At 36.9% G+C, this 144179-nt stretch overlaps 1 protein-coding gene across 1 annotated transcript; it reads right to left on the bottom strand.

Annotated features, from left to right (window-relative positions):
- Positions 1 to 39141: 39141 nt before the first annotated feature.
- On the bottom strand, positions 39142 to 116751 carry htr1d (5-hydroxytryptamine (serotonin) receptor 1D, G protein-coupled). Its single transcript, XM_030126719.1, has 2 exons — positions 116117 to 116751; positions 39142 to 42001 (listed from the first exon to the last, which is right to left on the bottom strand). Exon 2 carries the CDS (start codon positions 41081 to 41083, stop codon positions 39926 to 39928), a length of 1158 nt encoding a protein of 385 aa, XP_029982579.1. The 5' UTR covers positions 41084 to 42001; positions 116117 to 116751; the 3' UTR covers positions 39142 to 39925.
- Positions 116752 to 144179: the final 27428 nt, after the last annotated feature.

Below are 144179 nucleotides of genomic sequence, written 5' to 3'. Positions count from 1 at the left end.
CTTACCGTAGCTTTTTTACTCTCCCATCATCAACACAAGACCTTGGTGAAAAATGAACCCAACCTTGGATGGGAATAAATATTGTGACATTTATTGTAGCATTGCATGGTTTTAAAAGCTAAAGGTGGACCAATGAAAGTATGATTGACTTTTATTTTTGCCTGGCCGTGTGTTATAAATACACTACTCACACTGCTCCCTCAACACTGAGCGCTGGTGTAATATAAAGGCTCTGTGGTCAGTCTTTTCACTTAGTGTGTAACTGACAATACACAGGATACTCAGTGTTTTATTCTCACACATGAATGAGAAAAAAACATTCACAGCACATACAGCCTGAGAGGAAACACAACCTCTGAGTCTATTTAGAGCTCGGAGAAAACCTGATGCATGACCAAGGCAGCAGATCATCTAATTTTACATTTAGTTTGGATTTGGGCAGATAGGAAAGAGCTGCAGAAAAATATGTGTGTTTTAAAATCCCAATGTTTTGTCTCATGCAGGTTTAATGAAAGGTTCTTATGACCAGAGGTTTTGTCCAGGGTATACGGTGGTCTACAGCGGTATACCCAGGATGCGATTTGTTGGGGGGGATCTACACCCCCCCTCTCTGGTTTTTACATCCCTATTTCTGCTCAATGAATTTCATCTTCGGGGGCGGGGGGGGTCAACTAACCAATTGAAATAACAGGCAGGTTGTGACTGAGTTTTCTTACACCTATATCCTACATTCACCTGAACTTAACTCTCGGCAGTCTCAGAATTTGTGAACGTCCCCATGCACTGGGGCGCCATAAACAGGGGGTAATTGTGACAAATTCATGGAGCCCATACAGCAGTGGAGGGGGTCCAGTGGATACAGGTTAGACGTTTAGAAAATTTCGTGTAAGATCCACTGTATAAGAGAAGAACAGAAGCCAGGGGTTGGATGTTGAAAGTATGTAAAGTTTTGCTTTGATTTCACACCACCGTTAGTTACGTTAGTTATAGATGGACTACACCCCCACTGCACGCTCTGACCAAAACAACCCAAAAAACATACCCTCCTTTGTTGACAACTCACACCCTGGGTATACCTACTTATTTTCTAGTCATCATTACATATACCCACGTCTAAATCCCCCAGATGTGCTCCATTCAGTAGTATCTGAGCCAAATTGCCCATGTTTTCCCCTAGGAATGGTAAGCCATGACCCGCCCTACTCTGCCTCTGATTGGCTAGTACTCGCTGCCTTCACTGATTAGATTGGCTAACTTTAGGCATGAGGACTGATGAGCCAATCAGAGGCAGAGTAGGGCGGGTCATGCCGAGGAAAATATTGCTAACTAGTGCTGTCCACCTGTGGAACCTGATTGGACACCTCAGGTGGCAGTGCAACCCCAGTTGATTGACAGGTCACTGCACATCTCATTGGAAGATGCGCGATTATTAGAAATGTGAATGAGGAAGGCAGAATAAATGTCTTTGAAGTGAGTGACACATATCGAGAGAATCTACTTTCATGGAATACATACTTCTGAGGTAAGTTTTAAGGTGGTTTCAGAATGAGTCACTGTTTTAAACTACTGGACATATGGCTGCACATTTAGAGAAGAGATTTTGTCCCAGTAGTTAAACAGTGTGAGTAGGCCACTGGTTTTCAACCTTTTTTGACTCGTGACCCCATTTTAACATCACAAATTCCTGGTGACCCCAGACATTCAAAACGGAGACTTTTTTTTTTGGCTAAAATTTATTTGTTTTTGATCATGTAACACACTACAAACAAAAAGTTAAGGATATATATATATATATATATATATGTATATATATATATTTTTTTTTTGTAATTGTTTTTGTCATTTTTGCCATTTGTAAATAAAACTGTCTGGTTATTTAAAAAATGTGTTTCAATTCAATTCACACACAAAAAAGTCATAAGCACTTTGCAAGAATCCCAACTGAAAAAAATAGTCCAAAAATTAACAATAACCTTAACTTTTTGTTTGTAGTGTAGTTTGCTATACTATGTTACAAATAAACAATTTTCAATGACATTTAGTCTATATAATGTATATTATTCTGGACGGAGGCAGAAAAGCCAGGTGTAGATTACTGCAAAAAGGGAGAATTTTATTTTCCTTGGTCAGGATATGTACAGTCAGTCCAGCTTGGATTTACAAGGCTGACAATTAATACTGAACAAACAAAAACTCACACTATGAATTATGAAAGAGCTGCAGCATCTGAAATTGACCACAATGAACATTTGACAGAAACAGTACCACAGTGCTTCAGTTTCAGCTTCACAGTTTGTCATGTCTTTTATGGATTGGGATTGTCTCTGTCAACTCACCATATATTTTTATTAGTAAGTTTTTTTTAATCAATTACTAGAAATTCCAGGTGGCCCCAAGGTTGAAAAACATTGGAGTAGGCTAAGGTTATGAAAGGCTAACGAAATCCTATGTTTGCCTCATGTTGAATACATTTACATTCATGCAGCTGCCTGTGTGACCAGTAAAACCTACAAACTGCTACAGAAATCATGATAATTTCAGAACAGTGAGCAAATACTACTGACAGATTTTTGGGAAAACTAAATTGTTGTCTTACATGTCACTGTTTCTAAAACAGGGAGTTTTTCTGGATGACTTAATAAAAAACAAAACAAAAGCAATAATTTGGAGTATACCCACTTCTCCAGGAACCACTCCACCACTGCTTATGACAGCATATACAATGTACGCTCAGTCACTGTATCCATTCTGTCAAATGTGTTTTCACTCTTTTTCTGTTTGTCTCATATTAAAATATTGAGGAATTCTTGAGTGTCTTATTTGATTTTCAGAAACGGTTGTATGGAGAGCTCTGGGGAAGTCAAAGCTACTTAGACATGTTCATCACTCAGATGAAGAAAGCCTGCATTTAGCTTGACACTTTTTCCATCAAGGAATGCATGCAGTGTGATCCACATTTTACACGGCACCTATTTGAAAGACAGCAGCACATCACACACACACACACACACACACACACACACACACACACACACACACACACACAGAAAGTCAGTTCAGTGGAGAGCTCATGATAGAATAGATGCTGCAGGAGTGTTAATGTGAAATGGAGGATGGGAAGAAATCTCTCATTTTGGTGTTTTGGCCCTGCTTTCATACATCACATTTCCTTAGAGATAAAGTTCACCTGAAAACCACGCTTTTGTCCTTCTGCCAGTCAGCGCTCGCTCCGCCGACTATCTCCGGCCGTCTCCTGTCCCGTTCACATTTCTTCACCCTATCTCATAGTCGGTCCACCTCTGCATTCACAGCTCAGCTCCTGTCTGCCGCTGACTTACTCAGGTCAGAGAATGAGCCAGCTGCCCGGTCTAATCGGTGGGATACAGGCGGCCGGAGACGGCGACAGAGGTCAACAGAAGGGCCAGCTTTTCCACAGTGATAAAAGGCTGTGCTCGTGTCTCAAATCAGATATGATCACACTTGACCTATAAATGTACTCAAACAGCACTGGAAAAAAAATGCCACTTCATGTCTGGAGAGGCTCGATCACTGTACACAAAGTTCACAATCAGCCCACGGGGTAAAAATCACAATTTGACCCCTAGACCTCAGAGAAATGAAAGAGATTTGTCTGAAATGGGGTGTTTAGAGAAAGAGAGAGAGGGAGGGATAAAAAAAAGAAGAACCCATCAATGTCTCAAAAATAATATGAAGCATTTTCACATCAATCATGTGCCTGTAAATAAACAGCTTTTTAAATGGGTATTTACATAATTGGACGTTACTGTATGTGTGGGAGTGGTGCATCCCTAATGCGGGTTTTGTTAATTCATAAACCTCTTTATCACTTCAGTGGAAATTTAGTGGGTTCTGCATCTCAGCTCAAGGCACAGACTCAGAAATGTATTACATGATTCCTGCCAGGTATGGATCTGCATAATTGGTCATTAATGGGGCATTCCAAAATGTTCCGAAAACCAGACTCTCTTTTTTGCTTTTCTGCACTAATTAGTCCCTCGGTTACTTCGCAGGCTGTAAACCAAGCACCAAGTCACTTAACCATTTCATCTTTGCTCATGGCTGTGTGTAAACACTGTACACAGAGAGGAAATTGGGAAGAATTTATTTTTCTGGCGAAGATTAAATTCTTGGGAGGATTTCTGGAGCCCTTTAGGCAGAGCAGTGTTGTGATTTTGGTGTCTTTTTTTTTTTTTTTTTTTTGCTAGTGAGGATGCATAAGCTTTGCCCAAAGAATACAATACATTTTTAGCAGCCTATTGAATAAATTGTACTTTAAAATTTGAGTCTAAAAAGCATGTGAGTAGGCCAGGATCAATAGCACATCATATTTTTGCCTAAAATCTGTGAAGCTTGTGTGAGTGTAACTACATTTTTTTTTTTTTAAAGATACACTGAAATAACGCAGTAAAATAACTGTTCTCCATATTTGTGATTTGTTAACACATACAGTAACTTATGTATGTGCACTATTAGGCATAAAAATATATGCAACAAAACCCTTTAGGCAAGACGAAGTTTGACTGACAAAACTGCTGCAGTGAAAAACAAGACATTTTTTTTTTTTAGAAGAACAGGAGCTATCAAGTATTTATTGGAACTGTCACTGGGCAGCGTAGGAGGCTCGCTGTGGTTCGGTCGTCCACTCAGCAGTGCAGTTGAAGCCCACAACTGATGGCTACAGTCCTGCTGTAATTGAATTCGAGTTGCAACTGAAGCAGCTACTGCCAGTTTCCATAAAGAGAAGACAGGAGATAGGAAAGTCCATTAACACAGACATTTACCATAGTGCCAAAGAAATATATTTTATAATATCCTGTGAAGGTCTGGAAAATATTTTACACATATACAGTATTGCAGTCATATTGTAGTGACAATTTATATATGTAGTAATAAAGAAATATTTCTACAAATCCTAAAATTTATATATAAAATAGATTCATCCACTATGACGCCAGCCATTGTTTATACACATTTGAGTTTGACATGTTGTCTGCTAGTATCTTTATTAAGAGCCAAAAATGATCATAGTTGGATGAGAAGCAGCAGATAGAGAAAAGCTCGGGATGAAATTAACCAAGCTAAACAAAAGATCTACTGAAGCAAGGCAAAGAAAGGCAAGAAAAAAATGAATGAATCCAATGTGCTTTACATAAATAAAAGAGACATGCAGAGACTAACACAAATAAAGTTCAATAAAAGGTCCAAATATATCATTCAGAGAAGTTACAGAGTACATAAAATCCTAATGAAAGAGTAAACTATTAAAAATATATTAAAATAAAACAAAATACAGTATTCCAGTACTTACATTCCAATTGACTTACTGCACACAGTGAATTAAGTCTAACATATGATAAGAATAGGGTTTAAATGATCTAGTTCATAAATTGAAAGTATCTCTATAACACAGTGTAGGCTGAACCATCTCTTTTAATTGTGCCAGTGGTATGACACGGTACACTTAATATGAGAAAATTGAAAGTGCATTAATAAGATCTAGATAAAATAACAGTGATTCCATATTTGTAATCGTCATTTGCTTTAGATAAGATTTGTACAACCAAATTTCATTAGAGTGTGTTTTGATCCAGCTTTTTTTATACACATTTTCAATTTGTGTATCGAAATAACCCGAGTGGAAATGCTGAAGTCAAAGAAAAGTAGACGCTAAAACAAGTAGTGCCAGTCACAACAAACCCCGCCCCTCGCATGTATTGTAGCTTATTTTGGCATCGATCCAGCTGATGTCATCATGTCTGTGCATGTGATGATGTCAGCATTTCAAGTGCCTCTACATATGTGCCAAGTTTGAAGTAAATTGAAACAAAATTGGTGTTTTTATAGACATTTGCCCAGTATAAGTAAATGGGAAAAAAAAAGTTTTTAAAAATTCATAAAAAATTAGAACTTTGACCAACTTTTCCCAAAATATAATCACGTCTATTCTGGGTCACTGTCAGTCTATAAACCTAATTTGGTATGAATTCAACCAATAGTTTTGCTACTACAGACAACTGAAATTTTGCACACTGTAAGTAAATGGGGGGAAAAAAAAAGATTAAAAATTCATAATTTTTTTTAAACTTTGACCTACTTTTCCCAAAATGTAATGAGACCTATTCTGGGTCACTGTCAATGTATAAACCCAAGTTGGTATGAATTCAACCAATAGTTTTGCTGATAGAGTGTTAACAAACAAACAAACAAAATGAAAAACACTACCACTTGCCTCCCCGTTGGGGGGGGGGGGGGGGGGGGGGGGGGGGGGGGTGCAACTAGAACCACAAGGGGTTGCCATATTGTTAAAACTATCCACATGTTGGTATTGTTTGGTTACCATGACCCCCCTTTGTACAGAGGTGCATTGTTTTCCATATCATAGTCTTTGTGAATACACTGAGTTCCTGTGTAACTCCTATGTGTTCCCTATAATATGTGTTAACTTATAAATACAGTTGTTGCATTGCAAATTACTGTCTGCAGAAAACTAGTGTCTGAACCAAAATTTCAATTCAAATTGTTAACTGAAACATCTCATCTTGATCACAGGTACATATAAATCTACACGTCAAAATAGGTTGTTTTTTTTTGTCTAAACTGTTAATTTGTTTCTACAGTAAAGTGACCTTTCACTGTTGGGTGTCTTTGGGGAATGACTCACTTTTGGAGCCCGACATGGCCATTCCGATCAAATTAGAGGTTTTAGTACTTCTATATTGGCTCCATCTTTCAGCCACTTGGTAAAAGTGTTAAAGCAACAATAGATCGTCATTGTCTCAGCTGTGGAAGTGTTTACATTTACTAAATGTGCAGGAATTTAGAGTTAATCCAATTCCAAAATGGACAGTGCCTTTCCCTTATATAAACAAACTTTGCAGCCAAATATTACTCCACTGACAAATAGACCCTGTGCTGTCATTACCAATCCTTTACGGCCGAAGGGAAAAAAGATGAATGAAAACAAATACTTTAAAGATCATTTCATTATCCTCATTGCCAGACCTCCTCTGCTTTAAATAAACTGTATGACGGCCTCTTGTTCATTAAATAAAGATGATTGCTGTGTCTCATTCCACTTGGGTTCAACTGCGGTTCATCTGCTGTAAATGAGATAGATCACCGACTGGAATGGACGACCTCTGGGCCCAGCGTGTCCTTCTTCTCTCACCTTAACGCTACATTTTCTCTGCCAGGAACTCCTTCAGGTGATTAACATTGTTATGAGCAGTGCATGCTGTCGCTGCGGAGTTGTTATGGCAGCCATATTTGTTTGCATTTGTTCATCTTTACATTCTTGGATCGCTGGCTTTTGCATGTAGCTCCTATTCTTCAGCCTACAGATGCATGAACAAAGAAGCACGTATGTACAAATGTATACCTGACATTCAATAACAGCGCCCTTCTTTGTCATTATCGAAGCTGAAATACCTCCTGTGTAATTTTTCCAACCTATTCCCCCACCTGTCCATAATCTGTGAACAGGCAGGTATATTTAGTCAAGGTTAATCTGTTCCTCCAATGAACGTCTGTTTTCTTCATGAAAGCCTTTACTTGCCATCTGTTTGGTACAGATGGTTGGCAAATTAAAGAAAAAAAAACACAATGTAAAGGGGTTTAGCATGGTCTTGGGTCACTGCATGGCTCCAGAAAAGCTTCAGCGCACCTTGGCATCAGTTCTACAAGTCCGTAAACTCTGGGAATGGACACCATCTTTCCTAAAATATGAGAATAATGATGGAGATGGTGTGATCTAAAACACTGGTCCGAAATCTTGAGGGTTCATGAAGGTTTCTACAAGTTAAATTTAAGACTACTACGAATTTAATGCCCATTTCGTGACCAATCTGTCAAAAATAAGTGACTTCTAGAATTTAGGAAAATGTATTAATTTACTCCAACGCCTTGATTCCCACCATTCCAAGTGATTTCTCACCAGGGGCTGGAAATTAGCGATAATTTTTTCCTAATTTTAATATAAAGTGTTGGATTGGCGTGTTTGGAACTGAGTCGACTAACGTTATTTTCTTTGCAGCTTGGACATTTCCCAGAAACATTTAAACACAACACAGCGAACAAGTTTATGGCAACATAATTTAAGACCTACTATATCAAATCAAATACTTTTTAAAGACTTTATGGTATTAAATGCAGATTTGTAAATTCAAGACTTTAAGACCCTGTGGAAACCCTGAATCTCGCATAGGCAATATCTAGACTGTTAATGCGTTTCATGAGATTTACATCATTTTTCTGCCTGTCAAACCCTTTTGGTGGGCTTTTGTACCAGATGGGTGGGAGTATTGTACAGTATCCAGCCAAATTTTAAGAAAAATCAGCAAAAGAAAATGCAAATTCATGCACATTTCCATCCAGTACTGTTACCAAGTACCAAGAGCTGCTTCATCATCATTATGCTTTCGAACTTGGCCAGTTAGTTTTAGTCCATCCATCTTATTACACTTACCAGACCTCCCTCTCCCCATCCACCTCCTCTAGCTCCTCTGGGGTTGACACTGAGGTATTCTCCAGCTAGATGAGATAAATAATCCCTCCAGTGTGTCCTGACTCTGGGTCTCCACTTGGTTGGACATGCCCAAAACACCTCACTAGGGAGGCATCCAGACAAGAAAGTGTGAAATCACCAGCCACTGGACCATCATTTGCTAAGCACTAATTTACTGAAAACGAAAACAACACCACTGACAGTATTTCTTGAACACCATGACTTTATTTCAACTGTTAAATTAGTTTGATAATAGTAATTCAGCATAAATTAGCACTAAACTGCATGAAACTTTTGTATGATAACTCTGCTTTTTTGCAGATGATGTGGTCCTATTAGTGTCATCTAGATCAGTGGTTCTCAACTGGTCTGGATTCAGGACCCACTTTCACCCCTCAATGACAGGCCGTGACCCAAGTTGACAAAAATTAAACTTCTCAAATTTATTTAATAAAAAGATGACGTATTTTGAACCTGAGATAATACAGAATATTACAGAATGAAAACACAGAAGATAAGTTAAATGATAAACCAAACTGACCAGCAGGTAGTGATGCTAAATATGGAAATATTCCCATTAACATTATATTTAGTACATTCTAACCAAAACTAAAAAAGTGCACTCAGTTAAAAATTAAAAGTGCAAACAGTCACTTATTCAAGAATGACACACAGTGAGGTTTTTGTCCTCAGTGTAGGTAAAACCATATCTGATGAGCTGTTGTCATACCTGAGTTTCACCATCATATGAATAGAAACTTCTGGGTCTTCTCTTATGCCGTGCAATGTCTGGTGTTAATTAAAACATTACAGCACATTACCGCTGCCTATTGTTGGAGTGTGTGATTGGATGGTACTCAGGTCCATAAAAATAAAAGCACAGGATTGGTTTCTTAACATTATTTTTTGCCCAGACAAAGACCCGCGACCCACTGAAAATGGGCTTGCGACCTAAGAGCTGAGAACCACTGATCTAGATGACCTCCAGCTTGGTTTAGCAGCCAGGATCAAAATCAACCCTCCCAAGACTGAGGCTGTGGTTCTCAGCTGGAAAAAGGTGGAATGTGGTGAGGAGAAATTGCTGCTCCATATGAACTCATTCACAAGTGAGAGGAGGATGGAGATGGAGATCGATGGATGAACTGGGCCTCTGTCGACGATGCTGACGTTTCACAAATGCTATCAATTTACTGCTCAATCTATAGCCGCGTTTCCACGACGTGGTACCGGCTCGACTCAGGTACCAGGTACTATTCCTAGCCTCCTAAGACCCACCTATGGGTTTTCTGTCTGCATTTGTGGACAAGAGTTTCACAACTTTATACAAAAAAAAAGAAAACTGCCCACCACTAAGGACAATCCATAAAAATTTTAAAAACTGCATCTGAAAAAAACTGCTGCATCATGATATTTCCAATATAGGCACTTATTTAACTAGAAGCACTTGGAGAGCGCAGACCTTCGCCAAGGCAGATCAGTGCCCCCCCCGATCCCCACCAAAATTTATTAATTTGTTCCTTGTGCCAGTATCAATATTTCCTGAGATTTTCATCCAAATTCGTCCATAACTTTTTGAGTTATCTTGCACACGGACACACAGACAAACCAATGCCAACAAAAACATAACCTCCTTGGCAGAGGTAATAAAAAACAAAAAAATCTTGTACTTTGCTGACATTTCCTGGGTCTCAGGAGGCTAGAGATCGTTTCCATTACAGGATACTACTGACTTTAGAGTACCTGGTCATCATAGTAACGTCTGCTCAGAGAGTTGCCGATAAACTTGCTCATTGCATGTTGCCCCGTCAAGCTCACGCTGAATTTTTTCATCGGCCACCGAGGACAGGAACATCTGAACCTCCTCGACCAACCACAGTGTAGTTTTATGGGTTGTCATCATGGATTAGCCTACCGGTGCATTAACTGTAAACTTCTGAATCTGTTTTTTTTTTTTTTTTTTTTGTTAAATGGCGGGTCACACATTGATGACGCAGAGACAACTCCTTGACCAATCAGTAGTCTGCAGTGTTTACATGTCACATTTTAGTATCTTCAACCATTTCGGAACCTCAGCTGAACAAGTACTTAAAAAAAAAAAAAAAATAGTACCAGGTACCAGATTCCAGGTTCTTTTACGTAATGGAAATGCAAAAAGCTCGAGTCAAGTTGAACCTGTACCACACAGTAGAAATGCGGCATATGTTCCTTCTGTAAGAATTTGCTGGTATTCTTACTTTAGCCGGATAGCCGTAGCACCTGAGTTAAATAAAAACCATCAGTAGTAAGAAAAATACTTTGCTTTTATTTTTTACACACACCAAAAAACAAATGGACCACATGTTCCCCCTCCACAGATACCAGGAAAAATGAAGAACAATCCAGAAGGCTCCAGACCCCTTTAAATAAGTCTGGCTCAAACCACTAACCTCCCAACCACAGGTGAACTCAGTGTAGATTAACTCTAAGTTTCAAATAAACATGCACCTCACTCACCTATCCACAAAAATAAATCTAAACATCAACCTTTGTATTCCATATAATGTACTATCTCCGAAAAATGCACCCCTTGTGAAACATTTCATTATTTCCTCCCCCTGCTAAACCTCCCCTCCCTTTGGGCTGCATGGTCTGGTCTGATCAGGCAGATCTTCTACACCTGGCCTGCACTCACATGGGCACGCCTCCAAGTAAGTGCCCCACCCACTGGCCTCAAAAGGAAAAGAGCAAACAAAATGAAACGAGAAAAGCACTCAGAGAGCACAGACCTCCACCAAGACCCCCCCCCTTCATTTTGTTCAGTATTTTCTTCATTTTTCTTCATTTTGTTTTTATATTCATTTTGTTCATTTTGTTCAATATTTTCTTCATTTTTGGTCATTTTGTTTTTATATTTTCTTAATTTTTCTTCATGGTTTTTTTTAATATTCATTTTTCTTGATTTTGTTCAATATATATATTTTTGTCATTTTAGTGCATTTTGTTCATTATTTTCTTCAACTGTGTTCACTTAATTTTTATATTTTCTTCATTTTTGTGCATTTTGTTCATTTTTTTCCTTCATTTGTGTTCATTTAAAGGTCCCGTACTGTGCAAATCTCACTTTGTGACAGTTTTCTTATAGTAGTGTGTGTTGCAGTAGCCTCATTATGAGGTTCGAATTTGAAAACTGTCTGTTTCCTCCCTGCCTTGCTACACCACATTTAGTGAAAATGCCTGCTCAAATGGCCGAGTTTGAGTTGGGTCCGCTTATGACGACATAAGCGGATTTAACTCCTCCCCCTGACTGTGCCCCCACCCTGGCAAAGTACCTCTTGGACAACAAACATGGCAAAGGCGAGACACGCAAGTTGTGGTGTTGTTGGCTGCACACACCAACACGAAAGTTTATTTTTGCTCCCCACTTCCGAGCCTCTCCGTAAAAAGTGTCTGGATTCTATCTTTGATGGTCATGTACCAAACAACATTCCCAAACGCTTGTATGTGTGTGCCCGGCATTTCACGGACGAGTGTTTTTCGAACATGGGCCCATACAGCTCCGGTTTAGCACAAAGACTCCGAATCAAGAAGGACGCAGTACCAACGCTTCGTGACCCAAGTACAAGTGTGGGAGATGTAAGTTCTGATCATTTTTTTGTATCTTTACTCCATAACCCTACATTACGGATAAGCTGGTGGGTGTTGATGTGTACGTCTAACGTTAGCATGGCAGCTAACATAGCTTGGTTACTGCTGCTAACGTTTGCGTCCCCGTTAACATGCAAGAGCTGATAATATGAACAGACATTCAACAGAACTACTTTGAACACGGGCCTTTTGTGGTTAGCTTCAGTATAGTTAGCATCAAGCTTGTTAGTAGCTGCCTGCATTAGTGGCGGCAGGCGTCTTTCCGTGTCAGGTCCACGAACCCGGCACAACACCGCCGTTTTCCGTCGGGGCTCAATCACGCCTCAAGGCAAAGAAAGCCAGTGTTTGGAAAGACGTTCTGTCTGAGACATGTGTATTGGAGACGAGAGAGCCATGGCTTCACAGTCAACATTAGCGCGTAGTACCGCTAGCGGAAGCCGCGTCCTCTCCCAGAGAGGGGAGGGGGAGTGGGCGTGGACAGATGCGTTCATTTGCATACCCGGAAGCAGGCCCAGAAACAGCCTGTTCTGAGGAGGGCTGGTGAGAGTGACTTTTTCGACCGCTGAAACTCCGAACAAAGGATGATTTTGGGGTGAACAAACTTAAATACTATGTTTTTGGGCTTCTGAGACCTATATGACGTGACTGAAAAATAGCATAATACGGGACCTTTAATTTTTATATTTTCTTCATTTTTGTGCATTTTGTTCATTATTTCCTTCATTTGTGTTCATTTAATTTCTGTATTTTCTCCATTTTGTTCATCATTTTCTTCATTTGTGTTAAATTTTTGTATTTTTGTCACTTTGGGCATTTTGTTCATTATTTTCTTCATTTGTGTTCATTTTATTTTTGTATTTTCATCATTTTTGTGCATTTTGTTATTTTCTTCAATTGTGTTCACTTAATTTTTTATATTTTCTTCATTTTTTGTGCATTTTGTTTATTATTTCCTTCATTTGTGTTCTTTTTATTTTTGTATTTTCTTCATTTTTGTGCATTTTGTTCATTATTTTCTTCATTTGTGTTCATTTAAGTTACATTTTCTTCATTTTTGTGCATTTTCATTATTTTCATTTATGTTCATTTTATTTTGTATTTTCGTCATTTTTGTGCATTTTGTTCATTATTTTCTTCATTTGTGTTCATTTTATTTTTGTATTTTCATCATTTTTGTGCATTTCATTATTTCCTTCGTTTGTGTTCATTTAATTTCTGTATTTTCTCCATTTTTGTACACTTTGTTCATTATTTTCTTTATTTGTGTTCATTTCATTTTTGTATTTTCATTATTTTTGTGCATTTTGTTCATTATTTCCTTCATTTGTGTTCATTTAATTTCTGTATTTTCCTCATTTTTGTACATTTTGTTCATCATTTTCTTTATTTGTGTTCATTTAATTTTTGTATTTTTTACTCATTTTTGTGCATTTTGTTAATTTTTTTTCATTCATTTGTGTTCATTTAATTTCTGTATTTTCTCCATTTTTGTACACTTTGTTCATTATTTTCTTTATTTGTGTTCATTTCATTTTTGTATTTTCATTATTTTTGTGCATTTTGTTCATTATTTCCTTCATTAGTGTTCATTTAATTTCTGTATCTTCCTCATTTTTGTACATTTTGTTCATTATTTTCTTTATTTGTGTTCATTTCATTTTTGTATTTTCATTATTTTTGTGCATTTTGTTCATTATTTCCTTCATTTGTGTTCATTTAATTTCTGTATTTTCCTCATTTTTGTACATTTTGTTCATCATTTTCTTTATTTGTGTTCATTTAATTTTTGTATTTTTTACTCATTTTTGTGCATTTTGTTCATTTTTTTTCATTCATTTGTGTTCATTTAATTTTTGTATTTTCGTCATTTTTGTGCATTTTGTTCATTTTTTCCCCTTCATTTGTGTTCATTCTGATGATGTGAATCCACTCCTCCTTCTGATTGGACCAAACCCCCCCCGATCACCACCAAAATTTAATCATTTCTTCCTTGTGCCAGTATCAACATTTCCTGAAAATTTCATGAAAATCCGTCCATAACTTTTTGAGTTATCTTGCTAACAAACAAACAAACAAACAAACAAACAAACATACACACACACACACACACAAAGCAAAGTGATCACAATACCTCCTGGCAGAGGTAATGAGTAAACTTTAAGTGAGGACAAACTAAATAGGTTCCATCTTAGCTGTCAACACAAAAAGTCATCACCAGTAACTCAGGCTGATAAAATTAATAAAGGGTTAAATGCAAATACTAAATAATTAAACTAAGAAGTTGTAAGGTTAAATGCAAATACTAAATAATTAAACTAAATAGATGTGAAGTGGATGGCATACACCTGATTAGCGAGGGGGGGGTCACCACAGCTCCCTCACACCTCCCCACACCTTAGATAGGATACAGTTAATGTAGTATTTCACACAGTAACATACCATATTAATCATTATTTGAGAAGCTGATTGACATGAGGTGTCATCCTTCTCTCATGCTGTGCTTTTCCCTCTATCCTCTCTCCCTGTTTCTTTCTGCAGATATCTCTAGCTTTGTAATTGTACATTCCTGCTGTTTGGTCCTGGCCTCCACACTGCTTGGTTTCAGTGTCATTTGTTGCTTTTTCTCCATGCTTTTCGTTTCTCTCTCCTCTTTCCACTTCCCCCAACTGGTGGAAACAGATGGCTGCCTAAAGGAAGTTTTCCTCTTCACTGTTGCTTTGGGGGTGGCTCTCTGAGGTTTTGTCGAGTTCCTTTCTTCTCTGTACACCATCCTTAGGGCCTTGGCCTTAATTTGTGAAGTGCCTTGAGATGATTATGTATTATGTTTGGTGCTATATAAATAAAACTGAAATGAATAGAATAATAATGGATATAATTTACTTTGTGTTTTGTAGGTACTAAATGATGCTTTACATAATACAAAAAAGTTGAGAACAAGATGCTCTAGATGTTAAATGAGATGTAAGAACAGTACAAATGCAAGATTTAGAGGTTATGGGGGTTCAGATTTGGTGAGGGAGCAGGATTTTTACAGGGTTTCTTGTTGGGAGTTCCAGAGGGTTGGGGCAGCCATGGTGAAGGCTCTGCCCCCCCAGGTGTGGTGCTCGGTCTTGGTATTGAACTGAAACCAAACCACTGGTCAGGATCATGTGCTATGGTTGGTCAAACTCTTTTTCCACTGTTTGTCTCTGTTGCTCTTCATACATGGTGTTGCAGTTTTCTATTTTCCATAGTTTAATGACCGTTTCTTCTCATAGCAGGTCCATTGGTCAGCACATGCAGACACTGAAGTTATTCTGTTTCCACTGATGTTTTGATGAACCACCTTTTCTCTTGTCTTTTCTGATTTTATTATGATCATTATTATTATTTTTTATGTGAAACTTGCAAAGTGTGAATCAAAACAGCACAGTGGAAATACACATGTCCAGAATGATGTTTGAAATCTGAATCCAAGAGGTTTTTTACATTTAGGCAATAAATGCATTTGGGTTGGGAATATACGATTCTCAAAAGATCCTAAAAGATACTATTTTGATTCATTCAAGTCATTTTTCAGGAAAAAAAAAACAAAAAAACAACAGAAATGGAGTATTGAATTGGTCAGGCAAAAAATGACTTGGGCATTTATTTCAGGAAGGTGACAATACGTAGGAATAGGTGTTGTTGGTGTTGTTCATCCATCAGTCTCGATGACGACCTCAACTTCAGTTTTTGTGGGTCCTGGAGTGGCTTGTCAGCCCTATTCTCACCCTAAAGCATCTGCACATGAGTCCGGCTTGCAGCTGGGGGGTGGGGGGATCTGTCTCTCTCTCCTTACATCTAGTTCAGTGGAAGACAACCCAATGGCCTGAGCCTCCTGTGTGCAGGTTTGCAGATGCAGCTTCAGTGTAATCTGCACTTGTTGGTTTGCTCCCCCATCGCCACAGGGTTTTGAAGACGAGACAAGCACTGCCGATGGTGATTTAGGCAAGAAGAAGTCACACACCATCAACCTCACCCTCTCATCCCAGCTCATCTGGATCCGGTGGCAAGATGTAGTCGAGACAACTGGGAATGGGATGGGATGCAGGAGCTGCCAGAGGGCATACGAGTAAGTAGTCAAACCAAGGGCCTAGGGGGCTCCACTTAAGATTTGGACAAGGTTAACTCCCTGGCTATTTAACCCATAGCTGGGACAAGCACTGGCGGGTAGCAGAGCGTGTCCACACACCGGTGGGTCATGCCTAATGTGCTTCTGGGGCTGCTTTTTGCTCCAAGATCCCCTTTCATTGTTAGCCTTGGGTCGCAAAACTCAAGTTACCAGGGACGCCACGCAGAGGCCATGTAGGACTCTTGGGTAAGGAGAGGTTATGACTGGCAGGGGGAGGCTAAAGCTAAAGCTGCTCCCCAGTTCACTGGTAAGAGCTAGCCAGCTACTGTGGCAGAGTTGGCAAATTTGTTGCTTGTTAACAACTGTAATCTATGCTCATGCTGCAAGTGTCATGAGCAGTTAAATAGTGTAGCAATGATTTTTGCATTTGTAAGTGTTGATATGAAATACATTTTTTTTTCTATCATAGAAAACTTATAATGCATGGCTGATAAAAGCTGACTCTGCTTCAGTTCTGTGCTGTTCACTTGATGAAAGTCTTCATCTGCCAAAAAATCAACTTCATTTTGGAAATTTAGAAAGATTTTGAACATGATTAGACACAATCGGTGTGATATTAAAAAACAAAACACCAGTATATCTTTTTTTTTTTTTTAATTCGCTTTTTATTGACATTCTGTATCAATGTTGACAAAGATATTCATTTTAAATGTCATCAGCATTATATTAATCTGAATGTCCCATTTTTTAACAATGAAACAAACAAAAAGAACATAAAAAAGTAGGGAGTGAATTGCAGTTATTGCGTTGACTATATCTAATCTTCTATACAAAAATAAAAGTATCAAAGTCCGGTCTGCGTGGCATGATGTATTCCATCCATTTCTTCCACTGCGTAACAAACAAGTCCTTCTTATAGTTCACCTCTGCAGTAAGTCTCTCCATCTTATATATGTCCACTGTAATGTCCATCCACATACTCAGCGTTGGGCTTTCCGATGAAAGCCATTTTCTTGTGATGGCTTTTTTGGCTGCTATTAGCAGGATATTAAATAAATATTTGTCTCTCTTTAGGCCATCCTTCTGGTATAAGTCCAAAAAATAAAGATTTACATTCAAAGGATAAGTGGCTCCCGATAATTTCTTGTGTTTCCTTATGTATTTCCTTCCAGTAATGACCAGTATATCTTTTACTGGTCAATAGGAAAGAGATGACAGTATTCTGAGGAAACTCATCACGAACCCTTACTGTCGACTCTTTATGCTGTTTTTCATTTCTCATCCTCTTATTCATTCTTCTGTTTTAAAGATGTATAGATGTGAGACTTCTCCCCGACTGTGTAAAGCACACAAGATAAGATTTAACAACTGTATCATGGCTGCTTTGGAAGAAGGACAAAGAGGCAAATGAAGGACAAACAGCTCTCTGAGGGAGTGCTTGCTCTGTATTTTCCTCCAAGATTTATAGCTTTTATGGAACCACTTTCAAAGGCTAACAGGTCGGGTCAAAAGTAATTGCAAAAGTTAACTTGAGTGCATTATTCTTATAGCCTTATACTTTACCTTACGCATTTAATGGAGCACATGACAAGCCATTTAACAGAGTACATGTACCATAGTTCACCTGTGTATTCAGTTATCTAAGGTTAATGGCAATTTGTTGCAGCTAGTATCAAAAGGGAAGAGTTTCTTTAGGGTCTTGTGTTGAAGAAATGTAAGAATAGTAATGGTTGGGGTGACAGAGTGAAAAATATTGAGAAAAACAGTTAAGGTCAACATTTAGATAAATGTTTTAGCGATGCTGATTTGTTTGTGTACATTCCATCAACCTCCTTCCATCTATTTGTTTAAGGAAAAAGGACAGAAATACCAAAAACTTTTAAAGGAATTAATGCATTTTGTTTGTATGAAATCGACCGCGCAACATCAAAAGCTACTAATTAGTTTGTTTCTTTAATAAAGCATAAAAATCTTTGATATCTTTGGTATTTCCTTTCACCCAGCTAGTCGTGAAACACTTTTTCTAAAGCCATACTTCTTTTTTATAAGTATCTAGTATGTTAATTACAAATATAGAATCATGAAAGTTCTGTCTATTAATGATCACCCATAGGACTACCAAAACCACCAAGAATCAATGCTATGTATCTACCAATACAATCCCTCACTGAATAAAGTGTAAAGCTGATGTTGACAGCTTCTGAATTCTGATATCATCAAGTTTTCTTCTTCAAATTAAAACTCACGAGTGCTTATTTTCAGATATATTTGCAATAAAGTGTTTGATATATTTATTTAATTTATTTAATTTAAGTAATTTTTCTTTTCTTCCAGTGGCTGTTGAGCTACAGGGATTGATGATACACCCAATATTATTCATTATAAACCATAAATTAGTTAAAAATTACCAAAGTAAATTTAACCTATTTGTTAAGTGATGCTGAAAGATTTCATTTCAGCCATTTGGTCTGATGTGCATTTGCATTATCACTGAATAATAAGTCTTTAACTAATCAGAGTCATAAATCAAACATAGCTCTTAGTTTTAATCAAAATGCAGTGTTATTTTTTGGTGTTTATTCTTTTTTTCTGAACACACAAGGGATACAGATTCATGCTTTTCACTTTTTTCTGTGATTCTTTGTGGCTTTTTTTTTTTTTTTTTTCAAAAGAAATTCAGTGAAAATGGACATGATGAAAGCCTGGTTTATTCCGACAGATTTGTTTGGTGCGATTGACTCTTGATTCTACCCTTTATATTACCATGTTTTTAGTACTTCAGCCTGGCAGCCAGGCTGCTGCTGCTGCTGCTGCACAACTCCATTTCCTCTGAGTCCACGTTCTTGCTTGGTTAACCTTCTGTACAATCTGGAGCTTCATGTGAAATCAGCAAAAACTCTGTGCTTTTTCCCCTGATTTTAACTCTTTGCTGTAACAAATCCAACCTCATCATTTTGACTTTCATTTGGGAGTTTTAAGCTGCTTCACTGGCATATGTTAGAAATGAAGTGATACCCTTCACTGTAAAAGGAAAGTAATATAACGATAAATAAATACATCATATGACTAATGAAACTAACTTAATATTGTTTTACTTAATACTGAGTTAAATGTAACTTTTTATAGTTTCAGTTTTAACCAATAGGAAAACTCCATTAATATTAGGGATGGGAACTGAATTTAACAATTCCGATTCCATTATCGATTTTGCCTATCAATTTAATTCCTTATCGATTCTCTTATTGATTGTCATTGGGTGAGGGAATAAAAGAGTACAAATGGGTTTGTTTGTATTAACTGTCTTTTATATTTCCATCTCTGTACAGAAAATATAACATATGCAGTATGTACAAATAATAACAGATGACACCGGGCCTAGTTCAGGGGGGGAATCGACTGTACAAAGTGAAAGTGAAACTTAAGATGCTTTATTAACTCCTCTATGTCTCCTGCTGTTGTGCACCTCATTTTCCTTTTCCCTACCTTTGGAGACTTTTATTTGTGGGGGCAGGACGTTTGTTGCCCCCCCTAGAACTGGGCCAGGATGATGCCCTGGTGTTTGCTCTCCCGCTAGATTCACAAGTAGGGATGGGAATTGAGAACCGTTTCTTTTTTGAGAACAGGTTCCCAGTAGCTTGATTCCTTGGAATTGTTTGCCTGCCTGCTTAACGATCCGGCTTATCGATTCCGCCTTCATTGTGCGTGCATGATGATGTCACACGTACGCTGCATTGTTTTGGTCAGAACATAGCCAACATGGCGTTGAGGCAGAAACGGTCTAAAAAGACGACACCGGTTCCACTTACTTGGAACACTGTCAAAGCTTCCATGTCTTCAAAAGGGTGGAATCCCTCCAATATCCTCAAACATTTGTCCACAGCATGTGAATCATTTACAGGAATGTCACATATTTGATACTCAGTGGCGCTTGTGAATGTAGCGGCAGAGTGAACGCCGGGCCAGTTCCGGTTATGGTGTGGGCAACAAACGTTGTTACTCCTCAAATACAAGTTTCCAAAGGGAAGAAGGGAAAGGAAAAGAGGTGCACAACAACGGGAGGCGAGCCGAGTTGAACCGGTTCCACGTAGTAGAAATGCGGCAATAGAGGAACTAGTAAAGAGTCTTTAGTTTCACTTTCACTGCACCCCCCCCCACACACACCCCAACTGGGCCCGGCATCATCTGTTATTATTATTTGTGCATCCTGTATATGTTATATTTTCTGTGCAGAGATGGAAATAAAAAAGACAGTTAATGCAAACACACCTGTTTGTACTCTTATTCCCCTCACTCAATGAGAATCAATAAGGAATCGGATCGATAAGCAATATCGATAATGGAATCGGAATCGTTAAATTCTTAACGATTCCCATCCCTATTCACAAGCCTCACTAAGTAGCGTATCAAACATGTGACATTCCTACAAATGAATCACATGCTGTGGACAAATGTTTGAGCATATTGGAGGGATTTCCCCCTTTGAAGAAATGGAAGCTTTGCAAGTGTTACAAGTGGCCCTGGTGTCGTCTCTTTACATGAATTACAGCCATACTTTGGAGCGTTTCTGCCTGACGCCATGTTGACTCCACCCTAAACTGAAACAATGCAGCGTACGTGTGATGTCATCACACTTGCACAACGAAGGCAGAATCGATAAGCAGAATCATTAAACAGGCAGGCAAATGATTCCAAGGAACTGAGCTGCAGGGAACCAGTTCTCAGAAAGAACTGGTTCTCGATTCCCATCCCTAATAAATATAACATTAGACTCATTAGAACATTGTCGCTAATTAGACGAATAAGAAAGTCTAACATCATTTTTAGCTTACCAGCCGACGGGCCGTAAGCTATTGTCGTCATGTGGCATCCGTCGTCGTCTGTCGTCATCGTGGTCTGTCGTCCGTTATAAAAATTTCAATCGTCTTCTTCTCCAAAACTACGACTCCGATTGACTTCAAACTTGGTATACAGCTTCCTTATGATGATGTCAACAAATTTAGTGAAATTATTTGGATCCGGATCTGATTCTGGATTTGGTGTGACTTTGAAAAATTTCCCCATTATAAGGGATAGGAAGTGGATAGATGCAGTAACTCAGTAAATATAAATGATATCCAGTGTAAATTTCTCCAGTCCAGCCCTGATGTGGATAAGACCAAAACATAATGGCCACATGCTGATCAGGAGCTTCTTCTGGATCCGGGAACCAGGAAAATTTCACATGGGCTCTTATGGGGAAAAAAATTCAATCGTCTTTTTCTCCGAAACTCCAGTTCTGATTGACTTCAAACTTGGTATACAGCTTCTGTATGATGATGTCAACACAAGGTATTGAAATTATTTTGATTCAGATCTGATTCTGGATTTGGTGTGACTTTGAAAAATTTCCCCATTATAACTGATAGGAAGTGGATTGATCCAGTAAATCAGTAAGTATCAATGATATCAAGTTGGAATTAGAATTTTTTACAGATCTGATTGGAATATGACCAAAACATGGGCTATTTCTGTAATATAATAAATACACATAACTGGGTGAGAATAAATGACATCTGGATACTTTCCCCAAAGCTTTTAATTTGGCCGGTAAGCTACAGGGCCATTGGTCCTGTTTTTATGCTTTATATTCAGGTTTTCTACATGGAAATGAACTGTGGCTGTGATTAACTGTGACTATTTTAGTAAATAGTGCTACATTTTAATTGCATTTGTAGAAGAGCAAAAATCTGAAAATGAAGCATGAACTGAGTTTTAATGTGTAATGATCAAAAAACGAACAAAATAATGGAATATTTGTGTAATATTTAGCAATTTAGCAACACATTTATTCTTTTCTTGAGAAATTAAGTTAGATACATTAAATATGTAGCATGCATTAATCTCGTTTAGCTAACCTTTCTTAAAACTCAATGAATATTTCACCACATCACACTGTGCTGCCATATTTGTTTGAAATAACACGCTAATTGTCATCTTTTCTGAAGTGTTGCCATGCCGACCTGGCCCATAACCCTCTTGAAAAACCTGCGATGTCTGACCCCCTGCCAGATGACAGCGGTACTCAGAAATGTGTCTGAAGCTCATACATGTTTTAAACAAGTGTTTTTACGGAGTCCTGCTGCCCTGCATCCATTCATAAAATATGAAACCCAGGCTTGTGTTCTGGGTGTGTACGCTGCAGGAGGAAAAACAACCGTAATCCTTCCAACAATCCACCTGTGTTAGTTATTCATGTGGATGTGCAGTAAAGATACGAGGGTACGCCGGTGTCACAGGTCTTATTAATGCCTGTGTTTATTAACTGTGCATCTCGGATACACTTCATGTATCACAGCTTATCTGCACGTGTGGGAGAGATTGTTTTGTTTACGTTGTAGTGGCATTTTCATCTGTTTTCGCTAGAGTACAATCTTGTGTCCAAACGTATCCTTTGTTGGTGTTCCACTTTCTTTAATTTGTTCTCTTTCCACTTTCCGCTGTTTGCTTTATGCCTCAACAGCACAAATAAAAGGGGTATAATTGAAAGTCTTGGAGTTGAGTTGAAATGTAAAATATTCATCAAACCTCGTAAATCATTCATCTCCCGTGTTTTGCAATCATGTATGTTTAGAGAGCCACTTGTGGATCTGTATGCATGGGAGACATATAGAAGCCTCTGAATATGCATGTGTTTTTAGATATGTGGACAACGGTGCGGTCCAAGTCAAATTTGCATGTGTGTAGGTGGATAATCAGTGGGAGCCAGTTGTGGACTCGCGTCGAGGATAAATGCATAATTTATAAGTTTATTCCCTTATACAGATTTTCAGTGAAAGACAAAATGAAAGTAGAATTTCAATGGTTTATTTCTCATTTAATTTCCAATTTAAAGAAAGACCAAAGACTAAACCATTTTACTATGTTTCAGGGGGGAGTTGCAGTGATGTGAACCAAGGTTATAATCGTTAACGAAAACTAATGAAATGACGAAAACTAGAATTGTAAAAACATTTTCGTTAACTGAAATAAGTAAAAACGTTGTTTATCGTTGTTTGAAAAGCATCTGAGAAGGACTTTAATTCATGAAAAAATGTAAGGCTGTATACCACTTGATTTGTATTTGATGATTTGTAATGCGGATTACATTTTTTATTATTTTTACTTTAGTTTATTATTTCAGTTATATTGTATTTTTTAATTCTTTTTTTGGGTATTCATTTCGGGGGAGGTATTCATATAAGCTTTCTTTTTTGGCTTCTAACCTCTCCTGCACAATTTTGTTACTTGTTTGAATGTTGTTGTTTTTTCCATTTCTGGTTTTATTTTGGGCAAATAAATAAATAAATAAATAAATAAACTATAATTAAAAGAAAAAAAACTAACTAACTGAAACTGTATTGTGTTTACAAAACTAACTAAAACGTATAAAAATTCTGGATAAAATTCCCTTCGTTTTCGTCTTTGTCAATGTCAGATTGATATGAAATCAATTTATTTCCCTCAAGCAATTTTAGCTGCTGGTACCATACAGGGTGAGTCAGAAAAAACGCTCTTTTCATTTAAAGAAATTGTACCACTGAAATGGAAATGCTTATTTTTCTTTTGATTATACAGTCATATTGATGTGGTTATTGAGCATGTCTGGCGATTGAATCATTGATTTATGGCATAGCATAACAGAGGGAATGTCCATTGTTTATTGTGCACCGAAATATCTGCCAACACAGTTTATGCCACCGTGAATGAAATTGAAATTGTCAACCATTACAGCATGTTTACTCGCCATCAAAATGTTTTGTCTCAACGAAGTCGTCCGGCACGACCTTCAACCTGGCTACCATTCAGATTGATGCAAATCTGTGCTCGCTGTCGCATCTCTAACACAGCTCTTCTCGCCATTCGTGTTCGTCATAGGGCTTGGATTTCAGCCGTGATGCGATTTCGGAGTTCCTGAAGAGTTTGTGGAACAGTCTGATACACACGGCTTTTAAGATACCCCCACAAGAAAAAGGGAAGTGGTCTTGAAACTGCCGGATGGTTTCTTGGACGCTACCAGTTTCGCAGAATTTTGTCACCATGAAAGCTCTCTGCACATCCGTAAACTGTGGTCTTGCCATGATGAAAACTCCCTGGGCACTGCCATGTAGGCCTATGTCCTGAGTGTGAAAGCAAAGCACCGACTCCTGTAATTGTTGTCAATTTCAAGTTTGTTCACTGTGGCATACATTGTGTTGGCAGGTATTTCAGTGCCCAATAAACAATGGACCTTCTCTCTCTTATGCAATGCAATAAATCTATGACTACATCACCAGACATGCTCAATAACCACATCAATATGACTGTATGGTCAAAAGAAAAATCAGTGTTTCCGTTTTAGCAGTACAATTTCTTTAAATGGAAAGAGCGTTTTTTCTGACTCACCCTGTATGATATTTAATGGTCCGTCACTTCTTGTCATTTGTCGTTTAGTCGTCTTCTTGTCCCCACTCTACCTGGAAACATGGAGACTAAAGTTGGGAGAAAGCAGCAGAGATAAATCTGGGATTTATTTGAATTCGACGGTGAAGAAGATAAAAATATAAAGAAACTAAAACTAAACTAAAACTAAGCATTTAGAAAATAACGAAAACTAATAAAAACTAGCAAACCTGCTCTAAAAACTAATTAAAACTAACTGAATTAGAGGAAAAAAAAGTCAAAACTAAATAAAACTAAACTATAATGAAAAATCCAAGAGTATTATAACCTTGATGTGAACTGGTTCGATTCAACCCAACTGATGGCATCACCTGTATTTCAGTTTTGTAGAATTGCCAGTGGGTGGTTAAGGGTTAACTTTACAGTTGTCACACTTGTACCTGCTATCTGCTCTGTTTTAACCCATAAAGACCCAGCGTTACTTTTCTAGCATTTCCCAAATGAATTCTTCCTCTATATTAAACCTTTATCACCATTTATTGTAATATTATCCTCTGTATTCTGCATTTTTCACTGTAAGTCATGTTTCCTAATATTTAATTCCATTTAATGTTCATTAAAACTCATTGTAAAGGACAAGTGGAGTGGAACTGGGCCACAGTTAGAACCAGACCGACCTTGTTAGTGTGGGATTGCAGCCAGACGTAGTTCTCCCATCGTGTCCCAGTGGTTCCGTTGATCCAGATCCAGCCCCCGCCCCCCACCTTTGTGGCTGTGAATGGACTTGTCCACAGACCACCTGTAAGCACACTGTAATTTTAAAAACAACTAATGATTTCAAAAGTATTGGTTGTATCAACAAGCTGTTTTGCCCTTTCTGATCCTTGACCCAAAATACATTTCGGCTAAAATTTACTTAGGGGGTCAAATGAGTGGCCATTTTTGTCTAAAAATAAAGTTGTAAGAAATGCATAGAACTGTGTTGAAATAAAGCTAATCCATTTGTGCACAGACTACTGATATTATTTGACAGTGGAAGCTCTATTTTCAGACATATTGGATTTTGAATAGCACGTGTATGTGAAAACTTTTGCTGGTGGACGGACGTGACATTACCCATGATGCTCTGGTCAGTACCAGTACTTTATTAGTAATAAACTTATAGACTTACTATTGCTAATTCTCCTCTTATTCATAAATGTTAGTATTGTGGATCTAAAACAATAACAGCTGACACAAAAACACAAAATGTGGCAGTGGACGGATGTGACATGGTTGTTACAGATCCCATCATACTGATGCTCAGCAGCCATGTCACCGTTTACACAAATGATCCCTGTGCAAAAACTAGGATCAGAATTATTTATTGTATAGTTTATCATCATACTAAAGAGTAAATAACAATATAGAATTGTAATTTCTTTATAAAAATGCTTATTATTAGAAAACTGTTGATTTAAAAAGTGACATGACATTCTTAATGTATGTATTGGCGTAACATAAGCAGGATGGATCAGCACCATACTCCATATTGAACCTGTAAAAATAAAACATATGATATGTAGGATATAATCTTGTAAGAAAAACTGTGGATCTAAAAGAATAGAATATTTGTTTTTCAGGTAAATTCAGTTAAAATGTAACTTGGCCATTTGTGACATGAAACTATAGCATTAATTGTGATGAAATTGGACATTTTTGAGCTGAAAACATAGTTCATATGACCATCAACATGTTGTAACAGAACTGAAATCCTTTAAATTTGCAGAACTTGCATTTACCAACACAAAGTTCCTTTGGGGATTCACTTAGATTGATTTCTTATGCACAAAGACAGAAATAAGACCTCTAAGCAAATTTTAGCCGATAAGTATTCCAAAAGACGAAGGCTTTTATAATATAGATGAGGTGAAATATTCATAACAACTCTACCCTAGACCCACCTGACACCTATAATATCTTATCTAACATTTTATTATTATCCTTAAACATTTATTCAGTATCTTTAAAGCCTCACATATAGTGGAAAATACTGAGAAACATACATCATTTTTATAGTGAGACTCCAACTTTTGCAATAACTAACACAGTATATTTTTTCTCATTTCCACCAGTTTTGTAGTTGTAGAAGTAACACAAACCTCATCTGGATCTGGCCCATAGTTTTATACAGAGTGTGTTTTTCCTCAGTGTCTAAAGACTGTCACTCAGTTGTTGCCAGGATGACTTTACGTCAACTATTCTGATGAAATGCTATGTCGATACTCGTATTTTCTCTGTTTATTGGAGGTGATGCCATCTCTAAATGACAGTTCTGGGAATACCCTCTGGTTTGTTTTCGCTGTTTCATCAATACGAGCAATGCAATTGGAGTGAACAACTAACTCATTCATATTTTAAGATGTTACAAATAATATTGAGCTGCAAAAAAGTGTAAAAGCTGGCAGTTGGAATGGTGATAAAGAAAGTCGTTGCAATGGAAACAGTACACTAGGTTTTCTCACTGTCAATGGACTTATATTGACAAGAACTGTAAGCTAATATAGGCTTTGTTTCACAGCTAAAGAGCCATATTTCCACCGTTTTAGATGGAAAAACCGTGCTCAAAAAGAACCACAGTTTAATTTATTTCCTGTAATGGCTTTGTTTATACTTTTTTCTACAAACTTCTCTATTGATGAGAAATTAGAGCTTCACTTTCACCATGTTGGACTGAAAAAAATCCCACCTTTTTGCTTCTGTGCTTTTGCAGATGCAGCTCTAATATATGAAATATCATTAAAACAAAATGGTAATCATAGTCACATTGTTTAAGCGTCATAAATCTGAAGCTAATTGGTTGGTAAAGCTACAAAACCAACTGGAATTTACAAGTTCAGTTGTTGATAGGATTTCTGCAGACCATGTAGACCAGGGGTGTCAAACTCATTTTAGTTCAGGGGCCAGATTCAGCTAAATGTGATCTGAAGTGGGCCGGACCAGAAAAATAATAACATAATAACCTATAAATAATGACAACTCCAAATTTTTTTCTTTGTTTTAGTGTAAAAAAAACCCCAAAACATTACATATGAAAATACTTACTTTTACAAACTATACCAAAAAAAACAAAACAAAACTGGAATTTAAATTAAAAAATGTAAGAAAAATAAGTGCAATTTTAACAATATTATTCCTCAACTTATCATTTCTAAATGTGCATTATGGATCAGATCTACAAAGACACTAAACACTGAGCAACAGGCAGAAAAGAGTTCAAATTGTGCTTAATTTTCTTTAGACATCTCAGGTTGTTCATATTTGTTCAGGTTATTCACATTTTATTGGTATGGGATAGTTTGTAAATGTAAATATTTTCATAATTTAATGTTATTTTTTGCACTAAAACAAAGAAAAAAAAGTTGTTAATTCTAGATTTTTTTTTTTAATTAAAGATTATTTTAATTAAGTGAAGATTTTTTTTACTTAATTGAAGATTTTTTTTTTTTATTTAACTGAAGAATTCTTTTGGCTTAATTCAAGATTTTTTGTACTTAATGGAAATTTTTTTTTTTTTTTACTTAATGGAAGTTTTTTTTTTTTTTTTTTGCTTAATTCAACATTTTTTTTACTTAACTGAAGACTTTTTTTTTTTGGCTTACTTCAAGATTTTTTTTTAACTTAACTGAAGATTTTTTTTTGGCTTAATTCAAGATTATTATTATTATTTTTTGCTTAATTCAAGATTTTTTTTTTTTTTTTGGCTTAATTCAAGATTTTTTGCTAAATTTTGATTTTTTTTTTTTTGCTTAACTGAAGATTTTTTTTTTTTTTTTTACTTAATTTAAGATTTTTTTTTTTTTTTTTTTGCCTTAATTCAAGATTTTTTCCTTAATTCAAGCTATTTTTTTTTTTGCTTAATTCAATTCAAGACTGTGGAATTTTTGCACTTAGCAAAAACATCCCAGGAGCCGAACTGGACCCTTTGGTGGGCCAGATTTGGCCCCCGGGCCTCATGTTTGACACCTGTGATATAGATCATGAGGATCCTTTGCACACCTATAGATTGAAGCAGAACTCACTATGAATCAAATTGTTTTGAATTGAAAATCGTTTTGAATGGAAAATCGATTTTGAATTGAATTGCAGCCCCAAAAATCGGAATTGAATCAAATCGTGAGATAGTAAAAGATTCCCACCCCTGTTATGTATGTACCTTGTACCTTGTACAAGACAATCCAGGCTCTTTTCATGGGTCGTTCCACGTTGGTGGAACGCTCTACCAAGTGCTACAAGAACAGAGTCATCCCTGCCTATCTTCAAGAAGCTCCTGAAGACCCAGCTCTTCCGAGAGCACCTCCTATCCTAGCACTTTCAAACATTCCATTTTAAATATTCTAATAAGGTTTTTCCCAGGACAACCACAGATTCTTTCACAATTATCTCTGGACCTGCTGCGGTGGTCCGGCCTCTTCCCTGCCCTCATCATCACCACTCACTTATCCTCAACCGCCTCCATGTGTCTCCCCCTACTCCCCCCTTCTCCCCCAGTCTCTATCTCTATCGCTCTCTCTTTTTCCCCTTCTCTACTCTCTCTCTTTAACCCCAACTGGTCAAGGCAGACGGCCATCCTCCAGGAGTCTGGGTCTGCTCCAGGTTTCTGCCTGTTAAAGGGAAGTTTTTCCTCGCCACTGTCACCAGTCACAAGTGTTTGCTCCAGGAGGATTCTGTTGGGTTTCTGTAGAATTGACTTAGAGTCTGGTTTTGACCAACTCTATATATAAAATGTCAAGAGATAACTTTTTTGTGATCTGGCGCTATATAAATAAAATTTGATTGATTGAGTGATTTAATTGGTTTTCCCCTGTAAGTCGCTTTGGAAAAAAGCGTCTGCCAAATGCGTAAACATAAACATAAACATAAACATGTATGTTGACTCACTCAGCTCTGCTCGTTTAAGTCCATAAGTAAAGAAACCAAAGTGGACAAAAGATGACGATTATATAAATGATCTGTAAGGCTTTAAACACCAGATTTAACAAAGTGACTGGGTCCGATGAGCACAGCGCCTTTAAAAGCAGCTGATCCCAGCCTACTGATGGATTTTCTATTTTCAGCTGTGTGATGACATATTATGTTAAGGAGGCACTTTATTACCCTTTTGCCCTGACTTTGTTAGCGGTGTTTGAACTGTCTCGAGGGGCTAATTTTGTTTGTTTACCAGGCTGTTGCTCTCTTTCCATTCACTTCTCCCTCTTGAATGTTTGCCTCCCTTTTCGTCTTTACTCCTTCCACGAGTCTAGAAGTGACAGTCCCCATCCCATGAGGTTAAGTGCATCCTGACCTTTGGGTTTTACTGCTCAACCCAGGCTAACATCAGCTGAAATCATCCTCTATTCGTCCTGATCCAAAGTGACAGAACTAGTTTGGACTCTCTTTCTTTTTTTTCACCGTACAGTATTTGGCATTTTAACCTTTATTTGATATTTTACATTGGACATTGACACGTGAAACCTGATTTGAACTCAAAAGCATTAAGATTACATAGCGTTTGCTGAACCAGCTCTCCTGTCGGGGGCTTTATTTATGGCCAATTAAAGGACTGTAAAGTGATTGTAATTTGTTTAAATTTCTTATCTGTACACCTGCTAATTAAGACAGATGTTCATCCTGGTGATTCCCACAGGGTTAAATCAATACATGGTGGGCTAACAGTGCTATATTAAGTGCTAGATCTTAAATAATGAGGTTTTAGTTGTCTCTTTGTGTTTATCCACTATTTTTATTTGCACTCTGCGGTTCATTGTGCCGGTGTTTCAACCACAGCAGTCTTTAGATATATATAAACAAATCAATTCCACATTTATAATAGATTTGCGGAGAGTAGTCGAGCTCTAGGTGCCTTCACGTCTCTTTTTCTAACGGACTCAATAGTCTGGTCCAGCAACTCTGCACCGGTTATCCCTAATACCGTTTACCCCACTTGACTGCCTAACCAGTCCATTTCAAACCAGTGAACAGAGATTGTGTGAGAGCACTATGGTTGTACATTATACAGGAGGCTTTCTGAACAGCAGTCATGAACATTTGATGACACAAGCAGCTGAAAGTCCATTAGGTCAGCTTGTGCATTTGATCCAGAAGTGATAATGGTTGAATGGTTGTCTCCATAGAGTGAGTCATGTAACAGCAGCACATTGTACTTACCATAACCTCCAAATGCCGCTCTGTAAAAAAAACAAAACAAAACATGGTGGCAATGAAAGCATCTCATTACTGGAATGATAGAGATATGCAGTTTTGCCTTTTGGTTGTGAAAAAATTAAATGTACTTGGAGGATTAGGTGGAAAAAATAGGGATGCACCGATACAACTTTTTTCTGGAATACTTACATTTGATTACCGTAAATTCCGGACTATAGACCGCACCTGAATATAAGCCGCAGACCCTAATTTTAGAAAGAAAATCAATTTTGTACACGAATAAGCCGCGCCGGTTTATAAGCCGCGGGTGTCCACCAGTGGCGATTTCTCATAGACTGCAAGAGAAGCCCGGCTTCCCCTATCATTATGAAAATTAAACGGTTAAATATGTTTGGTTGTGTTGACATTTCATTGACTACACATGTGTTAAAACACGTTCATCTCACAGACGAGTTTGTTCAGAATCAGCTTTATCACAAATCATCGGACTCGATGTTGTTCACTTCTCATACATTCCTGTTGCGCTGTTTCCTCATACGATCTATGGTCAATGCATTTCCCCGTTGAAGCCTGGCTTCTATGGGAGTCTATGGGACCGAGTGGAACCTTTTTTTTCATTGCATCAAAACTGGACGGTAATTGGATAAAGGTTTTCTTTGAGTTCAAATGAAATTCTTCCCTGTATGTAAATGGGTATGATATGTGTGAGCTTGCTGCCATATCTATAGGTTGATTCGTTGTTAATAGGATGATTAAAAAACAAAAGACAAAAAACGAGGCAATAAAAGGATAGTAATAAAAGCACATTTTCTCTTTCTTTTTTTTTTTTTTTGTCGGTGGACTTATCGGGTTTCCTTTGGATTCGTGCCGATACGGGATTGACTTGCTTTTGCGCCGGCTGTGGATTCATGGACTTAAAATGACTTGAAAGACACTTGAAAGTGAACAAATTTTTGTTTTTCGTTAGAGTAGGACTTTTAATTTATTTTTAAAATATAAAGATTAAAAACAAGTAATTACATCTGTTGTAATATCATTTTCATTTAACATTACGCACAATGTGCGCATTAATTCTGAGATGCTTTAAATTTATGACAGTCTCTGGAGAGCTTTATTGGGTGTTTTCATTCAGAGTTTTGTTTTGTATATTTGTGAAACAATATTAACATTTGAAGGTTTACTATTTTTCCTTAAAAGTTCCCCTTTTGTGTGTGTTAATATTAACTTTATAAAGGTTAAGCTGTTAATGTTATCCATTCCTGCATACCTGGTAACAGACGGATTCTTCCTTGGGGTGTGGCAGGCAATAAGGTAAAATTGTCATATAAGCTGCGTTGGAGTATAAGCCGCAGTGTTTAACGCGTGGGAAAAATGTAGCGGCTTATAGTCCGGAATTTACGGTACTTGCCGATACTGAGTACCGATATGAGTACTTAATAATTCCATTACAATTCTTAGTTACTTTTGAAAAACCACAGTTAAACCAGATTTTCTAGTTCCAGGACATGGAGATAGTTTATTGATGCCACCAAATTATAGGTATTGAATATGCCTGAACTGGCATCGGGAAATACATATGATATCTTGGCTGAATCTGTAATAGAAACGGTTTGATGCAGATTTGCAACAGTTGGCATTAAGGCCTTATGGTGGTGCATGTACTGGCATGTTTTTGTGACGGTTTTACAATGTTATATTAATATTTTTGTCCCATTTTCTATAGAAAAGCGGTTCAGCCTGTCCGACCATGGGAGTAGATGTCTCTTTCACTGTGGTTCTCCACGTTTTCCCACTGGGTTTTTTGGAGTTTTTTGGAGGGTCTAAGGACGAGGGTGATGCCCGGGACATCAATCCATTTGCTTCATGGACTGTTTATTTGACTGTTGCTTATTTTCATTTTCAGCAAGTTCTGTAAAGCCCTGTGAGGCGACCTTGTTAAGATACTGGACTCTACAAATAAAATTGAATTGAAATACATGATCACCATCATCTTCAACATTGATTCACCAGTAAAACCCATGAAGTTAGATCAGTGACAGTGGATGGAGACACTTCTTCCCTGTTCAGTTAGTGATATATTTTGTTGATAAAGTCAGTTTTTTTCCTCAGTTTCCTCTGTTTCTGATATAATAACCCTCAACTTTAATCTGAGCTTTTATCAACATCTACATGATCAGTAAATTAAATATAACAAAATACATGATTTTCACAGAGGATAATATTACAAAAAATTGTGATAAATCACTTCAGAAATGGTAAATTTAGAGGAAAAAATCATGTGGGAACTGCCACAAAAGTAGCACTGAGTCTTTATGGGTTAAGAAAGTATGGAGAAATCAAGAAAATACCCTTAGAGCTCTGAGGGTTAATCTCAAAACTAGTCACTGACAACCCTTTTTCATTAGTCACGATGTGAATATGCATTGATCTCCTTTTCTTACCTGGTGACGGACAGAAAATAACAGTTGGAGGACACATTTACCTGTTGATCTCATGTTTCATTGCTGGCTGTAGATAATACTGATAACACAAATCACAATGCTGTGTTGAGTTTTAGTAGTGCTATGTCTGCTATAAACCTTATCAAAGTGACCCCATTTTCTCTTACTGTATCTTTAAACTTAGGTTGCAGTGACTGAAATGTCAGAGTAACCTCCTATGTCATGTTGTTAAAATCGCAGGTGTAGTAATGTTGCGTAGCTTGCATCTAACACAGTCTTTTCCCCATGGGACTAGTATTACCTGTGGACCCCTGGTAACTTGTAATAATTATGGAGGTTGTCTATGATTTTACTCTTATGTTTGTAATTTCTAAAACAATAACTCTATCTAAAATCATCTTTCTTATTTCAACAAGCAAAGACGCCACATGGTAATATTTGTCCACTGCAAACATCAACATCTCTCTCATTTTGGAGTGATGTGCCAAATCTTTTGCTTCTGCCTCACATTTATCCAGCCTATTTCCTGGTTGAGGACTTCAGAGGCTGAATAAATCGTTTTGGGTGCAAATTCAGAAGCCTGATGTGGTATAGAGCTTGGATAGTCACTGAAAGAGCAAACTTAAATCCTTCAGATAAGCTTCTCTAAGCATGATGAGATGGATGACACAACTGACAGCAAAAGTAAAGAACGTTTTCCTGACTTCTCAACACTTTTCTGTGAGCGGTGAACCTGCTCTTGGGATCAGAAACAGGGAATAATGTCAAGAAATTCAAGTAAAGAACAGGTAAATGTGAATACACCACATAAAACACGGACCTGAAATTGTCGGAATGCTATGGACTGTGGGCTGGAACCCTGAAGTATTACTCTCATATTGGATTTACAATTGACTAGGGATGGGAATCAAGAACCGGTTCTTTTTTAAATTTCCTTGGAATCGTTTGCCTGCCTGCTTAATGATTCTGCTTATTGATTCCGCCTTCGTTGCACATTTGTGATAATGTCACACGTACACTGCCTTGTTTTGGTTTAGAACGTAGCCAACATGGCGTGGAGGCAGAAACGCTCCAAACTACTGGCTATATTTCACGCGAAAACATGACACCAGGGCCACTTGTATTGTAACACTTGTAAACCTTCCATTTCTTCAAAGGATCCCAATCCAGTCCCTTCAATATGCTCAAACATTTGTCCGCACAGCATGTAATTCATTTGCAGGAATGTCACATGTTTGATACGCTACTTAGCGATGCTTGTGAATCTAGCAGCAGAGTGAACACCAGGGCGTCATCCGGGCCCAGTTCTTTGGGGGACAACAAACGTCTTGCCCCCAAATAGTTTCCAAAGGTAGGGAAAAGGAAAATGAGGTGCACAACAGCAGGAGACATGGAGGATTTAGTGAAGCGTCTTAAGTTTCACATTCACTTTGTACGGTCGTATGGTGTGACCCCCCGTCGTCGCTTCCATCACTGGCATGTGCCCCCTGAACATTCCTGATTGCCTCCTCATAAATGACTATCTGGAACTAGGCCCGGCATCATCTGTTATTATTATTTGTGCATATTGTGTATGTTATATTTTCTGTGCAGAGATGGAAATGAATGCAAACAAACCCATTTGTACTCTTTTATTCCCTAACCCAATGAGAATCAATAAGAGAATTGGATTGATAAGCAAAATCGAGAATAGAATCAGAATGGTTAAATTCTTATCAATTCCCATCCCTACAATTGACACATATTGCCATCACATTTTCAACATATTTATTTAACTGTTAACCTGCTGTGGTAACTTTTAACATAACACATACCATCACAGTTACTACTGGCTTTTAGTGTAAGTAAGAAATGTAAACATAACATTTAAAACAATTTATCACCATCAATATTGCTTTGTTCTCTAATCAAGACAAATCAATTGTTTTTTAAACTTTACATTTTTCACATCAACTTTGCGTCTCTTCTCCATTGAATGTGCTGTTTTCATATTGAAGCCAGTCTCTCTGGCCTTCAGTAAACAGTGGCAGTGCTGCAAAAGGACGCAAAGTGTCGCAAAATGGTGTGAAGTGTCCCAAATGGCCGTATGTGGGGTTTAGTGGCTGTTGAACTATTTATTTACTATTTGTGGGTAGACGGGCTGCCTGCTGAGTAGCCCTGGGTTATAGTCTCATGTGACTAAGACTAGAGTAGGTAACTAACCACATGGTGTTTTGGTGGCAGGGGCCTTCATAGTCCTCCTTACCATTTAATATGTGTATGAATGAAGGAATCTGCAGATGATTGAAGGTCCTTCCCTCACTTCCATTCTTTATTAACACATACATACTATACTTCACATGGTTATCAGCAGATTGAAATAAAGACAGTAACAAGAACACAGCTATGGCTATTTAATTATCCCTCATTAACTGAAGCTGGTATGTAGCTAATTATTACACATTTGTAGTAACTGTAGTAATTATAGTCTACTGATAAACACATTTACAAGGACAATAACAACGCATAAAAAGCAGTATTTAGATGCTCTATTTCAACATGGAACAAATTTAGCTTAGATTAACCCCAAATATAGTTAGCCCAGACAATACAGAATAAAAACATTTCTCTTTTTTATGTGTCTGTAGTTGAACTGTTTAACTCACACCCTGCTCTAAGCCTTAATTCATTTTTATTGTACTTGTAGTGTAATGTAATTCTGGATGACCATATTTTCTTTTATTCATTTTCATAATCCTTTAATTATGCATATATTAATCTCTTTTATTTTAATATTATGCACTCTACATTATTTTAATTGCATTTCTCAATGTTTCTTTCTTTTATTATGAGAGCACTTTGTTTTTATTTTCCTCAGGGCTAATATTTATGTATGTATACTTACACTGAATGGCCTTTGTGTACATAATGTCCTATATACCGTATATAAACTTGCCTCGCCTACTTATATTTACTTATATTTAATGCATGTCGCACCAGTGAAGTGTTTGGGTCTTTTTCTTTTAGAGGCACTATTTGAAGTGTTGTGGGTGCTTACAGACGATTGAAAATGTATAGAAGCATCCTTGAAGAGTTCGTGGACGTTGGAAATTTGATGTGGCATCCTGGAAATGAAGCCTTGAAGAACCGTCCTTTTACTCTCAGTAGCACAAAACAAACCTGTTACTGCAAATACTTTTTTTTTGTAATAAATACCGTGCCGACACATTATATTTCATTTTGGCAAAAACAATTAAAGCTTCAATATGTATGAGTTTGTTCATTGTGTTGATATTAAAACTGTGTGTTGTTGGTGACATTAGCTAAATGTTTTTCTTGTAATTAAATGTAGTTTGCACCTTCTTACTGCTGTTGAGGAGCAGCAGAGAGATACTGAAGAACCCAGGAACAAGAATGAGAACTATTAGAAATGTTAGCTTAGCAACTAAGCTAACAACCGTTTCCCCATCAAAACTCCATGCACCTCTACGCACACACACACAAGCACAGGACATACATACACTTATATTGAACCTTATGAATGTTACTTTACCTGCGTTAGAATTGGGAAAATTATTCATATTCAATGTAAATGTGAAGAGGTCTCAGTCCAACTTGGCATCATTCCTCAACTTGGTGTAATGTTAGACACCAGAGTTTTGTTTAATACAGAAAATGTATGAAGATACACAGTGTCTGTATTTTTAACCATTTAATATAAACCACAACTGTTTTAATCTAAACCAAAGCATTTTTAAAACTGAAACCTATGAAAGTCGTGATGCAAACTCTACTTTCTGGAGTCCAGTACCAAAGAATTCCTACTTAGAGAAGACATTTCAGGTCCTCCAGAGATAAATCATGTTTTGTTGCGGCAAAATTGAGGCACTGATTATGTTTATGGCAAAACATAACACATGACACATTACTTTTATTTTAAAAAAAAACAAAACAATTGGATTTGCAGACTCGTTATACAGGAATGAATGCTGCAAAGGGTTTTCCAACTTTTAACTCTTTGTATGACCAGAGTGTACACTTTATAGACCAGAGCCATGCCTGTAAATCACATTTTTGTTGATAATTGAGTTTTGTTTTTTATAATAAGTGGGTAACCTTCACCTTGTGGAAGCCATAACTAAAGAAGTGAGGAGTATAAACCCAAATACTGATTTATTTTAAGTGGTGTGGCATGTGTCATGTACATGCAAACTGTAGATCTCAATAGTTGCTTTTCCATTGACCCTCAGGTTGTATGAATATCACTTGTACATAAAAATTTACTGAATGGTAAAAACGACCATTTTGCCCAAACTCTTGTTTTTCGATGAAAAGTTTTTGCGCTGGCAAGAGGTGGTTCTTCTGGCATAGCACAATTGGTATATCACGTAAAACTGCAATGGAAAGACCTTTTTCTGCAACTAGAGTCAGGTGACTAAAAAAAAAAAAAAAAAAAAATAGATGTTGACGGACGTCACAACAAGCGAAGAAGAAGAGTTGACATGGTATGTGTGGACACACCAGGAAACTGAATAATTTTTTTAAATTTTGTACGAGATAGAGGGGAAATATATGATAATAATGAATATATCTGTTAATCAAGACGATATTTACGTTTGTCGCCATGTTTATGGAATGACTTCTCATGTCATCTTGTGATAATAAATAAGCAAATCATTGCATTTGTGATTTAATGGAAAAACCGACATCATGCACTTCTGTTTTTTCACATTTAGTAAATATCGGTAAAGTTTTGTGGAGATGTCCGATGGAAAAGCCACTAGTAGTACACATGGTACTTTATGTTAAAACCCAGATTGTGTATTTTCATGCTGTTTTTGTTGGTGTTAACTTTTAAGACACACTTCTCACAGTCATCAGGGCTTGTGGTTGACAGGAATTTGCATATCTTTTTAAGATGGTGAAAATGTTGAAATTAATTATTTTCATCTTATCAAATATTAAGAATGGAAAAGCTGGAAATAAGAAAGAAGGCATAAAAATTCCATGTAATTATTATCCATTTGCATTCATAACCAGGGTTCTTTTTACATTTGCTTTTAACCTCCAACTTTCTGTTATGTATACACAGGGTGTCCCATAAGTCTCCATACATAGGAAAAATAAACGTTTCTTGACGTAAACTATTTTTATTTATATAATATGCTCTATATGACTGCCATTTTGTCGGGAACACATTTCAATGCGTGTCCTCCACTGCTGAAGAACTATAAAGAAATACATGTTCGAACCATATATGTATGGAATGTATTATGTCTCCTATATATGGAGACTTATGGGACACCCTGTATATATATATATATATATATATATATATATATATATATATATATATATATATATATACATATATATGTATATATATATATACACACAAGGGCCGTTCAATAAGTTCATGGCCTCACCCAGAACAGAACAACACAGACTGATAATTTATATTTTAGTTTTCAACATAATCTCCATTTACAGCAATGCACTTGGTCCATCGATGTTCAAGCATCACTATCCCATCACGAAAGAATGTAACATCCTGTATCCTGTATTATAACAACCAGTATTTCTGGATGAGGCCATGAACTTATTGAACAGCCCTCGTATATATTTATTTATTTATTTTTATTTCTTTTTTACAAGATTTTTAGAAGGATTTATTTGTTGCTATGGTGTTGGCTGTTACTTATTATTCAGAGGCAGAATGGAACTGCTGTTTCCATTTCTGTCTCTGCAATGATGAGACAAGCCTCAGTGGAGAATAGCATGTATAAATGTCAAACACTTGACAGTCCTCCCTGCCTCAAACACGCATATATTACAACAAAGTAACTACCTTTACACACACACACACACACACACACACACACACACATACAACTTTCAAGTATAATTGCATATATGGAGACACTTTTACTGAATCTGTAGAGTTCATAGTCTTTCTAAGTACTTTACTGTACCACAGAACATTATATGGGAGCAGCAGCATACAGTATGACACAGAAGACAACATACATTTCATGGCTTTTCATTTCTGCTGGGCTGGAGTTTCAGCTGTCCATACAGTTACACCTGCCTTTGCTTCATTTTAAGTCTTCGCTATGTCCACAAAAATAAGAGCAATGTTCTTGCGGCATGATGAAGACTTCAGATCCACTTGTTTAATTTTTAAGTTCAGTAATTCTTGGGGTAACAATTTTCTCTTTTATTAACATGCATGCAAAGTCTCTATGAAGGATATACTCTACTAAGAGCTCCAGCACTGAGCTGTTTAGTGTAGAAAAGAAACACATTTCCAAAACATATCACATTTAGCATGTGTTAACAAGATGGAACACAAGTGTAGAGCATTCATTATCAGCATTAATTTTTCATGTTTCCATATATATCACCTCCAGTTGTTCCATGGATATCAGTTTTAATCTTATAACATCCATTGTCTTCATGGAATCTAAATAAAATTTCATAGAATTTTTACTGAAGGTTAGGGTTAGGAATATAACAAAAGAAGTATAAGGCCAAAAATGTATGTACTTGACTTGACTTGAAATGGAGCATCTTCTTGTTTCTGTGTTTAGCGTGTGGAAAGAACATCATTTTGGCTACACCGGCTCAAACGTAACCCTAACTCTAACCCTGGTAGATGTCAAGAAGCTAATCCAATGTCAGCTTTCAGGAGCATCTTCTGAGTTTCATAAGTTTCTGGAACGCCTGCTTGAACTCATCATTGAATGCCGTGTAGATGACAGGATTGATGAGCGAGTTCAAGTATCCCAGCCAAGTAAAGATGTCAAAAAGCACCGGATCAAACCAGCAGTCTTTACATATGGCCATAACCAGCGTGCCGACAAAGAATGGGAGCCAGCAGATGATGAATGCGCCCAGGATGATACCCAACGTCTTGGTTGCTTTCCGTTCCCGAGCAGCACACAGACGTTTCCTCTCCAGAACACTGTCTGCCAGCTTCACTTTCACACTGTTCAGGAACAGAGGTGATCCTCCCCCTCCTCCGCCTCCTCCCGTCCCCGTGCCAGAGTGTAGGTGTGCTTCCTGGTTGGAGGCAGAATTAAGAGAACAGAGAGAAGAGCCTGCCGAGGTCTGGATGAGCTGTGCTGTTGTGAAACGTTTCCCAGAGGACGATGGTGTCTTAAAGATTCGAGAACGAGCGGCGACGTAGATCCTTCCATAGAGGATGATGAGAAGCACTGTGGGAACGTAGAAGGCGCCAAAAGTGGAGTATAAAGTATAAGAGATCTGATCTGTATTCACCATACACTCCGTCAGCTCCTCGTGGGCTTTGGCCTGCCGCCAGAACAGTGGAGGCATGGAAATCGATATAGAGATTACCCACACAACCCCAACCATGATCCCCGCCCGGCGCATGGTGCGACGTTTTGAGTACTCCAGCGCGTCTGTGATAGCCCAGTAGCGGTCTAATGCAATCACACACAAATGCAGGATGGACGCCGTGCAGAAAGTTATATCAGACGACAGCCAGATGTCACAAACAATCTGCCCCAGCGACCAGGTCTTGCTTACGGTGTAGACGATGCTAATGGGCATGACTAGAATCGACACCAGGAGGTCTGTGACGGCAAGCGAGCCGATCAGGAAGTTGGCAGGCGTGTGGAGTTTTCTCGTCAGGAAGATGGTAGCAATGACGAAGGCATTTGACAGGACTGTAGCAAGGGTGACAACAGCTAGCAATGCAGATAAGGAGATCTGGAAGCCCAGGAGCGTGGCCTCGCTCCAGGGTTGATCGGTTACGGTATCGGGGATCTCGGATGTGTTGCTGATAAAGTAGTCCAGTGAACTGTTATCCAGTTCCATCTTGCTCCGTTTAACCCTATTCCTAACTTGTTTCAGCCCAGCATTTCAAACTGTACATGTTTAAGTCCAGGCGTGGCGCTTGGGGGAGGCTGCGCTGTGGCATGGCACTGTCGGTTTTAGATGAAGATATATGGTCCACCTTTCAGTTTCAGTCACTCAACGAATATATCCCTTTATTTTCCATGTTGGAGAGAATTTCTACCAACCTTTAGCAAACTTCTCTTTCCGTCATTTCACTTCACAACTAATGGTCCTGGAATTGGGTCTGACTAATTTGTCCATTTTGGTTTTTTGTATTGATCACCTCGCCGGAGTAGCTGCTGGGGAGACAAATCTTAATTTGTATTCTGGCCTTGTCAGACAGACACTTCTCTCTTCCCGATGCTCTTATCTCATCTCCAACCGGCAGCAAGTCGGCAACAACACCTTCAGACCAAGCCTTTCCTATCTATCAAATGCCGTAATGGGCTCCTCCTTTTCAATAAGCCTAAGCGAGGAACTGCATGTAGGAAGATGATGACGACAGATACACAGGTTTGCTTGTTGTCTCTCTTATCTATTCCCAAGCCCCTTCTAAATGGAGGTTTGTGCGAAAAACTTGGCTCTGCCTTTAAGTCTTTGACGATATTGGCAAGCCTGAACATTAAAGTTACGTGATCCACATCAAATTCTGACAGAAGGATTCTACTCATAGATAATTACTGAGCGTCCGTCTAGATGGTGGCAGCTTTGTCAGTCAGAAATCCACCAATCAGCAAGGCCGCTTTCAGTCCCCCGCTGTTCAGTGATTACAGTGTTTTCATTTCTGGTCTATCAGATTAACATTCAGCTGCTGTGTCCATATATGTACAGATAAGAGGCTGAAGTTTTGTCCGGTGACTCCGACTATCGTAAAGCATCCTCTGCAGCATGTTTATCCTGGATGAGACACATGAGAGAGAAAAATAGGAAAGAAAATTAAACATATTTATCTTTAGCATCATTCCCTCCCTCCCGCTGTATGTAAGAGCCCACACACCAAAACACAGACGCACACATTAACAGAAACACATAATATACAGTAGCCCACACATGGTGACTAATAAATGCACGTATATACAAATGTAAACTCAACCTCAACCTGTAAATGGAGCGATATGACTTTGTATGTGCCCCTAACGCCCACACGACTCATGACTTTTATCCCACTAATAATGGCGCTAAAATCGGTATGAGGTAAATATGAAGACATTTGATTACAGTTATCCTGACAGAGCTCGGTTTATCCATATTCCTGCTCAAAAATAAACATCTATACGTAAATATAGAGGTATTTCTTTTCCACAATGTCATTTCTGAATAAATATTACTCTGTCAAAATGTCTTCAAGTTGGATTTAAAGCTGTCTTATTAAGATAAAGTCTATAGCAATGCAAGGTTTGACATTCCTTTTATTTCTTACACGGAAATGAAAGTAATGTCTTTTTCAACTCACAAATGCTGCGAAGATCCTAAACAGATGGATGCTTCTATGAAACTGGGTTCATTTTGGTACCTGGCATTTTACCAGCTTTTTAGACCCAATAAGAAAACAGAAATTTAGACATATTTCCCTCCAGGATGTACCTAATGATGACCTCAGATAAATGCAAAAAAACTATACTCTTGCTCTGAGCCATCCCAAAATTAATGAATTTGTAATAAAATATTGAGGCCAAAAATAGGATCAAAACTGGGACAGGAAAAGCTACCTAGGTGTCAGTGCATTTGATCTGGAATGCATGGCTGTAAATGGTCTTATATACCACTATAAATAAAGACACTGTTAAATGTGATGATCCTAGTGGTTTTTCTAATCCAGACATGTGGGATTTTCCTGAATCTCAGTCTCATTCCAGGTTTTGTGTGTAACCCATTGTGTCCACTTGTGTTACATGCAGAACCTGCCCAGTTAAACACATATAAATCGTAAATGATTTTGCTATAGCAGTCATTTTTATGAAACACTCTACCTTGCATAATTAATTCAGTTCCCAAAATGTGCCTGTGAGAGAATAAAGAGATATTTAAAAAAAAACAGTACCACGTAATTTTCATGTCCTTTTTATCATGTTACATGCAGATTTTTGTATCAAATATAATGTAAAATAAAATAAAAATGTGTTTTATCTGAAAAATAGTTTCTCTTTTATCTCAGTAAATATTTATTTTTAAAATAGACCCAAAGTGCTTCCAAACTTGCTTCATAACATTAGTGTACATCTGGTTTGAATTTTTTGCCCCATGTCAGTGACCAGTTTCCTAGAAGCACCCAGATACATTTTTCAGAAGTTAATAATATATAAAATAAGAAAAGATTTAAGAAATCTTTTTATTGTCTTAAAAATAATCCATCTATCCCCTCAGGGTAAAATAGAGGCATTTATATAGGATTCTTTACAGCTTTTTCTGTTTGGCACTGCAAAAACAGTAAAGCCTCCATTTAAATAAGACAAAATACAAAAAGTGGATTCAAGAACTCTCACAATTTTTTTTTTTTTTTTTTTACTTTTATCCTTGCCAACTGCATGAATAAAAACAGCAAATGATAATCTTGTTGAAAGCCTTACATCTTATGAGCCAATCTGAAAAGACAGGCGCAGATGCTCTATACTGGACAAATGCCCCATGTCTGAATAAAAGCATTAGCACCATTTATATAAAAGGTGTCAAAATAACTAAAAGTGGGATGATGACTCCAGATGTGTCACATGTTCTGTGACTTACGAAACATACGGCATAATCAGTCCCTTTTAGTGATCAACATTTATATATCATCATTTAACAGTGACTAAAAACAAGTCCTGGCACCTTCTACACATTAGATTTGGAGCCGTTTTTGATGACTAAAAATTAAAATTACACTGATTGTTAATATGGATGTTGTTAATTCAAGCAACAGTATGCTCACACATTCCTATAATTCACTAAATATATCACTCTTATATGGAAAATATAGTCAAAAAATGAAATGTAACCCCAGCATTCCTGTTCTAGGGAGTTTAGTTCTTCATTGTGTATTGTAAAAATTACGTTGGGTATTGCTGCGAGGACCAATCATCCGTATTTGTATTGTCAGTAGAGTCATTGAAGTATTGCTATGAGATTCGATTGTAATTTTCAGATGAATGGATGAGAATGGTGAATTGCGATATGAATAAATATGTGAACCATGGAAAATACCAATAAAGAGAATTGGAAAAAAAAACATAAAATGTAATGATTTTAAAGCAAGGGTCTCAAACTCATTTTCTTTCAGGGGCCACATTCAGCCCAATTTGATCTTCAGTGGGCCGCACCAGTAAAATAATAACATAATAATCTATAAATAATGACAACTCCAAATTTTTGTCTTTGTTTTAGTGCAAAAAACCCTATTTAATTATGAAAATACTTACTTTTTTAAACAAAAAAAAAAAAAAAATGTGAATAACCTGAAAAAAATGAAATTTCTTAAGAAAAGTAAGTGCAATTTTAACAATATTATGCCTCAACTTATCATTTATACATGTGCATTATGGATCGAATCTACAAAGACACTAAACACTGAGTAACAGGCAGAAAATTGTTAAAATTGTGCTTAATTTTCTTTTGACATTTCAGGTTGTTCATATTTGTTGAAGTTATTCACATTTTATTGTTACAGGATAGCTTGTAAATGTAAATATTTTCATAATTTAATGTTATTTTTTGCACTAAAACAAAGACAAACATTTGAAGTTGTCATTATTTATAGGTATAATGTAATTTTTTTTTTCACATCAAACTGAGAAGAAAATATGGAATCATTACTTTTTGTAGGTTATTATGGTATTATTATTTTTATCTGTATGTGGAACCTGAACTAAAATGAGTTCAACAGCCTTGACTGTAAATTTTTTGCACTTTGCTAATTCATCCCATGGGCCGGATTGTAACCTTTGGTGGGCCCCATTTGGCCCCCGGGCTGCATGTTTGAGACCCCTATTTTGAAAGTTTTATATGTAGGATTTGTATTCATGTGCTTATGTAGAGTTTGTGTTGTGTTGTAATATGTTGATGTTAGCTGAGTTGCTTTCAAAGTTAGCATTAGGTTGTAAAAATACAAAAATCCAGGCACTCACTTGATTAAAAAAAATGTAAAAAAAAAAAAAAGCCCTTATTTAGTGAGGGCCTGTACATTAGTTTATAGGGATTACAGTTAAAAACACATTGTGTGTCGGCGTGCACTTTCTTCAGGGTGTTGACAAAGAAAGAGGAAGACACTAATTCATACTCACAGACTGAAGGTGTGGCAGCCAGTGAGGCAACTGGAAAAAGGTTTTTTAGGCATTTTTTTAGGCCATTTTCTTGTATTTAAAGGACAGAATATGTTGAAATGAAGAAAAAAAAAAAAAAAAAAAAATAATACAGTTCTAAATTTGAAGAAAACTTTATTTTCTTTGTAAATATGTTTTGTTGATTTTAGAAAAAGAAAGGAAAGAATCATCTCTCAGTTTGGAGTTGACAGCACATCATGACATTTCACCTGAACAGTAAGTGTACAGTCATCCCTAAAGTACAGAGGTCCATTTTTCCTCAGGTGCATTGATATATTGAGTTTTCCATTCCCCTCCCAGCTGATCCACCCACCCACAGGCAGAGGCTCACTCCTTACCTAACACCCATCTAACACCCACCCACCCACCCATAGGGTTACAGGTCACTGGTTGAAGAAATAATTTTGAACTCATAAATAACATGGTAAATCAAAATCTTCATTCAGGCTCAGGTGTTCTGTGGCCTTGAAAACATACATCCAATAGGCTAATAGGATGTGTGTCGAGGTTGTCTTCTATGTTACCTCATTTTTATCCCACCCCACCAAAGGGGAGGCAAGGGGTATTGTTTTTGGTTTGGTTTGTTTGTTGTTTTTTTGTTAACACTCTAGCAGCAAAACTGTTGCTTCAATTGATACCAATTTGGGTTTATAGATTGCCAGTGACCACAAATAGATGAGATTACATTTTGGGAAGTGTAGGTCAAAATTCAAATTTTTTAAATAATTTTTCAAAAAAAATTTTTTTTTTCTTTTCCCATTTACTTATAATGGGGCAGAATATCAAATGTCTCTAGCAGCAAAACTATTGGTTGAATTCATACCAAATTTGGTTTATAAATGTCAGTGACCAAAAATAGATGTGATTACATTTTGGGAAAAGTAGGTCAAAGTTCAAAATTTTTTTAATGACTTTTTCTAATCTTTTTTGTCTCCATTTACTTATAATGGGTGAAATTTCAAAGATCTGTAGCAGCAAAACTATTGGTTGAATTCTTACTAAAATTTGGATTATAGACTGCCAGTGACCCAGAATAGATGTGATTACATTTTGGGAACAGTAGGTCAAAGTTACATTTTTTAAATGAATTTCTTAAATCTTTTTTTCCCCCCATTTACTTATAATGGGTGAAATTTCAAATGTCTGTAGCAGCAAAACTCTTGGTTGAATTCATACCAAATTGGCTTTATAGATTGCCAGTGACCCTGAATATACGTCATTACATTTTGGGAAAAGTAGGTTAAAGTTAAAATTTTTTAGGAATTTCTTAAATCTTTTTTTTTTCACATTTACTTACAATGGGCAAAATTTCAAATGTCTATAAAAACAGCAATTTTGTTTCAATTTACTTCAAACTTGGCACATATATATATAGAGACAACTGATATGCTGACATTAACTGGATCGATGCCAAAATAAGATATAATACGTGCGAGGGGCGGGGTTTGTTGTGCCTGGCACCACTTGTTCTCTCTTAAATCTATCAGAATAGAAAATACTCAGTTACATTGGTGATTGAAATTGGTTTTACATACAATAACTGGCCCTTGTGCTTGAAGACGACATAATTCTCAAAGCATATAAAGCTGACTTTCAATGTGGAAAGGAAAATAAAGAATGTGGAACGTAGTATTATGTCCCAGTGAGGATGATGACTTCAAATGCATCGTAATCGTCACAGCAGGCGTTGCTTCATCTAGACTCCCTGCTGTTAGGTTTGCTATAATCCATTATTTAAGAGCGCCAGTATATGGAATACACAGGAGAAATAAGAAGAAATGGAAAAAGCCATACATTATCTCCCATTTTAAAAGATTTTTTTTTTTTTTTTTGCATGGGTGCTTGTAACACGTATAAAACCACTTGTCAAACATATTAACTGAAAACTGTTTTGGCTCACGTTCTTGGCAAAACCCAGAGGTGTGCACCGGAGATAACATGGACTGCTCAGAGAATGGATTAAGCAGAGAAATGAACAATATTCACAGCAATGTCTGCATGAGTGCTAATTATTTTCATCCAACTATTTCATATTTTCACACTTCGACAAGCTATGAAGTGATGTTGGAATACTAAAAAACAATCCTGCAGGGAAACAAATAATGGTGTTTGCCACAGTAATAACTAACATTTGCTTTTTCACTCCTAACACATCTTTGTGCTGACACATTACAAGCGCGGAGACCGACTTCCAAGCGCATGTTTGTTCCTCACACAACTGGGCAATTCTCCTCCATTAAGTGAAGTGTTGATTGGCAGCTGGGCTCTTGAGGGGGATTATTATGCTTTGGCTAAGATAATAAATAGGCTTATTAAATCGTACATAAAAGCAGCTTTGTTTGTTTATCTAATTCATTTACAGACACTCAGGAGAATATGACCCCTGTATTTTTCCAATATTGATCAGCTTTTGTGTACTTTATGAAGAGGTGGCAGAGGTAAACACATTCTGTAGTCAAAAGAAGTGCAGATATTTGTGTAAAAAAAAAAAAAAAAAAAGAATGGTACAAATAGAAGCACAGCCTTTACTGGAGTGAAAAAGACAAAGCAAAGGCTCTGAAATGAAAAATATACGTGTCAAAGCAGGCCGTAAAGATGAAGCTGAACACAAACTGGACCTCATGTGAAGCTAGGCGATCTGAACAGAAGATTATATGAAAACCTTTTCTTCTTTATTACAATTAAAGTGAGTATATTTATGATAGTTACAAGGGAAAAGTGGATATTTGCATATAAGTACAAAGAAGAAAAAGGAATGCAATAAAGAACTTGGGAAGGAAGAAAAAAAGAAAATAAAGGAAAAGAGGACAGATCATGAAATTTACATTTACATTATGCATTTGGCAGACGCTTCTTTCCAACGCGACTTACTGGGGAAAAACCAAAACAAAAGAATAAAACAGAAGAATAGATTAAAGACATAAAGCAGCTGCACAATTAAAAACAGTGTCGTACAGAATTATAAAAATTACAAAATTATATGCATTATATGGATGTTGCCATGTGTTGCATTTGTTTATGGTGAGTGTATATATATACGATAATCTATTTATAAATCTAATTGTCGAGATGTCCTGAGTTTGGTACTAAGAAGTACCGCCACCAAGTCGACTAAATATGACAGTCTTATGGAGGAAAAAATGTAAATCTACTATCTGACAACTTTCTCACCTTTTGTAAAACATAAGTAAAGATATAAACAGTTGAAAAAGTTTTTCCTCTAGTTTTCTCCTTCCACTGGATGCTGAAGAGTTCTTCTGATCACCTTTTTTTTTTCTGAATTTCTGCATAATTACCTCCACCAAGGACAGCAGAGGTTTTGTTTTCATCGGAGTTTGTCTGTTTGTCTGTTAGCAAGATAACTCAAAAAGTTATGGACAGATTTGGATGAAATTTTCAGGAAATGTTGATACTGGCACAAGGAACAAATGATACAGTTTTGGTGGTGATTGGGGGGGGCGCTGATTTGCCTTGGCGGAGGTCTTCTCTCTTCAAGTGCTTTTCTAGTTTTGGACTGAAATTCTTGGAATATTTTGATATATCTCAACAAAAACATCTGTATTTTCATGTACATACAGCTACACTATATCTATTTTTTTTAAAACATAGATTACAGTGGCCTATTTTGCCCTGTCAGAATTTTAGAATAAATCAATAACATTTTGCTCTAACAACATAACCCCTGAAGCTGCTTATGACTTTCATCAACAATTTTGCATCACATCTGTAAAACCTGAGTCATTGCCAAAGTATCACAAATCCGTAAGTCTTCCCGTGATTACGCACCTGAATGAACAACTTCAAAGTGTACTCCGCCATAAACAGTCCATTTGTTTACAAACAGAGTCGATAGGTCACTCAAGCATTTTTGGAAATTTGTCACGACATTCTTTGTGGGAAACGGAGCTCCATGCAGTTGTAGTAACAAGAGGCAATGAAGCTGTTTCCGTGTTTGTTGCCGCTGCGACCATAATGTTGCTGCATGGAGCTCCATTTTCCACAATGCATGTCGCAACGTGGGGTCACCTGGAATTCAAATGGGGTCACCTGAAATTTCTAAGAATTGATTAAAAAAAAAAAATATTGACAGCTGACAGAGAATCCCAATCCATAAAAGACATGACAAACTGAAGCTGAAACTGAAGCACTGTGGTACTGTTTATCTGTCAAATGTTCATTGTGGTCAGTTTCAGATGCTGCAGCTCTTTCATAATTCATAGTTTGAGTTCTTGTTTGTTCAGTATTAATTGTCAGCCTTGTAAATCCAGCTTGGATTTACAAGGCTGACCAAGGAAAATCAAATTCTCACTTTGTGCAGTAATCTACACCTGGCTTTTCTGCCTCCGTCCAGAATAATATACATTATATAGACTAATAGACTAAATGTCGTCTAAAATTAACATTTATCTGCAACATCGTATAGCAAACTATTACATGATCAAAAACAAATTAATTTTAGCAAAAAAAAAAAAAAAAAGTCTACATTTAGAATGTTTGGGGTCACCAGAAATGTGTGATGTTAAAATGGCATCCAAAGCTAAAAAAGGTTGGGAACCAGTGTGCTAACGGTTTCAAAAGTTTAAGAAGTTGGAAATACAGATAACTGTGCTGAAATGAAGTGTGTAAACGAGTTAGGGTTATGGTTAGAATTATCAGAAAAACAGATACCCAAGTGAAGTGGATATCCAGATCTATATTTATTGATTTAAAGGAGTATGTGAAATAAAATATATAATTCTTTAACCAGAAAAACATTAATAAGAGATTTTGTAACTGAGGATGTAACCAGCGGGATGTTGAGTAAATGTGCAAAGAAAAACATTGAGAAGAGTCTGTTCTTTCAGGCACCAGTGAGACACGATACATGAAATTCAGACAGATTTTGCTGTACTTCTCCATCTTGCTCCCCCACGGCCTCAACCAATTTGTAACCTTGCCATCACGCATCTTTAGGTAACCACTAGGAGCGAAAACTCCTGTTATGTCTATATCGTTAAAGGTTGTTTTCCCATTGATTTTTGTACATATTAGAGACCGCAACCTACAAATAATTTAGAGAGCATCGATTTTTTTGCCAGGTGATGGTTCCTCATTTCATTTCTTATTACCTGTAAAACATTTATTGGCGAGGCTGTGTGTGAAAGAAAAAAAAAAAAAAGTGTAAGAGCCTGTGTTTTGGCTCTTCTTTGTCTTGCCTGAAGCCACCACTGTGACATTCAGGTAGCTGGAGAAGGTGATCGACTGGAGGCTGCCCTCCATCAAAGACCTGCACATACTGAACAACAGCAAAGAAAAGGGCAGACTACTCCAAACTATCCAGGCAAACACGTGCTTGACATCTAAACACAGAGACACACATAAAAACGACACTAACCGAAAATAATGCAGCTCCAAAGGCATGACAGTTATGTAATGTTAGTGCAAGGGAAATAGTTATGAGTAGCATTATACTGCACAACTAGTGTGTTGACAGGTTTTTATGCTGGGGAGAGCTGAATTTTGGGAAAGATGTTAGTCTGTATTTTCTAAGTAGTGACATAAAAATTGTTTGGAAAGTCATTCTATAAAATTTAAACGACAATTAACCCTTTCATGCATGAATTATGAGAACATTAATCAAGATTTTTCTCTTTATTCCTCTTTAGGCATTTACAAAACAATGAGATTATTATTATTATTATTATTATTATTATTATTATTATTATTATTTTAATGAAGCTATTTTTCATGGAGTTGCAAAAATGTGTGTTTAATTTTTGAAGCAACGAAACATGTATTTACTGATATACTGTGTGAAAACTATGAAATAAAAACATATAATGCTGCTAATTTGATGTTTTCTCACATTTTAACATACACTACAAACAAAAGGTTATGGATATTTAACATTTTTGGGCTATTTTTTTCAGTTGGGATTTTTGCACAATGCTTTTTAATTTTTTTGTGTGAATTGAATTGAAACACATTTTTTTATTGACCAGATATAGTTTTATTTACAAATGGCAAAAACAATAACAACAACAAAAAAAGAAATATCTTTAATTTTTTGTTTGTAGTGAACTCCGATACTAGTCACTTCATGGAGATAATATGCAAAAAAAAAAAATTAAAAAAAATTTGTTGTTAATTACAGTCTAATAACGATAAAGAATTGATTTACACTCAAACATGTTAGATTTGGTTTATCAAGAACAGCCAAGTTATAGCAATGTTATCAATTGCAGTGTATTGTGTTGGCTGATATGAAACTAAAATAACAAAATCCATGAATACATAAGAGAACAGCCAAAGAATAACTGTCCACTGTACTGACCACTATGCATGAAAGGGTTAATATATTAATACTGATATCTAGGGACTGAAGTTAAGCTAGCAAATGTGTCATCGTTCCTGTTTTTAACCCTTTCATGTATACTGGTCACTACAGTAGACACTTATTCTACAGCTGTTCTCTTGCATATTCATGGATTTTGTTGTTTTGTTTGTTTTTTTTGGTTTTTTTTTACATATAAAAGTTTTAAGACATTACATATCGTTTCTGACATGAATTGGTAACATTTTGTAGATCTCCCCGGAGTGTAATAGTTATAGTTTTCACGCAATTATCAGTAAATGCATGTTTCTTCGCTTCAAAAATTAAATGCATAGCGTCCAGCTGAGTGGACATTTTTGCAACTCCATGAAAAATAGGTTCCTAAGAATTTTTTTTACTATCATTACTATTTTTTTTTTTTAAATGTATTTTTTTTTTTTTTTTTACTTTTTTAATTTATTTATTTTTCATAAGAAAATTTTCAATCGCATTGTTTTTTTCATGCCTAAAGAGGAATAAAAACACTCAGGAAAAAAATCTTGATTAAGGTTCTCATAATTCGAGCATGAAAGGGTTAACTTCATTTCCCATCATGCACCGTGGTATTGTGCTTCCCGTCAATCATCATAGGCATAGCAATGAGATTGTAAGGCTACTGTATTCCAAAATTACTAATATCTCCCAAAATATTGGTCCTATCAACTTTCCATTTTCGCTAGTCTCTTCCTTGACCAAAAATACATAAGTATGCCAAAATGTGGCAGTCAGCTCTTTCCAGATTTTGTATGATGCCCGAGATACACGCACAAACACACACAGAGAGAATCCACTTCCATTTTATAATATACACTGAACAAAAATATAAATGCTCCACTTTTGTTTTTGCTCCCATTTTTCATGAGCTGAACTCAAAGATCTAAAACTTTTTCTATGTACGCAAAAGGCCTATTTCTCTCAAATATTGTTCATAAATTTGTCTAAATCTGTGTTAGGGAGCACTTCTCCTTTGTCCTTTGCTGAGATAATCCATCCACCTCACAGGTGTGGCATATCAAGATGCTGATTAGACAGCAGGATTATTGCACAGGTGTGACTTAGGCTGGCCACAATAAAAGGCCACTCTAAAATGTGCACTTTCACTGTATTGGGTGGTCCAGGGGGGTCAGAAAACCAGTCAGTATTTGGTGTGACCACCATTTTCCTCACACAGTCTTCTTCATGAATTCTCTGAAACAGCTTTGGAGATGGCTTATGGTAGAGAAATGAACATTCGATTCACAGGCAAAAGCTCTGGTGGACATTCCTGAAGTCAGCATGCCAATTGCATATTCCCTCAAAACTTCTGACATTTGTGGTATTGTGCTGTGTGATAAAACTGCACATTTTGGAGTGGCCTTTTATTGTGGCCAGCCTAAGGCACACCTGTGCAAAAATCATGCTGTCTAATCAGCATCTTGATATGCCACACCTGTGAGGTGGATGGATTATCTCAGCAAAGAAGAAGTGTTCACTAACACAAATTTAGACAGATTTGTGTGAAAAGTTTTAGATCTTTGAGTTCAGCTCATGAAAAATGGGAGCAAAAACAAAAGTCGTGCATTTATATTTTTGTTGAGTGTAAGATAGGGGTTTTGTGGTGAAGAAATTCCCCCTCAGGTGATTTTAGGTGGCTCAATAGAGTGATTAGCGTAGAAGACCTATCATAGGTGCTCATCATTGCCATAGTTTCATCATCTTGAGCTAACCATTTATCGGGCAAGTGACTATTTTTGGTAATTTCCGCATACATTACAAGACAGTGACAACAACAGTTAGAGTCGACAATCTCAGGTCCAATGTGGTCTACAGGGTCTGTAAGGTCCACCTCTGCACGAACAGTGAGTGTACCTGCTTTGTTAGGTACCATGAAGTAATGGTACTAATGATGTTCAAAGGGAGAATGTGGATGTGCACAGGGGTCTGGATCAGCACTTGTGTTGGTCTAATGTTCTAAAATACATGTTCCTGTCACCTTACATGTGTTTTTCTTGTATTTTGACCTCCAGATGGACGGGTTTTGATGACATTTTCAGGAAATATTGATACTGGCACAAGGAACAAATGATTACATTTTGGTGGTGATCGGGGGTGGGTGGGTGGTGGTGGTGGTGGTGTGGGGGGGTGCTGATCTGCCTTGGTGGAGGTCTACGCTCTCTGAGTGCTTTTCTAGTTTATATATACTTTTTGGATTTTCACCTCACAGGGGAGGCAAGGAGTGTTGTTTTTGGTTCGGTTTGTTTGTTAGCACTAGCAGCTAAACTATTGGCTGAATTCAAACCAAATTGGGTTTATAGATTGCCAGTGACCCAGAATAGACATTTTGGGAAAAGTAGGTCAAACTTCAAATTTTTAATGAATTTTTTAAACATGTATATATGCATTTTTCCATTTACTTATAATGGTCAAAATTTCAAATGTCTGTAGCAGCAAAACTATAGGTTGATCGATGCCAAAATAAGCTACAATATGTGTGAGGGGTGGGGTTTGTTGTGCCTGGCATGACTGTTTTTTTTGCCGCTTATGGGTAAGGAACCAAATATGGTAACTTCACTGACCTTGATTTTCTACATAAGAATGAAAAAATCTGAAAAATTTCCCAAAAGTAATAAAGTTCCGTTATGCCCTCCAATAACACATTAAGGTTGAAATTTTCAATTTCAGAGTATTTCTACAGGGTGGGGAAGCAAAATTTACAATATTTTGAGGCTGGGATTGAAAGACAGTGTATGACCAATTAGTTTATTGAAAGTCATGAGAATTTATTTGCCACAAGAAAATTGACATAATAGAAAATGTTTTTATTCTATGTGTCCTCCTTCTTTCTCAATAACTGCCTTCACACGCTTCCTGAAACTTGCGCAAGTGTTCCTCAAATATTGGGGTGACAACTTCTCCCATTCTTCTTTAATAGTATCTTCCAGACTTTCTCGTAATAGTTTTGCTCATAGTCATTCTCTTCTTTCCATTATAAACAGTCTTTATGGACACTCCAACTATTTTTGAAATCTCCTTTGGTGTGACGAGTGCATTCAGCAAATCACACACTCTTTGACGTTTGCTTTCCTGATTACTCATATGGGCAAAAGTTTCTGAAAAGGTATGGATAATAGTGTTAGGTATGATTATGACATCAATATATGTTTGGTTTCAAAACAATTGACGTAGTGCCTGCTGAGAAAAAACAACTAAATATTCATTGTAAATTTTGCTTCCCCACCCTGTATAAGTGACCTATAAAGGGTTAATGTCGTAAGATGACTAGAACTCATCTTATTTCCTTGTGATGTATTTAGTGCTGACAAATCCAGAAGGATCAAACCAGAAATGGTTGTGTTTTGCACCATTGTTTAGGAAAAAATAAACAAGGCTCAGAACATGTCAGAATTCTGAAGCCAGATCAGCAACTCAGACACTTATGGAAATTCTACACTGTCAGGAAGCATTGATTCATCATTATTTCTTCATCATCAGCAAAACAACAGGTTATTCTGCAGATTAACTGATCATTTCAGCCTGGACATTCTTTAAAGGATCACCATAAGTGGATGTAAATGTATAAAATGTGACAGGTTTTTTTGTGGTTGATAACTATATTGCTCAAACTGTGTGAGTGGCAGCAGTGGTCCAATGAGCAACAAAGCTAATGGCATAGCAGGGAAAAAAAAAAAAAGAAATACTAATCTGCATTATACTGTATTTCTCTGACATACAGTACATCTATGAGTACGTCTGGGAGTTATTTTGACAAGGACTTGTCATTTAACAGACCCATTAAACAAGTCCCAAGGACAGCTGTCATGCATCGCTCTAACAAAATTAGGATCATCCTGTCCCAAAGCAACGCAGAAAAATTAGTCCATGCACTTCCTACAATTGTCCAATTTCCTTAAAAAGCCTGCAGTTAATTCAAAATGCTGCAGCACGAGTACTAACAGGAGTCAGAAAATGAAATCTCAACTCCTCAATGTTAGTTTTTATTCACTGGCGTTCTTTAAAATCTATGAATGATTTGAAAATCCTTGAACAGTACGAAGCCCTGAGCGGTAAAGTTCTGTTAAACATTCCAGAGCTCCTTGTACCTCACTAATCCAAACAGAACACTTTGCTCTTACAGTGCAGATTTACTTGAGAATCCTGAAGTTGCTAAAACTAAACTGGGAGACAGACCATTCAGTTTCCAAGCTCCAAGGAAAACCATCCAGTTAGGACCGGATCTGGTGGTCCTGAACCACCCCTTAGTTTTATCTGCATAGTCTCAGGTTTAAGAGAGACGTTTACATAACACTTAAAAAACTGCATCACTCCAACTAGAACTGGACTTTAAACGGGCATGTAGACGTGTTAGCTCACCTGAAATGGAGGTTTTAATAGTCAGACTAACACACCTAGATAATGTGATTGAAATGTGATTGATACTATAGATCACAGCATATTATTGAGAAAACTGGGGAAGTATGGGACAAGAGGTGTGGCTTATTCTTGGCTGAAAAGTTACCTGGAAAATAGACAGCAATATGTACAAATTAACAATACTATGACACAATACAGGAAGGTCACCTGTGGCATACCCCAAGGATCAGTGATTGGTCCAAAACTTTTTCTGCTCTATATTAACCCTTAATAGGTAACCTGGGGTCCCAGCAGACCCCACGTTTTTAATTTTTTATGGAAAAGAGAATTGTACTTCACGCAGTAAAGGAGAATTTATTTGGAAAATAAAGCACAATTTTGTTATATTTTTTTCGTTTCATTGCTATCCTTTCATACTATAAGCAATAAAGTATTGTAACTGACTAAAAAATAACATTTTTAGATGGTTACCTATTAAGGGTTAATGATATTTGTCATGTCACTGAATTATTAAAATTTATTATTCTTGCGAATGATACAAATATGTACTGTTCTGGGAAAAATCTAAAGGAACTTTTGTCCACGGTAGAAAGGGATTTAGAAATTCTCAAAACTTGGTTTGATGTCAATAGACTGTCACTTAACATTAAAAAAAAAACTAAATTTATGGTTTTTGGAAATTGAAAAGAAATTGATGGGGACATTAAATTAAAAATATGTGATGCTGAAATTGAAAGAGCGTTTCATATAAAATTTTTAGGGGTTGTTATTGATCACAAATTAACATGGATACCACATATTAGATATATAAAAGGAAAGATTGCAAAATCAATGGCAATCTTGTACAAGTCCAGAAATATACTCAACCATAAGGCACTACATATCATTTACTGTTCACTTATACTTCCTTATATGTCATATTGTGTGGGAGTGTGGGGCTCGACTTATAAAACAACTGTAAATACTATAGTCCTCCTACAAAAACGAGCCATATGTATTATTAATAAGGCCGGTTACTATGGACATACTAATGAATTGTTTATGAAATCCCATATTATAAAATGTAATGATTTGGTTTACTATAAAATAATGCAAATAATATATAAAGCCAAATTAAAGTTACTCCCTGTCTGTGTACAAAGGTTCTTCTCAACACGCAATTTGTTGTACAAAAAGCTAAAAAAGAGATTAAAAGAAGATATATATCTGTTGTTGGAGTTCAACTATGGAATGAGGCCAGCATGGATTTAAGAATGTGTAGCCCATTTTTGATATTTAAAAAAAATGGTACGTAAGGCAATTTTTGAAGGACACAACTGTTAAGATCTAATAAGTAAAAGGTAAATAATTTATTTTTGATTCTACGTTAAATTACCATTAATTTGGTGGGTTAAGTTTTCTATTTTTCTGGTTTATTTTCACTTTTGTATGTTTTTGCTTGTTTGTTTGGTTGTATGCATTGTTATTTTTTTTTCCTTTTTCTATATATTGAATGCTGGGTAGCTGAATGTGTTTTGTAGGACAGGCATTAATATAAGCATTCTGCTTCTGCCTGTATGTGCCTTTTCAGTCATTAACCTGTTGGTAATGTTTGTAATGTTGTTGTTGACATTGGTTGTATTATTATGTGATGACTGAATAAAGAATTTCGTCATCATTTCATCATCAAAGTCGATCTACTCCTCCTTGTAAACAGAACAGTCAGACTGGAATGAGATGAGGTGTTCTGAGCATGAGCTACAACTCCAAATCCTGGTCTGGAAGTGAACAAAAAGTGTGCTATGTGTACAAATTTGCAATGTTGTCCATTGTTGTGTCAGTTTACCTCTGGGTTGATGACTTGGTGGCTCACTATTGACTATTGTAGTCGGTGATGGCGTAGGTTAGCAAACTGAAACAGTGCATATCACCACCTATTGTAGCGGAGCCCACATGACTTCAACAAACAATTGATTACACTTCTGTAAATGTGGACTGGGACAAAGACAACAGTTCAATTAATCAATTTAGTCAAGCTACAGGGGCTGGACAAAATAATGGAAACACCTTAAAACATCAACAAAATATAATTTAATATGGTGTAGGTCCGCCTTTTGCGGCAATTACAGCCTCAATTCTCCGAGGTATTGATTCATACAACTTGTGAATTGTTTCCAAAGGAATTTTAAGCCATTCTTCAGTTAGAATACCCTCCAACTCTTTTAGAGACGATGGCGGTGGAAATCGACGTCTTACTTGAATCTCTAAAACTGACCATAAATGCTCAATAATGTTGAGGTCTGGGGACTGTGCCGGCCATACAAGATGCTCAACTTCATTAGAATGTTCCTCATGCCATTCTTTAACAATTCTAGCTGAATGGATTGGGGCATTATCATCTTGAGGTGAAGGTGTTTCCATTATTTTGTCCAACCCCTGTACAGTCAGAACTCGACAAAGATAAGATAAGATAAGACAAGATAAGATAAGATAAGAGTGTTGATCCCTGGGGAAACATGGGTTCTAGATAGGGATTCAAATTATCGATTCATTCACTAATCATTAGTTGGTTGACCTTATCGATCGATTAACAATTAATTGATAAGCTGCAATTTTCCTGAGAGCCTGAATTTCTCTTTCCATAGGGTCTATAAGAATAAAAGCTAAATATTGTTTATATACTTCATGAAAAAAGCATGTCATATTCCTGAATGACTGATTTATGTACTATTGGATACAGTACAGACAAGGACAGTTATGGAGTAGAACTAAATAAATTTGCAGAGAAATAAAATAAATGGATCTGAAGAGGGGCAGTTTAGAAGAAATGGGCATTTCCGGCTTTTTTCTGACACAACGGAGGGAGATTTCAGCCCCCCCACCCCCACCCCTGCTATTTCCAGTGGCTACCAAAGTTGATAATCGATCGTCGATTAATTGTTTACATTCTTAGTTCTAGATGTGGTAGATAATAAACATACAGTTCATTCCTTTACTTTCTTGGTAAATTCCACATTTTCAGTTGAATAACGTCTCAGCTGGCATGTCTGTTTCTGCACATGAAATTTGACACCATGGCAACGTGGCCCTATTGTTTATCTGTTGCTAGGTAACCCACTTCAATTCTATGATTCTATGATTGTGGGCAAGGCTATTATGAGGCTATTGTATTCCAAAATTACAAATATCTTGCAAAAATATTGGTCCTATCAACTTGCTGTTTTCGCTAGTCTCTTCCGTGACCAAAAATACATAAATATGACAAACTAAAACAGTCAGCTCCTTCTGGATTTTGTGTGATACCTGAGATACACAGACAGAGTCCACTTCCCTTTTATAATAAGATAAGATAAGATAAGATAAGATAAGATAAGATAAGATAAGATAAGCAACAATAAAAACAGAACAAGATATATACAAAAAATATGCACAGGTTATAAAATCTACATGTGCCAAAATGTGCATATGTACAACGATAAATATATATATATATATATATATAAATTAAATAAATACAGTGTGTAAAAATGTCCAAAGTATTGCTGATGGCCTGTAGTCAAAGGAAAAGCAGTCATGTCCAAACATGTGCATGTAAATGTACTGAGCACATCACCTCCTCCTCCTCCCTTTTTTCACTCTCCATGTATTATACATGCCACTGACTTCATGCCTTCCCTTTCCTGTTCTTTGTGCTTTTCCTTCTCCTCTTCCTTCGTCCACATATGTCAGGGTTTGGAGCTGTTTGTTCCTCATACATGCTTCTAGACTCCAGCCTGCCCAGTGTTTGCCTGTACCATCCAATGTCTGAGTCATTCTTTCTCTTGTTGGTTTTTTCTCTTTCCTCTGTCCACCCCCCCACATTCAGGCAGATGGCTGCCTTCCTGGACCCCAGATCTGTTGGTGGGTTTCTCCTTCTGTCAAATACTTTTTTTCTTCTCCACTGTTCCTTTGAGATTTTTCCTGGAGGATCTGTTGGGTTTCCTCTTCGTATAATCTTTATTAAGGTCTCAATCATGAACTGTAATTGTAACTGTAAACCAAGATTATAATAGCTTTGTATTTTTCATTCGAGTTCAGTTTTATTTGGTTTTGACTGTTTTTTCTCTAATTCAGTTCATTTTAATTAGTTTTTAGAGGAGGCTTGCTAGTTTTTATTCGTTTTTGTTTTATTCTAAATGCTTAGTTTTAGTATTAGTTTTAGTTTTTTCATTTCTTTTATCTTCCTTGCCGTCATATTCAAATTTATGCATTTGGCAGACGCTGTTTTTTCCAAAGCGACTTACAGGGGAAAACCAATCAAATCACTTGAGCAATCAAATTTTATTTATATAGCGCCAGATCACAACAAAAAGTTAAACATAAAAGTTAAAAAATAAATCCCGTACAGGACTCTGCTACTTTTTCCCAACTTTAGTCTCCATGTTGCCATGGTAACAACGACAAGTGACAAGAAGTGACGGACCATGAAGTAAAATTGCTCGCGCGAAATAAATCAATTTCATATTAGTCTGACATTGACAAAGATGAAAACGAAGGGAATTTTATCCATAATTTTTTATACGTTTTAGTTAGTTTCGTAATCTCACGATACAGTTTCAGTTAATTATCATTTTTTCTTTTAATTATAGTTTTTATTTATTTCAGTTAATGAAAATGTTTTTTCAATTCTAGTTTTTGTCATTTTGTTAGTTTTCGTAAACGATAATAACCTTGCTTTAAACCTGAATTATTTTAAAACATTATTTCCCATTTATGTCACAGTGGTTATATACTAAAAATATAAATAAACACACACACACACCTTCGCAAAAGTCTATGGGAAAGTTTTAGAGGCAAGAGCCAAAACAGAAACTTACTCATTTCTCCTGCATATATTAGGTCTGTTAGAGATGACAGACCAGAGTCCTACACCTGACAGGTAACCAGCAAAAACATTCGGGGACGGGTAAAAAAAAATCTGAAGAATTTTTGCAGGTGCATGCATGTGTAAAATTAAACGAAATGCGGACAGGTAGCGGGCAAGAAAGTGAAAAAATAAAAGAAGATTAATGGATGAAAATAATTTGCAGGACATTTATTGATGATGATCTTCTAATTTGACCGTGGTTGATCCACAGCCGGATTGTTTTATTTTGAAGTAAGCTTCACCGTTTACAACCGGCCAAAGACGTCATTGAGCAGCACATACTAGAGATTTATTGAGGATGTGTGTTGTAATTAAGGTTATAATAGTTTTGGATTTTTCATTATAGCTTACTTTTATTTAGTTTTGACTTTTTTTTTTCTCTAATTCAGTTAGTTTTAATTCGTTTTTACAGCAGGTTTGCTAGTTTTTATTAGTTTTCATTTTTTTCTCAATGCTTAGCTTTGGTTTAGTTTTAGTATTAATTGTCGTTTTGTCATATCTTTTATCTTCTTCGCTGTCGTATTCAAATAAATCCCGTACAGGACTCTGCTTTCTCCCAACTTTAGTCTCCATGTTTCCAGTTAGAGTGGGGACCAGAAGACGACAATAAATGACAAGTTACGAGAAGTGACGGACCGTGAAGTGTTGTATGGTGCCGCTAGCTAAAACTGCTAGAGCGAAATAAATCAATTTCGCATCAATCCGACATTGACAAAGACAAAAATGAAGGGAATTTTATTCATAGCTTTTATACATTTTAGTTAGTTTTGTAAGCACACAATACAGTTTCAGTTATTTATCGTTTTTTCTTTTAATTATAGTTTTTATTTATTTCAGTTAACAAAAATGTTTTTTCAATTCCAGTTTTCGTCATTTCGTTAGTTTTCGTTAACGTTAATAACCTTGGTTGTCATTAACTAAATGATGTCCAAAAATAATGAAGAGAGACTGTGGGTTTAAAAAGACACATTTCTCTTTACTGAGGCAACTTAAAAACACATACAACATTTCACAACTTGTGGCATACATCAACTTACTTCTGTGAAAATTCCTAAGCTTCATGGGTAATGCTAAGCCTCGTGGGAAACGTAGTTATCTTAATGCAAATAATCTTAGCATTCACTATTGCTTATTTTAACTCCACTTTTAACATAAATCACAGATGAAATGTATTGTATCTTTTCTCAGAAATAAATTAACTGCAATTGCATATGCATTATGAAATTATAATGAATCCAAACACACTCATACTTTATCTTCCCCACATAAAGTCACAACAGATGTGTGTTTTAGCCAAAAATAAAGCCCTTAACCCTTTATTGGGTAAGTGATTATTTTTTGGTAATTTCTGCACACAGTAATGGTACTAATGTAAGTAATGATGCTCAAAAGGATCATGTGGATGTTGACAGGTGTCTGGATCAGCACTTATGATGTTGTAATGTTCTAAAAATGATGTTTTAATGTTCTAAAATACATGTTCCTTTCATGTTACATGCATTTTTCTTGTATTTCTAATATTCTTCTTGTATTTCTTTTTTTTTTTTTTTTTTTTGCCACTTATGGGCAAGGAACCAAATACGGTAACTTCATTGCCCTTGATTTTCTACATGAAAATGAAAAAAAATTTTAAAGATTGACAAAAATAATAAAGTTTTGTTATGTCCTCCGTTAACACACTAAGGTTGAAATCAGAGTGTTTGTTTCTATGAGTGAACTATAAAGGGTTAAAAGCTGGTTTGTGGGTGTAATGTGCGTGAGTACGGGAAGGTAATAATAATGATGATGATAATAATAATAATAATAATAATAATAATAATAATAATAATAATAATAATAATAATAATAATAATGAATTGCATTCATAAAGCACTTTTCATTCAGCGGAATCTCAAAGTGCTACAGAGAGAAGTCAGTCCAATAGAAAATAAAATACTATATCAGGAATAAAAGATTTAAGCGAATAAAACAAGTATGGGAAGGTGCGGATTGGACATGGAAAAAAAAAAATGCAGATAGCAGGTCGGGTTGCGGTACACAGCTTTGCAGGTGCGGGCAGTACTCTGAGACTGAAAAGATATACAGTTATGAAAAAATATTAGACCACCCTTGTTTTCTTCAATTTCTTGTTCATTTTAATGCCTGGTACAACTGCAGGTACATTTGTTTGGACAAATATAATGATAACAACAAAAATAGCTCATAACAGTTTAATTTCAGAGCTGATATCTATCCATTTTCCATGTTTTCTTGATAATAACCACAATCACTTCAGTTCTTACATCGATATCTATGTCATTGCACTGACAAAAACAGTGCTTTTAGACATTCCATGTTTTCTTTTCTGTCTGTTTTAGTCACATGATACACACAGGAGTTAGTACTGGATTGCATAACCATTGTTTTTGAGGACTTTTGATGGTCTAATAATTTTTTCTGTATGTACACAATATGCATGGGCGCTGCTACCCATTACAGGCCCCATGAAAGAATAATCGTTATGGACCCTACAGAAATTCAATCAATCAATCAAATTTTATTTATATAGCACCAAATCATAACAAAAGTTATCTCATGACACTTTACATATTGAGTTGGTCAAAACCAGACTCTAAGCCAATTTACAGAAAGACTGGAAACTAACTGAGTTGATTTCTTTGAACACTTTTCAGTCCAAATTGAGAGTTCTTGAGGCCAATTCCATATCTTGCACTTGCTTTTCTTAATCTGCCTGTACATGCAATTTTTATCATCTGTTTTTGTCGAGTGTGTGTGTATGTTGTATGTATTCTTGTAACTATGTATTGCGTTGCTGCTGCCTATCTTGGCCAGGACACCCTTGTAAAAGAGGTTCTTAATCTCAATGGGACATTTCCTGGTTAAATAAAGGTTAAATAAAAAAAAAAAAAATTACAGAAACCCAACAGAATCCTCCAGGAGCAAACACTTGTGACTAAATTAAAATAATTAATAATTAATCAAAATAATTGTAACTGACTATCTTCTCAATCTATAGGTCTGGGGGTGGGGGTGGGGTATATGTATGCAGAGGTGCGCTCCATAAACAACATCACTTATCATACCATCGAAACAAAAAAACGGAACTTGCATTAACCGTTCTTCTACTTCTACACCTCTCTTCTACAGTGGATCTTACATGGAATTTTCACAACTTCTGTATCCACTGGACCCCCTCCACTGCTCTATGGGCCCCCCATGAATTTGTCATGTTTACCCCCCCGCCCTTATCGGTGCCCCACACAATATGTGTTTAATTTTCACAGAATTTAGTCTCTAAAACTATCTAGTATTCAAACAGAATACGACAAAGAAAAAGACACTTATTCCATTTTGCATTGCTCCACCCATGCTTTTATTGATTGGCTCACTGCCTAAATGTTGACGCCCACACACATCACAGACATGGAAAAACAATCAGGAAATGCAAAGAAAGGTAAAAAAAAAAAAAAATCGGTTCAAACAATGGAGTCACAGTTGCATCTCGTTCTCTGTGGTTGTCTTGTTAATAGTGCGGTATTATAGGTTACTGCAACAGCCCTCCTGCAGAACTGCCTTATGGTTATAGCACTGCATTGCATCAGTGGAGAAGCTATTGATGCTGCCACTGAGCTTTAACATTAAACCGACTGAGTGAGGAGATAATTGTGGAAGACAGCAGAGAATTGCACATTTGCAGTCCTTATTTAAAGCTGCCGTGCGGTTCTGGTATAACCACTCATACAGTAGGATGCTAGATAAATGGCTTAATAGTTTATCTGTTTACATATCAAACATGTGAAGGACATGGCTTATCTCTTTAGGGTCTGGTTTACAGTGCAATGAGATAATGAGGTTCTTAATGAGTGGAAGAGAGGAAAAGACTGTCAATCAAGAACAGGCCTTGCCTAAATTGGACTGTGTACTGTTTGTGCGAAAGATATTAACTCCTACATCTGGTTTGGAAATTGAAGATGTAATTCAGCAAAACATGGATGTGATGTGCACTGAAATCTGAATGAGAGAAAGAAAAAAAGGTTACAAGGAGGAAAAAACCTTAACAAGAGGTACCAGGCACAACAAACCCCGCCCCTCACATGTATTGTAGCTTATTTTGGCATCGATCCAGCTGATGTCATCATGTCTATGTGTGTGCTGATGTCATCATATCAGTTGCCTCTATATATATATGTGTCAAGTTTGAAGTAAACGGAGACAAAACTGATGTTTTTGTAGACGTGAAATTTCACCCATTATAAGTAAATGGGAGAAAAAAAAGATGGAAAAAAAAATTCATAATAAATTTGAAATTTGAACAAGTTTTCACAAAATGTAACTGTGTCTATTCTGGGTCACTGGTAATCTATAAACCCAATTTGGTATGAATTCAACCAATTCTTTTGCTGCTACAGACATAAGGAATTTCACCCATTATAAGTAAATGGGGAAAAAGATTTCAAAAACTCAAAAAAAAAAAAAAAATTGAACTTTGATCTACTTTTCCCAAAATGTAACCGTGTCTATTCTGGGTCACTGGTAATCTATAAACCCAATTTGGTATGAATTCAACCAATAGTTTTGCTGTTAAAGACATATGAAATTTCACCCATTATTAGTAAATGGGAGAAAAAAAAGATGTAAAAAATTCATAAAAAATGTGAACTTTGACCTACTTTTCCCAAAATGTAATCACATCTATTTTTGGTCACTACCAATCAATAATCCCAATTTGGTATGAATTCAACCAATTGTTTTGCTGTTACAGACATTTGAAATTTCACCCATTATAAGTAAATGGGGAAAAAAAAAGATTTTAAAAATTCATAAAAAAATTTTAACTTTGACCTGCTGTTCTCAAAATGTAATGAGATCTATTCAGGGTCACGGGCGATATATAAACCCAATTTGGTATGAATTCAACTTATAGTTTCGCTGCTACAGACATTTGAAATTTTGCCCATTATCAGTAAATGGGGTAAAAAATATTTCAAAAATTCATACAAAATTTGATATTTGACCTACTGTTCCCAAAATGTAATGACATCTATTCTGGGTCACTGGTAATCTATAAACCCAGTTTGGTATGAATTCAACCAATAGTTTTGCTGCTACAGACATTTGAAATTTCGCCCATTATAAGTAAATGAAAAAAAAAAAAAAAAGATTTGAAAAATTCTTAAAAAAATTCGAACTTTGACCAACTTTTCCCAAAATTTAATGAGATCTATTCTCAGTCCCTGACAATCTATAAACCCAATTTGGTATGAATTCAACCAGCAGTTTCGAGTGTTAACAAACAAAGAAACAAAGAAACTAACTACCAAACAAACAAGCCAACCAAACCAAAAACAATACCCCTTGCCTCCCCTTTTTTTTTTTTGCGGGGGGGGTAATAAAAATGACTGAGTAGAACTGGAGGAAAAAAAAAAAAAAAAGACTTGGAGGACTCTACGGTATCACAACCTTGCCACTGGGACCCACTCCATCCCATTCACTTCAGATTCAATTCATTTCTTGGGCTTCAGCTGCAGTGTGTGTGCTGTTTGTTGGTCTGGGGGAAATAGTAATAACCTCTGAACCCAGCAGGCCTGCAAACACCGCATGGCCCCGCTGGAGGTGGGCTAATTGATTTAGCTGAGAGGAGGCAGAGGCTTCGCTAGCTCCGCTGTCAGCTCTGTTTGCTCGAGCGTGCTGAGCGAGGATGCACTGGGCGTATTGGTAATAGGGTGAATGAATTAATGTTCCGAGGTGTTTAGGAGGTCTCAGCTTTACTAGGATCACACTAACTACAATTTGTGTTCTGCTGGATAAGCCAAAGTGATTAACATTTTAAATATTCAAGATCACTTTGGTTTTTGTTGTAAATTGGTTGTTTACATCTAGAATATTCCAGCTTTTGTACTTATTCTGAAAGAGAACAATCTTAATAAGCTGTTTACAAGACTGCCGTTATAACAGGCCGCCTAAGTGTCTTCATGTTTTTATTTATTTATTTATTTGTTTGTTTATTTAGCAGGGACAGTACACATTAATGAAGATTTCTGTAAATGTGCTAGTATTATCAAAAAAGCTATTTTTCAACTGTTATCCCTGGGTAAGAAGTAAAGTGCCAGCGTTCATAAAATTCCAAACATTTTAAAAATTAAGGCTACACACCATAATTTTTGCAATAAGTGTCAGAAAATGTCTTTTTTGCCAATTCTTTTGCACCCTTTTTTTTTTTTTTTTTTTCAGGAAGAACTAAATTTTCAATATCTGGCCTTTAATTATCATTACTATAAATAATAAATGCTTAAAATGGTGTGTTTTAGTAAAAAAGAAAGAAAAGACTTTAAGTTTTTAGCATATTTATTATCAGAAGCAACTGTTAATGTCCATAATTAAACTTTTTGAGATTCAAAAATAAACTTTCAACTATTTTACATCTGCTCAAACATACTTTTTGGTCTTGAGCATTCAATATTCATATTATGGATTCATATTTTTTGTTATTTCCAGGTATTTTTAGCCCATGTGGAAGTCTCTGAAACAGTTACAATACAATACCATGTTGCTGCTGTAAAGTGTCATAATCTACGTTCAGACAGCAGGTCTTAATGCACAATTCCGATATTTTGGTGAAACCAGATTTTTGTGTGTGCTTGTTCATATTACACATTAAATGTGACTTCTATCAGTTTCGAGGATGAACTGAATGCGACCCTGTGTTTTACCCTGTGTTGACCCTGTGTTTACAAAAGGAAATATGTTTTTTACACCGCTCCTCCTCCTGGGATGCAGAATTGTGATGTTTGTCGCAATTCAATGGCGTAAAGGTCAGATAAATGCGACCTGGCTGTTCAGACTGAAGTTGCATTGCAAAATATCAGATACATATTGGATTTAGGACCACATGTGCAAGTGGCCTAGGTCAGACTTGAGTTGTTCACACTGTCTTTAACAGATCAGATACAGGCCAGATATGGGCAAAAAAATCAGATTTGGGCCACATTTGCCTGCAACAGCCATATAGTGTCAAAAAGCTCCGAATCTCAGCTTTGGGATTGCATTTGAATTTTGTGGATAGTGCAAACAGTTCAAGAGTTACACTAATTTGAATGCTATAACATGCAAAGTGCAGCAACGGAAAGAGTGTGAGCAAAAATTATTACACTCATTTTCCTGCTTGACTGAAAATGTGTTTTTGGTGGCAGAGGTTTCACTGTGTAAACTCAGCCTCCGTCTGTCTAGAAAAGGTTGGATTATTGGCTCATTTCAACCTCCAAAAACCAAGTCATTTTTTGCTGTATTTGAGCAGAGTATAATGAGAAAAGCATATGTAAACACAAAAGCAGTGTCAAAATGTTAAGTATTCACATCAAAAGCTGCTATTTTTTCATAACTGAGCAACAATATTACATTCCTCTTTTTCTTCCTCTATGAATGTGACAGTATCATTGAATTTCCAGGACATAAATGCATTCCTGTGTATCAGCTCCATCCTCTAGCTTCTTTCATAGACCAACAGTTCATCCTAACCATTCTGTTGGTGCTTGTTAAAACTTCATGCGATTGCTCAGACTACAAAAAAGTGACTTTGTTGCCATATGTTTTGAAAAAAAAGAAGCAAATCCAGTATATTTAGTTTCGAAAAGAGATATTGTAGCTCAATATAATCATCCATTCTTTATCAAGGTGACAGTACAACTAAAATTAATTCCTTACATTAGATTTTATGAAAATTACCAGCACCAATTTTTTTAACGGTTCATTTTAATGCGTTAAGTTTTACTAATTATTCCTTTTTCCTGGAAAAACAATTGAAGCAAGCTACATGTAAAACATAAAGTCCACACCCCTTTCTTCAGACTCCCCCCCTGAAGCCACGCCTCCAGAGTAACGGAACGTGCAATGCTTGTTTTCAAGGGGTCACAAGCACTGCACAGCACCCCCACCACCCCCTCATTCACAGATCCATGCGTACCTCATTCATTCTCTTCCAACACCCCTTCACTCTTATGATTCACTCCAAACTTCAGTTTGACAGACATATCACTGTTCAATCATTTCGATGGGCCGGTTAAAATGACTGGATGGTGTTTTTTCAGTCCTGTTCGTGCCACGGTTGACTAAATTTTTTTTATTTTTGTTAGAGCATTTCATTGATTAGTTGCAATCAGGGGATTTTAAGCAATCTAGTAAAAAATGCTCCAGGATAACATCTCCTACCCCACCTTTAACCCTTCCATAGTCATGGCCCCGTGACTCAATCACATGACATTTTCAACACGTCGTAGCATCGGAAATCGACAGTTGCATTCGAGAGTGCAGATTTGAAACACTCTCCCACTTTTTATTTGATGTTGATAGAGCAAATACAACCGGAGATGTGATGTTTTAAAACCGAACAAACAAAAATGAATAAAAGTATGAAGATGAGGTGGGTGGGTGGGTGGTGTTATATTTCTGACCATATCTTAGTCATTTTTTGTCCTTCTTCAAAACAGAAAAAAACTGGCCCTGTCTGTGGATTCTAATCAACAGACTGCATTAGCATTATAGGTAAGGATGAGGATGACCCCCACCTGAACCGGATGCAGAAACTGGGAGGGAAGTGGGAAGTGGGGGTGAGAAAACCGGAAAAAACGCCTATGTAAAGATATGCCTTTATGTCAAATATTTGAGTATAGTTTTAATTTATTACAATTTTGATTTTATATACCTAATATTTGGAACCAATATTCACTTTTAAAGTCTTTGAAAAGGTTTGTTAAGCATCTATGTGTTATTTATGCAATAAATTATATAAATTTTTCAAATCTGATTTTATATTTTTTGTGTGTTTTTTGTCCTTTTGTGTTGATTTAGTAGGTTAAAGTGAAAAAATAACAGGCAGATGATTAGGGATGGGAATCGAGAACCGGTTCTTTTTGAGAACCGGCTCCCAGTAGCTCGATTCCTTGGAATCGTTTGCCTGCCTGCTTAATGATTCTGCTCATCAATTCTGCCGTTGTTGCGCATGCATGATGATGTCACGCATACGCTTCATTGTTTTGGTCAGAGCGTAGCCAACATGGTGTTGAGGCAGAAAGTGTCTGAAAAGACGACACCAGGTCCACTGGAACACTGTCAAAGCTTCCATGTCTTTAAAAGGGTGGAATCCCTCCAATATGTTCAAACATTTGTCCACAGCATGTGAATCATTTTGTCCACAGCATGTGAATCATTTACAGGAATGTCACGTATTTGATACGCTTGTGAATGTAGCGGCAGAGTGAACGCCAGGCCCAGTTCCGGTGTGGGCAACAAATGTCATACCCAAATACAAGTTTCCGAAGGTAGGGGAAAGGAAATGAGGTGCACAACAACGGGAGATGAGCCGAGCCGAGTCAAACTGGTTCCACGTAGAAGAAATGCGGCAATAGAGGAATTAGTGAAGCGTCTTTAGTTTCACTTTCACTGCATGCTGCTGCCCCCCTCCCCCTCGAACCGGGCCCGGTATCATCTGTCATTATTATTTGTCCATACTGTATATGTTATATTTTCTGTGCAGAGATGGAAATATAAAAGACAGTTAATGCAAACACACCCGTTTGTACTCTTTTATTCCCTCACCCAAAGAGAATCGATAAGAGAATTGATAAGGAATTGGGTCGATAAGCAAAATCGATAATGGAATCGGAATCATTAAATTCTTAATGATTCCCATCCCTACAGATGATATACATGAAGCTGTGCTGAAAAAAAGATACCAAACATGGGTGTAGTAAACATTTCTTTGTATAGTATATAAAGGCAAAATCAAAAATACTCAAAAAGACACTTAAGATTAAATGAATGAAGTGTTCGACTGTATTGTGATTACCACCATTTAACAGTGTATCTGTAACTCTATTGACTATATTGTATATTTTGAAGTTCTATCTTACTTGTTTATTTATTTTATGCCATTTTATTACATTTTTTCATTGCTTCTTACCTACTCCATGTGTGTATGTATGCCCCGCCGTGCACGACTTTGTATTGTGTCCTGTTCAAATACTGAATTATAGAAAGCAGATCTGCATCATGTGTGGAAAATTAAAGTATAAAATATGGATTAGAATTAATGTTTGAACAGCAAGCATGACCTCTGGATGCGTAATTGTCAAAGTCAGGTGTAAAGGTCTAACTGCAAAAACATTTAAACAGTGTGAAGGAGGAGTCCCAACCTAAAAAATAATCACATTCAGTGTTTGCATATGGAGGAGAATAATGGAAGCACACCTTCTGAATGAATGGGTCGTATTTGTTGTGCACCAACATGCTAACAATTCACAGCGCGATTCAGGAAATGAATAACCTTACTTCTCCAGGGTTGTGGTGTTTATCATAAATCTGTTGTTTGAGAGAACCTGAGAGTGTGGTGAGTGGGGTTTTTTTTTTCTTTCTTCTTCCCAAACTGCGTGGGCTGTGCATGTGCATAAGCATGCTCTCAAACATGCACCACCTTCCAACCGTCCACCTACACGAACACATCACATGCGAGCAGGGACAAATGTAAAATACCAAACAATTAATCCTCGCAGGGACAGGCAACGGAGGACATTGAAGGAGATTTGCAGGAAAGTGTTTGATTGATGATGACTGATTCCTATGCTAGAAGACAAACTGCGGAGATGGTGTGAAGGCAGTTTAACCAGCAGCACAATAACACTGGTGCGCTCAAACCTCATTACAGAGCCTGGAGGGTTAATATCTGCTCGTCTGTAAGTGTGGAAGAAGCGGAAAAGATTGTGGGAAAAGAGAAAATTTGTCCTCTTAGCAGTACAGCCGACAGTATAGTACTAATTGGACATCCACAAGATAAGTCTGTTAAAACTGGTCCAATTCTGACTCCAAATCTGCCCAAAAATAAGGTTCACCAGTACCACTGCAAATACAGCTTTCACGCCAACGTTTGTACCACCACTTCACAGTCGTACAGTCTTCACAAAGTGGGCGTGACCTGTGGAAAGTAGAACGGGTCCGGTGCAAAATCTAGGACACCTGCGAGGCCCTTCACTCAGAATACACCTGGGATGATTGGTCAGAAGTGGAATGTGAGTTTGTCTACGACAGTCATAAATGGTGATGAATATGGGTCTGGGATAAAGACGGGTTTATTTTAGAAATCCAGGGGTTACCAGGGTTAGTGCTGTGTGTTTATTCACAAGTTTAACACTGGAGGAGTTGGAGTCAGGGGAAAAAAACTACAAAATCGGAAAAGATGTAGCTCTTGTCTCTTTAACTCTTTCATGCATGAATTATGAGAGCCTTAATCAAGATTTTTTTCCCCCTGTTTTTATTCCTCTTTAGGCATAAAAAAGAAAAAAAAAACAATGCGGTTGAAATTTTTTTATGAACCTATTTTTCATGGAGTTTAAAAAATGTCCACTCAGCTGGGCACTATGCGATTAATTTTTTAAGCAAAGAAACAGGCATTTAAAATGGTAAATGGATTTTCTAACATACTGTATAAGTGGTTCCCAACCTTCTTTGGCTCGTGACCCCATTTTAACATCACAAATATCTGGGGACCCCAGACATTCAAAATGGAGACATTTTTTGCAAAAATTAATTAGTTTTTTTATTATTATTATTTTTTAATCAATTACTAGAAATTTCAGGCGACCCCATTTGAATTCCAGGAGACCCTACGTGGAGTCCTGAACCCAAGTTTTAAAAACACTGCTTTAACCATTTCATGCATTAATTATGAGAGCCTTAATCAAGATTTTTTTCCTGAGTGTTTTTATTCCTCTTTGGGTATAAAAAAACAACAACAATGCGATTGAAAATTTTTTTATGAACCTATTTTTCATGGAGTTGAAAAAATGTCCACTCAGGTGCACACCAAGCGATTAATTATTGAAGCAAAGAAACACACATTTAAAATTGTAAATGGATTTACTAATATACTATATTAGTGGTTTCCAACCTTTTTTGGTTCGTGAACTCATTTTAACGTCACAAATTTCTGGCGACCCCAGACATTCAAAACCGAGACATTTTTTTGCTAAAATGAATTTGGGTTTTTTTTGGGCTTTTTTTTTTTTTTTTCATCAGTTACTAGAAATTCCAGGCGACCCCATGTGGAGTCCTGACCCCAAGGTTGAAAGACTGCTTTAACCCTTTCATGCAAGAATAATGAGAGCCTAAATCAAAAATTTTCCCCCTGTTTTTATTCCTCTTTAGGCATAAAAAAACAAAAACAATGCAGTTGAAATTTTTTATGAACCTATTTTTCATGGAGTTGAAAAAATGTCCACTCAGCTGGACACCACGCGTTTAATTTTTTAAGCAAAGAAACATCCATTTAAAATGGAAAATGGATTTACTAATATACTATATAAGTGGGGACTTTTTTTTTTTTTTGGCTAAAATAACTTTTTTTTGACCATGTAATAGTTTGGTATACTATGTTGCAAATAAATGTTAATTTTAGATGACATTTAGTCTATATAATGTATATTCTGGACGGAGGCAGAAAAGTCAGATGTAGATTACTGCACCAAGTGAGAATTTTATTTTCCTTGGTCAGGATATGTACACTCAGTCCAGCTTGCATTTACAAGGCTGACAATTAATACTGAACAAACAAGAACTCAGACTATGAATTATGAAAGAGCTGCAGCATCTGAAACTGACCACAATGAACATTTAACAGATAAACAGTACCACAGTGCCTCAGTTTCAGCTTCACTGTTTGTCATGTCCTTTATGTATGTGATTGTCTTTGTCAACTCACCATCTATTTTTTACTATTAAGTTTTTTATTTATTTTTTTTGATCAATTACTAGAAATTTCAGGCGACCCCATTTGAATTCCAGGCGACCCCATGTGGGGTCCTGACCCCGAGGTTGAAAAGCACTGATTTATGGTCAAAACGCATCACAAATCTAAAGGGAGAGCATTCAAAACAGTTATAATAACAAAATATAACCGTAAAATTAAGTAAAACCCAAAATATTGGAACATTTTGCTATTATTTCAGCTAACAGAAGAAAAAGAAGAAGCACTATTGTCATCATCATGATCATAACCTTTATTTAAACTCAGAGATATATTGAGGACGCAACCTCATTTACAATATAGCCGAGACAAAACCGAGTTTGTCATGTCTTTTATGTACTGGGATTGTCTCTCTCAACTCATCATGTATTTTTTTTATTAGAAAGTTTGTTTTTTTTTGTATCGATTACTAGAAATTTCAGGCGACCCCACAGTTGGAAAACATTGCTTTAAATCAAAAAAGACAGTTCACCTGAGGCTGTTTAAGACTAATTTATCCTAATTATATTGCAAAACAGATTTCATCACAATACCATTTTACATTTCAAAAACATTATTGGGAATATTTTTAATTGTCTTTAGAACATTTCCACATTCTTACCACTGACAGGGGAAGAAGTGATAGTATTAATTATTAATTACATAGATAGATAGATAGATAGATAGATAGATAGATAGATAGATAGATAGATAGATAGATAGATAGATAGATAGATAGATAGATAGATAGATAGATAGATAGATACTTCATTGATCCTGAGGGAAATTCAAGAAGCAACAAGTGAACATTTAGTCCTCAAAGCTAATGTGTTTGACACTACAAAATGAGCAACAGAAGGAACTGAATGACTTTGACAAGGGTCAGAACATCTCCACAACTGCATGTCTTGTTGTTTGTTCCTGGTCTGCAGTGGTTAGTACCGACCAAAAATGGACTGAGGAAGGACATCCCAATCTCAGGCTAACTGAGCATCAAATAAATCCAATCCATGAAGGCCCCACTTCTGTAATTCCAGGACCTCAGGGATCTGCTGCTTATGTCTTGGTCCAGATAGGCCTCGGGTCAGAACTGCTTTTATGAAAAAAAAAAAAAAAAAAAAAAGGACCTATACAATATTTGACAGGTGGTAATAATATTGTAATATGATGTTGTCATTGTTGTTCTTTGTCATTACTCTATCGTTGTTATTGTTTTTGGTTTGTTCATTAGTTTGATTTTCCCTTTGCTTTTGTGTTGTTTTTCTGTCCACAATGTCTTAAAAAAACAAGACAGGTGGTAACAATGTTCTGCTCCCATTGATGCTCAATTAGTTGAGATCTGGTTGTTGTTCTTTAACCAACTTACACTGTAAATGAGCAAGATCTGGAGATGCTCTGACCCACTGGTTTGGCATTATAATTCCACCCATGTCAAAGTTGCTCAAATCTGTACTCTTGCTCATTTTGCTGTTTCTAACACATCCACTATCAGGGTTAAATGTTCCCTTCCTGCCTCATATATTCACCCACTGACAGATCCTATTGTAATGCGATAATCCAAATTAATACCACTTTACCTGTCAGCGGTCATAGTGTTAAAGCTGATCGGTGTGTAGTGTATTTCTTCAACAATGTCTGACAATACACTTACAAAAGGTCTCAGTGTTTCTACTTAACAGATCCATATTCCAATGTCGACAATTTTTTTTATAATAATTATTTTGACTGCTGCTCCAAATTTCTCAAATATTCTGCTGTTTGGAAAGTGTAAAACAGCTTCCCTCAATTTTCACTTATGAACAGGAATACTGATTTAACTAGTGAGCATTTTAATTATTCCATTGTGGGCCATATCACCCAGACTTACTTTCCACCTTAAGGGATGGCAAACTAGAATCCACAGATATAACTCAAAATGTGCAAATGTAACCCTCATCCCCTTGGACAACCAATGAATGATATGCAGTGATATCACTGAAGCTAAGCGCCCCATGTCATTATCATAAGAGCTCTGGACTTATACTGTATTACACTTTTGTTTTATTGCTCTATCTATTTATATGGAGAAGACCTATTGCCTTGTACTTAAGTGAATGCAAGCTCTTTTTCAATGAGGTTCCAATCACAAATGTCTTCTGAACTTCAGTTATTTTGTTATTTAGTTCAACTTTTATTTTTATTTTTTTTTTATTAGCCTTTACTCTCTCCGGCCACTTTATTAGGTACACCTTGCTGGTACCTAATAAAGTGGCCTTTGAGTGTATATGCTGCAGCTTTAGATGATCTGCTTCAAGGTTTGATGTTTTGTGCATTAACAGATGCTCTGTTGCATATCTCAGATGTAATTCTGGTTGTTGGAGTTACTGTTGCCTGTTGCTACTGTTAGTGTTGTTCTAACAGCTCAAACCACGCCATTCTCCTCTGACCTCTGGCATCAATAAGACATTTTCATCCAAAGAACTGCAGCTAACTGGATATATTCTCTGCCTTTTTTTTTTTTTTTTTGGACTGCTCTCAGACGGTGAAAATCCTAGTGGAACAGCAGTTTCTGAAATACTCAGCCCAGGCTGTCTGCCTCCAACAACCATGTCAAATTAAAAGTCACTTAAATCATGTTTCTTTCCCATCAGTCTGAACTTCTGCAAATTGTCTTGACCATGTCTACATGCTAGAATGCATTTAGTCACTGCCATGTGACTGGCCTATTAAATATTTTCATGAACATACAGTTACCTAAAAACGTGCAGGTGTACCTAATAAAATGGCCAGTGAGTGTATATACACTGTTCTTGTATTTAATAAAACATTACCTTACTGTAGCTTTTATTGGATTTTATAAATTACAGTTTGACTAAAATATTTAGATACACACACCAGCAATAATACTAGGGGTGTGCCAAAAAATTAGATTCATATAAAAATTGCAATTCTCATTCACTATGATTCAGAATCGATTTAAAACGTCCCAAAATCGATTTTAAAAAATAAAACACATCCACCGGCAGTCTCACGCCATTAGCGCGACAAGCAGCTAGTGTAATTAGCAGTTAGAGTTAGCAATTAGCACTATTAGCAGCTAGCGCAATTAGCGGTTAGGGTTAGCAATTAGCAGCTACTGCAATTAGCGGCTAGGGTTAGGTTTAGGGTTAGCGATTAGGGGTTAGACTGGAGTAGATCATGAGGATCCTTTGCACACCTATAGATTGAAGCAGAAATCATTATGAATCAAATTGTTTTGAATCAAGAATCGCTTTGAATTGAAAAAATTGATTTTGAATCGAATCGTAGCCCCAAAAATCGGAATCAAATCATTAGATAGTAAAAGATTCCCGTCCCTAAATAATACTTGGACATAATAACAGGGATTTACTACAAAATATTGAAAGTAGCTGAATTATATTGTATTAAAGCAGCAGAAGTGTAGAGTGTGTTCATTGTGCTTATCTGGCAGTGTATCACATGACAAAAACCAGAAATGTAGGCTATTCATATAACTTTTTAACTGACCTGCATCTGAGGACCAGCCTTACTATGTTTGTAATGACCCCCACATCATTACCAGAGACCTGGTTTGCAACTGACCCAGATTTTATTTATAGAAATAGGTATGTTTTGTACTATATATGATTCCATTAATGTGAGCATCTGACAAGATTGTACACATTTTTGATGATGAACACTGGTTTGATGGATCACTTGAGAATTTGTGGAGAGTTAATTAAAAACATATTATAAAGGTGGTCATGAATTATTTCACAAAGGTTTATTCAAACAACGACGTTAGGAGGAAAAAAAAAAGAAAAAAGATAGTCACTGTTCTTCTTTTAAGCAAACATTTCTATGTGAAGACACAGAGTGAAGACTTGTGGGAACAAACTGTCCTGGTGGACTGGAAACAGACTTCAGACAGTTTGTGATTTACTGTCGGAGCCCTCACAATCAATCTCCTACCTATAATTTCCACTGCTGAAACTTGGAAGCCATTCTGACGAGCCTACTGACTCATAGCCAACATGTTTTCCTTTGTAGCTCGTACACAGCTCACATCAGATGCTCAGTGCAGTGTTTCCCACATTTTTTTATTTTTTATTTTTTCTGGGGACCGACTTAAAAAAAAAAAAAGACTAACTGTCACAATCAAATTCACAGTAAACCCTACCAATAAATTGTGAGAAGAGCAAACTTGAGTGATTGAATGTCCCTGTCTATTTTTACTGCCATAGCTGCAGCAGGAATGGCAGTAAAAATAGACAGGACCTATGACAGAGCTTTTCTTTTTTTTTAAAAGCTAATTTTGAATTTTGTGGCAGAAACACATCCCCAAAAAGTTAGGATGGGAACAAGAGGCTGGAAAAGTAAGTGCAGGAAGATTGTGCAGCTAATTAAGTTAATTGACAACAGTTCAGCAACATGACTGGATGTACAGAGAGCATCTGGGCAGAGGTTCACAATCTGCGAAAACCTGGATCTACAAATTATGAAAAAATTAGAGCTGCACAATATATCGTTTAAGCATCGTCATTGCAATGTACGTGTGTGCAATAGTCCCATCACAGGTCCTGCAATGTAGGAGGCAAATGAACTCAATGTGTTCTCATCTAATTTCTTTTTTTTGAGAAAGGAAAAACAATATATAATGCATTTTAGATACAGCGTCTTGAATTCTTTTTCTTAGTTTAACAAACCAAATCCATTCTCATCTAATTTCAAGGGTATGTGACACACACTGCACGTAGCAATCCACCAATCACATTCATTCTTAAACAGTTTGGAGTGAGTCACTGGTAACAACACTGAAAAATGAGCAACAAACAAGAGAAAATCACCGTAAATGAAGACTTGGTGCAAAAACAGAAAAGCAATGTCAGTTATCTGGAATTATTTCGGCTACAAGAAGGATGATATTGAAACTTGTGTTCTGTGTCGATAGTGCCAAGAGGTAATGCAACTAATTTGTTTGACCATTTACGTTGACACCACACAGCTTTTTATGTACTATTATACTTTATATACTTTTTATATGCTATTATATACTCCTTTTTTTTTCTTTTTTTTCCTTTCTATTTTTCTTCCTTTTCTTCTTTTACTTCTTTTATGGTTCTTTATTATATACTCCTGAGTATTTTTTTCATATCGTAATATATATCGCTGGATTTAAAAAAAAAAAAAAAAATCGCAATGTCAGTTTTTTCCAATATCGTGCAGCCCTAGAAAAAATTCCAGAATGAATGCTCCTCTACATAAAACTGTAAGGACTTTAATTATCTTATCTACAGTAAATAATGTTATCAAAATATTCAGAGAATCTGGACAAATCTCTGGGACACTGCTGAAAATCAGTACTAGATGGCACTTCATTAAAATCAGGCACGATTCTGAAATGAAAAGCACTGCATGGGCTCAGGATTACTTCCAGATATCATGTCCAGTACATCCACAAATGCAGGTTAAAACTGAATCATGAACAGAAATAGTCAAATGTGCTCATGATCTACATATTCTCTGGACTAAAAAGGAGTGGGACCATCTGAGGTGTTATCAGGACCCAGTTCAACAGGCTGCGTCTGTGATGGTATGGGCGTGCATTAGTGCCTATGGAATGAGCAGCTTATACATCTGGAAAGGCACCATCAATGGCGAAAGGTGAACAGAGGATTTAGAGAAACATATGCCTCTATCCAGACATCTTTTGCAGGGACGACTTAAAAATTTTAGCAAGATACCACTAAACCACAAACTGCATTTATTACGTAACAGCCTGGGTCTGTCGTAGAAGAGTCCTGGTGCTGAAATGGTCTGTCTGCAGCCCAGACCTTTCACCAATTGAAAACATCAGCTCTCATCATGAAACAAAAAATCCAACAAAGACAACCCGGGACTTTTTTGCAACTCGAATCCCATAGAAGATGACAATGGGACATTTCTTTCCCCAGAAGACTTTTTGGAGCCATATTGCTAGTGTAAAAATCTTCTTAAAATTGTATATCTCAGTTTAAATATTTGATATTTTCTGCGTTCATACTGTAAATGAAATATGGGTTTGTGAAATTTCCAAATCACTGCATTCTGTTTCTGTTTACTTTTTATACATCAACCCAACCTTTTTAGAATTGGGGTTTGTAGTACGTCATCTGTCACTCCATCTTAAAAGCAGAGGTGTGTTCCCATTCATTCCTCAGGCAGAAGTATCAACACTAGGGTTTAAAAGACTTCTGTAGAAATTCAAGTATCAACTCAAGCTTTTTACTCAAGTAAAAGTGTAAAAGTACTGGTTTCAAAACTACTTAGTGTATAAAAGTAAATCCCATTAGGACAAAAGCTTAGGCCGTGCCACAGAGGCCTATAGTGCACTACCCCACCTAACCAAAAAACATTTATCCAAAGGCCGTAATAACGATAATGTTACATTAAAATGTTAATGTTGAAACATTTGGGATGCACTAGTCTACCTTTTTAGCCGCATATATGCCCACTGAAAATCTATTAAAGAATCATATAAGTGTACTACTGAGTATTAACGTGTTTCATGGAGCGGAAGATATGACGACTAGTTGCCTCTTAGCATTGGAATGGTGCCAAAAGTCAAACTTCAGAGGCATGTTATCGATAACCTTTAGTGGAATGTAAATGTACATCCAAGCTTCGCTACAGAAATCTGTGAGGGCAACGGCTGGAAGATAACAAAACTGGACAAGATAATTGTTGTACCCAGGTCAGGCTTAGTAACTGTTACCCTTGTAAGGTTGTCTATGTACAGTAGAGTGGTTGGGACACTTCGCTGGAGTTCTCTGGAGTCTCTGCCACGGGCATCTTCATACTAGGCTACATACGTCTGCTATGTCCTTGCTGGATTGTAATGGGATTTGTGTCATGTGCAGGTGCAATAGATCGCATACAAACCAATAGGGTGTCAGAATGGTGTATGTTTATGCTTCTCATCCAACTCCAATCAAATTCACTCTATCCAGATGGTGCAATTTATCTGGATTTTTTTTTTTTTTTTTTTTTTTGGAATGATGACGAGCCAGAATGAAAACAAGCCAAAATGAAATGGGAGTAGGGTTGTCAACTGTCCCTTGAAAAAAGGAATCGTCCCGTATAGGGATGGGAATTGTTAAGAATTTAACAATTCCGATTCCATTATCGATATTGCTTATCGATCCGATTCCTTATCGATTCTCTTAACGATTCTCATTGGGTGAGGGAATAAAAGAGTACAAACGGGTGTGTTTGCATTAACTGTCTTTTATATTTCCATCTCTGCACAGAAAATATAACATATACAGTATGTACAAATAATGACGCCGGGCCGGTTTGGGGGGGTGCAGTGAAAGTGAAACTAAAGACGCTTTACTAATTCCTCTATTGCTGCATTTCTACAACGTGGAACCAGTTCAACTCGGCTCGGCTTGTCTCCTGTTGTTGTGCACCTCATTTCCTTTCCCTTCTTACCTTCGGAAACTTGTATTTGAGGAGTTACAATGTTTGTTGCCCACACTGGAACCGGAACCGGCCCGGTGTTCACTCTGCCGCTGCATTCACAAGCGCCGGTGAGTATCAAATACGTGACATTCCTGTAAATAATTCACATGCTGTGGACAAATGTTTGAGGGTATTGGAGGAATTCCACCCTTTTGAAGACATAGAAGCTTTGCAAGTGTTCCAGGTAAGTGGACCTGGTGTCATCTTTTTAGACCGTTTCTGCCTCAACACCATGTTGGCTACGTTCTGACCAAAACAATGCAGCGTTCGTGTGACGTCATCGCGCATGCACAACGAAGGCGGAATCGATAAGCAGAATCATTAAGCAGGCAGGCAAACGATTCCAAGGAATTGAGTTACTGGGAACTGGTTCTCAAAAAAGAACCAGTTCTCGATTCCCATCCCTTGTCCCGTATTTAGAAACTAAAGTATGTGTCCTGAATTGAGCTGAAAGGGATGCACTTTTTCACACACAAAAAAAACCCACACAAAAGACAAAATAAATTCACCATCCCGGGAAGGGTGAAGGCAATTGGGTTGGCCGGCCCTGCCAACGAGGTGTCCCTTATTATTTTTCAGGGAGTTGGCAACCTTAAATACGAGTAGCAAGGCTATTTTTTAATGTAAGGAGTAGAAAGTAGAGATAATTGCATGAAAATGTAAGGAGTAGAAGTAAGAAGTCAGCTGAAAAATAATTACTCCAGTAAAGTATAGATAACCAAAACTTCTACAGTGCTATGTACGGTAACAAAGTATTTGTACTTGGTTACTTGACACCTCTGGTTCAAAGTAATTATTTTGGGATGGCTTTAGAATTGAATGAAATCAACCACATTTTACATCGACTTATACTGTCCCCATCTCATTTAAATTACAAGCCAGAATCTATATATTTAAGCTCCTACTTAGACAACATCCAACTTTCCTCTATTTACACACAGTGTCCACACTACCCTGCCACACAAATATTGATTGATTTAGTTTGGAAAATCCAGGGTTGCATTGATATACACATGAACAAAAATGCAGAAACAGTGATGCAGAGTTTTATCAGCCAATATGTGTTCATCCCTGATTCATCCCATCCCATGAATATAACCATTTCAGGAAGAAAACAAGCCATCAGCCTTGTTCGTCATAGATTCATTATGCTAGTGTGGATGTAGTCTGAAATGCATCTCCTGAATTTTCTTTCTTGATCTGTTATTCGATCTCCCGTAAATAAGTTTCAACAAAGTAACTCTCCATTCCCATCATGTAGTTGCGCATAAAAATAAAACAAAATGTACAGTAGTGAAACAGACAAGTGCAATGAGTCAATGAAAAAGACCAAATAAACTTTGATGGAAACCACAGGCAGAAAGATCAACAATGTCAATATATCTAAATTTGTTCTAAGTGAGGAAGCTCTGCAGTTGGAATTAATATCAGTGGTGCCAAACAGAAGAGCTTTTATGCTTCGGTGTTAGTGTGAGTCATAAAAGTGAAGGGGGCACTGATTCACAAGTGGTTCACAAACAATGATCCATACAGGATACAGCAGATGTTTGAAGAGAGGGACGAAAAAGGCCACTTGAAAACTTCATAAAGTTTAAGGTTTCCTATACTGACATAAAGATCATAAAAAGAATAGTATTTTACTTTAAGTATCAATTTATCAAATATTTTATCTGTGGAGTGAAAGGAAAACGGAATGAAATAAAAAATAAAATGGAAAAAAATGGAAACCTAAACCTGGATAATATGTGCTGCTCTTCAAATGGCACCATTTTAGACCTGTTTTCTATATCTGTGGTCTTATAGACTGAGCTGGAAGAACACAAAATTACACCAAGAGCAATTTTCTCACCCATGTCAAAGCCACAGGAGGTGACCCTACTTTTATATAGTTAGGTAAAATTATCCTTACTGCTAGTAGAAACTGACTTTTGAGCAAAACTGACTTACAAGCCTCTGAAAATGGAAGGAGTACATTTTCTATGGTTCTAAGAAATAGTAAATGTAAAGTAATGTAAATGTGCAATAACTTGCATTATTTTGCACAGTCTGAATCGCTCTTGCACTTTGTGTTACCTTTTTAACATATTTTAATATACTTTTACATTTTTGCACAGTTTAATTGCCCTGTGTATATTTAGATATAAATTTATAATATATAATATATATATATATATTTTTTATCTTCCTCTGCACCGAAAAGTATTGAGCCCTAATTTCGTTGCATTTTATACTGTCTATGATTGTGTAATGACAATAAAGACTTATCTAATTGAATCTAATCTAATCTAATATTATTGTTAAACCTCTTGAATTAACCCATAAAGACCCAAACATCCACCGTCGACCAAAATGTAAATGAGTAATACCTGTTCATCCACTAATCCTAGCAATACATGTAAATACTGGAAGTAAAATACAGTTTGTCATCTTTTCATGGTCATCAGATATGACCCATTTGGATGTTCAGAGGCTCCGTAGTTACCGTGGAAACACCATCATCTTCTACAACATTGATTCACCAGTAAAACCCATGGAATTGGATCAATGACAGAGGATGGAGAGACCTGGTTTATGTTCAGTTAATGACATATTTTGCTGAAAAGGTCACATTTCTTCAGTTTTCTCTGTTTCTGATATAATGAACTTCAACTTTAATATGAGCTTTAATGAACACGTACATGATCAGTGAAGTAAATATGGAAAAATACCTGATTTTCACTGAAAAAATGCAAAAAAAAAAAAAAAAAAAAAGCAAAAAAAAACAACAACAAAAAAAAAACCAACAACCCAGAGGATAATATTATAATAAATGGTGATAAATCACATAAGAAAGGCTAAATAGAAAGAAAAACTCATTTGGAAACTGACACAAAAGTAACACTGGGTCTTTATGGGTTAAAGGAGTGATATTTTGCTTTTTTAAATGAAATTATGCATTTTAAAACATTTCCTTGTGGTCTACATAAACTGTAAATGCTATACTTGGGTCTGAATTCTTCATTAATTCAACTCCACAGGTCCATCTTCAACCCTATTTCTGAGTAATGACACCAGAAAGGGTATTTTGAGCGCTGGCCCTTTAAATGCAAATGAGCCAATTCACGCCCCACCCCCTTCAGGTGGTTGACCGTGTTGTGTTTGTTAATACAACCAACAACTGAACATTTTAGGTAATCGGCTTGAAGTTTGGACATTTTTCAGTATGGACTACAACCGCTGCTGCTGACAAAAAATTATGTCGTACTCAGAAAAATGTTCGTCAGAAGTCTTGACCTTATATGTGCAAATGTCGTGACGTAACTAGTTATAGACGTAACAAATTAAGCAGGAATTAAAACAGGTTGGAGAAATCCACTTGATTTTTGCCCAAATGAATATAAAGATAGCTTTGCAGCACCTGGAGGGTTCAAATTCAAACTTTTTGAACTATTACAGTAAACAAATACACAAATAAATGAACCAAAGACTAATAAAAAGTGGGTTTAGCAAAATATGACCCCTTTTAAACTGACAGCCCACACTTCAGTCACATCTTGATTCATTTTCACTGTGATGGTATACAAAGGCTCAACTAAAAACACCCGACCAAATACTTATGGCCTATAACACAGGTGTCAAACATGCAGCCCTGGGGTCAAATCCGGCCCGCCAAAGAGTCCAGTCTGGCCCTTGGGATGAATCTGTGAAATGCAAAAATTACACAAAGATATTAACAATCCTTTTAGTTCAGGTTCCACATTCAGACCAATTCAATCTCAAGCAGGACCAGTAAAATACTATCATAATAACATAGAAATAATGACAACTCCACATTTTTCTCTTTGTAAATTTAAATATTTTCATGTATTTACACTAAAACAAAGCATAATTTCACAAAAAAATGTGAATAACCTTAAAAACCTTAAGAGAAGTAAGTACAATTTTAACAAGATTCTGGATGTTATTAAATGTTTTGTGTGTTTGTAGGTCCACTGTGATCTGTAAGTTATAATGTACATGTGTAAATGATAAACTGAGGCAGAACATTGTTAAAATTACACTTATTTTTTCAGTTTGTTCATGTTATTCACATCTTTTGAAAGGATAGTTTGTAGATGTAAACCTTTTCATAATGTAAATTTACTTTTTTCGCTCTAAAACATAGAGAAAAGTTTGGAGTTGACATTATTTATATATTATTATGTTATTATTTTACTGGTTCGGCCCACTGTAGATCAAATTGAACTGAATGTGGCCCCTGAACTAAAATGAGTTTGACACCCCTGATATATACTTATGGGGTATTGCTCTGTGGGGGATTTGAACTTGCATTTCTCACTCAACCATGAGTCTGTAGATCAAGTCCTACGTTCCACAGCTGAATATCCCAGTGGTATTTGGACTCGTACTTCATCACATTACAGTCCTCACGCAAATACAGAGGTGAAAAAGACAAATGGAGGAAAAATGGGCTCAACAGGACGAAGGAAAAACAAAATAGCTGTGACATTTGGGTTAATCGTCTGCAGTCCTGAAAGCATTTGTTTCTCACTTGAGGCAACTTGGCAACACAGCGAACATCATCCCATTAATTGTGATTGGCTATAGGTGCCAAAAGTTGCGATCTGTGGTAAATCTTTAATCCTGCATTGGGAATACAGTATCATTACACCTGCTTTGCAAAAGTTTCACGGGCCACATACGAATCCATTTTACCTCTACCCCATGACCAGGAAGTATGAATGTATTCACGCAGAAATGAACTAAATACAATTAAAAACAACTATATAACAACTATACAATTTCAGTGGTATTTTTGCTAAAATGACTATGTTTAAAGGTGTCTTCCCCTGGTGGTTTTTCAGTGTTGTTCTGCTCCTGAGCCCCCCCCATGGATCATATGGTACTGGGGATGAAAAGTTCTGATGAATAAGCCTTTTGCAGTTTCAGTTCTTGAAACAGCATTAACATTTTCACAGCTCTAGGTGCACCTGCGAAAGGTCAGAACTCAACTGAAATATTTAGGTCATTCTTTAGAACAAAGTCATTGTTTCATCTAAAAATGAACATTCAGACGAAAAGGAAAAGTTCCCCTTTATTGAATAAACTATTGCGGATAAAATGTTGAGTTGTTTTGTAAGTATCGCAGTGGGAATACCCCTTTAGTGTAAATGTACACTTCAGACAATAGCCCCTTTTCCACAGCACTTCTGTTATGGGAATATTTCGCCTTTATTCCGGAATGACGTCTGTCTAAACTAAATGGTGGGATCATTTGGTCATGATTCAGGAACGCTATGCAAAAGGAACACCTCTCCTTCCGCAACCAAAGTGTGATGCTTTGATGACGTATTGCATGTGTGACCTTCGTGCCGGGTAGATTTACAAATGAGTGCGGGTCATGTACACTGAACAAACATATCAAAGCAACCGGAAAGATGTCGAACTGGGAAGACACCGAGATCCACGAGCTGTTGTCACTTCAGGTGGAGGACTCTATCCAGGGGAGCCGTTACCAAATGTGGGCCCCATGAAAGGATAAACGTTGTCGACCCTTCGTAAAATCAGTACCTTCTCGATCTATCGGACTGGGGTGGGGGGGTGTGGGGGGGTGCAGTCCATAAATAACATCACTTACGCTAGTGTGAAACATAACTGAAACCTAACATGCTTTCAACGTCCGACTCCTGACTTCTGTTCCTCTGTTATACAGCAGATGTTACACGAAATTTTCACAACTTCTAGCCTGTGTCCACTGGACCCCCCACAAATACTGGGCCCCATGAATTTGTCGTGTTTACCCCCCTTAATGGCGCCCCAGACTCTATCCATGCTAACATTTGTAGAACAGTGAACTGCTCAGGGTATTTCCAACTGCGCAACTTCTACATCACACTAAACGCTGTGCTGCGTCACCCAGCCTGTCTCACCTCTGTTACTCCTTTGGCTTGGATGTGGAAATCAGTCTATGGTGGAAAAAAGGTGGGATCACCATCTTGCCTTTTTTTCTGGGATCTCTGTGTAAAAGTGGCTAATGTCATTTTTTACCCTATTGAAATATTTATTCTAGTTAAGCTAAAACAATGAAATTGAATCAAACTATAATTTCACTGGTCAACTTTTTTTATTCTCCATCAGAGAGTAAATGTGCTAAACCTTACATAACTTAATCAGATGAATTTGAAAACAAATGAGTGCTTGGTGAGGTAATGTTGTCAGTGTATAAGAAAACATTGGTTTATGTACATTTATGTCGGCTAAAATTTGCTTAGAGGTCTTATTTCTGTCTTTGTGCATAAGAAATCAATATAAGTGAATCCCCAAAGGAACTTTGTGTTGGTAAATGACAGTTATGCAAATTTACAGGATTTCAGTTCTGTTACAACATGTTGATGGTCATATGAACTATGTTTTCAGCTCAAAAATGTCCAATTTCATCACAATTAATGCTATATTTTCATGTCACAAATGGCCAAGTTATATTTGAACTGAATTTACCTGAAAAACAAATATTCTATTCTTTTAGATTCCCCAGTTTTTCTTACAAGATTCTATCCTACATATCACATGTTTTATTTTTACAGGTTGCAGTATGCAGTATGGTGCTGATCCATCCTGCTTATGTTACGCCAATACATACATTAAGAATGTCACACGTCACTTTTTAAATCAACACTTTTCTAATAATAAGCATTTTTATAAAGAAATAACAATTCTATGTTGTTATTTACTCTTTAGTTTGATGATAAACTATACAATAAATAATTCTGATCCTAGTTTTTGCACAGGGATCATTTGTGTAAACGGTGACATGGCTGCCGAGCATCAGTATGATGGGATCTGTAACAACCATGTCACATCCGTCCACTGCCACATTTTGTGTTTTTGTGTCAGCTGTTATTGTTTTAGATCCACAATACTAACATTTATGAATAAGAGGAGAATTAGCAATAGTAAGTATATAAGTTTATTACTAATAAAGTACTGGTACTGACCAGCGCATCATGGGTAATGTCACGTCCGTCCACCAGCAAAAGTTTTCACATACACGTGCTATTCAAAATCCAATATTTCTGAAAATAGAGCTTCCACTGTCAAATAATATCAGTAGTCTGTGCACAAATGGATTAGCATTATTTCAACACAGTTCTATGCATTTCTTACAACTTGGTTTTTTTTGACAAAAATGGCCACTCATCTGACCCCCTAAGTAAATTTTAGCTGATGTATGTATACACAATAGATTTATAAATCTTCCAATACAAAGAACCTGAAAAGTGAATGTATTTGTGCAGTGTTTTGATGTCGATCTGGGACCTCAGAGAGAAACCTTTTTGGAGTAAAAACCTATTCTCTCATTAATTCTCAGAATTTCATAATTTGACACAATACTGTCTTGGAAACTACAGGCAACCGACATTTCAGAGTTTTTCTTTATTAGTGGCTCAAACTTGGTAAAGTTACTCAACTTTTATTCTGGAGGAACTGTACTTGTAGACCAGAGTTTCAGACACATATTCCACCAGTAAAAGGTTTCACATAAACATTCATTTTGAAGTAACTGTCTTACACCCCAGTAAACAGAAGGGAACACAGTGTAATAGAAAAGTGCATCAGCCCAAAAATGTAAACCTCTATAACTGTCTGCTCTAAACACTACCCGCAAGGCAATTTACCAGTTTAACAGACGTTATGAAATATGAACATCATCATAATTACATTCACAAATGCATATGGAAACTGCAAATTATAGATAATTATACATATTCATCAGCTGCACTAATACATTGAGATCTGCTGTGAATGTGCTATTTTTTTTTTTTTTTTTAGTTTTGTTCATGTTGTTTTGAAAACACTCATTCTCTCATTTGAAAATTGTGCCCAAGCAATCAAGGAAAATCTCCTGTGCAAACATAGATACAATCTTAGCCTTTAAACCTGCCTCCCAACGCCTACAAAGAATTGGTGAGAAATTGTTTTCTTATTACGAAATTAAAGACATGAACTGCTGTTTCATATTCTCCAGGGTTATGTTTACTTGGCCTTTTTATAAAAGAAACACAGTTTTATCCTCCTGATCATCATTTCTAATATTGTAGGACTAAAGGTTAGTATGTACGATGAAATTGGACCGAGAACTGGGCCCTGCAGCGAGTGAGGAGAGGATGAGTAATGGAGTTAAAGGTAAAGAAGATGCAGTGTCGAGGAGTTGCTGAGGTATCTACCAGTGCTTTAGGCAGTCAGTTAAACTGTATCATGTTCTACAGATTAACATTAAACAACCAGCCAGGCATTACTGACACAAGAAGGTCATTAGTTCAGTTTAAGTATGTTTGTGTGCGACAAATATACAAACTGGAAAAGCGAAGAAATGTCACAAAACTGATCTCTGCAGCACAGGATGTTTGGGTATTTATCTCACATTAGAGGTAGTTATTGGGCAAAAGCAGAAATATTTAAGGCAGTCATCAAGTCTTCTAACCCATAGAGACCCAGTGCTACTTATGTGGCAGCTCCCACATGAAAATGTATCTCTATTTAACCTCTCTTAAGGGATTTATCACCATTTATTATAATATTATCCTCTGGATTTTGCATTTTTTCAGTGAAAATCAGGTATTTTACTATGCTTAATTCACAGATCATGTAGATCAGGGGTGTCAAACTCATGTTAGTTCAGGGGCCACATACAGCCCAATATGATCTGCAGTGGGCCGGATCATTAAAATAATAACATAATAATACATAAATAATATCAATTCCAAAATCTGTATGTCTAATTGCTATGTTTTAGAGTGAAAAAAGTAAAATATCATCAAAATATTTACATCCTTTAAAAAAAATGTGGAAAAACATGAACCACCATGGCCAAAATGAAATTTATTAAGAAAAAAAAAGTGCAATTTTAACAATTTATGCTATTATTTGGCCTCAGCTTCTCATTCTCACATGTTCATTACAACTTACAGATCACAGTGGATCTACAAATACACAAAACATTTAATAACAGACAGAATATTGGTACAATTACTCTTAATTCTCTTAAGACATTTCAGGTTGTTCATATTTGTTCAGGTTTTTCACATTTTTTGTAAAAGGCTAGTCTGTAAATGTTAACATTTTTGTGTAATTTTACCTTCTTACACTAAAACAAAGAGAAAAATTTGTAGTTTTCATTATTTACAGTTTATTATGATAGTATTTTACTGGTCTGACCCACTTTAGATGGAACTGACCTAAAATTATTTTGAAATCCTTGATTGTAAAAATCTTCAGTGTAATTTTTGTGTTTCACTAATTCATCCCCGGGCCGGATTGGACCCTTTGGTGGGCCAGTTTTGGCCCCCGGGCCGCATGTTTGACACCCCTGATGTAGATGTTCATAAAAAGCTCAAATTAAAGTAGAGGGTTATTATATCAAAAACTGACAAAAAGTAGTCGCTTTTCCATTGACCCTCAAATTGCACAAATATAACTTGTGCATAAAAATTTACCTAATGGAAAAACGACAATTTTGCCAAAAGTCTCATTTTTCGATGAAAAGTTTTTGCACTGGCAAGAGGTGGTTTTTCAGGTGTAGCACAAATGGTATATCACGCAAAACTGCAATGGAAAGACTTTTTTTGCATCTAGTGTCAGGTGAATTAAAAAAACGGATGCTGACGTACATTACAACAAGTGAAGAAGAAGAAGAAACATGTCGTGGTATGTGTGGACACACCAGGAAACCCAATCATTTTTGTAATTTAGTATGAGATAGAAGGGTAATAAATAATAATAATGAATATATCTGTGAATCAACACCATATTTACGTTCGTCGCCATGTTTATGGAATGACTTCTCATGTCATCTTGCGATAATAAATAAACAAATCCTCGCATTTGTGATTTACGCACTTCTGTTTTTTTGACATTTAGTAAATATCTGTAAAGTTCTGCGCAGATGTCCAATGGAAAAGCAACTAGTGACTTTTTCATCAAAGTATATCATTAACTGAACGCAAAAATAAGTGTATCCATCCACTGTCATTGATCCAACTCCATGGGTTTTACTGATGAATCAATGTTGTAGAAGATGACAGCGTTTCCACGGTAACCACAGAGCCTCTGAACGTCCAGATGGGTCATATCTGACGAACATGAAAAGATGACAAACTGTATTTTACACCAATTATTCACATGGTTTAATCTAAGTATTAAACAGTTTAGATCAGTAGATGCAGGATGGATGTTTGGGCCTTTATGGGTTAATGTTGAATCATTTTCCCCCAAATTGTGTCAGAACCCGGTCTGACATGTGACTGTTTGACTTGTTAACTTATGCATTGTGTTGTATCCTTACCCAGAGCAGGGCATATATCGGCTAGTTAGTGTGAACTACACAGACAGCTGGAACTTTAAGGAGATGGTTTATTGATTTATTGTCACTTAAGCAGGATGCATCCCTATTGTACTGCAAAACTTTACAGAAACTATTTGTCAGTAAAAAGAACAGAATCTCTAATATCTGGAGTCAGTCTGGCAGAAACGTTGAACTAAATTACAATTAGGTAGAGGAGGCTGTCAAAAAGTGGAAGGTAAAAAAATAAAGGGTAAAATATTCACCTGTGGGAAAAAACTGTCAGACTGGTCAGTTCTGTTTCACAAAAATGACATTCATTCAACTAACTTGGAAATCTACTTCCATTTTGTGATAAACAAGATGTTGCCTATTTTATATTTTGGTAGATTTATCGGATTTAGCTGGAATTGTGAACATTTTTGTCTTTTTATACTTAAGAAACTGAACATCCAACAGAGACCTGAGTTGGCATCCAGACTCCTGTATGTGTTTATATATTAAAAAATACAATACTGATATGAGTTACATGAAGGCTGTGGCTGCAGAGTGCGTTTTTTTTTTTTTTTTTTTTTTAAGAATCACTGGTTATTTATTTATTTATTTTTTAACCTTCTGTTAATTGTTTTTTGTTATTTTTAACATATATAAAAAAGAACATAGTTCCGTCGTATGATATAAAAGTCCAACACACAGACAAACAACGAGCGGAACAAACCCCTCCCCTCCCCTAGCACACATCCCCTCCGAATCACAGGAAAGATAAATAAACAAATAAATTAACAGTAAATAAATACAAAATAGAAGTACAAAATTTCCACTTTAAATGTTAAGAAAAAAAAACAAAAACAAAACTGTAAAACAAAATACTCAGTCAAGAGAAACATGACCAATTGCATTATTAACATACATCAGAAAAGGAGTCCATGTTTTTCCAAAAGTGTTTGAAGCTCCAGCTAACTAACATCAAATAAATTTTTTCCAGTTTGAGAAAATAAAGTACTTCCTTGATCCATTTTGAGAAAGTTGCTGGAGATGAGGATTTCCACTTTAACAATATAAGCCTCCTGGCCAAAAAAGATGTGAGTGGTTAAAATTTTATAAATACCATTTGGCATACTGTGATTGAAGTGGTCTGAGGACACAACACCTACTCCTGCTCCTTCACAGTAGAAAATGTACACTGAGATGCATGTTTTTGGTTAATCCCAGGTGGTTTCAGACAGGCATTGGGCTAAATATTTTGTATTTGTTTTATATTTTATTTATTTATCTAGACAAGGACAATGCACAATATACAGGGTGTCCCAAAAAAATCATCAAATAATTTGTTTATAATTTGTTTGCTCTTTTTACTCCAAAAAAAAAAAGTGTAATCCTTTTTATTGTTCTGCTTTCAGGAATAGACATGCTGTTTACTGCAACAGAAAAGGCGTTCTGTGTATTGAAGTACACACAAACTCAGTCAAATGTGAATACACAACAGGAATTTGTTTGAAAATTTCATAAAGAAGTGCGAACAGATCTTCAATACTTCGTCAGAGGTTGTTGGGGAAAAAATAAAGCCAAACGCCCTGTGCGCATTATTTGGAGTTTCTCCCCCTTACTTTTTTAAGTTCAAAGAGGATGTACTTGCTTTTGCTACTCTATTAGCTAGAAGATTAATTCTAATTAATTGGAAATCAACAACATGTCAACCATCATACCCACTGGATTAGAGATACTCTTTATTTTCTTAAACTGGAAAAAATCAGACTCTCTTTAATTGGCTGCTCCAGTAAATTTGGGAAACTACGGGACCCATTTCTTCGATTGGTCAAGAAGACAGATCTTTCACTCACCCCTGACTGACACAAAGGTTGTCTTTGGTTATGCTACTCCTGGTGTGAGGAGAATTACGTGCCACCGCTCAGACTTGCGATGTGCCGGTTGTAGTTTATTAATACCTGACTGATGTGATGGTGTTTCTATTATTATAATTTTTTTGTTTGTTTGTTTGATTTTTTGGTTTTTTGGTGTTGATTCTGTCCTAGTCCAACCTTTGTTTGTTTACTTATTCTTTTCTTTTCCTTTCTTTTATTTACTGTGGTTCTAGTATTATAAGAGTTGTTTGGGTATACCTTAATACTTCAGTAATCACTCTCTTGATCTTTAGTTTTTCTTAAGAAAAATGTATAATTATCTCTTTGTAATTTTTCTGATACATTTGTATACACCTGCAAAACCCAATAAAAAAAGTTTGAAAAAAACAAAAAAAACCTCCAGACTCTTTTCAAAACTGCTATTTTTTCCCCCAAGAACTTGGCTTTATGTATTTTTTATATGTGTGTGCCTACTTTTTTGGTTGAGATTGTACCTGTTGTGTGTAGTAGAAAAATTCATTTTAATAAATGTATGAATGAATGAGTGCAAAACAAAAAAGAAAAAAAAAAAAAGAAGTGCAAACAGGAAAGCAGATTTGGACGTGGCATAAGAAGTTTCAAGAGAAAGGCTGTTTGTGTCAGAAAAAAGGACTCCACTACCGACTTGATGTGTACCGTATCACAAGCAGCGCACACATTGAACATTTATAATAACTTTGGAACATTATAAAATTACCATTCCCCAGAATTTTTCATTTAAAATTTGTAGAATAAAACCTTTTATGTCCAAATCAATCCTATTAAGTATCATTTCTCCTGACCATGCAGTCACTCCGATATGGACATCTCAAATGACGTCAATTTTTTGGGACCCCCTGACACCCTAATTTACACCTGTAGTCCCTGGGTAGGCTGATGTTATCATTAAAAAAAAAAGCAGAAATTAAAAAAAAAACTAAAACATAAAACGAGCAGTATAAGATGCATATGTGATTGACAGCTGTATTAACCAATTGCTGATCAGAGTCTGTTCATGCAAACTGAATAAGTCTTTACTGCTCTGCTCTGTCTAATCTATAACACCATGAACACACTTAGATCTGTATTTACATTTTGTTTATTGATTTGGACAGAGAGGAGAGAGCTGCAGCAAGGTGATGTATATTTCCCAGTTCTAGAGTTTTTTTCTCCCCTGATTTTGGCTTCTGCAGCTTTAATAAATCATTTTATTTATCTCATTTTTGCAGACTGGCTCCATTTTAAACCAAGCCCCATTATATTTTTCTCTAAACAAAAAACATTAATAATCTGTCATCAAATCCAGTTGATAAATCCAGTTGGTGGAACTTTCAGTGGAAAAGAAAAAATATGTCTATGAACAATTTGCATTTAGATTCAGGATGAACTTTTTGCTACATCATATTGAAGCAGAACTTGATGCTCTTGGTGTTTATATATATATATATATATATATATATATATATATATATATATATATATATATATATATATATATATATAATCCAAATGAATATCTCCCAACAAAAACTGCAAAAAAAATCATGGAAGTCCCTTGACAGAGTAAGTGTTCCGAGCTTTTTAGTTTAGTTTTTCACACTCACACGTAATGCATATGTGTGAGTGTGGAAAGTGCAATATAATGCACTTAAACCTCGCTAAAAATGAGGAGAAGACGAAGAAGAAGGAGAAGAAGAAGGAGAAGAAGAAGAAGAAGAAGAAGAAGAAGAAGAAAGTCGGTTTGGTGCAACAGTATAAACATGGTGGACTCTATGGAGCCAATCCACTGTTTCCATATATAAGCAGCTTATTTTAAAGGTAAAGAAACTATTATCTATTTCTGCACAACAATTATCCTTAGTCCCTTTATATCAGGGGTGTCAAATATGCCGCCTGGGGCCCAAAACCGACCTGCCAAAGGGTTCAGTCTGGCCCATGGGATGAATTAGTGAAACACAAAAATTACACTGAAGATATTAACATTCAGAATGTCAAAATAATTTTAGGTCAGTTCCATTTAAAGTGGGTCAGACCAGTAAAATACTATCATAATAAACTATAAATAATGAAAACCACATATTTTTCTCTTTGTTTTAGTGTAAACCAAAAAGTACAATTACACAAAAATGTTAACATTTACAAACTAGCCTTTTACAAAAACTGTGAAAAACCTGAACAAATATGAACAACCTGAAATGTCTTAAGAGAATTAAGAGTAATTGCACCAATATTCTGTCTCTTATTAAAAGTTCTGTGTATTTGTAGAGCTGAGGCCAAATAATGGCATAAATTGTTAAAAGTACATTTTTTTTCTTAATAAATTTCATTTTGGTCAGTGGTTGTTCATGTTTTTCCACATTTTTGTAAAGGATAGTTTGTAGATGTAAAAATTTTGATAATATCAGTTTACTTTTTTCCCACTCTAAAACATAGAAATTAGACTTACACATTTTGGAATTGATATTTATGCATTATTATGTTATTTTAATGATCCGACCCACTGCAGGTCATATTGGGCTGTATGTGGCCCCTGAACTAACATGAGTTTGACACCCCTGATCTACATGATTAGTGAATTAAACATAGTAAAATACCTGATTTTCACTGAAAAAATCCAAAATACAGAGGATAATATTATAATAAACGGTGATAAATCCCTTAAGAGAGGTTACATAGAGATAAATATTCATGTGGGAGCTGCCACAGAAGTAGCACTGGGTCTCTATGGGTTAAAAGAGTTGATGACTGCCTTAAATATTTTTGCTTTTGCTCAATAACTACCCCCTGAACTAACATGAATTTGACACCCCTGATCTATATCTTACATACTATAAACCTCTGGTTTTGTTTTGCATGTACTGTGAAAACAACATACATATTTTTTGTTAATGTTAAACAGTTCCTGTATAAAGTGGCGCCGAGCAACGGAAACCGACATCCTTCAGGAAGGACTCCATCTTGACAGATTGACCACAAATGGCTTGAGTGGCGGAGCTGCTGCTGTGAGTGGAGGGACTTAAGAGGGTTGAATGGATTCTCATATGACCCTCGGTGTCATATTCATAGTAAGTGACAAATTGTAATTACAACTTTCATCTGGAGGGCCTGGTCTTCAGGATTCAACTCTAATTATGTGGGTAGCCTGACCATAGATTAGTCAGAGATGGAGGAATGCAGTAATGAATAAAAAGGAGAGAAATGAGTCTATGAGATAAGCAGAAAAAAGAGAAAAAAAAAAAAAAATCACAAAAAGAAGAAAAATGCAGAAAAGCATGGAGCGCAGCACAAATGGCTAAAACGTATAAGCATCTGAGGTCAAACTAATCATGAATAAAAATAAAGCATCATTATTATCATAGCGCCCTTGTGGGTTGCATCCTCTGCTTCAGGATATGTTAACAGAAACAGCAGACAGTGGCATTGGCGTGTTATTCTGAGTTAAAAAATACTCTCAGACTGAGCGGAATCCCTTGTGAATAATCCTGGTTGTAAATCCAATGGGATTAGAAGTGATACAGTCTCAGTTTTCTGGATTGCTTTAATTCCAGAGTGAAAAGAAAACTCAGCAGCATAAAGATTGACATGGGGATCAGAGAAAAGATGTGAACAACGGCATGAAAGGTGGGGCTGGGTTAGCTGAGGCGGTGTGTGCAGACAAAAAGGTACGTGTGTGCATTTGACAGTGTCTGCTCTTACATTATATACATCTGTGTGTATTACCACTGTCACGCGGACATTTTCGATATGTAACCACTAGTCAAGTTTAACCCTTAGGGGTCTGAGCCAAGGGTATAATAGTTTTGGACTTTTCATTATAGTTTAGTTTTATTTAGTTTTGACTTTTTTTTCTCTAATTCAGTTTGTTTTAATTAGTTTTTAGAGCAGGTTTGCTAGTTTTTTTTAGCTTCATTTTTTACTAAATGCTTAGTTTTAGTATTAATTTTAGTTTTGTCGTATCTTTTACCGTCTTTGACGTCATATTCAAATAAAACCCAGACAGGACTCTGCTGCTTTCTCCCAACTTTAGACTCCATGTTTCTAGGTAGAGTCGGGACGAGAAGACGACTGTAAACCACAAGTGACGAGAAGTGACGGACCGTGAAGTACCATATGGTGCCGCTAGCTAAAATTGCTAGATTGAAATAAACCGCTTTCGTATCAATCCGACATTGACAAAGACGAAAACGAAGGAAATGTTATCCATAATTTTTCTAAGTTTTTGTTAGTTTTACAAGCACACAATACAGTTTCAGTTAGTTATCATTTTTTTTTAATTTTAGTTATAGTTTTAATTTATTTCAGTTAACAAAAATGTTTTTTCAATTCTAATTTTCGTCATTTCGTTAGTTTTCGTTAATGATAAAAACCTTGGTCTGAGCCTATTTTGGCCGTTTCTGAGTACTTTTGATTTTGCCTTTATATACTATATAAGGAAATGTGTACTATTGTTTTTTTCAGCACAACTTCATCTATCTCATCTGCCTATTATTTTTTCACTTTAACCAACTATATCAACACAAAATGCCAAAAAACACACACACACACAAAAAAAAAATATATATATATATATATGTATATAAAATTTATTGCATAAATAACACACAGATGCTTAATGAACCTTTTTAAAGACTTTAAAAGTAAATATTGGTTCCAAATATTAGGTATATAAAATTAAAACTGTAATAAATTAAAACTATACTCAAATATTTGACATAAAAGCATATCTTTACATAGGCGATTTCTCCGGTTTTCTCACCCCCCCACCCCCTAGTCCTCCCGGTTTCCGCATCCGGTTCAGGTGGGGGTCATCCTCACCCTTACCTGTAATGTTAATTCAGTCTGGGGATTATGCTGCGTTCCAGGCACGACTTCAAACCATGACTCACGACTTTGTACCGTTCCAGGCAAGTCACGCTAAACTGCCAGAGCGCAAGGAATTGTGGGAGCTAGATGTAAACAAACCAGCATGGTGGACCATATGGGGCTTATGTCCATTTACAGTCATTTCTGTCCTAGAGGTGTTTGCTCTTTGCTTATTTGAGGGAAACAGAGGAGGAAAAACAGTGCATAAGGCAAAAGATGATGTCATACCTTTTTATGTTATGTTATTTGTATATTTGGATACATATTCGGTATTAATTTATTGTTCCACTCAATGGACTGAAAACCAGTTAACACTAAGGTTGCTGCTGATTATGCAGAACATTTTCGGATAAATAACGTTCGAGCAATACCTTGTTTTAATAAACGATCTGCATAAACATCACATGCATGGGGGCCGCCTTTGCTGTTTTACAGGCTATGTGATGTCAGAACTCGGAACTGGGAGTACAGTGATCTAGTATGAGTTCACATGTGGGAAGTCACAGGTTTGACTGCCATTCCAGTGCATTTTCACCAGTGGAAGGTTGGAAAAATACGAGTTACGGGTGGCCTAGAACGCAGCATTAGTATCTGCAGATTTGGCCAGTTTTTTCCATTTTGGAAAAGGACAAAAAATGCTGAAGATATGGTAAGAAATCTAACACCCCCCCCTTCCACCACCACCTCATTTTCATACTTTTATTTACATTTGTTTGCTCCGGTTTCGAACCATCATATCTCCGGTTATATTTGCTCTATCAACATCAAAAAAAAAGTGGGAGAGTATTTCAAGTCTGCACTTTCCAATGTAGTGGTTTATGTGACTGAGTTCCGATGCTACGATGTGTTGAAAATATGTGATTCAGTCATGGGGGCCGTGACCATGGACCCTTAAGGGTTAAATGTGAAGGCTATATATGAAACATAGTTTTTTAGCACCTGACTCACATTTGATTATGTGGCTGATGTTACACAAACCAAAATTCAGCATCATGACATAGTGTAAAAGGCCAGGGTTTTAATGTTTATGCTCATGGTTTTATTGCTGCACTTTTCTTGCCAGAGATCGTAGATGTCAGAGTTTCTATAGGAAATTGAATCTCAGGCAAGCCCAGATTGATCAATACAAACTTTACCCTGCGAGTCAATGCTCAGTCAACAGTGTTTTTTGTTTTTTTTTCCCTTTCGCACATCAGCATCTGATTATGGCTTCATTACTGTTTGCAAACTCTCAAAATGTGTTCGATCTGTTTCCAGTTTGCTCACAAGAAAACCAATAAAGTCACAATGAAAAGCTTGAACTTGCTGTGTGATGTTTTCCCTGAAGTTTAACAATCCTATAAATAAATAATAAAAGCAAATGGTGAGATGGTTCTACTTTAAATACTCTATATTTTTCATTCCTGAGTTTTAGCTTCGGAGCTGAACTTGCAATGTGATGAGACTCTGCATCTTCATATCAGCAGCTGCCACATGGACTTCTGCCAACTTTCTGTACTCACCACTATCTCATGATCAGCAGGGCATACAATATATGTGCATGCCGAAATACTTTTCATGCACCAAAAGGTGATTTTGCATCTATATTTCTCATCATTTATTATTCATGCAACTCTGGATCCCTTTTTTTTTTTGTCCAAAATATCTGTTATGAGACCAACTGCTAAACTTCACTTCCTGTGTCCTATATCTCCCTCCAGGCTTTAATACTATTCATGCCTGTCTCTGCAGTCTGAATAATGGACTTGTGACTGATTTTCAAATACCTGTTTCCATCAACGCATTTTTATGCACATATTGTAACAGAGACAGTAAATCGAAAAGATCATCAATTTTGCACAAAATCTCTACATTCTCCTGAGGTAATTTTTTTGTGTGTGTCTTTTTTGGAAGAGTTACTGCTCTTAATGTGAAAAGTAACAGCTTTTCAAGATAAGGCAGATAAGGTCTGATGCATTTAAGGATTTTCTTTTTTGCATCTAATCTGCTGTTAATGCGTCTAAAGAAGAAAAACAAGAATAACTTATTTCCAGCAGCTTGAATGAAGTATTAAAACAAATCTGGCTGTAGATACAGGTAAGTGCATGATGGCTCATGAGGAAAACAAATTATTCCTCAATTTCACCCAGAAAAAAAAATAAATAAATAAACATTTACAGAGGTAACAGAGTTCTCAATCTCTACTTTTTCTTCTCAATTATAGCTGTGAAGAAATGTACAGGTTGTTTATTCATTTGTTGCACAACCCCAATTCCAAAAATTAGGGATACAGTGTAAATAAAAAAACAAATGCAATGATCTGCAAATTCCATTAACCCATAATGTATTCACAATAGCATGTGGAAAACATATCAAACATTTAAACTGAAAAAAGTGTGATTTTAAAAGAAGGATATTTTAATTTTGAATTTAATGCCAGCAACTTTCAGAAACTTAGGAGAGGGGCAACAGAAGTATTGAAAAGTGGTACAACAAGAGAAACAGCTGGAGGAGCATTTTGCAAATAATTAGGTTCATTGTTAACAGGTCGGTGACATGACTTTGTATATAAAGAGAATCTTAAAAAGACAGAGTCCCTAAAGATGGGCAGACGTTCTACAATTTGTAGGTACAGTTTCAGTTCTACACTACATAATAAAATCAAAAGATACAGAGAATCTGGGGACATTTCTGAGCGTAAAAGGACCAGGCTTAAAGTCACCATAGATGCTTCTGATCTTTAGACCCTAAGGCAGCTCTACGTTAAAACCAGACATGATTATGTAATGGAAATAACTGCATGGGCTCTTGAACACTTCTTGAAATCATGGCCTCAGAACACAGTTTGTCTTGACATCCCCAAATGCAGATTAAAGCTCTACCATGCAGAAATGAAGTCATATGTGAACATGATCCAGTAAGTCTCTGCGTCTTCTCTGGTCCAAAACTCATTTAAAATGGACTGAGGCGAAGTGTAAAATTATTCTGTGATCAGAAGAATTCAAGGTTATTTTTTTGTCTCCCTTAGGAGAAATTTGGCTTGGAAATGAGGAAGTTCTGCTGCAGACAATAAGCTGAAATCTGAAATTCTTTTCTAATGAGTTGTTACCAGTGCTCAGTTAGACAGCCTGTATCTGTGATTGTATGGGGGTGCATTAGTGCCTACGGACTCAGCAAAAGCATGTCTTTGACAAGCAACATCAATGCAGAGTGATATATACAGGCTTTAGAGCAACATACACTCCCATCCAGATGTCATTTTTGTCAGGAAAAGACGAGAATATTTCATAGATACGAAACTGGAAGGAAAACTCCAAGGGGCTCTCTTTAAACATTAAAATGCCTTCATTACCATGGCATGGTCATATCTACACCTATCTAGACATGACTGTGCCATAGTAACAAAGACATGTTAATGTTTAAAGAGAGTCCCTTGGAGTTTTTCTTCCAGTTTGGCATCTACTTTATGAATCCCTTTTTCCAAAGAGCACCTCGAACAAACTTTTTTGGTCCTAGAAACATTCCTTCCCATGAATTTCAGAATATTTCATATTTCCTGTCTATTATAGCACCATGACTTCGTAGTAGAAGTCTGGGTGCTGAACTGGTCAGCCTGTAATCCAGACCTTTCACCAACTGAAAACATTTGGTGCATCATTATTTGGTTATTGTTTATATGGATCCCCATTAGCTTCCACCATAGCAGTTGCTACTCTTCCTGGGGTCCATTAAAATACAGATACAGTTACAAATACATAGATAAAAACTAGTTTACAATTTATTGTTGTCATCAGCCAGCTGAACATTTCATCTCAACACATACACCTTAAAACATTTTAACTTTTATCTCCACAGCAACCCGGACCATGAGAGTCAAAACAATCATCTGCATTCCTATACTTCCTTGAGTAGTTTCTCATTAAACAAAAATTAGGCCCAAAATCAAAATCAGAAGCAAATCATGTTGGTCCATGTTAGAGCCCAACCGATATGGGATTTTTGGGGCCGATACCGATACTGGGGGCTAAAAAAAGCCGATATCCAATATATTGGCCGATATCTGATATTGACCGATAACCGATATCTGATATATTGGCCGATATATGATATAAGAACACTGATCTACACAGGATATAATAATCTTATATTAGATAATTGTGGACAGGTGGATAAACAGTTGCATAAATCTTTGTTTATCTCACAAATATAATTTACACAACTTTCAAATACAAACTATGCAGTCACAAAAATAATTAGAGCAAAAAATTGTACTTACCATAAAATTATGTTTTCACTCACAAATTTTGATGTGTCTGCCTCACGGCACTACAACTTCCCATGTGGACTAAGGACTAAACTGAGCACGTGCAGAGTGAATTAGGTGAGTCCTAAGTTGTTCCTGATTGGAGCAATAGCAAGCACTACAACTGACCCGTGTTACAACTGTCCCCAGTCTCCCCTACACTATTAACACCCAGGCCTGCTGGCAGAATGAAACCGTGAGGTAGACAGGAAGTGCACGGACATGGGTGTATGTGTGTGTGTGGGGTGAATAGTTCATAAGACAGGGGGTCCGTGATTTTCGGGGGGGGGTTAGCGGTCCATCCCCGTCAGAGTGCACGGTAGCGGTCCATGATTTTTGCCGGTGGTGGTGGTGGTGGTGGTGGGGGGGGGGGGGGGGTCTGAGTTTGAGCGGGGGGGATTAGCAGTAGCTCCGTGATAATGTGATTGTGTGTGTGTGAGGGTGATAGCGTCATTGTCCGAGCAGGAGTGAAAGTGAAACTAAGTCTTTTTACTGTTTGTCTGACTCTCCGTGTCACACACACACACACACACACACAGGAGCAGCGAGCGACAGAATCTCCACGCAGCAAAAAAGTTAATACATCAGCTACATATTGGCTAATGTTGATTAATTGGTGAAATGCTATAATTGGCCGATTAATCGGTCAGGCTTTAGTCCATGTTGCTCTTAATATGTGGCTGGTGCTGAATTGTGGTTGACTGTTGTCTTGTACTTGATGCTGTAGACACAGATGCACAAATGCCTGGCAGTCTATATTCATGACTCCATCAGGTAACAGACTGAGCTTATGGGAAATCTAAGCTGTTGGTTGGGTCTCAAAGTTCTGCTTTCAAAGAGGTTTTTTTTTCAGAGCTCTGCAGGATTGAGATGCGGGTCCTTTCAGGTTATATTACCTGCAGGAGCTCTTGTGTCTGGGAGAAGCAAGTCTCCTTTGAGGATCGCATTAAGCCTGATGCTTTTAAGCTGCAGCGCTTGATAGTTTTTTTTTGTGTCACTGGGAAAAAATTCCATAATTACCTTTAACCCAATTATAACTCAAGTGATCTGTGAGGACACAAAACGTTTGCATCTAGTTTTTGCATGTGATTTCAGGTTGTATAGATCCTATGCCTTCATGCAGATTTTGGCTAACCACAGGTGTTTTCGGGTAAAATATAGGCGGTTAAACATGTGATTGACAGGTGTAATTAGCAGTAAAGTGGCTTCACTTTTCCATAAGGTCATCTATATTTTTATTACATCTTCTGATTTGGACCAAAAGAAGAGAGCTACAGAAGGATTATGTGTTTTTAATATTCAGGAGTTTCTGATTTTGGAGCTTTAACGGCATTTTGTGACTACTTGTGCTTACATTTAAGTTAAGGTTATGTGTTTCAGTCTATTGTCTGTTGGAGCTGACTGTTCATTGAGGTTAGGTTAAAGGTAGGGTAGGAGATGTTTTCCTGGAGCATTTTTTACTATTTTACTTAAAATCCCCTTCACATCCCAATTGCAACCAATTAATTAAATGCTCTAACACAAAAATAAAAAATTTTAGTCACCTGTGGAACGGACAGGATTGAAAAAACACCATCCAATCATTTTAACTGGCCCATCGAAATGATTGCATATTGCATTGTCCCCCCCTCTGCGAGTACAATCAATACAATGGAGGCGTGGCTTCGGGGGAAAGTCTGAAGAAAGGGGTTTGGACTTTTAAATTGTCTATTTTCAAAATGTAGCTTGCTCGAACCCTTTTTCCAGGATCTCCTACCCTATCTTTAAGCCTAAAGGTTAACTCACTTCATCATCTCTGAAGGGAAATACCATCTTTGCATTTCACCCATCCTATAACACGCAGTAACACACATTAGCATTAGAGATTAGCATTAGTATTTAGCATATTAGGAGCGGTGAGCTGCCATTGAAGGTGCTCAGGGACCAACTCCAGATCTTAATCAGTACCGAGGTTGAGACCACTGACAAGAGAAGACCCAGTGGAAAACCATGTGGCTTTTGTGTGTGAACTAGCTCAGCACAGAAAAGGCCCCAGTCCGACTCAAAACTTTCTAGCTGTCAGGCTCATATAGACCACATGGGAAGCACTGGCGAACTTGGGAACAAGATCAAAATGGGAAAAACTGAGTTAGCTGAAGTCGACAAACAATGCACTACCTGAACTTTGCGTTAGAGTGTGTTGTACTTGGTTAATCTTACATAGTTTTAAAAGCCAATAGTCACCATTGTGTAGGTAGTTGTCTCTGAATTTCTCCACCAACATCATTACATTTCAGTGTTTGATGCTCCAGTTTGTACAGATGGATACGCGTAAAACACAGTAATGTCCCATCAGAGAGAGAAATTTAACTGATTGCCATTCCAACATTTATTTCAATATAAAGCAGCTCCTTGTTTTGGATAATCCTCTAAGATCCAACTAAAGCAAAAATGAATTTAAAAGAAAAAAATGTGGGTCATTCAGCAACACTAATCTGTCAAAATGTCTCTAAAATGTCCCGTCAGAGAGATTTCGAATACTGTGTTTTGACCCATACTGTAACACCTTTTCCTTCAACAAGTCAAATTCCCGTGATCATGTAAGCTGAAAAATGTTCCTGCATGTCTGAAGAGGTACATAGATGTTAAATTAGTTGCACAGAGGGATTCAGGACTGGTCATTGAGTCACTTCAGGGCAACAAATAAATTAAGAACAAACTCAAGAGAAAGATAACAATTTAGGCACAAATCTACACATAAACAAGTGGTGACGGGCACAACAAACCCCACCCCTTGCACATATTTTGCCTATTATAGGTAAAAGAGAAGATTTTATTATTATTATTATTATTATTATTATTATTATTATTATTATTATTATTATTATTAATAAAAATTTTCACTTTGATCTACTGTTCCCAAAATGTAATGAGATCTATTCTGGGTCACTGGCAATCTATAAAGTCAATTTGGTATGAGTTCAACCAATAGTTTGGCTGCTACAGACATGTGCAATTTCACACATTATAAGTAAATGGGGGGAAAAAAAAGATTTAAAAAAATTCATAAAAATTTTAACTTTGAGTAACTGTTCCCAAAATGTAATCAGATCTATTCAGGGTCACTGGCAATCTACAAACCAAATTTGGTATGAATTTAACTAATAGTTTCGCTGCTACAGACATGTGAAATTTCACCCATTATAAGTAAATGGGGAAAAAAAAGGAATAAAAAAATTCATAAAACAATTTAAACTTTGACCTACTAACCCTAACCAACCAATAGGTTTGCTGCTAGAGTGTTAACAAACAAACAAACAAACCAAAAACAATACCCCTTGCCTCCCCTTCCAATATCATATTTGTGAAGATTGTATTGGGTGTACACTTTCAGTTTTAAACCAATAGAATAACAGAGGAGGCGGGATTAGTATAGTAGATCAAGATGCTTCGGTTTTAAATGGCAGATTCATTCTATGGTTATGGTTAATACATTAATATTACAGCAGTGGCAAAGATAAGACTTACATTTCAGCCATGGCAAAAAAAAAAAAAAAAAAAAAAAAAAAAAAGAACTGTCACAGGAAGCTAAGTATAATTCTAAGACCTGCTCTCACACTGTCCAACTGCTTCACACTGAGTATAAAATGTAGTTCTGCTGACAGTAGTTCCACCTCTCTCATGTCACTACTTGGGCCAATTAAGTAAGAACGGTGTCAGTGTTGATATCGTCGTACTCCTTGTACTGCCACTACCTCCTGGTCATTACACTTTCCTGTGACACTTCAAAGAGACATGACGAAGATATGGATTGAGGCAGGGTGTTTTACAGTTGAATAGTAAACTCTACTTCACAGATGCTGCCCCTCCATCTGCTGAGTGGTGATGCTGCGAATTCATGTGCTGCTCGGTACTGTAAACATTGGAGGCATTCTAGAGGACAAACAATTTGTGGTGATGACACTGTTTTAAATTACCTCAAGAGTTTTAATATTTATTCTGGTATGTTGTATCGTAGATTCTGAGAAAGCGACACTTTGTAGATACAGTGTTTGCTTCTGCTGCAAAATATGCTAGAATCATGGCCTGAAGCTGTAACTCAAACACGTACATCTGTTTCTTGTTTTCTCAGTTTTGACACAGTCCCTCTACAGGTCATATTTCCAGGCGCAGACAAACATGCAGTACATTCTACAGCGTGTGATATGTTCACAGTACTGCCTGTCCTGACAGTTGTTCCTTTTCCAAAGCCTGTTCAGGAATGCACTGTTCTGCAGAACGGGTTTAAACAGAGAATATGGATGCTTCAGAGCAGAAACAGACCCGACTCAAAGTCTGTGTAAAAGTGAAAGCTGACATTGTGGATAAAGGGCGTGATGTTTTGATGACAGCACGCGTACAAACCACCATGTTGAGATCGTCAACTTCTTTGCATTGGAAGAGTTAAGCTTTTATATGATCAGATTGACAAAGATGTGATATCGATTTAGGATGTTGCATTTAAAGGGGTCGTATTTTGCTAAACCCACTATTATTACATTTATTTGTATATTTGGGGACCCTAATAGTTCAAAAAGCTATCTTTATATTCCTTTTGGCAATAATCGAGTAGATTTCTACAACCTGTTTTAATTCCTGCTTAATTTGTTGCGTCTATAACTAGTTATGTCACAAATTTTGCACAAATAAGGTAAAGACTTCCGACAAACATTTTTCAGAGTACAACATAATTGTTTGTCTGCAGCAGCTATTGTAGTCCATATTGAAACTAGAAGCACTCGGAGAGCGCAGACCTCCGCCAAGGCTGATCAGTGCCCCCCCCGTGGGCCCCCCCACCCCCGATCACCACCAAAATTTAATCATTTCTTCCTTATCCCATTTCCAACAAACCTTGAAAATTTCATTAAAATCTGTCCATAACTTTTTGAGTTATGTTGCACACTAACGGACAGACAAACAAACAGACAAAAACAAACAAACCCTGGCAAAAACATAACCTCCTTGGCGGAGGTAAATATGTCCAAACTTTGTTCAGTTGTTGGTTGAATGGGACAGAGCAGCACAGCTAACAACCTGAAGGGGGTGGGGCTGAAGTGGCTTATTTACATTTAAAGGGCCAGCGCTCAAAATGACCTTTCTGGTGTCATTACTCAGAAATAGGGTTGAAGATGGACCTGTGGAGTTGAATTAATGAAGAATTCAGACCCAAGCATAGCACTTACAGTTTATGTAGACCACAGGGAAGTGTTTTAAAATGTATAATTAATTTGGAAAAAAAAGCAAAATATCACTCCTTTAAAGAGTTACAGCAGTAGCTCATCTTAGGGTGCCATGTTTAATCGGACTCTAATTCGTTTGCTGCCTAAGGGTGTTTTCAGACTGGGTATTCGGATGTGTGCTGTACCTGGATAGGATCACACCTTTCCTGCAGATGTTGCATTCACAAGCATGTACCACGGCCCCATGTCTGAGAACAAGTGGGTGTTACAGGGCCGAAACAGTAAGTGGCGGTGTGGAGGGAATTCTGTAGCTAACAAACACGGAAGTGACAAACCCTTACATCATCAACTGAGCAACTGTTCTGTTCATTTGTCTACAATGGCAACAAGACGGGCAATAGTTTTCTATCTGTTAGCCTGTTTGAGGCAAAGAGAAGAAGAGTGACCTTCACTGTCCCTGATATATCACTGGGTGGTTCAGTCAATAAGGTGAGCCCGTGCCACGTGGATCCAAGGCTGGTATGGCAATAAGGTCACTTCCGATCTTGAGTACAGATTGCTTTCACATTGCAATGTTCTGCACTGGAATCCACGCTTTCCGGACCCAGGACTACCTTCTCAGCTGGACTCAGGTATGGTACTCACACATGGAACATTTGCATTCACATTGATAAAATTAAGCGGACTTTGAGTATCCGAGTCCGAATCTGAATACATTGGACCACACTCTGAAAATGACCAAAAAACGTAGGTCTTGGTCCACCTCAAGTGAACCAAATACAGGAAGTGGACTACAACGCAGCTCCATATTTGGTCAGAAGTTGCCCTACGTTAACCAATAGATAAGCGACGTTTCTTGTTCATCATTTGTCGGCTTCTCTTTCAGTAATTCTTGGTGCAGCGCCACCACAGGTGAGGAGAGTAATACGCTATTCAAAAGGTTCAATTCTTTGACAGAGTGCAGTGTGAAAGCTCAGTCCAGCTGAATGTTCCAACCCTGACTGTACTTCGTATATCAGATTCAGTCAGCTAATGGCGTCTCCTGTCAGTCATCTTCTTAGTAGTTGTACACTCTATCTCACCAATTGCTATTAAATACAGTGTTACGAGCTACCATGCTCCTGGTGAAATCCTATCTCCATAGTTTGTTTTCTCCGCTTATTAGAGGTTGCAACAACTCGTCTAAATGATAGAGCTGCTCCAGAAGTAGGCATGAACTTCTGAACTATTGTGTTTTCCATTTTCAGTATTTCATCAATAGGCTACTACAAATGTAGCTGAGGCAAGTAACTGACTAACAGAATTGTGTTTATATTTTTAGATGATACAGTAACATCCAACAGTTGTGTAAAAAGGTTTAAAGTTCATGTGATTCCACTTACCATAGCTGTATTATGGAGTATTTTGATATATTTGTTGGCTTAGTAGCAATTTTTCCTTAGATTAGTCCGTAAATATGTCTGCTATCCCTAACATTGTATCAGACTACGATGAGGTAGGGCGGCTTTGGATGGTGGGACCTCGAGAACCAAGGCAAACACATGCATAGCTTAATCGTTCAATCTAAATCCCCCGTAGGTGTGAAAGTGTGAGTGAATGGTCGTTTGTCTACATATGTCAACCCTGTGATGAACTGGCAACAGATCTAGGGTGTACCCTGCCTTTGGCCATTAGTAGCTGGGATAGGTTCTAGCACCCTCTGAAGATGAAGTGGTTTGGAAAATGAATGAATCACTCAATGAAAGTCTAGTCAATATACTGTCTTGGGAATAGGCAGGTTTTCAGAATGTAGAAAAATGGCTCTTTGAACAAAGATTGAAGATTTTTTTTGTCACTGAATTTTTAGTACGAACTGGCAACGTGACATCATGAAATTGCGTAAATATACACACCACTTTTAATTGGTGTCAATTGATGTGTTAGCTGTTAAAGCTGCACAATATATCGTTTGAGCATCGGCATCACGACGTACATACGCGCAATAGTCACATCGCAGGTCCTGCGACATTGGAGGTAAAAGAACTCAACATATTCTAATTTCAACTTGGATACCAGACACACACTGGGCACAGCGATCTACCAATCACAATCATTCTTAATCAGTTTGCTGAAGCAGACCACGCCCCCTGCACATGGAGTGAGTTGCTGGTAACAACACTGAAAATGAGCAACGGACAACAGAAAATCACTGAAAACGAAGACTTGGTGCCAAAAAGAAAAGCAACGTCAGTTATCTGGAATTATTTCAGCTACAAGAAGGATGAAACTGAAACATGTGTTCTGTCTTGCACCTGTCACCACAACGAGAGGAAACACAACTAATTTGTTTGACCATTTACGTCGGCACCACAAGTATTTTTTCAAATCACAAGTATATTGCAGGGTTAAAAAAAAAAATAAAAAAAAATTGCAATGTCAGTTTTTTTCCAATATCATGCAGACCTATTATCTGTGCACATTATAAGTTTTCCACGTGTATGTTCATGTCACATCAAATACCATGCACTGAGGGTTAGGGTTATATCAACTGAAGAGCTTGGCAGAAATTGACGCATGGTCAAATGGCGCTGAATAACATGCAAAAGGACGAAAATGCGTACGTATAACGCACCATATGCCAAACACTACAAAAATCTAAATCTTATGAAGTGTATTTTTCTCATTTCTGGTCAAAATATCTCACACTTAAAATAAGACAAAAATCACCGAAAGAGTAACTTTTCAGTGAGATATAGGAACTGATTTTTAGACAACAGATCTAGAAAAAATCTTATTTCAAAAAATCTTACCCAGATAATTTTCACTTGTTCCATTGGCAGAATATTTTTGCTTAATTCAAGATTTGCTTAATTCAAGAAAAAAAATATCTAAATATAAGTTCTTATTATCTGACTTACAAGTTACTCTTTAGGCGATTATGTCTTAAGTGTGATGAGATATTTTGACTAGAAATGAGCAAAATACACACGGTAAGATTTTGATTTTTGCAGTGTAAGGACGGAGATCAGTCTCAAACTGGTCTTTATATATATGTTCACAGCCAGAAAAAGCACCTAAACAATCATTTCATTACATTTACATTCATGCATTTGACAGATGCTTTTTTCCAAAGCAATTTACAGGGGATGAGTAACAATTAATTAATTCTCTCTCTCTCTCATTTGATGATAAATGTCTCACAAATTTAGAAACGTGAATTAAGAACATTGCCCACATGCTATCTAGAATCATACACTTGGGCAGTATTCACAATGGGGTTATTTACGTCATAGTGTAATCTTACGTGTGTGGTTTTTGTTGCGAAATGCATCCAACCAAATGGCCCTTGTCTCAGCCTTCTCTATTCTGGCATCACAAGTGTGAAAGGCCCTCATTAAATTCAGTATTTAATTAAAGGGGATATTAATTCTGGTCCACATGATAGACTGTACATAATAATGGACATTATCAGAAACTCAAAGTGCACATACAAGAAATTTTTCCTAAAGGTGATTTCCGGTGTTTTTGGTCGAATCCTCATCTTTCGAGTCAGTTTTTAATTAAATTATTTGATATTATAAAATTGGATGACTGCTGTAAAGGCTAGTCTCGGTCCCAAATCCTTCAAATGTGTGGGCAGGAACCAATAGTGACCTAAAGTCCAACCCATTACAGTTATGGGACCTTGTTTCAGAAAATAAATTGCATTAACTCTTTCATGCATGAATTATGAGAACCTCAATCAAGATTTTTTTTTTCCTGAGTGTTTTTATTCCTCTTTAGGCATGAAAAAAAAAACAATGTGATTTTTTTTTTTTTTTTAATTAACCTGTTCTTCATGGAGTTACAAAAATGTCCACTCAGCTACACCATGAATTTTATTCTTGAAGCAAAGAAACATGTATTTAAAACCCAGTATCATAAAGTGATATGAAAACAGTGAAATAAAACCATGTTTAATGCAGCTAATCTGATGTTTTCTCACATTTTAACATATTCTAATACTAGTTTTTACTCACTTCATGGAGATAATATGCAAAAAATAAATATTAACAATTGATTTCCACTCAAGAACCAATCAAGAACAGCAAAGTTACAGTAATGGTATGAATTGGAGTTTATGAGATGATGCATAAGTGTCCACTGTGTTGGTTGATATGGAACTAAAACAACAAAACCCATGAATATACAAGATTAAAGCTGTAGAGTAACTGTCCACTGTAGTGACCACTATGCATGAAAGGGTTAAAATCAGTCTTTAAATTCTGCCAATATTTATCCAAATGACGTTTGTGAGCTTTGAAGATCATACAAGGAAATAACTGTCTCTCTCCACTGACCATCCTTCATATTTTTTTTTCCGAAGTTAAGTCCCATGAGGCACAGCAGAGGGGGCGGGACTTCAGCTCTATTAGGCGTCCAGCTGGCAGATGCGACATTGCTGCATCTCTACTGTAGAGACTCTGGCTCCAAATTGCAGCACTCAGGCAACATGGTAGCTCCTGTGACTGCTAGATTTGGCTTCATTTTTACAAAGTGGGAGGAAACGGCTTTGTACACAGTTTATGGTCCACACTCAGACATAGGAGGTGGCATCAAAATGCTGGATGCCACCCACCAAAAAAAAAAAAAAAAAAAAAAAAAAAAAGAAGTCAAAGAAGTGTAGATAGACTGTTGAGAAAACCTGCTCCCCCTGCACTAAAAGCTCATTCTTAACAAATTAACAGGTCATGTTTTCAGGGGATCAATGGAAACAAAATCATGAAGTCTTTTTCTGCAAACACGTTCCACTAAATCAGTGGTTCCCAACTTTTATTGGCTCGTGACCCCATTTTAACATCACAAATTTGTGGCGACCCCAGACTTTTTTTTTTTTTTTTTGCTAAAATTATTTTGTTTTTGATCATGTAATAGTTTGTAGAGCTGCACAATATGTGTCGTTTGAGCATCGTCATTGCAATGTATGTGTGCGCAATAGTCACATCGCAGGTCCTGCAATGTAGGAGGCAAATGAACTCAGCGTGTTCTCATTTAATTTCCACCTGGGTACCTGATACACACTGGGCGCAGCGATTCACCAATCACAATCGTTCTTAATCAGTTTGCTGAAGCACCACCACACCCCCTGCACATGGAGTGAGTCGCTGGTAACAACATTGAAAAATGAGCAACGAACAAGAGAGAAAAAAAGGAAAACAAAGACTTGGTGCCAAAAAGAAAAGCAACATCTTTTATCTGGAATTATTTCAGCTACAAGAACAATGATATTGAAACATGTGTTCTGTGTCGACAGTGCTTTGCACCTGTTGCCACAACAAGAGGAAACAACTAATTTGTTTTACCATTTACGTTGGCACTAAACAGCTATTATATCCTCCTGAGTATTTTTTCATATCACTATATATATCGCACGGTTAAAAAAAAAAATAAAAAAATCGCAATGTCAGTTCTTTCCAATATCATGCAGCCCTAATAGTTTGCTCTACTACGTTGCAAATAAACATTAATTTTAGATGACATTTAGTCTATATAATGTATATTATTATGGACGGAGGCAGAAAAGCCAGGTGTAGATTACTGCACAAAGTGAGAATTTTATTTTCCTTGGTCAAGATATGTACAGTCAGTCCAGCTTGGACTTACAAGGCTGACAATTAATACTGAACAAACAAGAACTCAAACTATGAATTATGAAAGAGCTGCAGCATCTGAAACTGACCACAATGAACATTTGACAGATAAACAGTACCACAGTGCTTCAGTTTCAGCTTCACAGTTTGTCTTTTATATATTGTGATTGTCTCTCAACTCACCATGTATTTTTTTATTAGTAAGTTGTTTTATTTTAATCAATTACTAGAAATTTCAGATGACCCCATTTGAATTCCAGGCGACCCCACGAGGGGTCCCAACCCCAAGGTTGAAAAACACTGCAGGGTCAAAACACAGTAATGTCAGAGAACCAACTTTAATTGATTGCCATTCCAACATTTATTTCAATATAAAGTAGCTCCTTGTTTTGGATAATGCCTTATGGTCCAAATATAGCAAAAATGAATTTAAAAGTAGAAATGTGGGTCATTTAGCAACACTAATCTGTCAAACTGTCTCTAAAATGTCCTGTCAGAGAGATTTCAAATACTGTGTTTTGACCCTGCACTAAATGTTAAAAATACAACAAAGCAGGATGTCTGTTTAAAACGTTGTAATGAAGAAGCAGTAGAAGCCCCTGCCTGTATCCCACTGGGAGCGTCTGCACTGACCATCATATATTTATGCTTTAAGTCAACATTTTTACACGACTTTGTGATAGAGTGTCTGCTCAGGTCGATTGGAAAGTCAAAATGGTTGTGACTTTTAACTGTCTTTATTTCTCAGTCGTCGAGGCGCAGCATCACAGCACACATCCCTGACTGATCACAGTGATTTGCAGCCCAGAGGAGGCCTTGTCCTAACAGAGGGGTGGCTGATGCTCCACGAGAGAAAAAAAAATAACAATGTAACTCCAGGGGAGAGAAAGCAATGGGGATCCTTTCCCCTATATGCTCTCTACATATGAAAAGACATTATTCGATAGAGCCGCTGCATATACGGTGCTGCCTTCAGAACCATGTGGCATTAATTGCCTGTTCCTACATTAATTATTAAATCAGAATTTCATATTGCTCCTGCTTCTAATGAGCTACAAATGAATCCTCTTTGTGACACGGTCTCTTAGCCGTCAGATATAGGGATTCTCCATTGTATAAGAAAATTATTTAGAGTGTAGGATTTATTGTTTCCACTTTTCTTAATTCAGTGTCAATGTTAAGCATCATGATATGAATAGGACTTTCTGTCAGTTTAATTTTAATGGGTAGTCGATTCATTTTTCTGTCTTCCGTCACACCCTGGTAGTTAAAGTGCATGTGCGCGGGCGTTATGAGTGTGTATCTCAGAGTGTGTGTGTGTGTGTGTTCAGTGCTGCTTGAGTGTGAAAAGATGGAAGAAGAAAAAAAAAAAAAAAAGCGCGAGGGAGAGAGGAACCTCCACATGTGTGCGAGTCTCTTATAGCCAAATGGAAAGGTATTGTGTGCTGAGAAACACTTTTCATCAAAGCACTGGGATTGTGATTCTCTTTCATTTTGCTGAGCATCTCTCACATCAGTGGGCTACTTAAAGCAAAAAAAAAAAAAAAAAAAAATGCAACACCATCTGCAAGGAAAAGAGCCTGTGCTGGCATTCTTAAAAGCTTGAGAGCACCTAGGACAGGTCTATTTTTTGCTAAGTTGAAATGGACTTAGATGGATCCTAATGCTGCAGTGGAGTTTGAGCTGTTCTCCTCCCCTCCTCTCTATTGGTAACTCATACAAAAAGATGCATCTAAACACCTCTGAGTGCACTTTTTATAGAGTAGAAATGAGCAGAGAAGGAGGGGCAGGAATCAGAACCTCCACAAACCAATTAGGATTATAAGAAAAGACAGCATATGCATAGTTTCACATAAAAAAATCAGTCTTTGACACTTTATCTCCCTTAAATAACACCATTTCTACCAATATGACCACCACTGTCCTCTACATTTATTTAAATAAATAACCTGCATACGCCACAACCGTGCTGGGAGTGGAACAGCATCACAGCCAGATCCACCAGCAGCTTTAATATTATTGCATAATATTACGAATAATTGCAATAGGACATGTATTTCAACTTTAAAGCATCACATTGTAAAAACAGCCCAGTCTACTTTAAAAGCACATTCTAACAATTGCAGAATAAAAAGAATCCACTGACTGTATTAGAGGTCTGTAAATGTATATCCAGCTGTAATCAGTGACCTTGGGGAATTGAAATGTGTGTGCAATTCTTAATCTTTCCATCATAATACCCCATGAAGTGGTATTGTCCAGCTGTTTACTCACTCTGTGGAACAGTAGGGGCTTATTTCCATGCATTTAACACTCTTATACCCACCTAATGTGTTATTCTTCCATTGAATCTCACTTTTTCCAGCCTGTGTTGACCTTATCACAGCTTATTTTTGACATCTTCACCTTTTGTGAGTTACTAAAATAGTCCTTTTGGAGCTCAAAGGGTGCCAGTGATAATAACAAGTGACCTTATCATACTTTTTTTGCTTCTCTGTGGAGCTGTCTGAGCCTCTTTTACATGACATTCTGATTTAATATATATCTAATTTTGCTGTTCCAACTCTTTTAGGTGGAGGTTATAAGATTGTATTGAAGTAGTACATGATTATCGACTTGCATAATCCGTGTTGCAAGCTCAGATCCGTGCGTAACGCTGAGACGCATACAGTGGTGGAGAGGTTATTTGTAAAGGAGAAGAAATAAAAGGAAAATATTGCAAAGCTTACCATGTTTTTCCTTAATTTGAGACTTTTTCTTCTTTTTTCGTAGTTGAAAGCGGAACACAAAAGCACTGAAGGTATCCCGGGATCTGTCTTTCCTTTACGCGAGTCCGGTGTAAACATTATACATTGGTTGTGTAGAAGACGATGCTCATAAGGCTGTGAATGCTTCACATCTCATCTAAGAGGAAAAGTGTGTCTGCCTCTGAACACTGTGAAGTCGATTCTGTGCGCTGCGTAAAACCGGTATTTTTTTCAGCAGCTCCGCAAAAACTTAAGAGACTCAAGCATTTGTCTTAACTTCAAAACAGTACCGGCAAAAAAAAAAAAAGATCAATTTTCCCTGAATACAAGCAGCAGGACTGAAAAGTGTACAAAAAAAAGGGGGAAAAAGTGTTGTACCCCCGTGGAGCATCTTGCGATTGATGAAAGCGCAGCGCGTAGTGGGTTGTCTCCACAAACAATTAAACCCCCGGGGATAGACAACACAGAGCTCCCGGTGCTTATGCCATCCGTAAGAAGGAGATAAAGAAAAAACGTCAACAAGTTGCGTTTAAGTCGGTGTTTCCGGGAGGTTTGGACGGGACTGGACGCAGGAGAGCGCGTCCTGTGTGCGTCCTCCTGTAAACACTGAGTGGATGTGCGCACCGCAGACACAGCCGCGCGTCTCTGACTGTTCCAGTGGATTTGTTTGACACAACACCCCGGTATTATTAATGTAGGACAGAGATACCAGTATGGATGGACTGAGAAACATCCAGGATCCAGTCTAGAATTATCAGTGTAGAGCAATATTAGACCTGCCAGAACCTAAAACCATGTTATCAGGATAATAACCAGCACAATTAACATGGGATCAATATTTATTTCAAATTATCCAGTGATTTTTTGATCTTGAGTGAAAATTGGAAAAAGCAGATGGTTATTTGCTGTTCTAAACAATTATTTATATCAGTGGTTGCCATCCTTTTTTGCCCCGTGACCCCATTTTAACATCACAAATTTCTGGCAACCCCCGTACATTCAAATTGGAGACTTAGATTTAATGGTTTAGATGTATTCAGCGCTTTTTTGGTCACTCAAAGCGCTTTACATTATTGATCCATTATTCATTCGCTCTCACATTATCACTCTGGTGGTGGTAAACTACATTTGTATCCACAGTTGCCTTGGGGCAGACTGACAGAAGCATGACTGACAATTTTTTTTTTACCAGCAGCCCCTCCAACCACCACCAAACATTCATACGCATTCATACACCAGTGTGAGCGGCACTGGAGGCAAGGAGGGTGAAGTGTCTTGCCCAAAGACACAACGGACTGACTAGGACAAAGCGGGATTCGAACCACCAACCCTTCGGTTATTGGATGACCCACTCTACCATCTGAGCCATGGCCACCTTTTTTTTTTCTTCTTGTTTTTTTGCTAAAATTTATTTATTTTGATCATGTAATAGTTTGCTATATTCATTCATTCATTCATTTTCTGAACCTGCTGTATCCTCACTAGGGTCACGGGGGTCGCTTGGAGCCTATCCCAGCTATATAGGGGCGAAGGCGGGGTACACCCTGGACAAGTCGCCAGTTCATCGCAGGGCTGAACATATAGAGACAAACAATCACTCTCACATTCACACCTATGGGCAATTTAGATTAACCAATTAACCTATTAGTGCATGTCTTTGGATGGTGGGAGGAAGCCGGAGTACCCGGAGAGAACCCACGCAGACACAGGGAGAACATGCAAACTCCACACAGAAAGGTCCCACTCCCCCATCGACTGGTGTTGGAATCAAACCCAGGACCTTCTTGCGGTGAGGTACGAGTGCTAACCACTGCACCACCATGTCACCCTAGTTTGCTATACTATGTTGTAAATAAACGTTAATTTTAGATGACATTTAGGCTATATAATGTATATTATTAATAGGGATGCTCCGATACCACTTTTTCCCAGACAGAGTATGAGTACTTACATTTGAATACTTGCCGATACCGAGTACCGATGCGAGTCCTTAATAATCCCATTCTAGTTCTTAGTTCCTTTTGTAAATGTGCTTTATTGTCATTGTCATTAGTCTGACTGGAACAAAGTGCTGCTACTGACATTTAATGTGTTGGAATGAGCATTTCTCAATTAATCCACCAGGGGGCGCTGCTCTAAATTAACCATACTGGACAAATACCAAGAAGAAGAATAAAGTCTTTTGAGAGGAAGAAAGTCATCAATAACAAACATGGAGACGACTGAGGTAACACTAATGTGATACTAATATTGCAGTGTTTGTGCTAGTAAGGGTTAAAAGCTTAGGGTCAGGAGGTAGAGAAAAGATAAATGAGTGATAAGTGTCGTTTTCACTGCCGCATCTGTCTGTGTCTTTAACGTTACTTGCAGTCAGCGTTACTTTTATCACCGTCATTTATTTTGAAAAATCTCCACACTCTCCACACATTATTCCACCGCCGCGTACCTGCTGCACTGAACTGTGAATGTCACACGGCCGTAAGTGGTATCGGTGCAGTGTATTGGATTACTTTTACAAGTACAAGTACACACACTGAGTATTGGAGCCGATGCCCAATAGTGGTATCGGATCAGTGCATCCCTAATTATTATGGAAGGAGGCAGAAAAGCCAGGTGTAGATTACTGCACAAAGTGAGAATTTGATTTTCCTCGGTCAGGATATGTACAGTCAGTCCAGCTTGGATTTACAAGGCTGACAATTAATACTGAATAAACAATAACTCAACTATGAATTATGAAAGAGCTGCAGCATCTGAAACTGACCACAATGAACATTTAACAGATAAACAGTACCACAGTGCTTCAGTTTCAGCTTCACAGTTTGTCATGTCTTTTATGGATTGGGATTCTCTCTGTCAACTCACCATATATTTTTTATTAGTAAGTTGTTGTTTTTTTAATCAATTCCTTGAAATTTCAGGCGACCCCATTTAAATTCCACGCGACACCACGTGGGATCCCGACCCCAAGGTTGGAAAAGCACTGAACTAAATGTTAAAAATACAACAAAGCAGGATGTCTGTTTAAAACGTTCCAAAGAAGAAGCAGTAGAAGCCCCTGTCTGTATCCCACTGGGAGCGTCTGCACTGACCATCATATATTTATGTTTTAAGTTAACATTTTTACATGACTTTGTGATAGAGTGTCTGCTCAGGTCGTTTCGAAAGTCAAATGGTCCTGACCCAAAGGTTGAAAAACACTGCTGTAGAGCAATATTAGACCTGACATAACATAAAAACATGTCATCAGGATAATAACCATATTAATAATCAACACAATTAACATGGGATCAATATTTCTTTCAAATTATCCAGTGATTTTTCATCTTGAGTGAAAATTGAAAAAAACAGATGGTTATTTCTTGTTCTAAACAATTATTTATGGTCGAAACACTTCACAAATCTAAAGGGAGAGAATTCAAAACAGTTATAATGACAATATTTAACAGTAAAATTAAGTAAAACCAAAAGTATTGGAACATTTTTGCCATTGTTTTAGCTGACAGAAGAAAAAAGAAGCACCATTGGCATCATTATCATCATAACCTTTATTCAAATTTGTAGATATATTGAGGAAGCAACCTTATTTACAATATAGTCGAGACAAAACAAGACATTTGAAATGTACAATGACATATCAGAAACACCAAAAAGTAAAAGTGACAAAGATGAATTAAAAACAGAGAAGCATACTTAAAAACAGGAGCAGCTGGAGGTAAAATAAAATGGAATTATGGATTTAAAAGACAAAATATTTGAAACATACAATGTCATATCAGAAGTACCAAAAAAGTAAAAGTGATAAAGTTGAATTAAAAACAAAGACATCTACTTAAAAACTGGAGCAGCTGGAGGTAAAATAAGAAGTGATTAAGGATTTAAATTGTCCTAATGATAAAAGTGTGGTAAGTTTCAGATGGTTTTGGAGAGTGTTCCAGATTTCAGGTACACAGTTTAAGAAAAACTAGACTTTTCCAATTCAGTACAAACTGAGGGAACCTGGAGATTGTAGAATCAGAACTGTGTTCACTGCCGTGTAAGTAAACAGGGTTCACATTAGTAGGAATTTACTTCAGTGGTTTGGTGTGTAAATAGAACATGGAGTAGGTAAGAAGCATGCAGTAAAAAAATAAAATAAAGTAGTAAGAGAATAAACAGGTAAGCTAAAGTTCAAAATATACAATATACAGTGTGGTCAAAAACCAGTGGGTTTAGTGAGACTATAACAGTACCGGTTGTGGTTCTGTGCAGATAGTGCAGGTAATTAACAGTGCATCTTAATCTTGTGTGTTTGGTGTTGGTGTTGTTTAGAGTTCAGGAGTTTAACAGCAGAGTTCTGGTTCTGGTCCAGATGGATCACAGTTTCCTGCCTGAAGCAAGTGGTTCAAAACATAGATGTACTATTTCCTTTAAAGAGGTCCATTTTACAAGATTTAAACTGATTTAGAGAAGTGTTTCTCAACCTTTTCAGAACAACACCCCCCCCATCCCTGAAAAAAAAAAGTGATTGGGGGGGTATGGAGGGGTGTTATTTATTAAGTAATGTGACGTACCCAGTCATGGTGGGTTATATAGCTCAGTAGGTAAAGCCCCATTCACCTCATCAGCCATTGGCCACCTGGCACCCCCTGAAAACAAACTTGCGGGATGGGGTGGGGGCGTTGGTGGTAAGTATGTGAGTATGTGCCTTACACGGGGCGGGGGGTCAAGTAATGTATAATGTACAACAGTGACTAACGCCCCCCATTTGTGCCTGAGCGCCCCCCTCTCAGCTTTCTTGTTCCACCCACCCCCGTTGAGAAACACTGATATGGAGGGATCTAAATGATAGAAGAAAACGTTATGTCATTTTAATAAGTATGTAGTCTATGAACATACTACTTAAGTTACTTAGAATGGCACATTTCTGTAGAATCTACTAAAAGTGTGGGTTGCTGTTTGCAGGGACCATTATTTTTCTGCAGTAGCACAGACATCTTTTTTATGTTTTATGCCAGCTGACATTTGGCATATACATGCATTACTGTTACTTACAGAGTTTGAGTATAAACTACAATTATTACCCCCTTTACCAAGACCAGAGCAGACAACACTATCACTGTCTGTAACAAAGGACTTCAGTATTTTTTGAGGCCACTGTATGTTAGGGAGGGCGGTGTTCAGGTGGTTAAAACACTATATGCAATTTAAGCATAATATTAAGTGAGCATTTTTACCTCCACCAGGAGGAATTGTGATCACTTTGCTTTGTGTGTTTGTTTGTTGGTTAGCAACTTTAGGGGAAAACTATTCCAACCATCTTTACCAAATTGTACCCACAGATAGGTCTAGGCCCTGGGACGAACCCATTAAATTTTTGGCCAAGTAGGCCAAAGTTCAAGGTCACAGCAAGGTCACAAAATCTCAAATTTTCCTATCTCTCATCATTGAGCAATTTTCGAAAATTCACAAAAAATTCACAGTAACTCTGATTAGCCTCCAATTTGATACACCCGTAGCTTATAAGAATATATCTTGTATCCGGCACAAAATTGTCCACATCCACTGTGGAATGTGGACTCAGTGGACATTTCAATTTAACATTGAAAATCCCATTTACGACACATTTTTCATTACAGCAAATACAACAAATATTGATTGGAATTTAATATAATTTGACATATACATGACTGGTACCAAGCTTCAACTTTTTCTGCTGTATGGAACAACCGTGAAACTGTTCAATTTAAAAAGAAATAGTTGATCCACACATGCACACTGTTCGGGGTGCTTGGCGGAGGTTTGCATTCTCTGAACACTTGTTTTAATTATACTTTGAGAAATACGGATTCTGGTTACAGTTTGATGGCTTCTTGGCATCATTTTGCAAAAAAAAAAAAAAAAAAAAAATCCTACTACTAATGCACGTTTCGGCCCCGCCCAGTGTCCCCGTGTCCCATCGATGTTGCAGCACAGGGGGCGTTTCTATGGGTTTTCCTCAGCCCACTCGCCGCCAAACTCGCCAAATGAACGGAAACATTACCTGACTATCTACTACGCACAATTTTATGTCTGTATTCAAATGTTGTGAGGTATGCTGGGCGATTTTAACAGGGTCCCAGCTCACCACAGACCAGAGGGTGTAGGGGTACAATGCCGCCGTTGCACCATGGGAGGGCGCTATCGTACAATGGCACCATGGGTACAGTTCCGCTAGTATCCATAATTCCATTGCAGAATGTTGCAATTCACATGGTCTCACATGACAGAATTGGATCCACTTATCTGGACTGTAAAAAAATTGACAGTGATGTAGACTTGTCCAATAATAAGATAGTTCACGAGGGTTAAATATCTTATTGTCAGCTTTAATTACTGATTTCTGTGCAGATTCATTCAGACGTGGTTCTTCTGCTCTACTTCTCATCTTGACATTGAAGCTCATAAGTGCTGTCACCTTTCCATAACAACTTTAAACAGCGCTAGGTTATCTATCTTTATTTTAAGTGTTTTGATTTGGACTCAGAGGAGAGGGCTGCAGAAAGAAGAAATTCTGCCTCTGATTTTGTCACGAGCAGCTTTAGATCTGGGTTTCCTGATGCTCCTTTGTTCCAACCACCATCAGACTGTAGAACAGCAGCTTGGCCTCAAGTACATCCTGCATCTGTCAGTGTCACCTACTGCACATTTGTTACTTTATTTATTATTATCACAATTTTTTGTCATTTTAGTCACTTTATGCATCAAATACAACAGAAAAATAAAAAAAAATATATATAAAAATTTGTTGTTGTCTTGTGCTGCTGTACATTTTAATTTCCCCTTGGGAGGATCAGTGAAGTATATCTTATCTTACGTCAGAGTTGAAAACATGCAGCTCCTACTGCGTATGCTGTATGGTTTTCTCCCTCCTTTCCTCTGCATCTTGATGTTGGGGCTGCCTGCTTTATGCCACTGCAGATTCTTAGCTGTTGACGTCTGTTAGGCACTTTCTCTGCTCATTTCAAAAAAGTTGAGGAAACTACCTGCAGAGAGACATCTTGAAAATGCCATGGATGATAAACCTGCATTTTAGCCATTCCTAGATTAACTACGCCACAATGTTGAAACATTTACTCGGGCTTTGCACAGGTGGCAATAATGAGCCATCATAAAGAATAAGTAGCTGCCATGAGAAAAACAATTCTGACCCCTGGGGAAACCATCGATATGCTGCAAAAAGTGGCAACACAGCCGGAAGCATGACGAAACAGCAAGTTCCACTACTTTGCACCTCAGATATTAACTTTTTTTAAACTGAATCTTCTAAATACAGAGGAGACTGAACTCTTTTCATGTCAGTGAGAAGATTTTAAGGACCTTTTGTTGTTCATTTATTGAAAGCCTTTTAACTTTTTCTTTTATCTGTTGGTTGAATGTTTTAACTATGAAAGACAAGAACAGTCTGCATGCTGTTGTAAAAATATGCTCCAAGATCACTGGAGTCAGACTTACAGACTTGTCTTCCCTCTGGGAGCTTCAGGTTGTGAGGAAAGCAGAGTCCATCATCAGGGACCCTCACCATGTGTTGCGTCAGAAGTTTGCTTTGATGCCCTCAGGCCGGTGTTACCATGCTCCTCAGAGGAGAACCAACACATATTCAAAAATCTTTTATTCCTTCAGCTATCACACTTTTAAACTCTGACAGAAGCCATTTTAGTCATTTTATCTGATTTTTTTTTAAGTCTTTCATGCATAGTGGTCAGTACAGTACTCCTCCTTTACCCTTGCTCTTTAACCCCAACTGGTCAAGGCAGACGGCCATCCTTCAGGAGTCTGGGTCTGCTCGAGGTTTCTGCCTGTTAAAGGGAAGGTTTTCCTCGCCACTGTCACCAATCACAAGTGTTTGCTCCTGGAGGATCCTGTTGGGTTTCTGTAGATTTGATGTGATTTTGATTTGATAAAGCACTTTGTGACTCTGTCTGTGAAAAGTGCTCTATAAATAAAATTTACTTACTTACAGTGGACAGCTATTCTACAGCTGTTCTGTTGTATATTCATGAGTTTTGTTGTTTTACTTGCATATTACCCAACACAGTGGACGCTTATGCACCATTCCATATACTGCAATTCATACCATTACTGTAACTTTGCTGTTCTTGATAAACCTGATCTGCAGTAACATGTCTGAGTGTAAATCAATTGCTAATTGTTATTAAACTGTAATTAACAGTTTTCTCAAGCAAAAAGGTTTCTTTGTACAATATCTCCATAAAGTGAGTAATGACTAGTATTAGAGTGATAAAATGTGAGAAAACAGATTAGCTGCATCAAAAATGTTTTTATTTCATAGTTTTCACACAGTTTATCACTTTCTGATATTGCGTTTTAAATTCACGTTTCTTTGCTTCAGAAATTAAACCCATGGTGTCCAGATGAGTGGACATTTTTGTAACTACGTGAAAAATAGGTTCATTTAAAAAAAAAAATCAATCTCATTGTTTTTTCATGCCTAAAGAGGAATAAAAACACTCGGGAAAAAAATCTTGACTAAGGTTCTCATAATTAATGCATGAAAGGGTTAATGTTAGCAGAACCAATAGGGTCTTTTAGTCTGCATTGGTATTTATTGATTATTTATTGTTGATTATTTAAATGCATTTATTCGTAGTTGCTTTCAATGATCTTGTATTTGTGCACTGATTTATTTATGTTTGTCATGTTGTACTTTGGATGTGGGCTGATGTCTGTGGTAAGCTGCAAATGAATTGCCCGTATGGGATAAATAAAGTTTTCTGAATCTGAATTTACAACACAACTGTATATAATCAGTCATGGTGCTATCCTCCCTTTTCTTTAAACTGCATTATTATACAGGTCAACTTTGCATATCGGAGAATACATCTCAAGAGAGCTCTTTCTAAAACTCCTCTTTAAAGCAAGAATAAAAGTACTTTAAAATTATTTTACATGACCCGTGCTAATTCCCAGAAAAAAAACAGTCTTGTAAGTTCATTATATACTTTGATTGAACTACTGTTCCCCCCCCCCAAACATCTCCTGTATATTTTATCTTTAATTGAATCAATACCGGCTCCTTGAAAGCTAATTAGCAGGCTCTTCAAGTATGGAAAATGTTAATTAAGAAATGGAGTACATCACTTGCGCACACGAAGCCAAACATACTGCGCATACTTTATGGGCTAGTGGAAAGTGGAAATAAAAAGCTCCTTAGCTTTAAATGGGCAGTTTAATCTTTGTTTCCATCATCCGTGTCTTGGGGAAATCGAGCAAACACGTGCAGATGAAATACAGCGTCGACTTGTCTGAAGTTTGGTGCTTTTAACTACTTTGAATAATGGATGGGGGGAAGCATATTATTTATGGATTTAAATTATTCTTTTTGTCACTCAGAGTGTTTTTTCAAAGGGGGCGGTACCATCCCCCAGGGGGTGTTGGGACACCATTGGGGGTGTTTGGAACGAGAAAGCTGAGAGGGGGGGGCTGAGGCAGAAACGAGGGGCGTTCGTCTGTATGAGTATCAGTATCAAGCATCATATTATGTCAATGGTGAATTTCTGTGACTGCCCCCCGCCGCAAGAAGGTACGCCCTCCATTTGCAGATTAGTTTTGAAGGGGGCACGGCAGGAGGCTTGGGATGAGGTGAGGAGGGCACTACCTATATAAGACCCCCAGATCCACTCACACCTCCCTCAGAAGGTTCATGATGACGTGAGGGGGCGTTTGTTCAAAAAAAGTTGAGAAACAATGGTTTAGATCAGGGGTTCCCACCTTTTAAACTCGCAACCCCCAAAATAACGGTGCCAGAGACTGGTGACCCCCACTGTCCCCGAGGTGACTGAAATATGAAAAAAAAAAAAAAAAACATTCGTACAGGAGTCATGCAATGATACCAGTGTTTCCTGTGGAACTGATCTCTTGGTGTGACGGTGTGTCATCGGGGGGTGCATGGGTCGCCTGTTTTACACCCGTATTATTTTTACTCCCATTAACTGTGTAGTTTTGAATATTCAAATAAAGTGAAATGTACTATAATAAATGATAAACAGGTTAATTTCAGTACGACAGGTTTCACTACCGGATCACTCCTGGATGTTTACATCAGAAACAATGCGTTTGCACATGCCCGACAGTTTGGAGCATGCATAGAATTCTTAGGGGTTAAAAAATATATAAAGATTGTACAGCAGTGTTAATGAAACCTTTGCTCTTTCAAAGTAAAAGCATTTCCTATACACCTTGAAACACTCTTCAAAGTGCAGGTGCAACAATTCTGCCCTTAATCAGTTGGAACCACATCAAGAGGCTTCTGAAAATCTCGCGACCCCCCGCTGGTGTCCCACGACCCCCACAAACCAGGGAACCCCTGGTTTAGATGATAGAGCCGCTGCAAGAACTTTCAATTTCACTTAAAGGGCATATCAATGTTTTGAACTTTTTCTCCCACCAGTGGAAGGACAGTTCATCTATAATGAGTCTGCGATAGAAAGATGAACATTTCATGCAGCTTCATACTTTATTCTCCTCATCCAGATCTTCATGAACCATAGGTGGATCAGGATTATGAGTTTGTCACACTTTTATGTTCATCTCTCGAGGAGAAACAGATTGTGTTGTGGTTAATTTATTATTATAAATAATTTACAATATGATGCCTTAAGGTTTTAGCTGGAAATACTGGGACAACATATGTTGGTAAACAGGTAGGAAAGATGTAATATAGGTGACCATATGGGTAATGTCATTACACCAGTCAGAGTATTTACATGTATGTTTGTCAGAGTAAACCAATATACTGTGACCATGGATTCAGTGATACTCCTACACCTGCATGAAAAATGACTGATGATGGAATGAGAAATTATGTGTAGTCTTTTCCTTTCTTCTCTTATTTCTGTGTACTATACTAACTTTTTGCTTTTATGATTTGAGTTCCTTTATCATTATTTATGGTTTCCATTTTTCATTTTCTTTTATGTTTTTCCTTATTTCTTATTTATTGATGGATTTTTTTTTTTGGCCTGTGGGTTGGGTGGGTGGGAAGGGATGGGGTGTTGACAGTCAGATATGTCATTCTTGATTGTGCATTGACTGTTACGAATTGATATGTCTGTCGTGTTCATTGAAAATGTTCAATAAATATAGTTGGGAAAAAAAAAAAAAAGACTGATGATGATGAGCCACCATTGTTTCAACACTAATATTGTTTTATTAGAGTCAAAATGAGGTTGAGTATCAGATTTCATATTGCTGTGCTTCAGTTTGTTCAATAACCAGGGCCAGAGGCACAAACATCCACTTGGACTCAAGGATGAACTGGTTTCATTATTCAACACCATACCGCTGTACTTTGTAAGTAGTCAATCTGAGCCAGACTCAGTGTTATTCCATCAGGTGTGGCTAAGAGGTAGGTAGGTTTTTCTAATCCAGACATGCGGGTTTTTCATGAATCTCAGTCTCATTCCAAATTTCATGTGTAACCCGTCATGTCCACTTGCGTTACATGCGGAACCTGCCCATTTAAACACAAATAAAATGCAAGTGATTTTGCAACAGCAGTCACTTTTGTGAAACACTCTTCCTTGCATAATTAGTTCGATTCCCAAAATGTACCTTTGAGAGAATAAAAAGATATTCAAAAAAATAGTGGTGTGTAATTTTCTTGTCCTTTTTACATGAGGATTTTTTTAAAATTAAAAATATAAAAATATGTTTTACCTGAAAAATAGTTTATTTTTAAAATAGACCCAAAGTGCTTCCAAACTTGCTTCATAACATTAGTCTCTACATCTGGTTTGAATTTTTAGCCCCCATGTCCTGTTTTTAGGGACCAGTTGGACCGAAGCACCCACATATGAGCCTCAACAGAGATGGGTATAACAACCTGTTAATGAAATTATACAACCATTGAGGGATTTATAATCATTTACATTTTTTAATTAATTAATTTTTTATTGGTCAGGCATGAACTGCATGTTTAAATACAAGCATTGTCGGATAATCCAGGCATCATCTTTGTATAACTCATCTTCAATGCGTTGGAATAGAGCTCATCGCAGTCAGACGTTATTTGCTGTCTCCCAAATCAACAGATCCTTATTTACTTCCCTTTGACTCTGAGCCGTTATAGTAACACCATGTGGAAACAGTGAGACTCCAATACACCCCATCATTTTTTTTATATGACAAGGTTATATACAAGTTAGTGGAAAAAGCAGGATGAGTGTGCACATTAACGTCTGCTGCAGATTTACCAAGTAGGAACCAGATATCTTTATTGTCTTTCTAATTTCAACACTTCAAACTCACACTCCCTCCCTGTGTGTAAAGTGCAGAACAAAAGTGTTATCATATCAGCCAAATAAAAACACATCCTTCCTGGTGAGCTAAGCGACTGAATGAACTGAAAGATAAACAGTTTTAAAGGTTTGTAAATATAATAGAACAGTCATTTTGTTTTTGACTATATTGAAAACTAACTTTACATCCACAAAAATCTTAATGAAAAATATATATACAGGGTGGGGAAGCAAAATTTACAATATTTTGAGGCAGGGATTGAAAGACAGTGTATGACCAATTAGTTTATTGAAAGTCATGAGAATTTATTTGCCACAAGAAAATTTTACATAATAGAAAATGTTTTTATTCTATGTGTCCTCCTTCTTTCTCAATAACTGCCTTCACATGCTTCCTGAAACTTGCACAAGTGTTCCTCAAATATTCGGGTGACAACTTCTCCCATTCTTCTTTAATAGTATCTTCCAGACTTTCTCGTAATAGTTTTGCTCATAGTCATTCTCTTCTTTCCATTATAAACAGTCTTTATGGACACTCCAACTATTTTTGAAATCTCCTTTGGTGTGACGAGTGCATTCAGCAAATCACACACTCTTTGACGTTTGCTTTCCTGATTACTCATATGGGCAAAAGTTTCTGAAAAGGTATGGATAATAGTGTTAGGTATGATTATGACATCAATATATGTTTGGTTTCAAAACAATTGACGTAGTGCCTGCTGAGAAAAAACAACTAAATGTTCATTGTAAATTTTGCTTCCCCACCCTGTATATATATTTACATCAGTTACAAAATGTAGTCCAAAAACAATACAGTCTGGACCATTTCCAAGACTATGTTGTGTGTCATGTCATGTTTCAGCTGACATCAGCGCACATGTTACGCAACATGAAATATAGTCATTTCACATGGTTCAATATATTGCTAACTGGGTTTCCATTACCCTCAGAAATGTGCAAAATGTAAGTTGCGCAATGGAAAACTGGTAATGGAAACACAGAAATGTCCCAAAAACTGTCAAAGATTGCAAAAAAGTTTTTATGCTCTCATGAGGCAGTTTTTGAGACGTTTTGATATAGAAGTATTGCACAAAAGTGTACTAGAAGCACATTTCATAGTTAGGGTCATGCTGCATGCCGGTGCCAATTTCTGGTCTTGCTTTTGAACAGTAACAAGTGTTTATTGGCAACTGTTTGTTTTTGTTCTGTTTTGTTTGAGTTTGGTGGAGAAAAAAAAGGGATAAAATGACTACTAAAAAATAACGTCCAAAAAAAAAGAGAAACACATTTTATGCATTTTCACCAATTACAGGCATGACAAGCCTGGTGCCATGACAGGTTCAATAACATAACAGTTCATTAAATATTACCGGGGTCATTTGGAAATTCTGGCTCCACAACTCATTGGTGAATTCTGTACAATTCTCTCCCAGAAATCCATTATGCGTGGCCGCTGCCATAAATAAGGACTTTGCTTTGGGACGATCAGGTGTGCTTGCAGAGTGAAATTGTGAGGTATCCACAGACCACACCCCCCTCTCTCTCTGCCAGAACTACAACATCATGAGTAGACAGGACTTCACTAGAATCACACATCAAAAGCCAAACACTCTTCAATGGAAAAACTTTGTCAAAATTGTCAGACTGATCTCATGAAATCATGTTTGTCACTTGTTGCATTTGGCGTGCTATGCATACATATTTTCATCCTTTTGTGTGTTACTCAATGTCATTTGATGGCGTGTCAATGTACGCCAAGATCTCTGGTTTACATATCCGTAACCGCTAACCCTAAGCCTAACCGCTAATCATGCTACTTGTGTGTAATTTTATGTGGCTTGAACATACACTGGGAAAGCTTAGTACGCACAGATAACACACCAATAATAGCGGCATGTTATCTGTACGCAATTCATGATATGACGTTGAAATTGTAGAAATATTGCTTTTATTTTGCAGAAAACTAGTAGAGACCCAGCTAGTGAAAGTATAGCAGAGTGAGCAAAACAAAGAAACAAACTCCTGATTTTTTTATGCCCTTTTTCGTACATTCATGGTGGCTTAGAACATAAACAATGTGAAACAGACATGATACAAGTTAGACAGTTTTCATGTTGCTAGTAGTGGCAAGTTGACTGATCTGCAAGTTATTACTTGTACGATATCACCTGCCTAACTACATCCAATTAAAACAGCAACATTATAGAAAGGTAATGGAACAGCCTGGTATCTATCACCAGGACCTTCTCAACCAAAACATTAACAAAAGATGGTCATTTCCATGCATGGCTAATACACAATTTCACATTATGTGAGTGAACTTAATCAGAGCACATTATGTACAGCTACATTATGTAATTTCCTTCTAATGAAATAGCTTTACTAATGAACATTAACGTGATATTGTGAAATATAGACAATGTGGGGACTCCATATCTGCCAATCAGAATGCCATTCCCTCCCTCATTACCATTCGTAACCTTACACATGAGCATAATCACATAAGGAACAGCTGTAATAGTGACCTCACATTCCTGCTGTGCCTTTCATTAAAAGGTTCAGCTACAGTAACAAAAGATGCCAGATCCTTCACATCTAATTTTATCCAGTGTCTGAAAACATACATGGATTAGTGAGCATGTAATAATGTGTATCTATGGACTCTTAACATATAGCTCAGGAACATCTATCTAATATTAGCTTGTTGTTTATATTTTTTTTTTTAGCAAAGCGTGGCTAACTTGATCAATCTGACACTTTTTCTACAGATGAATGACTATTTGCTTGACCTGTTCTGGCAGAATTCTAAAGTACTGAAGAAAAATCCAAAGGTTTCAAGGCCCATTCATCTAAAAAAAAACAAACAAAAAAACCCTGTGTTTGCTTTTCCATTGAGTGTTTTGTTACTTAAATGTACCGACGCCTGTTTTATGGTGTTCAAAGACAAGCCATGGAACATATAGATTGTTTTCCTACAACGGTTTAACTTTGATTACCATAATCTTTTATGATGTTCAAACCATACCCATCCCATCCACAGCTTTTGTTGATTACGTCCAAACCAATGCCAGAGCAGTGAATTGTAATCCAGTTCCATAGTGTTTCACACTGGCTCTTCCTTCTTAAGATGCTGGACTTATGGCCTTGACGTTCCTGTGATGTTGATCTTAATGGAACAGGCATGTATCACGGGATTTCATTAACATACTGCATGTGGTCATACAACACTTTTAATCTAAACTCAAGAGGATTTAGACAATTATAGAGCTTGGATACTGGAGTAATGTATTCACCATTACAAAAAATATGAATCATGTTTATTGCCATGTAAGTAAAGAAGGTTCACATGAATAGGAATTGGCTCCAGTGGTTTGATGCATACATAGAACATGGAGTGAGTAAGAAGCATGCAGTAAAAAATTAAATAAAATGAAATAAGCAAGTAAGGTAAGTATGGAAGAGGATTAGGGCCACCGGAGAGAGAGAGAGAGAGAAAAAAAAAAAAGTCCAATAGAAGAAGAAGATGAAAAAAATAATCAGAATTTTGAGTGTAAAGTCAGAATTCTGAGATTAAAGTCAGAATTCTGAGGACAAAGTCAGAATTCAGATATTAAAGTCAGAATTTAGAGGAAAAAACGTCAGAATACAGAGATTAAAGTCAGAATTCTGCGAACAAAAAAAGTCAGAATTCTGCGAACAAAAAAGTCAGAATTCTGCGAACAAAAAAGTCAGAATTCTGCGAACAAAGTCAGAATTCAGAGATTAAAGTCAGAATTCAGAGAAAAAAAAACAAACGTCAGAATACAGAGATTAAAGTCAGAATTCTGCGAACAAAAAAGTCAGAATTCTGAGAACAAAGTCAGAATTCAGAGATTAAAGTCAGAGTTTAGAACAAAAAAGTCAGAATTCTGAGAACAAAAGTCAGAATTCAGAAATTGAAGTCAGAATTCAGAGAAAAAAAAAAAAAAAAAAAACCATCAGAATTCAGAGATTAAAGTCAGAATTCTGCGAACAAAAAAGTCAGAATTCTGAGAACAAAGTCAGAATTCAGAGATTAAAGTCAGAATACTCAGAACAAAGTCAGAATTCAGAGATTAAAGTCAGAATTCAGAGAACAAAAAAAAGTCAGAATTCTGGGTCAAAAAAGTCAGAATTCTAAGGAAATAAATAAAACATTTTTTTGCAGTGGCCCTAATCCTCTTCCCTAGATAAGCATTGAAGTGGACTATCAAATTTTGCTAAATATACAATATAAAATGTGGACAAATCTAACGGGTTTGAGTGAGATTAAAGGATATAATGATAAAATACTACCACATTTTACATTTGCATTTTATTTCACTAAACACTCACGGTTTATGAATAGTGAATACCTTGAGTGACAGCAGCAGACAGAAGGAAGTGAGGCTAAATGACTGTAGTAGAACAGATTGTAACGTCACTGTCACTAGAAATGCAGCTCACTGCATGTTAACCAGCGCACATACACTTTACTTTTATGCTCAAACAACCACAAATTTCTTTGCAGTTGACAGCTTGGGGAGAAGAAATTTCCACAGAAGCAGTCCCAAATGGAAAAAAAAAAAAAGTGGTTTGAATAAAGAGGAGATACTTCTTTCATACCTTGACATTGTTAGGATTCCAAACTATGACAGTGACACTGAACACAATACAGTTGTGTGTATCAGCTGCTTCCAGAGATGCAGCATACCAACAACCTCGGTATCACCTCAAACAAAACATGTCTGACCACGACTATAAGGAATGTTTGCTTTGAGATTGCACTCCTGTTCTCATAATAAAAGCTTTCAAAGTCAGGTAGATTCTCAAAAGGGATTTTCTACAAAGGAAAAAAATAAACTCAAGCAACAACAAACAGAGGTGAAATAGCTGAAAAAGCAAGTCACATTACCGGAGTCACTAAAAAGATATTATAATGATATCAGAAATACAATGATGAAAGTTACAGACACCATCACTGTGTGTTTATGTGAAGAAATGCTATCCAAACAGTGAGCTATAAACATTTAAAGTGAATACACCGCACCAACAACAGTTTAGTAGGTGCACTAATCAGAACATTTACACAGAGTGACAGCTGTGCAGGGTGATAAGCCTTTAACCATTACTCCACTCCTATCATCAACTCAATGAGCACCATAGGTTTATTATTAGTTCACTGATAACAATGTCAACTGCTCAGTGAATAATTATCCCAGAGTTGTTTACTACTTTATATTCTATTCAATTAAAGTTAGAACGATTTAAGTTTTGCTGAGAAATACAGCACATACATTAAAGGGGCTATATGTAGTACTTTAAAAAACAAGTGGTACTAGGCACAACAAACCCCGCCCCTCGTAAGTACTGTAGCTTATTTTGGCATCATTCCAGCTGATGTCATCATGTCTATGCGTGTGCTAATGTCAGCATATAAACTGCCTCTATATATGTGCCAAGTTTGAAGTAAATTGAAACAAAATTGATGTTTTTAATTGACATTTGAAATTTTGCTCATAAGTAAATGAGAAGAAAAAAGATTTTAAAAATTCATAAAAAATTTGAACTTTGACCTACTTTTCCCAAAATGTAATCAGATCTATTCTGGGTCACTGGCAATCTATTAGCCAAATTTGGTATGAATTCAACCAATAGTTTTGCTGCTACAGACATAAGAAGTTTCACCCATTATAAATAAATGGGGGGAAAAAAAGTAAAAATTCATAAAAAATTTGAATTTTGACTTTTCCCAAAATGTAATGACATCTATTCTGGATCATTAGAAATCTATAAAACCAATTTGGTGTGAATTCCACCAATAGTTTTGATGCTACAGACATTTGAAATTTTGCCCATTATAAGTAAATGGGAAAATAAAATGATTTTAAAAATTCACAAAAAATTTAAACTTTGACCTACTTTTCCCAAAATGTATCCACATCTATTCTGGGTCACTGGCAATCTATAAACCAAATTTTGTATGAATTCAACCAATAGTTTTGCTGCTAGAGACATATGAAGTTTCACCCATTATAAATAAATGGGGAAAAAAAGTAAAAATTCATTAAAAAATTGAACTTTGACCTACTATTCCCAAAATATAATGACATCTATTCTGGATCACTAGAAATCAATAAAACCAATTTGGTGTGAATTCCACCAATAGTTTTGATGCTACAGACATTTGAAATTTCGCCCATTATAAGTAAATGGGAAAATATGATTTTAAAAATTCACAAAAAATTTAAACTTTGACCTGCTTTTCCCAAAATGTAATCAGATCTATTCTGGGTCACTGGCAATCTATAAACCCAATTTGGTATGAATTCAACCAATTATTTTGCTGCTAAAGGGTTAAACAAACAAACTTAACCAAAAACAATACTCCTTGTCTCCCCTTTGAGGGGCGGGGTAAAAATGACCTAAAATCATCATTACACCTTTTAGAATAACGAGCTCTGAAGTTCTGCCAAAAATACAAATGTATGGGATTGTAGAGACATGAAATGAATATATTTACACTAATGGGCCTGGGGAGTTATGTGACCACTAGAGGAAGTAGTGAGTCACTCTGCCGGTCTTCCATGGTGAGGAAAACTAAAACCACAAGGCCTTTGACAAAAGCTCAGAAAGTCATATCTTATCGTGCCAATGCCGAATCCATTCCTGGGCAGTGCCATTTGCTTCCTGAAGGTCTTGGTTGGAGCAATGAGGGCCTAATAGGCACCAATGCAAGATGTGTTCCATTGATTGGTTTGCAGCACCACAGGGGGCATTCAGGGCTGGTGGTGAAACCTCACTTGTGGCAGTTGTCATTAGTTCAGCCAGCCTTTACTCTTGCCCTCTTCAGTGCAACCCAATCCCTCCTGCAGAGGGATGTTCCACTGGGCAAGCTTTCTTGGATGCTTGGTACTGCCTCATTTTGTGGCCGCTGGTCATTTTCACGCCACTTTCTCAAGCCTGTGTGGTCCTGGTTGTGATAGCTCTAGACCTTCCAGTGTTGAAAAGCTTCTCTGAGACTTGAATCGCCGTCTTACTTCCCTATAGCCATGGAATGAGTCATTAGTTTGTGTGAACTTTTCAGTTTTTTCTATGGCTTCTTGGCAGATATGAGGTGGTACTATACTGACTACTCTATGTAAGGATGGTAACGGGGTCAGTTTCAGGGTGCCAGTACTTATCCGACATGACCCGTTTAGTTCTGGCCCTATTTTATGAGCATTGCATGACTTTGACCATACTGGTGCGCAGTATTCCACAGTGTTTATGCATTTGGCAGACGCTTTTTTCCAAAGCGACTTACAGGGGAAAACCAATTAAATCACTCAATCAAATTTTATTTATATAATGCCAGATCACAAAAAAGTTATCTCATGTCACTTTATATATAGAGCTGGTCAAAAACCAGACTCTAAGCCAATTTACAGAAACCCAACAGAATCCTCCAGGAGCAAACACTTGTGACTGGTGACAGTGGCGAGGAAAAACTTCCCTTTAACAGCAGAAACCTGGAGCAGACCCAGACTCCTGGAGGATGGACGTCTGCCTTGACCAGTTGGGGTTAAAGAGTGAGGGTAAAGAAAGAGAAAAAGAGAGAGCGATAGAGATAGAGATAGAGATAGAGATAGAGACTGGGGGAGAAGGGGGGAGTAGGGGGAGACACATGGAGGCAGTTGAGGATAAGTGAGTGGTGATGATGAGGGCAGGAGAGAGGCAGGACCACCGCAGCAGGTCCAGAAATAATCCTGGAAGAATCTGTGATAATCCTGGGAAAAACCCTATTAGAATATTTAAAATGGAATGTTTGAAAGTGTTAGGATAGGAGGTGCTCTCGGAAGAGCTGGGTCTTCAGGAGCTTCTTGAAGATAGGCAGGGATGCCTCTGTTCTTGTAGCACTTGGTAGGGCGTTCCACCAACGTGGAACGACCCATGAAAAGAGCCTGGATTGTCTTGTGCAAGGTCTGGGGACCACCAGACTACGTTCCCCAGATGAGCGGAGTGGTCGTGGGGCAACATTAGCTTTTATCAGTGCACCTAGGTAGGTAGGAGCAGACCCTCTGAGGATTTTGTAGGCTAGGACCAAATTCAGTGGAACAATGGTCTGCCTTAGAGTCTCTGGGTCTGTTCCCCATCTGCTGTTTACAAGCTTGCTGAGGAGGTCGTTTCTAGTGGAGACCTTTTGCTTTAATTTCTTTAGCTCAGAAAGTGACCAGATGGGATGAGAACCACAAAGAAACAACTTTTAGTCAAAGAGAGTAACAAGGGGATAAGAACTAGAAGAACGGGACACAGCTCTAAATGAAAAGAATGGAGTTTGATGCTGAAGTCACAGCATTTCTTCTACACTGGTGAGTTTTATGGTGGTATACAGTTATTATGAGAGTTTGTTATATTTGCTAAGTTGCCATTTGTTGATCCACAGTTCAGATTAAACTGACAGATCTGACCATGTTCAGACGATTCCAAACAGATCTTTAGTTCAGCTATTGACAACACAAACTGTACAGAAAACTGAGGTAAATTCTGGTTTTACAGTGGAGGTTTCTGTCTTAAAACAGATCTATGCTAACAAAGCTATAATATAAACTGTCAGCTGATGCTACATGAAGATTACAAGCCTATTATTTAGACCGACTGTCAAGAAAACTTTTACCATATTACAGATGTGGGTAAAAAATTAGCTTTATATTTTATTCAGTGAGTGATAGTCTGTTGACACTTTGGAATATCAATACATACAACCCATTTAAGGTTTGACTGAACAAAATACACAGATATGAAGTACACTACAGTATAAAGGCAGTGTGCATGTAAACCCATGGAAACTCTGGGTTCATGCTATATACTGCAACTGTTCAGTGTTAAGGGGAAAAGGGATTCTGAAAGAAAGGAGTGGAAAAATACTTATTCCTCATTAACTCTATTTTAGGTCATTGTGAAAATGTCTGTTATTTCTGTCTTTGCTCCCCTGTATGTGTTTTTTTTTCCCTTTTTTTTTTTTTACACATATATAAAAGTTATATGGGTGCATCTACGAAACTGAGTTCATTTTGGTACCTGGCACTTTTCCAGCTTTTTAGACCCAATAATAAGATAAATTTAGACATATTTAACCCCAGGGTGTACCCAATGATGACCTCAGATAAATGCAAAAAAAAATTATACACTTGTTCTGAGCCATCCCAAAATTAATGAATTTTTAATAAAATATTGGGGCCACAAATAGGACCAAAATTGGGACATGAAAAGCTACCTAGGTGTCAGTGCATTTGATCTGGAAAACATGGCTGTAAATGGTCTTATATACCACTATAAATAAAGACACTCTGTTAAATGTGATGATCCTAGAGGTTTTTCTAATCCAGACATGTGGGTTTTTCATGAATCTCAGTCTCATTCCAGGTTTCGTGTGTAACCCATCATGTCCACTTTCGTTACATGCAGAACTTGCCCATTTAAACACAAATAAATCACAACTGATTTTGCATTGTCATTTTTGTGAGACATTCTGCCTTGCATAATTAATTGTACCTGTGAGAGAATAAAAAGATATTTGAAAAATAGTAGCGTGTAATTTTCCTTTTTACGGTTACATGCAGATTTTTGTATAAAAATATAAAAACATGTTTTATCTGAAAAGTAGTTTCTGTTTTATCTCAGTTAATATTTTTAAAACAGATCCAAAGTGCTTTCAAACTTGCTTCATAACATTAGTTTACATCTGGTTTAGAATTTTTAGCTCCCGTGTCTTGTTTTTAGGGACCAGTTTCATACATGGTGTAAAATGGATAGGATAATGCTGTCTGAAAATAAAAAAAAAAAATAAAAAATAAAAAAAAAAGATAATTGCAAAAACCAAAACTACACTACAGTAAATGGGTGGACTCACATGATATATTGTAGGTTCATGCATCAGTAGTTCTCACGGCTTATATTTACATGCACAAACACTCATTTTTGTCAAGACAATATTCCAACCAAGATGTTTTCATGGTGAAAATTAATATTCCTCTAATGTCCTTTTCTATATGAACACCCATATTCCTATAGATATAATCTGCATCTGACAGGGTTGATGCATAAACTCCTATGTGGTTTATCACATCCAAATATGGAAAAGTATTAAGGCTGGAGCTGCTTGTGCGATATTGTTTATTTGCATCAAAATGGGATGTTTTCCACCGTTTTCCACTAGTGGTAGATCTGTTGGACTGTGTGAATGAAGCCTCCCTCCTTCATTCTTTAAACTACCTTCTCAAAAAGACCGTATTCGCATATTTGTGCATTTGTGTTGATGTCCAGGTCTTTCATAACGTTTAAAAGTTGATGTTTTTGCCCCCTCTGAGTAGAAATGTGGACTTTTCTTTTGGTCATTAATATTCTGAGTGTGTTCTATGTGTGTGCAATCGATGGTCTGAAAACCCAAATAATATCAGCATATTCCACATTTCTTAATCAGAAAATACTACATTCACTCTGTCAAAAAAAGAATATTCAATCCATATAGAATTCAGAATATTAGCGGAGTATTAGTGTCCACGAAAACATGCTGTTTATAACCGAACACAAATTGCTAGAGTGAATAAATATGAGGACAAGGTTGTTTAGTTTTGATAGTTGAATACTGAAGAATCTTCCAAGAAAGTGGAAATGTCAAAGCGCTACAGCGGTGCATTGGGCGTCTTATTTGTGTTGCATTTTCAAAGAATTAAGCCTGAGTGCGGCCCATTGTTTTGGTTGCATAAACAGCAGTTGGATTATTGTTTTCATTCGGGTACAAACACCCACATGTGAATGTACGCACACGCAAAAATTAAACTGTCACTTCATTGACTTCCTGTTGCCGCAGTAGCTCTCGTCACTAACTCGCCGGTGGGTCTTGCAATCAATAATCAGTTTTTAGAGATAATAAAAATTATGTTGCACGGTCACAGATGCCTTTAAGAGGAGTCCCCCGATGAATGCAATCAGAGTGGTGGGAGGCAAACTGCAGTGGCCAGACATCAATACATCTACAGTAAATGGAGCCTCTGAGGGTTTCTGTGACTGTGGGAATGCATGGGGAGATGTGTGTCTAATGGCAGCACACTAATGAGTTTTCTTTCAGCAGTTGGATTATAAATAACTGTAACAGTGTCCCATTAACTTAGCTTCTCTGAAGTAATGAAGAACAAGTATTTTTATAAACCTGGGTGAGAGCCAGGGCTTGATTATTTGATGTGATTTGTTCTAATTTTAACCGTGGCTCCTGCACCAAAGGAAATGGCTACAGGTCCCTGGTGTCCCTGAAAGCTGACACATTTTTCAGTGCATATGAATTGTGTTACCTATCACTGAAACTAAAGTAAGCAATGCTGTGTTTTCACTACATCAGGGGTGTCAAACTTATTGTAGTTCAGGGACCACATTCATCCCAATATGATCTGAGGTGGGCTGGACCAGTAAAATAATAACAGTGAAAAAAGTAAAGTTATATTATGATGTTTACATCTACCAAGTTTCCCTAAAAATGTGAACATGAACGACCTGAAATGTCTTAAGAAAAATAAGTGCAATTTTAACAACATTATGCCACAGTTTATCATTTACACATGTGCATCCCAACTTACAATTACAGATACAGAAAACATGTAGTAACAGGTATAATATTGGTAAAACTGCACTTAATTCTCTTCAGACATTTCAGATTGTTCATATTTGTTCAGGTTATTCACATTTGCTGTTAAAAGGATATTTTGAGAATGTAAACATTTTCATGTAATTTTACTCTTTTACACTAAAACAAAGAGAATTTTGGATTTTTATTATTTATAGGCTTTTATGGTGGTATTTTACTGGTCTGGCTCACTTGGTCTGTATGTGGAACCTGAATTAAAATGATTTTGACACCACTGATTGTTAATATTTTCAGTGTAATTTTTGCATTTTGTAAATTCATCCCAGGGGCTGGATTGGACCCTCAGGTGGGCCGGTTTTGGCCCACGGGCCACATGATTGACATCTGCTCCCTACGTGGTACCGGCTCAGCCTTTTTGCGTTTCCATTACGAACAAGGACCTGGAATCTGGTACCTGTACAAGATTTTTGGTATCACCTCCACTGAGGTTCCAAGACTGGGGAACAGATACTAAAACGTGACGTGTAAACACTGCAGACCACTGATTGGTCAGACAGTCGTCTCTGTGACCCGCCGTTCTACAAAAGACAGATGCGGAAGTTGACAGTAAATATAGCGGTACGTTAATCCACATGATCACAGCCTGCAAAACTACACCATGGTGTGTTGAGGAGATTCAGTCTTTGGTGGCCGATGTAAAAAATTCAGTATGATCTTGACGAGACAAAACACAACAAGCGAGTTTATCTGCAACTCTGAGCAGACGACACAGAAGGAATGCGCTGTATTGCTGTGCCATCCAGGTACTGTAAAGTGGGTAGTATCCTGTAATGGAAACGGTCTCCGGGAATAGGACCTGGTACCCGAGTCGAGCTGGGTTCATTTAGTGGAAACACGGCATAAGAATTTGTGACCTAATCCCAATTTCTCTTCCTTCACACGCCAGACTAGGAAAAAGCATCATATTAAGGGAATAAAACGGAAACTCAAATGTACTAGTCTCAGTATAGTTTGCAATCAGATTCTCCTGTGGTCTGAGTTGTTTTAAGAGTGAATTTGTCCCAATAATCAGCAGAATCTGAAACGAGTCGGAGCCGACAATTGTGAATATTAAACTTAATATTTACGACGAAAAATCTTCATGTGTTTGGTGAAAGCCGACAAATCCTGAGCAGAGTCTTGCACAGGCCCACTTTTCCAAACCCGCCTGTACCCATGTACATTAGACCCGCAACCTGACCCGACCTGTGATTAAACCCATTTTCTACAAATAACTCACTTTTAAGGGCTTCATTTTTGCCTAAAACACACGCTATTATTAAATCTCTAATGTGCGCTGCTCAGTGACATCTGTGGCCGGATGTAAACATGTGAAACTCACTTCAAAATAAAACCGGATGTGGATCAACCACGGTGAAATTAGATGATCATCATCATTCAATGTCCTGCAAATTATTTTAATCCACGAATTGTTTCTTCTTATCAGTCCAGTTCTGAGGTCTCTACACTGGCTCCCTGTCTCTCAGAGAATAGACTTTAAAATTCTCTTGCTAGCATATAAAGCACTGAATGGTTTAGGCCCAAAATACATCAGAGACCTTCTAGTCCAGTATGAACCATCCAGACCACTCAGGTCATCTGGTGCCGGTCTGCTCTGTGTTCCAAAAGTCCGAACTAAACATGGAGAATCGGCATTCAGTTTCTATGCTCCGTATATCTGGAACAAACTACCAGAAAATATCAGGTCTGCTGAGAGTCTGAGTTCTTTTAAGTCAAGGTTAAAGACTCACCTGTTCACTGCTGCCTTTGACTAAAAGGCTTTTTACTTCTTAAATTTTATATTCTCCTTCAAAACTCTGCACTGCAACTCTTACTTTAATGTGTGTGTTTTTATATTTGTGGGTTTTATGTGTTGTTTTCTTACTTGCTGTTTTTAATCACCTTTTAAATGTTTCTTTTATGTTTTAAATGTGTTTCTTTTTCCTCTTTCGTTGTATTTCAATGTCCTGTGTGAAGCACCTTGAATCGTCTTGTTGCTGAAATGTGCTACACAAATAAACTTGCCTTGCCTTAATTTTTGTTAGATCACGTTTGATCACGTGAGATTTCTGGCTTGGAGGACTAGATTGATGGTGGGACAGAGTTGTGTGTGGTGTGCTGTGTTGAGATTATCAGAGCACCAAGGTTATTATCGTTAACGAAAACTAACGAAATGACGAAAACTAGAATTGTAAAAACATTTTCATTAACTGAAATAAATAAAAACTATAATTAAAAGAAAAAGAAAAAAAAAACGATAACTAACTGAAACTGTATTGTGTGTTTACAAAACTAACTAAAACATATAAAAATTATGGATAAAATTCCCTTCGTTTTCGTCTTTGTCATCGTCGGACTGATATGAAATCGATTTATTTCCCTCAAGCAATTTTAGTTGCTGGCACCATATGATATTTTGTATTCAGAAAATTTTTAAGTTAAGAGAAGGACATTATAATTTAAGAGGGATGTTTGTGTTTGAAAAATGTAAAGTAAGAACAAATGTTAAATATCACAGTGTTTCAGTTATTGGTGTCAAGCTATGGAACGAACTGAAGGATGAAGTGAAATTGTGTAGCTCACTGTTGAGTTTCAAAAAGAATTTAATTGGTCAAATTATGAAGGGCTATGAAAGTAATATGATTACAAAATAACTTATTACACTGAATGCAGTATAATTTAAGTTTAAGTATTTATCTGCTGCAACTTAAGGTGTGGACATGGACTAAGGATGTAAATAGGAGAAGCAGAAATAAGCCTCCGGCTTCAGCTTCTTCCTTTTTCAGTTACAAAATGTGTTAATTTTATGTTTGTTTGTGGTTTTTTTTTTTATATGTAGGTGTTTTGTTTTGTTGTTTTTTTAATATGTATGTGTTTTGTATTTTGTATTTAAGTGAAATAAACATTCATTCATTCAAAAAAAAAAAAAAAAAAAAATTTAACGGTCCGTCACTTGTGGTTTAGAGTCGTCTTCTGGTCTCCACTCTACTTGGATACATGGAGACTAAAGTTGGGAGAAAGCAGCAGAGTCCTGTTTGGGATTTATTTGAATATGACGGAGAAAAAGAGAAAAGATACAACAAAACTAAAACTAAACATTTAGAAAATAAAAACTAATAAAAACTAGCAAACCTGCTCTACAAACTAATTACAACTAATTGAATTAGAGAAAAAAAGTCAAAACTAAATAAAGCTAAACTATAATGAAAAATCCAAAACTATTATAACTTTGCAGAGCACACCACACACAGTACGATCAAAACTGTCCAATGCCTGATGTTTTGTCTTCATGTGTGGGGTCTGTAACAGATAAAAAAAATCTCTTCAGAATGAGAAAATCCTTAGGTGTGTACCCCGCCTTAGATACTTGTGTGTGCCAGACTTTAGAGTAACTTTCCTCACTAAGTTATGCATGAGTCCAAATCCCTGCAGGATTTTTCCCCTCCGAGTTTGCCCCGGGATAATGTTGTTTCCACATGACTCACCTGTCCGATGCAGTTAGCACCAGTGTGTCCACTCAGTCACACACCTATACATATGCACACACACACACACTACATTCAAGCATTAAGTCTAACATGGCTCCTGCTCCTTGCACTTGTGTCCTGTAGTGGAAATGATGAAGTCAGGATCAACTCATTAATCCTTACGCCAGCTGCCACTGAAAGCTCCAGGAACTTGGCTGTTCAGCCGAGGTCTGTCTGTTCAGAGCCCACTGAGCAGACCAACCTTTAAAAGCTGACCAGACAAGGGATTGTGTGTGTTGTTGTTGTTTCTTGTTCAGACCCCCCCCCCCCCCTCTGGTGGAATGTATTGTAGGCCTAAGCTCTGAAACCATATGAGGGATTCTGAGCCCAGAGTGTTACAAGAAATGTCTGTTGGCCCGCTGCAGTTATTAACATGTTACATAAGAGCAAACACAAAGATAAGAAGTATTCCAATACAGCAAGTTATTGTTTAGTGATAAATGGAATTATCTAGTCGAGTACACCGGGACGGTTAAATTAAAAACAGCCTAATGCATCATCAATCATCTCAGTTACATGTTTGTATCTTGGATAATCATTCTGTCGGTGTTGATTTCAAGTTATTGTAACCATTAGAACACTGT

Source organism: Sphaeramia orbicularis, chromosome 22 (assembly GCF_902148855.1).
Source record: "Sphaeramia orbicularis chromosome 22, fSphaOr1.1, whole genome shotgun sequence".
NCBI lineage: Eukaryota > Metazoa > Chordata > Actinopteri > Kurtiformes > Apogonidae > Sphaeramia > Sphaeramia orbicularis.
Note: the sequence above shows the minus strand (reverse complement) of the source record. Positions and strands in the feature narration are given on the sequence as shown.

What these genes read in the sequence shown, in the direction of transcription:
- htr1d (XM_030126719.1), bottom strand. Translation starts at nt 41,083, where the DNA reads ATGGAACTGGATAACAGTTCACTGGACTACTTTATCAGCAACACATCC.